The sequence below is a fragment of the Syzygium oleosum genome, unplaced genomic scaffold (assembly GCF_021117445.2).
Source record: "Syzygium oleosum isolate NSW1041296 unplaced genomic scaffold, Sole_v2.1 Sole_v2.17, whole genome shotgun sequence".
NCBI classification, from domain to species: domain Eukaryota; kingdom Viridiplantae; phylum Streptophyta; class Magnoliopsida; order Myrtales; family Myrtaceae; genus Syzygium; species Syzygium oleosum.
The window spans coordinates 8302326-8431117 of record NW_026607501.1 but is presented as its reverse complement, the minus strand read 5'-3'; the positions used below and the strand labels follow the sequence as shown (position 1 = coordinate 8431117).

The 128792-nt window shown below is 41.2% G+C and overlaps 12 protein-coding genes across 13 annotated transcripts; 4 read left to right on the top strand and 8 right to left on the bottom strand.

Moving 5' to 3' along the window:
* The first annotated feature begins 14983 nt into the window (after positions 1 to 14983).
* LOC115678899 (elongator complex protein 3) lies at positions 14984 to 19025 on the top strand. Its single transcript, XM_030602385.2, has 9 exons — positions 14984 to 15492; positions 15773 to 15842; positions 15937 to 16109; positions 16682 to 16856; positions 17101 to 17267; positions 17492 to 17711; positions 17807 to 17911; positions 18442 to 18594; positions 18736 to 19025. The coding sequence occupies exons 1-9, from the start codon at positions 15023 to 15025 to the stop codon at positions 18892 to 18894; spliced, it is 1692 nt and encodes a 563-aa protein (XP_030458245.2). The 5' UTR covers positions 14984 to 15022; the 3' UTR covers positions 18895 to 19025.
* A 2633-nt stretch (positions 19026 to 21658) lies between these two features.
* On the bottom strand, positions 21659 to 30618 carry LOC115678895 (uncharacterized). The gene is made up of 20 exons (XM_030602380.2): positions 30400 to 30618; positions 29907 to 29993; positions 29723 to 29791; positions 29502 to 29634; positions 29366 to 29412; positions 29158 to 29244; positions 28993 to 29054; positions 28276 to 28318; positions 28097 to 28177; positions 26281 to 26397; positions 25336 to 25441; positions 24756 to 24819; positions 24554 to 24596; positions 24143 to 24400; positions 23907 to 24068; positions 23546 to 23698; positions 22939 to 23091; positions 22763 to 22849; positions 22236 to 22304; positions 21659 to 22137 (listed from the first exon to the last, which is right to left on the bottom strand). Exons 1-20 carry the CDS (start codon positions 30529 to 30531, stop codon positions 22030 to 22032), a joined length of 2061 nt encoding a protein of 686 aa, XP_030458240.1. The 5' UTR covers positions 30532 to 30618; the 3' UTR covers positions 21659 to 22029.
* A 296-nt stretch (positions 30619 to 30914) lies between these two features.
* Positions 30915 to 33506, top strand: LOC115678753 (protein SIEVE ELEMENT OCCLUSION B-like). Its single transcript, XM_030602175.2, has 3 exons — positions 30915 to 31497; positions 31617 to 32111; positions 32556 to 33506. The coding sequence occupies exons 1-3, from the start codon at positions 31279 to 31281 to the stop codon at positions 33150 to 33152; spliced, it is 1311 nt and encodes a 436-aa protein (XP_030458035.2). The 5' UTR covers positions 30915 to 31278; the 3' UTR covers positions 33153 to 33506.
* Positions 33507 to 36864: 3358 nt separating this feature from the next.
* On the bottom strand, positions 36865 to 39192 carry LOC115678924 (GDSL esterase/lipase At3g48460). Its single transcript, XM_030602435.2, has 2 exons — positions 38420 to 39192; positions 36865 to 37644 (listed from the first exon to the last, which is right to left on the bottom strand). The coding sequence occupies exons 1-2, from the start codon at positions 39098 to 39100 to the stop codon at positions 37141 to 37143; spliced, it is 1185 nt and encodes a 394-aa protein (XP_030458295.2). The 5' UTR covers positions 39101 to 39192; the 3' UTR covers positions 36865 to 37140.
* Positions 39193 to 46480: 7288 nt separating this feature from the next.
* Positions 46481 to 49075, top strand: LOC115678875 (60S ribosomal protein L7a-2). Its single transcript, XM_030602349.2, has 6 exons — positions 46481 to 46597; positions 46857 to 47106; positions 48076 to 48245; positions 48329 to 48457; positions 48540 to 48632; positions 48736 to 49075. The coding sequence occupies exons 1-6, from the start codon at positions 46595 to 46597 to the stop codon at positions 48865 to 48867; spliced, it is 777 nt and encodes a 258-aa protein (XP_030458209.1). The 5' UTR covers positions 46481 to 46594; the 3' UTR covers positions 48868 to 49075.
* Positions 49076 to 51356: 2281 nt separating this feature from the next.
* LOC115678874 (callose synthase 10) lies at positions 51357 to 80475 on the top strand. The gene is made up of 51 exons (XM_056318962.1): positions 51357 to 51745; positions 51873 to 51970; positions 52156 to 52313; positions 53183 to 53306; positions 54031 to 54141; positions 54337 to 54462; positions 56027 to 56116; positions 57243 to 57340; positions 57430 to 57547; positions 58935 to 59063; positions 59765 to 59841; positions 59938 to 60016; positions 60736 to 60828; positions 60928 to 61030; positions 61145 to 61268; positions 61392 to 61578; positions 61696 to 61748; positions 63052 to 63112; positions 63236 to 63317; positions 65942 to 65991; positions 66197 to 66283; positions 66471 to 66556; positions 66684 to 66711; positions 66804 to 66901; positions 67032 to 67113; positions 67217 to 67377; positions 67517 to 67637; positions 67771 to 67868; positions 67958 to 68048; positions 68125 to 68285; positions 68402 to 68511; positions 69726 to 69860; positions 69962 to 70030; positions 70120 to 70285; positions 70666 to 70786; positions 71861 to 71980; positions 73710 to 73825; positions 73911 to 73994; positions 74217 to 74329; positions 75241 to 75293; positions 75371 to 75547; positions 75638 to 75685; positions 76221 to 76379; positions 76782 to 76895; positions 77012 to 77100; positions 77289 to 77447; positions 77605 to 77707; positions 78083 to 78202; positions 79409 to 79459; positions 79557 to 79739; positions 79850 to 80475. The coding sequence occupies exons 1-51, from the start codon at positions 51538 to 51540 to the stop codon at positions 80084 to 80086; spliced, it is 5709 nt and encodes a 1902-aa protein (XP_056174937.1). The 5' UTR covers positions 51357 to 51537; the 3' UTR covers positions 80087 to 80475.
* A 1566-nt stretch (positions 80476 to 82041) lies between these two features.
* LOC115678851 (zinc finger CCCH domain-containing protein 43) lies at positions 82042 to 87061 on the bottom strand. Its single transcript, XM_030602317.2, has 6 exons — positions 86422 to 87061; positions 85942 to 86007; positions 84858 to 84977; positions 84454 to 84726; positions 82929 to 83192; positions 82042 to 82527 (listed from the first exon to the last, which is right to left on the bottom strand). Exons 1-6 carry the CDS (start codon positions 86950 to 86952, stop codon positions 82324 to 82326), a joined length of 1458 nt encoding a protein of 485 aa, XP_030458177.2. The 5' UTR covers positions 86953 to 87061; the 3' UTR covers positions 82042 to 82323.
* Positions 87062 to 88680: 1619 nt separating this feature from the next.
* Positions 88681 to 94308, bottom strand: LOC115678882 (DNA-(apurinic or apyrimidinic site) endonuclease). Of its 2 annotated transcripts, none has more exons than XM_056318936.1 (9): positions 93919 to 94308; positions 93181 to 93273; positions 92949 to 93090; positions 91424 to 91625; positions 90794 to 90872; positions 89926 to 89987; positions 89738 to 89824; positions 89484 to 89587; positions 88681 to 89056 (listed from the first exon to the last, which is right to left on the bottom strand). In XM_056318936.1, exons 1-9 carry the CDS (start codon positions 94144 to 94146, stop codon positions 89025 to 89027), a joined length of 1029 nt encoding a protein of 342 aa, XP_056174911.1. In that variant the 5' UTR covers positions 94147 to 94308; the 3' UTR covers positions 88681 to 89024. The 2 variants fall into 2 exon arrangements, with proteins under 2 accessions (XP_056174911.1, XP_030458215.1); XM_030602355.2 differs by having other exon boundaries at positions 88681 to 89005; positions 93919 to 94305.
* Positions 94309 to 98785: 4477 nt separating this feature from the next.
* Positions 98786 to 99822, bottom strand: LOC115678883 (uncharacterized). Its single transcript, XM_030602359.2, has one exon. The coding sequence runs from the start codon at positions 99608 to 99610 to the stop codon at positions 98828 to 98830; it is 783 nt and encodes a 260-aa protein (XP_030458219.2). The 5' UTR covers positions 99611 to 99822; the 3' UTR covers positions 98786 to 98827.
* Positions 99823 to 104672: 4850 nt separating this feature from the next.
* On the bottom strand, positions 104673 to 107881 carry LOC115678878 (pentatricopeptide repeat-containing protein At5g50280, chloroplastic). The gene is made up of 2 exons (XM_030602352.2): positions 107014 to 107881; positions 104673 to 106498 (listed from the first exon to the last, which is right to left on the bottom strand). Exons 1-2 carry the CDS (start codon positions 107862 to 107864, stop codon positions 105196 to 105198), a joined length of 2154 nt encoding a protein of 717 aa, XP_030458212.2. The 5' UTR covers positions 107865 to 107881; the 3' UTR covers positions 104673 to 105195.
* A 2596-nt stretch (positions 107882 to 110477) lies between these two features.
* LOC115678879 (probable UDP-N-acetylglucosamine--peptide N-acetylglucosaminyltransferase SEC) lies at positions 110478 to 115361 on the bottom strand. Its single transcript, XM_030602353.2, has 11 exons — positions 115060 to 115361; positions 114191 to 114410; positions 113815 to 113907; positions 113630 to 113731; positions 113379 to 113546; positions 113202 to 113290; positions 112856 to 112977; positions 112519 to 112700; positions 112070 to 112354; positions 111096 to 111243; positions 110478 to 111016 (listed from the first exon to the last, which is right to left on the bottom strand). The coding sequence occupies exons 1-11, from the start codon at positions 115260 to 115262 to the stop codon at positions 110628 to 110630; spliced, it is 2001 nt and encodes a 666-aa protein (XP_030458213.2). The 5' UTR covers positions 115263 to 115361; the 3' UTR covers positions 110478 to 110627.
* A 548-nt stretch (positions 115362 to 115909) lies between these two features.
* On the bottom strand, positions 115910 to 123227 carry LOC115678881 (probable Ufm1-specific protease). The gene is made up of 13 exons (XM_030602354.2): positions 122912 to 123227; positions 121988 to 122356; positions 120760 to 121028; positions 120597 to 120684; positions 120219 to 120394; positions 118934 to 119024; positions 118480 to 118599; positions 118336 to 118383; positions 118168 to 118244; positions 117782 to 117870; positions 117302 to 117413; positions 116885 to 116987; positions 115910 to 116390 (listed from the first exon to the last, which is right to left on the bottom strand). The coding sequence occupies exons 1-13, from the start codon at positions 123093 to 123095 to the stop codon at positions 116161 to 116163; spliced, it is 1956 nt and encodes a 651-aa protein (XP_030458214.1). The 5' UTR covers positions 123096 to 123227; the 3' UTR covers positions 115910 to 116160.
* Between the last annotated feature and the right edge of the window lie 5565 nt (positions 123228 to 128792).

Genomic DNA, 128792 nt, shown 5'->3' with positions numbered 1-128792 from the left:
AAAAGTTAACCAAAGTGATTGCCGACACAAGTTATGGACTTGAAAATAAAAGTACAAAAAAAGAGGATAAATTCAACAAAGTCCTAAAAATTTGTCACGAAACTTACAGAAAGTGCAATCAAATCCTAAAACTTGTCAAATTTATGAAATCGAGTCCTTCCGTTAACTATGCCCAACTTGGCGAACGGAAAATGCCAACGTGACTGTTTTTTATTACTTTTTCTATCACGTATGGCAATAACATGACCAAAACGTCATTTTGATCCAAAAGACGGTGCACGAGAATGGGAAAAACAACATCATTATTCCCTTCCCCCCCTCCCCTCTCTCGTCCGGGATATTCTTACGAAAGCAAACTACGAGACATCTCTTCCTTGGATTGTTGATATCGTTATAGGTTTTGTCTAGCACGTCGATGATGAAGTTTGACCGACCAGCTGTTTAGTGTACGTTCCAATGTGGAAAAGTTTCGTGGTCGTCATCGCTGATGCATGCATGAGTCCCGCAGGCAAGAGATTCTACGATAGAAATACCAGGAAAACTTCCCCAAAAAGTCTAAAATCCTATCTTTATGCGAGTCAACATATCACTCGGGTCTTTGCTTTGAAAACCGTTGCTGACGTTTCCACCCGTGACGCAATCCAATAGTCATCCAATTTACTTGTTTTCTCCGTAGTCCGTACCATGTTTTACCTCGCGAAAGTCCATCTGTGGACGCCGGCTTTATCCTCTCCCAGCAGGATCCAGTTGACTGTTGGTTAAGATTGGACCCTCCAAAATAAACTGTACATGTACATGTCGAACTTGAATTAGTAACTCGATCAAATACGTCGTCGACAATCGCGTAAACGTTAAGCGAAAGGCGAAACGTGTTCTAGAAAACCGATGGAAGTTCGAGGCACAGGCTCGATGCTATGAGGTCGGCGAGCTATCTTCCGCCGTTGCTCCAAACAGGCCTCGCCAGATTGCATTTGCTTAGACAGACACTGGACTGGCAGTTATATAGCCTTCTGATGCTCTTGATCGTGCACGGATGGCGTGATGCATCAACCAAGAACTTTTTACGAGTTGAATTTTCTCTGTTTCGACTTCAACACTTAGTGCTAATGCTGCTTCCTTCGTACTTATACCACCTGTGCTTCATCCCTCGTCGGTTCAATTTGTGCCGTGACTAGAGGAGAGAGTCAGCTTTCCGTGCTAGAAATTGGCTCTCACGTAATTTATGCTTAACATAATGATTCCTAGAAAATAATTGTCCGGATAAGGAAATCCAAGAGCTACACCATAGAAAAAGGGAGGGAAATTTTAGTCGTAAAGAACACTTGTACTGGATACCAATTACATTACGAGCATGAGAATGGGAATACTCGTTCCGTTCTTACTATTAAAACAGATTCATTTTTTAATGCCATTCTAATATGGTAATTCTCGGTAACAATATCTCGTGATGAAAGTTCATAGTCAACACGGGGTCTAAGAACCTATCATCTGTCATGCTTGATCATCATCCGAAATAGAGATCATGGCGAGACAGGTTCTAATCGGACCGATCGAATCTAGTTATAGTCCTGACCCATTTCGAATCCAAATATGAAATCCATTCCCTACTAGTTAGGAACTCGATTGGTCACAAGTTATAACACAAGACGCGAATGACAATTACCGCATAGGCTTAAACGCGAAAGGGCAACTTTCAAGAGTCGCGAAATCGCGTAAATAATCTTGTATCTTGCAAAAGAATGAGAGTTGCTTTGCAACACCGGTATAAGCCTGGAGGTACCAACCAAATGAATTTACATAACTTATTTGTGCAGGTTGAGCCTGTGGGAAGTGTATCGCTCCGTCGACTGATGAATCAGAAAGTGTCGACAGTTTGATCCGGGACCACAGAAGCTTCCAATGGAAAAGAAGCCGCAACAGGACTTTTGACAAATTCTCTGGTGAACGAAACGACGGTCCAAACCACACAATGACAGGCGTGATGGGGATGGTGGCTGGGCTTTTATCTAGAAACGTGCAATGCAAGCTAGATAAAATTTTCCACGCGCCCGTTTTGAAAAAGCACTGCTTTGCAATTAACTCGGTCTTTTTGCGCAAGCACAACGAAGATGATTTGGGTTATCAGTTTGATTTAGGTTTCGGAATAAATACCATTGAACTGGTATTATCCAATAAACTCACTTTGATCTTCGTCTTTTTTCCTTGTAAATAGCATCACCGTACAAAATTGAGTAAGGCCGAAATTGGGCACGACTGATTATGTATGCACCATAACGGGTCTAGTCTAGTGTGAAGGCTCAATGGTACGGCTTCTGTTTTGGATTTAATGTACCTCCCATTTGGGAGCTGTCCTACATATTCTTGAATTTAAAGATAATCGATTGAGAATTTAACTATTCGTATGCATCTGTCCTACAAAATGTAACATAATCAAACAAAATATGATGGCTGAAGAATTACTAATCGCAGGGCTGGTTATATAGGACATCCTAATATGTTATCACTTGGACACATCTATTTAAAATTGTTTTTCGACCTATAGGAATTTCCATAGTGGCACCACTATTCCAAATTTATAATCCATTGGCATTTTGTAGGGTGGTCGACGTGGCAATGCCTGACTAGCAGACTCATTCCGATTCTACTTAAAAACCTTTGTTTTGTCTAATTTTAGCCATGTATAATGCGATGATAGTGCAGCTCTTGCCTTAGTAAGTTTAAAACGTTGTCTTTTCAACCAAAAAAGGGTTGTTTTCTTGGAAGGGCTCATGCAATAACAATCCATGTTGGACTTGTTGCGTTCTCGATTGTCACCACGTAAGACAATCGATGTCGAAATTAAATGAAATGCTAACGGATGGTAGAATTTGAGGCAGTCGTACAATTTTGGGGGTTTCTGTGTGTCGAAAAGTAATTTAGGGTAAAATGTGTCTAAATGGTACCGGTTCAAAATGTTCTGTGTAATTAACTCGTAAGCAAGTGTCCTGTGATGCCAGGTGTGCACAGCCAAATTCACGAAAAAGACAACTATCCTAAAAAACTTTGAGCGTTTGTGGTTGTTTTTGTCATTCCGAATAGCTTGTAATGCAAAAGTTTGCCTTGGAGATTGTCAAACCTTTTCTTAAAAAAACAATAATGTCGGTTAGTTTGATCATTAAAAGTGTCGTTAGGGATGGATGGTCATTGGTGGAGCCCAAACCTTGTTGGGCCTGCCTATCATATTGCCAAGCCCGCCCATCACAAAAAAAGAGTATCACGAACAGTTCTTCAGGCAAGGTAAGGCTACTAGGGTGGGCTTATACCTATATAATTATCGTCCAACCCTCTCCGGAATTGCTTATGCGGGTCGCTGTACCCATGGTTAGGTTTAGGGGTGTGCAAAAGAATCGCTCAGACCGCTCGGGATTGGATCGGAACCGATGATTCCTAATGAAATCGGTCCGGTTCCCGGTTCCAATTTTTGGGAACTGGTGGGTACCGGTCCGATGCCTGGTTCTAGGTATGGAACCGCCTACACGCCCACCCGGACTGAACTAGTAATATAATAATATATATAATATATTTATTTAATTTTTATTTTGTTAAAAAAAAAAAGAAAAATCCTAAATCCCTAAAGTAGCCTCATATTAAGCCGAGAAACACATTCTTTCGCTTTCGCCTCACGCTCACTCTCGCTCTCTCGCTCTTCTCGGTTGATGCTCACCTCACCGTCTCCGACTCTTCATCTCAATCTCCGTCTCCGTCCTTGACTAGTGGGACCGGTTCCATTGACCCACCCGGGAACCGGACCAGACCGGCGGTCTGGTTCCAAGTGGATCCATGGAATCAACGGGCGGTTCTCGATTTCAATTTTTCGGAACCAGTCCTTAGTTGGCGGTTCCCGGTTCTAGGGTGGGAATTGTCCACCCGGACCATGCTCACCCCTAATTAGATTTACATTGGCCTTAAGGGTATGCAAAGAAATCAAGAACCGCCCGGAATCGGACCCGAAAAAGGACCAGACCGGCCTAGAACCGGTGGTTCCAATGGGGACACGTCAGGTTCGAAGTTCTAGGCGTGGAACCGCCCACTCGCCCGCCCGGACCGATAGGTAATACATATAATTTTTAAGAAAAATTTCCAACCAAAAAAAGAAAGAAAACATTTTAAGAAAAACGAAAACCCTAAAATCCTTAATCTAAAGCTCAATACCCATCAACTAAGTATTCATCTCGTCTCATTCTCACTTTGTCTAAGTCAATTCTCTATCTTTTACTTATGATATCGACTCTCAAGCTCAACGCCCATCGACTCTCTTCAACTCACAGCGGCACCTTTGGCCGTTCATCGTCTCCCTCTCTCACTCTCGGTCACCTCCATCTTGGTGAAACTTGGTGGGACTGATTCCATGGATCCACCGAGAAACCAGACCTCCAATCCGGTCCGCTTCCCAGGTGGATCTAGGCAACTAACGGGTGGTTTCTGGTTTCAATTTTTCGGAACCAGTCTTTAATGGACGATTCCCAATTCCATGATGGGAACTGCCCACCCAGACTATACTGACCCATAATTGGCCCGATTTAATATGACCTAAAAAAATTGATTAAACATATTTTGAAAAGGAAAAAGTTACAAAAAAATCAATATGAATTCTACAATTAAGTCTATCTGTGATCTTAACATGCTTAAATTAAACTACTGCAGTTAACATTTGACATGATATCCCTTTTAGACTTTGTCTATTCTGCCTAATGCATCTTTTATTTGGAGCAAAATCTTGAAGCTTAAAAGTTTTAGGACTCAATTGCACTTTCGCGATAAATTTTAGGACTTCCGATACACTTATCCCTTTTTTTTTTTGTCGAAAGGAAAATTTCCATATCACATGAAAGAGAGCTACATAACGTCAAGATAATACCAATCCCAAAGAGTTTTTGTCCAATGCAAATCTGAAAAATGAATCGACTTGGTATAGCGTGCAAAGACTCACTCATTCCACAAGAACGAATTTGTCATAGCATCATAGCACAACTGGTGGCCGATCTGAAACTCTCATCATCATCAGTGATGAGCGCACGTTAAGATTTCTGATATGAATCTGTGCGGAAGATGATCGTTCTACGAAGATCTGTGAGTTACGAATTGCTGACCTCAACCCCCAATCGAACCTGTGATTGGTAATATCGGTATGAACGCGACCTATTGACGAACCTGTGTCAACCAATCCACGCTATAACGCCACGAACAAGAGAATTCGCGATCTTGCTCGATAAGTTGAATTCGATCGCCACAAGGGAGCCTTGATAAGATCTAGTCCTCAAGAGAACTCAAGAAGAAAACTTCTCTGTATAAAATTCTGCCTCCTCTCTTAGAAATCTATAAGCAACCTTATATAGGGTGCTAACCCTAATCCTAATCCTACTAGGATTAAAATTACAAAAATAACCTTAATTGCTAAAATTCGTCCAAAAATGGAAAAAGGACTAAAAGTTCATCTAAACGACTCCAAATCGCTAAAAAACATCATCAATCACTACTAAAGTAGTGAGTATTGATCAGCGGCCCGTTTCCAAGCGTCCATCCAAATTTGAGCCAATTCGGTGTTCGTCAATTCTAAGCTCCTTCGGAATTCGCTGGACCAAGAGTAATCATGTTGCGCCAAGGAGCTTCAGAATCTTCAAGTCTCGAATCCAGATTGTCTCCATTCCAAATATCTTGAACCATGATACCGACAGCTTGTTTGAATTCCTTCGCTCTCGCTCGAGTGATCGGGCCTAGCGAATAGAATAACGGGTCCCTAGCACCTCCTCCTCGATAGGGTTCGATGTCCACATCGTTCCCTCCCCCGTGCAAAGGATTTGCCCTCAAATCAGCATCTGCATCAAAAAGAGTCAAATCAGAAACATTAAAAGTAGCACTAATACCATACTCACCTGGAAGGTCAAGCTTGTAAGCATTATTGTTGACTTTTTCCAACACCATAAATGGTCCATCCCCTCGCGGTAGCAATTTAGAGCGTCGCTGTTTGGGAAAACGCTCTGTGCGCATATGAACCCAAACCCAATCACCGGGTTCAAACACTACTTTCTTGCGCCCTTTGTTGGCTTGCTTTGCATCTTGCTTCTGTCTTAAGCTCAATATTCAAACGTCTTCTCATGCAAAGTCTTCACAAATTCAGTTTTCTTAGCACCATCTAAATCCACACGCTCAGCAACAGGTAAAGGGGTTAAATCTAACGGAGTTAAGGGATTAAAACCATAGACAACCTCAAACGGTGTGAATTTAGTAGTAGAATGCACGCTCCTATTATAAGCAAACTCAACATGCGGTAAACAATCTTCCCAAGACTTAATGTTCTTTTTAATGATAGCACGCAATAATGTCCCTAAAGTCCTATTAACTACTTCAGTTTGACCATCAGTTTGTGGATGACAAGTTGTAGAGAATAAAAGTTGTGTACCTAACTTCTTCCACAATGTCTTCCAAAAGTAGCTTAGAAATTTAGTATCTCGATCAGAAACAATGGACCTAGGCATGCCATGCAAACGCACAACCTCACGAAAAGAACAATTCTAAGCAACATTCGATGCATCATCAGATTTATGACAAGGTATAAAATGAGTCATCTTTGAAAATCGATCAACAACCACAAAAATAGAATCCTTGCCATGCTTAGACCTAGGCAATCCTAATATAAAATCCATAGAGATATCAACCCAAGGATGCGTCGGGATAGGCAAAGGTGTATACAAACCATGTGGTTTAATCGTAGACTTAGCCTGCTTACATGCGATACATCTCTCACAAACTCGTGTGACATCTCGTTTCATGTGTGGCAAAAAAAAATGTTCATGCAGCACTTCATAAGTTTTATTGATTCCAAAATGCCCCATTAAACCACCACTATGTGCCTCTCGCACTAACAACTCGCGCAAAGAGCATCTAGGCAAACACAACTTATTTTCACGAAAGAGATATCCATCATGCCTATAAAACTTTTCAAACGCAGCATGCTCACAAGCTTCAAATACTCTTCCAAAATCATCATCGTCAGCGTATAAACCTTTGATATGCTCAAAACCTAGACACTTTGCTCCTAGAGTAGTTAGAATTGCGTACCTTCGAGAAAGTGCATCGGCTACCACATTTTCCTTACCTTTTTTGTACTTGATTAGATATGGAAAAGTCTCAATGAACTCCATCCATTTGGCATGTCTTTTGTTCAACTTTTGCTGCCCCCTCAAGTATTTTAAGGTCTCGTGGTCGGTGTAGATCACAAACTCTTTTGACCACAAGTAATGTTGCCAGGTCTCCAAAGCTCGCACCAAAGCATACATTTCCTTATCGTAAGGCGGATAATTCAATGTCGCTCCGCTTAACTTCTCACTGAAATACGCTATGGGACGTCCTCCTTGCATCAACACAGCTCCAATTCCTGTACCAGAAGCATCGCATTCTATCTCAAAAGTAGTACTGAAATTCGGTAAAGATAACAAAGGAGCATTAGTCAACTTATCCTTTAACAGATTGAATGCTCTCTCTTGCTCTTCTCCCCATGTGAAACCCACGTGCTTCTTGATAACCTCGGTTAAAGGTGCGGCGATGGTGCTGAAATCTTTTACAAATCTACGATAGAAACTGGCTAAACCATGAAAGCTGCGCACCTCTCCTACTGTCTTAGGTGTCGGCCATTCACGGATTGCTTTCACCTTTTCTTCATCAACCTGTATTCCATCAGCACCAACAACAAAGCCTAGAAATACTAATTTGTCAGTTACAAAACAGCACTTCTTTAGGTTAGCATATAATTGCTCAGCCCTTAAAACCTGCAAAACAGCTCGCACATGCTCAATATGGCCATCAAGGCTTCGACTATATATCAAGATATCATCAAAATAGACAACTACAAATCGACCAATAAAAGCACGCAGAACATGATTCATAAGTCGCATGAAAGTACTAGGTGCATTAGTTAAACCGAATGGCATGACTAACCACTCACACAACCCGTACTTGGTCTTAAATGCAGTTTTCCATTCATCCCCCTCTTTCATCCTAATTTGATGATAACCACTTTTCAGATCAATTTTAGTAAATATGCAAGCTCCATGCAATTCATCCAACATGTCATCTAGCCTAGGAATAGGATGTCGATACTTTACCGTTATGTTATTGATTGCTCGGCAATCAACACACATTCGCCAAGACCCATCCTTCTTTGGCACCAACAAAACAGGAACAGCACAAGGGCTAAGAGACTCTCTCACATATCCTTGCTTTAGTAATTCGCTAACTTGCTGCTGAAGTTCCTTTGTCTCTTCAGGATTGCTTCGATATGCGGGTCGGTTAGGCAATGGTGCACCGGGAATCAAATCGATTTGATGCTCTATGCCTCGAATCGGTGGTAAACCTCCAGGAAGTTCATCAGGAAAGACATCTTCAAATTCCTACAACAAAGACACGACAGAACTTGGCAAATTCGGGTCAAGTTCGCTAGTAGTAAACAGTGCCTCCTTGTACAAAAGTACAAGTATCGGTCGGTCCAGAATCAAAGCTCTCCTCACTTCACTCGATTTTGCATAGAAATTCTTTTCTCTCTTTTCTTTTCTCTCTCCTTTTCTCTCGATTTTTACCACTCTACTCTTATCTTCCTCTCCTTTTACTTGCGTCTCAGAGTTTCCACGCAGACCCTCAGTTTTATCACTTTTTCTCTCTCTCTCAGCCTCACGTTGTAGTTTCAATTGATCTTCATACACCTCAGTAGGTGTCATTGGCACCAATGTGTATGTCTTCTGATTCATCACCAATGAATATCGGTTAGTGTACCCATCATGATGTACCTTTCGATCATACTGCCATAGCCTACCAAGTAAAAGATGCCCTGCTTGCATAGGTATAACATCACACATTACCTCATCCTTATATCGCCCTATCTCAAATGGAACTCGGACTTGCTTCGATACTTTTACTTCACCACTATCATTCAACCACTGCAATCTATATGGTCTTGGATGCTTCGTAGTCTTCATTCCCAACTTCTCCACCATGGTACAACTTGCTACATTTGTACAACTACCTCCATCAACAATCAAGCTACAAATCTTACCATTCACCAAGCATCTTGTATGAAACAAGTTATCGCGTTGCTGGTGATGCTCCTCCTCTTTGACTTGAACACTAAGAGAACGCCTAACCACCATCAATTCACCCTTTGCTGGCATCTCAACATCACTACAATCCTCCAATGGTGGCATGTCATCATCCTCTTCCTCCCTCTCACTTTCTGATTCAACATCATTATGTCCAGTCATGATCATCACCCTCCTATTAGGGCACTGATTTGCCATATGACCCCTGCCCAAACACTTGAAACATTTAATATCACGAGTCTTAGTGTTAGGGTTTTCGGTTTTACCTGTTGGATTCGAACTAACTTTGCCATCCTTCTCCTTCTCCTTCAAAGTTTCAATCTTGATATTATTTCCCTTCCAATTCGGCTTCTCGTCTCTCTTCCAATTAGACTTCCAATTCGAGCTTGAACCTCCACTACTCTTGTAATTTCGGTCCAGCTTCAATTGCCTCTCAACTTTGATGGCTTTGTCAACTAATTCCTCCAATTCAACGTAGTGTTGCAGCTCTACCACCCTTGCTATATCTCGGCTCAAACCACACAAAAATCGTGACATTGTGGCCTCACGGTCTTCCACCACATTAGCACGGATCATAGCAATCTCCATCTCTTTACGGTATTCTTCCACACTCCTATTACCTTGTGTGAGATTTTGCAGCTTATGGAACAAGTCTCTTTGGTAATGACTAGGTATAAAGCGCCTCCTCATCACTGCTTTCATCTCATCCCACGTTTCTATTGGTCTTTCACCATTGCATCTCCTGCTAGTCACAAGTTGATCCCACCAAATTATAACATAATCAGTGAATTCAACAGCTGCAATTTTTACCTTTTTGAGCTCCGAATATCGCTGGCAATCAAATACCATCTCCATCCGTTTCTCCCATTCTAGATACGCATCAGGATCATTCTTTCCTTGAAAAGATGGAATCTTCATCTTGATGTTGCCAAGCTCATCATCTTCTCGACGTCTAAATCCTCGGCGTCCGTTTCTCCTCTCAAATCTGGCATCTCGATTATCTTCTGTATCAGACACATATGCATCATCAAATTGCCGCTGCCATCTAGGTTGTGCCCTAGGCTCCTCTCGCTGATTTTGTGGCCTCCCTCGTGGTGGCTCTCGGTCATCTTCAAGTCTCGTCTCACATCTTGTAACTCGGTTGCTAAGTGCTTCAATTTGTAAACTCAATTGCTGGATGCCTGCTAGAATTACATTATCCCTTGGATGAGTGCGATCCTCCCTTTGATTCACACTTCCCTGGCCTGAGCCTGACAATTTTTTTTTTTAACCTGCAAGAAAATGTTAGAGATAAAAAGAAATCTCACTAGTCACTCCCTCACGTTTTCTGCTCAAAGTGTTTGTCACTCCTCTCGTGTTTAACTCAATTTCGGCTTTTTTCTTCCCTCAATTAAACTCACACACTCTTGCCTTTTACCTCTCGTTTTCTTCTAGCAAGCTCTTTTTTTCAGACTTGAATCCAGTCTCACAAGCTCCTCACAACAATCGATAAACCACCAAGCAAGATCAAATTCAGCAATATACCGCTCAACTCAGCAATTCAGCAAATTTTCGCTAAATTCGGATTCAGATTTAATTTATGCTACTGAGTTTTATTTTATTTTTTCTATTCGGTCCAACTATCAATGATAAAAAAAAACGAGTCGTCCTCTTGAATGTTTTTTTTTTGCCGAAATTTTTTTTTTTTTCGATTTTTTTTTTTTTTTATTTTTTTTTTTGGCTTTTTTTTTTTTGCCGATTTTTTTTTTTGGCTTTTTTTTTTTTTGACGAACTCAAGTACAATATAAAAAAAAAACAACTAGGACCGAAAACCCTAAATCAAAGTTGAAATCACAGCAAGAACAAATTCAAAACCCTAATTCGATTAATAACGAAACCCTAGTTTCTATAAACCCTAGATTGATGAATGAAAAGCAGTAAAAGTAGGATAACTAGACCTTGTAGAACCAGCTCTGATACCAGATGATATGAATCTGTGCGGAAGATGATCGTTCTACGAAGATCTGTGAGTTACGAATTGCTGACCTCAACCCCCAATCGAACCTGTGATTGGTAATCTCGGTATGAATGCGACCTATTGACGAACCTGTGTCAACCAATCCACGCTATAACGCCACGAACAAGAGAATTCGCGATCTTGCTCGATAAGTTGAATTCGATCGCCACAAGGGAGCCTTGATAAGATCTAGTCCTCAAGAGAACTCAAGAAGAAAACTTCTCTGTATAAAATTCTGCCTCCTCTCTTAGAAATCTATAAGCAACCTTATATAGGGTGCTAACCCTAATCCTAATCCTACTAGGATTAAAATTACAAAAATAACCTTAATTGCTAAAATTCGTCCAAAAATGAAAAAAGGCCTAAAAGTTCATCTAAACGACTCTAAATCGCTAAAAAACATCATCAATCACTACTAAAGTAGTGAGTATTGATCAGCGGCCCGTTTCCAAGCGTCCATCCAAATTTGAGCCAATTCGGTGTTCGTCAATTCTAAACTCCTTCGGAATTCGCTGGACCAAGAGTAATCATGTTGCGCCAAGGAGCTTCAGAATCTTCAAGTCTCGAATCCAGATTGTCTCCATTCCAAATATCTTGAACCATGATATCGACAGCTTGTTTGAATTCCTTCGCTCTCGCTCGAGTGATCGGGCCTAGCGGATAGAATAACGGGTCCCTAGCACCTCCTCCTCGATAGGGTTCGATGTCCACATCAATTTCCCTCTTTAGTAGCTACGGTTTTGCCAAAAGTCGGTGCCCATCTAGGTTTGGCGTCCTCAGCAACATCATCGTATAATGACAACACCACCAATAGATTGAAAGAGCACAAATAATGCATTGTAAATCCCAAATCTATATCTAGATCGAGAATGAAAAGCATATAAATATAGATCTAACTCGAGATCGAGAGAAAAGAACTGCAAAATAAATATCAGTCAATCACAAAATCAATTCCAGACAAGCCCACTGTTGAACACGGTAGGAGAAGAGCTTCGTAGACTTGTGGAGCGCTCAACTTTTAGGAACAAGCACCTAAAGCAAAAGCAAGCGAGCAGATTCTTCCAAGGAGCTCGCACTTTGATCTTCAGAGCTCATAGGGACAAAACTTTCCACCTGTGGAGGAAGTCAACAACGTCTTCCACAAAATCAACGAAGAAATCTTGAAGGAGTCTTGAAGATGAAGAGATAAGGAGATAGAGAGGAAGAGGAAGAGGAAGAGGAAAAGGCATCCCTCAGGAGCTTAAGAGAGGCTGGCGGCTAGGAAACAGGGGAAAGAGAGGAAACCCTAAAAGAAGGGGGTTGCATGTAACTTCGGGTTTGGATTGATTGGTTTTGACCTCCATCTGGTTAAGAGGCTCCTGTGTAGATTCAAACTAGTCTTTGTATTTTTATGTAGCGTAATATCTTTGTCCCTGACCTGAAAGTTAACTCCATCTGGGAAGTCTACTATTGGGTGTAAATCGATACGAGAATGGAGTGAAAATACAGCTCAACTGCAGAGGTAAAACAGGGAAGATGATGACTAATACAGTCTTCAAAAAGAGGAAAAGGATCGACGAGAGCGTCAATGCAACTAGGACTCGTGGCTTTTCTTCCTTCTTGCGCTTCCCTCCGGTTGGACAAAGGAGATGGATGATCAAAGAGAAGCGAGGAGGCTCGCTTGCTTGTCTCCGGTCTCAGGAAACTTCCGTGGAGAAGACTAAATTGAATTTCTCATTTTGACAACTGATCGCAAACACGAATTGAGATTTCTGAGAGAAATAACATGAACAAATCCTAAAATTTAGGGCAAATGTGTTTCTCAATTCAAAGGGAGAGAGAGGAACTGTGGAGGAATGGAGCTTTCAAATGGAGCAAATGAAGCAAATGAGGGAGAGACAGAACCCAAACAAAAGGCTCATTCGTGGCTCTCTTTCTCTGTTACTCCACGCTCAAAACTCCATGGCTCCATGGCTCCATGCCCAATAGACATTGTTTTGCTGCTTGTAAGCCACGTCAGGGCCGTTCACATTCCTTCACCCACGCCTTTAACGATGTTTTCTGTTGAAATCTTAACGGAAGGTAAATATGTCAGATAGTTATACGTTTAGAATTTTAAGTATCACAAAAAAAACTTTAGGGTAAATGTCACAATGGGTATAGTTTTAAGGGTTAATACCACAAAAAACCCTAAACTGGTACACTTGTGACACATTTACCCCAAACTATTTTTTTGACCATAAAAAACCCTAAACTGGTACACTTGTGACAATTTTATCCCGAACATACCACAAAAAACCCAGAACTGGTACACATGTGACAATTTTACCCCAACTAATTTTTAATATTATTTTTTGAATTTTTTTGAATTTTTTCCTTTTCTTTTCTTTTCTTTTTTCTTCACTTCAACCTCTGGCCGGTCGCCGGTCCGGCGACCGGCCAGAGGCGGAAGCCGGCGAGGGCCGCCCTCGCTCGACTCGGCATGGGCGACCCTCGCCGGATCTAGCGAGGGCGTGCCACTGCCGGCGTCCGCGAGGCCGCCCTCGCTCGACGCCGGCGAGGGCCGCCTCGCCCAGGCTCGAGCGAGGGCCGTCCTTGCCCAGCCCAGGGCGGTGCCTCGCCGGCCCTGGCGAGGGTAGCCCTCGCCCGACGCAGCGAGGGTCGCCACTCGCCTAAGTCGGGCGAGGGTCGCCCACTGGGCGGCGAGGGACCGCTCGCCCGCGGCGAGGCGCGACCCTCGCCGACGCAGCGAGTGAGGCGACCCTCGCCCGATCTGCGAGGCGACCTCGCATGCGATACAACGAGTCGCCCTCGCCCGGAACGCCCGGCGAGGCGGCCCCGCCCGACGCAAGCTAGGGCGGTCACTGCGCGGATACGCGAGGACGGCCTCGCCGCAGCGGCGAGCGGCCTCGCCGAATCTGCGGCGAGGGCGACCTCGCCGGATCGGCGAGGACGGCCTCGCTCGCCGACAGCACGCGGGCGGCCTCGCCGACTTCCGCCTCTGGCCGTCAGCCGGGCCGTGACCAAGGCTTTCAAAAGGTTGAAGATAAAGAAAAAAATAAATAAAAGGAAAAAAATAAATAAAAATTCGAAAAAAATAAAAAATAATATTAAAATTTTAATTCAGGGTAAAATTGTCACAAATGTACCAGTTTTGGGTTTTTGATGGTCAAAAAAATAGTTCGAGGTAAAATTGTCACAGGTGTACCAGTTTGGGCTTTTTTATGGTCAAAAAAATAGTTTGGGGTAAATGTGTCACAAGTGTACCAGTTTAGGGTTTTTCGTGGTATTAACCCTAGTTTTAAATATGTCACAATGGATATAGTTTAAGTTTTTTGGTGACTTTTTTTTTTTTGAAATTAGTATTTTAGATTGTGGTAGACAACAAAGAGGAAATGGGAGGAAGTAATTACTCAGGCCTTTTATTTCTCTCCAAAAGTGGAGGGAAATGGCTTCGTGATAACATTTTTCCAATTTTACCCTTCACTTCTCTTCAAAAGGAGATTAAGGCGAAGGATATTTTTGTCAATCCAAACTCTATTTCCCTCATATTAACGTGCATCCAAACAAGGTGGAGGAAAATAAAATTTCTTTTTCCTAATCTTTTCCCTGTAATATTCAGAAAATTATTATTAAAAAAAATCCTGTACGAGAATATGTCAACATTCGAGTATCTTAAATTTTAGTGAGGTTCAGATATTAGAAAAATTAATGTTCGTAAGCCGTAAGATTTTGATTAAATAAATAATAAAAAAATAAAATTGAAAACATACAGGTCTATAATCAGGTAAAACAAATTGTTTTAGACCCGGCCCGGATTGGTAACCCGAAAACCCGGCGATTCAAGCGAAGATCGGAGATTAAAACTTCTACCAAAACCTCGGCTAGAATCCACCTCCTCTCTTCTCCCTCCCTCTTCATGGCGGCCGCAGCGGTGGCGGAGACTCGGAAGCCGCCGCGCCCCGGCGGCGGCGGGTACCGGGCACACGGCCTCACCGAGGAGGAAGCTCGCGTGAGGGCCATCGGCGAGATCGTGAGCTCCATGGTGGACCTCTCTCGCAAGGGCCAGACCGTCGACCTCAACGCCCTCAAGTCCGCCGCGTGCCGCCGGTACGGCCTCGCCCGGGCCCCGAAGCTCGTGGAGATGATCGCGGCGCTCCCGGAGTCCGACCGCGACGCCCTCCTCCCGAAGCTCAAGGCCAAGCCCGTCCGCACCGCCTCCGGCATCGCCGTCGTGGCCGTCATGTCGAAGCCGCACCGGTGCCCCCACATCGCGACGACGGGGAACATATGCGTGTATTGTCCCGGGGGACCCGACTCGGATTTCGAGTACAGCACGCAGTCTTACACTGGTTACGAGCCAACAAGCATGCGTGCGATTAGGGCTAGGTGAGCGCGTCATGGTTTCGGCCCGTCATGTTCAAGTTGTTATTTTTATCTGAGTGCTTATGGTCCGTGATCATTTCATCATTCGTACTATCAATCAGAGCAGTGTAATTCGTTCTTATAGTTGTTGGGTGCTGTGTTCTGCATTCCAAAATTGTGAAGATTGTAGACTAGTTAAAAAGGAGGAAAAACTATGAGATTGTAGAGTGAGTGTGGGGTACTGCACTCTGCACCACCCTTTTGCGAAACTGTGGACCTTATACCTTTTGATGTGGGTTTTTAGGTATAATCCGTATGTCCAAGCCAGGGGTAGGATAGATCAGCTTAAGCGGCTGGGTCACAGCGTTGATAAGGTTCGTTTGTGGGCTCTGTTAAATTTCATTGTCCCATTTGTAGTTGTGAAAGTTCCCATTTGGTGTTCTGTTAAGGCCTTGTTTTGGGTTTCAGGTAGAGTTCATATTGATGGGCGGCACTTTCATGTCTCTACCAGCGGATTATCGTGATTACTTCATCAGGAATCTTCATGATGCTTTATCAGGACATACTTCAGCCAATGTTGAAGAGGCAGTCACCTACTCAGAGCACAGTGCGGTAAAGTGCATCGGCATGACCATTGAAACGTGAGTTACTGATTACTTTGAGAAATCAATCGTGTCACTGCTTGAGTGAGGTCAATTTGTTTCAGTAATTTGTTTAGGTCCTGAAATTTCAATGCCAAGAACATTCATTGCCTCCTACAGAAGTAGAAAGCTCCTTCTAGTTATCATTTGAGGGCATGGTGCTGTAGCCTCGAGCTCTTTTTCTGATAGCAAGTTTTTAACTAGTCAGGATCAACTACTAGGCATAAAGAGATGCTGAGGATTTGGAAAGGGGTAATTGACAATCTTTTACATCCTTATAGTATAATTTCTTTGTGCTTCTTTGCTAATGCATCTAAAAATAGAGAGGGCAGTATGGTTAGGATAATTTAAGGGTCAATGAACAGCTATTTAGTGGAGGTTTTTTTTTTCCATTTTATAGTTACTAATAATTTGTTTTACCTACTTTTCCTTCTGCAATGTGAGTTTCTCGAAGTGAACTATGCCTGTTTTTGCTCCTTTTTCTTCTGTAGAAAGAATTCTCTCTTCATGGTAGAAATGTCCATTTTAGCTGTACGAATGTAATAAATCTTCTTTCCTACCCTCTCTGTCAGGAGACCTGATTATTGCCTTGGACCCCATTTGAGGCAAATGCTTTCCTATGGCTGTACACGACTGGAAATTGGGGTCCAGAGCACTTATGAGGATGTTGCACGTGACACTAATAGAGGTCACACCGTTGCCGCTGTGGCTGATTGTTTTTGCTTGGCAAAGGATGCTGGTTTTAAGGTGCACAATCATGAATTTTATCACTTCATTATGTAATACTTGTGTTGGCTTCACTGATAAAAAGACAAGCAAGTTGATACTTAATGTTGCGAGAAGATAACGTTTGATAATCCTAGAGGACTTTGGTTTGAAGAGTTGACTTCAATGAATCAATTGTATCCATGGAACCTGTCAGCATTTCACCACACTGGGCTTGGACTACTTTAGTATTTCTTTTCACGCTGCCTTTGTGCTTCTTCTATAGGTTGTTGCTCACATGATGCCGGATCTCCCTAATGTGGGGGTTGAGAGGGACTTAGAAAGTTTCCGGGAGTTCTTCGAAAGCCCCCTATTTAGAGCAGATGGACTTAAAATATATCCTACCCTTGTGATTCGTGGAACTGGGTTGTATGAACTTTGGAAAACTGGCAGGTGTGATCTCTCTCTCTCTCTCTCTCTCTCTCTCTCTCTCTCTCTCTCTCTCTCTCTCTCTCTCTCTCTCCCCCCTGGGATTCCGGCATTGCTGAATCTGGTTTACCACTATCGAAATGGTTTACTTGTTGGCCTGTGGAATATATATTGTTAAAGAGAGTGATTCTTAGAATTTTATGTGTGTTCTATAGTCAAGTTCTAGTTATAGTCTGCATGCATTTCAGGTATAGAAATTACCCACCTGAGCAACTTGTGGATATTGTCGCAAGAATCCTGGCAATGGTGCCACCTTGGACACGTGTCTATAGAGTTCAACGTGATATTCCCATGCCTTTAGTCACTTCCGGTGTTGAGAAAGGAAACCTTCGTGAATTAGCTCTTGCCAGAATGGATGATTTAGGCTTGAAGTGCCGTGATGTACGAACTCGTGAAGCTGGAATACAGGTAACTGGAGAAGTCCATGCTTGTATGGAATGTTTTATTTATGGGCTGGAGTAACAACAATTGGAATTTATAAAGTTTGTCTGTGATTGGTAAAGGACATACACCATAACATCAAGCCAGAAGAAGTTGAGCTTGTTCGACGTGATTATTCAGCAAATGAAGGTTGGGAGACATTTTTATCGTACGAAGATACACACCAGGTCTCTCTCTCTCTCTCTCTCTCTCTCTCTCTCTCTCTCACACACACACACACACACACAGAAAATAGAAAAAACAAACAGAGACAAATGCATATACTTAATCATGTGTGTGCGTGCAAACAAATGCGTATCCATAATCATGTGTGCGCGCGTGCAAACAAGTGCATGCACATAAGCATCCGTGCCAACCAATTCATATACATAATCATGTGTGTGCATGCAAACAAATGTTGATCTCTGGCAGTAGTTGATAGCTGCTTTGCCATGAAGCAAGTCATATTCTTATACACACTTAGAAAATTGATAATGCTTAGAAAAAAGAGATATGCTTCAGTTTTTGTTGTGCACATGATACTGATTTAAAACCACAAGATTTAGGGTAATCTGCAGAGACTGATATACTTTGAATATTGAGATGGCAGAATACTCTCTTATCTGCTAGCAATGAATTCTAAATTGCATTTGTTACATTAACAATGGGGCCTATGGTATACTTAAACCATTAAATACCTTCTTTCAATACAACTCAGGATATACTCGTTGGTTTGTTGCGCTTGCGGAAGTGTGGACGGAACACTACTTGCCCTGAGCTATTAGGGAAGTGCTCTATTGTTCGTGAGCTTCATGTGTATGGAACTGCTGTTCCAGTTCACGGACGTGACACCGAGAAACTGCAACACCAGGTAACCCCATGTCTACTAAAGGATGAGAAAGAATGACAGTATTAGCATAAAAACTTGGATGCCACTTTATGTGCCTTGGGACGGATGACAATATTGCATGACAACAACATTTGACATTTATCCATGGTGCAATTATTACAGGGTTATGGTACACTTCTGATGGAGGAAGCTGAACGAATCACTCGTAGGGAGCATAGATCGACGAAAATAGCAGTCATATCCGGTGTCGGAACTCGCCATTACTACAGGAAATTGGGCTATGAGCTTGAAGGGCCTTACATGGTGAAGTACCTCGAGTGACAAATTTTGTAGAATGTGTGTTGAGTTGCATTAGATAGCATTGATTTAATCATCAATTTGTATACTGGCGTGAGGCTATGATTTATGAATATGTTAAATCGCAAAAGAAACCATCTATTTTCCTTTCTTTAGTGAGATCCATGCCCAAATTTTTTTTACAGGGCCTGCGTGACTCTGCTTCCACAATCAGACTGATGCATTCTCTTGTACAACATAGTCTAGCAAATCCTTCCCTTCTCAGTTACTCTTCTGCACTGTTCAGCTGACCTATTAACTGATGTGAAAACTATGTCGAAGGCAATGATGGCTCTGTATATTCCTGCACAAGAAAAACGCTGCAAGTAAAATAGTCTTGCCAATGCGAGAATCGGACAGAAAATCGATGCTCGAGAATATGAAGTTGCATACTCTAGATTGGAATTAATATACACTACCGAATTGTGGATCTTGGACTATTTCTAAGGAGCTGCGGTTCACGTATCCAAGACCTTTTGCAGTTGTTGGAGCGGCAACTAGAAAAGCAGTGAGGTGGATCCATACCACAAGAAACTCAGTAGACAAAGTCAATCACAACATGTTTCGTATGCGAATTCGGTCTTCTCTGTGAAATGCAGTTCAGATTCCTCTTGGTCGTATTGTAATCAGCGGAAGCTATCAGAACTAGTTTTAGAGAATGTCTTCCAGAAACCATATTACCTTGTTCAATCATATGTTCCGCATTTGATCCGATTGACACTCCATTACAGAGGAAAAATGAAGAGAAGGTCATGAACAGAACAACAACGATGAGGTTGAGATTGCCCCTAGATTTTATTTATAGCTAGGATGATGTCTTTGACGTAGAAACATATTGTCAACTTGGTCTAGGCATCTAGGCATCTCAATACTTCTTCAAACCAAACATTCCTCCCGCTTCTCAGTCCCCTGAAGAGCTCTATCATGGAATGACTAGGAAAGGGACTTTTCGATTCTGATCATATTCAAATCAAAGGTTGGGTCCCCACTCAAACAAAACAAAAGGGACGTTTCTCAAGTCAATTATTTCTTCACCTATAGTGAGGCATTTCCTTGTTCGTTTACTCAACTCCTGCCGTCGAAGTCAACGCGATCTCAAAAGGGCATAAACTTCAAGTCAGACAATTCGGATATCGCTCGTCTAACAGCAGTTTGAATCATATGTTGATCCGTAAATTTACCGTCTCTCTTCAGCTCCATATGTTCAGCCGCGTCTATGCAAAGCCTCCTTATTTCTCCGAACACGCAGCCTCAAGCCTTGATCTGTATATGGGGCATGATCTGTTGAGAGTCATTGTGATCTTGTTCTTTGTCTGTCTCTTTCCAAAATCTTTCCTCTTCGTGCTTTTTCACGCGATGCTCCTGTGTTTCCTTGCTGCCATATACGTGTCCCTCAAATAATACGTTCCGTGAAAGCTTCACCCTTGAATACATTGTCAGTGATCTGATCTCACCAGAGTTTATGGAAGAGGAAGCAGGAGATCTAAAAAACAAGAAGAAGAGACGAAGAGAAGAGAAGCGCAGTCATTTTGACTTCTTTCTACTCAGTTTTCTTCCGATTGTCGACTGTCGACATCAAGATGTTGCATCGTCTGAAAGGTTCGAACATTCTTTGGCTTGATCCTTTGGGTTCGTGCTTTATTCATTTGGATGAAACAAGAGGTCCAGCACATCTTTTTCTAACGATTCGTTTTAGTCATTTCGTCTTGAAATGCTCTAGTCCGTGACGAGATGTTCATTCCGTCGAGGACAAGTTTTGTAGATGTACATGTTGCCAACTCGGTCGGCTTCATCTTTTGGTTTGTGGTGTCAGGACTCGCAGCATTACTCATATTATTAACGTAGAGCACCAACCTTAAGACATGCCAAATGGAATTCCCACGCTACAACTTTTGAATCGACCATTACCATTATTCTTAGCATGGCACACTTAAGCAAAAGGATTTTTACCCTGTTCGCTGAAATTTTTCTAGGTGTATGAGCACGAAGGGACAGTCCATGCTTTAGCCAATCAATCCGTCTATTCGATTTAACAAGAGGGAAAGATTTGCCTTTAATACCACCGCCCGCATGCTGCGTTGGCTGCTATCTTGTCCCCACGAAGAGATCGGAGTTCGAACCCCGGCGTAGTCGTTAGGGATTCTTAAGTGTGGCGCCGTGGTGGTGGGTCTGCGCTAGCGTCACCCAGTTTCCCTCCCGTAGGCCGATGCGGGGGTTCTGGATCATAAAAAAAACAAAAAAAAAAAAAAGATTTGCCTTTAATTTTAAGATTATAATGCTCGCATTACTTCGCTCAGATTTCAGAACTCAGGTCAAGAATGTCTCCACATTTGGTTTGACAAATTACTGGGTACCCATTAATAATAATTGTTGAATGTTAAGACAAGTTTGAATCAAGAGCTTGTCTCTCCTCCTTGAGTCATATTTCCCTACGTATTAGAAAGCAGCAAGGTAACAATAGACATTCTACATCTGCAGGATCATCAAACTAACACTCAGCTTCATAAATTACACACCGTTTTCCTTGGTTGTCTTAATCGCCGATCGCGTAAAGCAGTACATGTAGTGCGTGGCCTGCTAGACTCAAGTCCCCCATGAACACTTGCAAATATATGACACCAGAAGTATATGATACTCCCCTCAAAAGAAATTAAAAGCATGAGTTGAGGACCAACGCTCTAGAAATTAGACATTTTCGACGTAAAGCAGTACATGTAGTGCGTGGCCTGCTAGACTCAAGTCCCCCATGAACACTTGCAAATATATGACACCAGAAGTATATGATACTCCCCCCAAAAGAAATTAAAAGCATGAGTTGAGGACCTACGCTCTAGAAATTAGACATTTTCGATTTAACGTACCAGAACACCAGCACTTGATATCTTCTTCGAGATCTCCAAAACTTGCCACTCTAACAAATAACTTCATCCTACAGTCCAACGTGCAGATCTGCGCCATTGATGACCGTAATTTTGCTGCCACCTTACTAGGTTCCCATTTTTCTTCAGCGAAAAACATTTGTTCCCTCAAACTCCGAATCATGGGGTTTGTGCACGCAGCAATTAACCAAGTGAATATTAGAATCCACCGTAATCTGGGCATGTCATACAAGTGGAGTTGCTATTTTATGAGTAGACTTGTACTCTTCTTCTTTGTCCCTCTCTTTCTTGAACTAGTTTCAGGGCCTTCTTCCTCTTCAGCCTTTTGCTCGGCCTCCAGTATAGCCAGCTAGAAGGCAAGAACCACCAGAAAATTGTAAGTCCTTGTGCAAGTTCAGGGAGGGAATGAACATATACCCATCTAACTAGAGAATGTAAGAGAATTACCTCATCCAGAATCGGTTTAAGCTCCCTGTAACGGATGACAGCAAGATCAAATCCATCCTTTCTGAGCTCCTGCATTTCGGATAGGACCATAGCGTATTTTGTTCTTATTTATTTGGAGAGACCAAGACGAATCAACACTCGCACCAGCAAAATAAAAATTGAACGCACTGCAAGCGCTAAGAGTTACACTTCCTATGTCTGGAGATCGACCATAATTTATCATCTTCTAAATTCACTTTCAATGCCTCAAGAGAAGCTGACACATGTTTAATTTTCTGTCCAGACTTACAGAGATTCAGCGCTTCCATTCACCTTCTGTACACTAATTTAGTGCACATTGGGTGGGGATAGAGGAGGGGGAATGGGGATGTTACCAAAAATGGTGGGTTCAGGAACTGAGTGGTCAGAATTTTTTTTTCTGCTGAACCAGTTTGCCTACAATGCTTTAAATGAGATAGACGACGATGATACCTGCTTCATCTGCCACTAATATCCCTTTGTAAACATGAAAAGACTAGGGAACAAACCTTTCCAGTATGTTGAGTATGCTCATAAGCTGCCATTTGCCAATACATATTTGTACGTTTATAGAAATCCTTTAGGGATTCTCCAGGCTTCACAATAAAACATCAATTAGTTAAAGATGACAATTTAAGATGACAATTTTACCTTCAGAGATGAACTGTTAAAGATAGGAACCTACCACAGGCGTTCTTTGAGAATCTGAAAGCCCAAGGTTGGCTCTGATCTGCTCTATCCTAATTCGCTTCTCCTTCCTACGAAGATTTTTTCCTTCACCCTTTATCATTGCAACAGCATCTCCCACATGAGATGAGGCAGAAGCATCTTTTCTAGCCTTCCCACAGGAACACAAGAAAACATTCATGAGAACAAAAGGAAATCTGCTAAAGTGCCTATAGAGAAATAATTGAGACCAAACAAAAGGCAATAGCACACTTAGAACCCACCCTTTCCCTGCATATTCTGGACATTAATTAAAGGTAGTTAGCTACCAAGATTATACCCTTTATCGTCATTAGCCAAAACTACCACTCACCACCGTGTATCTTTATCACCATTGGTTTACTGTGTTTAGACGCTCCGAACAATTTGACCAAGCAAAGATCTGATTAATAGATTGTATCAATTTGACCTTCACTCGTTACAACAAAGAATGAAGCATCCTTGAGTCTCAAAAAGTAATCGATAGTTTTTTTTTACTGAAAATTCGATAAATCTTCATTTTGACGTGAAATTGATGTAAATGGGGAATAAGCATATAAATGCCAAAAGAGGAAAAGTAAAGTCACCTCTGAAGCATCATCTTCATCACTACCGTCATCCTCATTCTCGCTACTGACATCATCGCTATTAGTTTCATCCTCACTGTCCTCTCCATCTTCATCTTCATCCTCATCCTCATTTTCATCCTCTGAGGCTTCTATCCATTCTGATTCAGATGCCTAAATTGGAAAAGTGAAAATACCATTATAGAAAACAGCATTAAAACACAACTTATTTTTCAAGGAATTTTCCGCTCCACTACTTTTCTGGAAAAGAATGTTGACATTAGCTAATAAGCGAGTTTTATGTTTGAAATACTTCCTATCCATTAGAATACTTATAAAAAGATCACATAAGCATAAAAAAAATTATGGAAATAGAACAAACCGGTATAATGCACTTCCATTCGTCGAGCTTGCTGAGATTGAGGCAGTACAAATCATCAAGAGTAACTTCTTGATCCTTGACCTCCATCATCCCTCCATAAACATATAGAGTATCTTTCCCAACCACCATGCAAGAATTTATGCGTCCACAAGGCTTGACTATCTAAACAATTGCCAGAAGTCAACAGCAATAATTACAGAAACTGTGAAAGTGGTCTGCAGTCAACAGTTCCAGACCTCTGGTAAAGGAGAATGCTGACCACCATTAGCAGGGTGTGCCTGCGGGTTTCTGGCAGAGCTTGCATTTATCCCATGATCACTGACAACCAATTCTGTATCCAAGCAACGTGACACCTCATCCATGTAGCTTTCCATATCACCAGCTTCATCTAAGTATTCCAAATTATCATCCTTTTCTTTTGCTGCAAACTCTGCAGTCTGATTTTTATCATCGACGTCCTCATTGTGGGGTTTTCTATCAGAACTAACTTTTAACTGCAACCAAAAATGTAAGTGTCAACTTTTACTGTACCAAAAGATGTGAATTAATACAGCATGTGATCAAAAAATATTTAACCAAAAGCTCTCAAACCAATAGTGAGATGATAAATTTCATAACCTGAACAAATCCTTATACAGAGGTTATACCTTTTCCTTTGTTGACTTCTCCTTCCGTAGCTCTAAGGGGTACCTGCGAGGCAAGACATATAATGCAATCATACTTTTATCACTCTCTTTCCCTAAAATAGCTGTCAAACTTTAATTGTTGACCACAAAAGAACTTCGGTGACATTTGTGCCAAAAAAGCTTATGTCATTTGAAAAAGAAAAAAAGAAAAAAGTAGTATTACCAACGATGGTTGTCTAATTGAAAACCATAGAGTTCGTTCAAGAATAAGCTCATCATAACATCACCTGCATGCGCAATAAATACAAATAACAAGCGTCAATATCAATCAGAATAGTCAATGCAATATGGTCCTCTGAAGTTTTGTCTAATGACTTCCTCGAACTAATTGCTTCGACCTTTCATGGTATCATCAGTACATATTCGTTAAAAGCTGCCACATTCTACAGACACTGTTCATGGCCCACTTTAAGTCCCAAATAGACGCTTCATTATAATGATGTTATCTCCCCTTAACAGCTAATATAACTGGGATCAATTAGGAAAAATCTGTAGGTTGAAGACCACACTGGAAAAATAGTAGGAGGACCACATTGGAAAAACATTACAGGTTGAGGGAGCAAATCCATTCCTATACCACACACGTTCAATCAAGATATTCATGTATAGTAATGAATAGTAACTGACAATACAGAAAAGGAGACATGAGAAACTTAAAGTCAAACTTCTAAATCACTTGGAAACAATAGTCTGAAAGTACAATCATGGGAAAGCACACAGAATGACATGCAAAAGTATCTGACCTTTAACCTCCATATCAACCACGCCACCAAATAGTAAAGCCCTTTTCTTATGAACACACATGGAAAATCCTGCACGTGGGCCAGGAGGCATTCCGATTTTCTTTACCTGTTAAAAAGCAAAAGGTAAGGTCATGAACTTGAGAGAGAGAGAGAGAGAGAGAGAGAGAGAGAGAGAGAGAGTTATGTTCTTTGTATGAATTAATGAACAGGCACTGCTGCCTTGCTTTCTAAAGGTAATAGAAAACCGGAGAGGCAAGGAAAAAAAGATGTCTGACTTAATGTTGGTTTATGATAATAATAGTGAGAGAGCTAGAAAACTTAAAATATATGAATCTGTCATAATTCACAATTAAAAAAGACAAATCATGCTATGCCCTCATTAAATGAAACACGGAACCAATATGAAGAAAAAGTTCATCTTAGGGAAATGTTTTGCAACCAATAATTTTTATTTGTCAGCACACTAAACGCGAAGCATACTTGATGTCCCAAAGACTGCAGCAACTATAACTAATATAAGACATAAGACAAGATATTGGAAGTATTTTCAAGTACTTAAAATGTTGGCACAAGATGACAAACAATTAGCAGGTCCAAACTCTGACAGCCATAATACATGTAAACGTTACAGTACTGCAAATTTCTAAGTTCTAAGTTCACAGCGTCCTTTGCTACCACAAAATTCTGCGAGCAGTCTGTGAAGTTATTAAAGTAAAAAGAAACACCCTTCTGCAAGTAACTTAGATCTACGGTACTGCAGATGATTCTAACTTTGTAAGTTCACAGCGTCCTTTGCTACCACAAAACTCTGCAAGTCATCTCTAAAGTTTTAATAAAAAAAGAAACAGCCTTCTTTTTCAATTGACGCATCAGTAACATTACAGAGCACAAAATTTTCCTTGTGTATTTCAGGTAATTCGACAGCACAAGTTAGAGGATAGGAACCTTATTCCATTCCCAAGTCCTTGGATCAAGGGACCACATGTCTGCATGAACAATTCCTTTTTCAGAGCTGTTCTTGTCAGTTGAAACTTCCTTTGAGTAGCCACCATACATAAAGATCTGCAATGTGAGCATTTCATTGAATAAGACATGACATTGGTAAACACTCAAGAGCAGTCAATTGTGAACTACTAATGAAGTAACTCAAAACACTGAATCACAGACAACTCAGCAAAACTTTGCAAACCCTGTAATATTATAAGCAGGAGATATGACTTACAGGTCATGCAAAATAGAACATTTGCGAGCAGTATCAGTCAAGCTCTGACTAACATGGTTTGGCCGCGCATGGTAGCATAAAAGAACCCAGAAAGACAACTCGACTTTGTGGAAAAAGTGCTAAGAGTTATTGTTCATTGGAAGAGGAAGTGCTCAAAGTCAACAGATAAGATTTGCTTATTAATCATTGTAATTGGCATCACTAGTCATTTGGTTCTTGGCCTATTTAATCAAGATTTAGTCAGAATCCTTAATCCCACATAAGAAAACTTAACAAAAGCTGATGCAATTGGTGTCTTTTATCCCTCACAGCAAGTCTTTAGGAATCATTTCTTGTCAAATGTCCATATCAAACGCCACGTGGACCATTTATGTTCCTGATTTAGCTTCAGAAAAGGAACACTTGAGAATTGGAGCAAAGATTACACGCTCAGTATCAGCAAAGAGAGGAAGATGTCCCAGATGCAATCTTGGAATTATGGGAGATCACTACTACAATTCCATAAACTCCAATCGACAATGTAAAAGCGTGAGTCCATAAGTTATCCTCCAAGCCGTACCAAGTTTCTTGGCATGTAGCCATACCTAACACTTTTCCTGTAATGTGGATTTATATCAAAAGGGAAAAAGACCATGTACTTATAAGAAAAACTACATCAATCAGTATTTTACTGTCCGTTCTGCCATTTAATATTATCCGCCATAAGATACAAAAGAAGACGCATGGTACTTACTCGTCCATTTCTTTGTCTTCAGCATTTTAACTCGTTCATTACTTACTACTGCAGAGGCTTAGTTTACTTCTATTATAATAGTGAAACCTACTTTTAAGAGGCTCGTTCCAAACCGGAAAAGTCTTTGTCATCTTCAGGCGCTTTGACTAGTTCCATTCTTATGATTTCTGCTTGTTAAATCATTCCTATTAATTGCTTCACAAACAACAGTGACTCCAAACATTTTTATTTTTAAAAAGGTGAATATTTATTTCTAGAGAAAACTGTTCAAGTACATCGGTAATATACAAAAACCAAGTAAAAGAGACTAGCAAGACAAAACTAACTCAACAAAAAACAAAATAAAACATGAAGTCCGCAAAGGCTCAGAGTTAATCAGTTGACTCCAAATGTTCGGGAAGACCAACTTAGACCGACTAATCTTCTACTTGGAAGTTGTAGCAAAGACTTCATCCTTTTGGGAAATTCAAAAAACGAGAAAAGCTAGTATATATAATTCAACAAAAAATACATCAGCTAGAAACTGAGTTTTGAATCCTTGTATCCTTGAAATTGACTATCACGCCCTTCTGTTGTCAACAACAAATGAAAAGCACCTTTATCAAAAGAACACGGCAATTAATTAATGGAAATTGTTAAATGAACTTCCCCAAACTAGCATGCAACTGGTAGAGTTTGAAAGTAACATTTGCCCCTCAAGTGGCCGTAACCTAAAAACACCTATGAAATACAACTATTCTCTCATGCAGTGACCATAACTTAATAATAGCTGTCTATTACCTCTTCGAAGCATTGAAAATACTTACCTCATCCTGGTGAACAAAAAATTGAAATCCGCTCCGTGCACTTGGCCACATTGATCCAGGCCTGGGCTTTATTTCTTGCCACTGCAACAAAGCAGCCAATTAGCTTTGGATAGAAAGTAAATCGAATTGAAAAGGGACTGCACTGATTAGCCCAACCAATAAAAGCCCAAGCTGTTCACCTTGTACTGATCCAGATCAAAAACAAATAGATCATTATAATACCTGCACAAATAGGGGAGAAATGGAAGTAAGAAGCTTTGCAAACCTTCACATTGTAGAAGCAAGTCTGAAAGGCTGATTAGAAGTCCATAGGATATGGAAAAGGGTAATAATGCTTGGATTCTCCCTGATTTAATCAACTTTCCAGGCCATGAAGAAAAAGATGAAAGACTCAATTTTTTTATATTAATGTAAAGTATGAGGCCAAATGGAAAGTGTACGCCATTCCATCTGCTTTATTAAACTGCAACTTTAGCTGCAGTTATATGTAGCTTTTGCTCAGGAGCCACTACATGTTCAGTTCATACCTAGTTGCCAGAAAAATTAATCCTCATATTTTAAGATCTTCTAATGTTTTTTATAATAAAGAACCACTTCTTCATTCAAAGGCAATATCGTTTCATACAGCTAATTCTCTTAAAAAAAAACCTACAGTTTAGAAGGAGAATCAGTTCATAAACATCAAGACAACAAACTTCCTTTATGGAGAAGGCAAAGAGCTCTTATTATGTGAAAGGACAAGTAGTGTGACATCTCCTCACTGAGGAAACAGTACAACTGATGAACAAGAAGACACAATGTCAAACCAAGCATACAGAAAATAATTTCTCACATCTTTATGAAATCATAAGAGTATAGGACCTCTAATGGTATTGACTAAGAAACCGTCAACAAACCTCACTTCTCTGAGAGTGTCATAGAAGCCACCAAAAACAATGATTTTGTGTTTGTACAAAACCTGAAACAAAGCAAGATGGATAGAAAAGCAGACATGCATGAGGTAACAGGATATAAATATATGTGAAGGATAAAGACAACTATGAGGCCAGTGATGAGATTACCATTCTATGACCTGAACGCGGGCCAGGACAGCCTTTCAGATTAAGTTGTTCCCACTGATTTGTTTTAAGGTCCAACATCCAAAAGTCCTAAAAAGAAAGTTCGATTGTAGATCGACATTATTCACAAAACTCCCACATAATATCTCGGTTGCAATATGCAGAAGAATCTGTGATGGTTTTGGCATAAACAAAGCCGCATGTGTGTTACCTTATAGTGGTGGAAGCGTTCTTGATTTGGGGAGGTAAATTCACCACCTAACAACAAGTAGCCTAATTTATTTGTGGGATACAACGGATATTGCACTGGCAAGTAAACACCGGTGGAGGAAGACTGACAAGCTCACCAAATATATACAGATAATTTTTCCAAGCAACAGACTGATGAGCACTGCGAGGAGGCGGACTATTGGGACTGGAGATCAACTTCCATGCCTGCTTCTCCACGTCATACCGGTAAAGATCACCGTAGACAAAAGTCTGTGCCATTTGAAACCAGGGTGACAAAAAATGAGCCGAGTTCGCAGTCTAAACATAAGTACTCCATCTACCATTTTCAACGCCTCACCTTGGTGCCATTGTAAAATTCACCACCATAAAGAATTAGTTCTGTGTCTTTCAAAGGATTCAGAGCCATCTACAGGAGTTAACAGGACCATTAGAAAAACTAATCAATCACATAATTCAGGCAAGCCCCCATAAAGGGCAGTAACAAAATGGTGTGCAGTGAGAGCTGATGAAGAGGGTATTACCGTGCAATTAGAACGCGGAGAAGGCGCAGGTACATTCTCCTCAACGTGGACCTCCTTCTTCTTCGCTTCCTCTTTTTGTATACTTAGCTGGTCAGTGGGGGTGCATACAAGTCAATTCGAGCTCAAGGAAGGAGAAAGCAGCCATGTCTAATTCTAAATCAAGAACAGATTGGCCCCACGACAGACGGTAAGAAATTCTATTGCAGCTTCTAGCTTAAATCAATAGATGTTTCGATCAAGTCTGTGCTAACCGCAGAAAGGTTGATCCCATCAATTATCATCGTTATCTAATGGAAACAATTGAATTCTCAGACCACTCTTGATGCACAACAAGACTCAGTTTTGTCACTTTTTCTGTGAAACAGGGGATAGACAGTGACATGGGTATTGCTCAATTCTAAGTATCAAACAACAAAAAAAAGGTTTTACAATGAACTGTATCGTCCCAACAGATAACCATCCAGCGAGAACAGTTAAAGCAGAAGCATCGTACGAGGATGGCATCGATGTCGTCTTCAGGGGAGATCTTCTTGTTCTCCCTGCGAGCTCTCTTCTCCTCCGCTTTCGCGGTTTTCCTCTCCGTCTTCTCCTTGCCTTTTCCTGGCTTCTTCGCCTTCTTCCCCATTCTTCTCTCTCTCTCTCTCTCCCTCCTTCAGTTCACCGTTTCATCGGTCAGACTGGCGGCAACGCACTCGAATGTTGTCGACGACAGGACCAGAGGAGGGAGACGAGGTTTTGCTGCCGCGGAACGACGTCGTCTCCGTTCTCCTCAAGTGTCGTCCTTCTTTTCAAGGGAAATTTCACTTTAGTCCCTGTAGTTTTGGGATCGTTCACTTTTCGGTCCCTGTATTCTATTTTTGTCGCGATTATAACCCTCACGCTATTCTCCGGCGATAATCTACACTTCTCCAATCAAATTTCCGGCGAGTCAACCAGGGGTGAGCTCTCCTACTCTTCGTGAGTCCGTCACCTTCGTGATTCTTTCTCGCTTCCTTCCTTTCTTCCCATGTCTTCCTTTCCCCATCTCTACGGGGCACTCGTCGAGCACCCGACATCTTCTCATTCCGACATTCTCTTCTGCTGCATCCCTTCTTCCTGTGTATACGTACATATTCAGGTGGCCACCTTCAGTACTACACTACATCCTTATCCTGACGTGCACGGCTTTCCCCTTTGTCATTCAACCCGCCCCGCAAGCAAGGTACTTGTTCTCTGTGGCTCTGTTCTGCTCAACCTCTACGTAAACCATGGCTTGCCTAACGGTGAATGCACTCGAATCGCTTCCCATATCACTTACTAATCCGAACTCGATAAGCCAAGTCGTGTATTTAATGTATTCTGGTGGTTGAACTCATGACTCCAGCTTTGGAGGATGCGGGCGAGAAAATGCGTTTCGAAGCTCACCAGATGGTGGCGCGCCTGTTCGACAAAATTCATTCGGACGACAGATGAGAAAAGGCATCTCAAGGCTTATCGGACGCTGGTACGCCTGTTCGACGAGATTCATTCAGACAACATGACCATTCTCAAGCATTTAATCTATGCCAAGGACGACATACAGCCGCTGGTGGACGGTACCACAAAATCAAGGGTGTGGTCCTACTTCCTATTACTTCTTCCTTCCCATTATTTGACTCGATTGGCCTCGATCTAGTCAATATCTATCAACAGAAAGATAACAGCAATTCTCTCTCATTTCGCACCAAACAGGTCAGCCTTGAAGTGCTGAGAAAGAAGACAGTGTTGCTACTAATATCGGATCTTGACATTGCCATTGAAGACATTGAACTTCTCAATCACTTGTACCGGGAGTCTCGTGCAGGGCCGGAGAACCAGTTCGAAATAGTATGGCTTCCAATTGTGGATATCGATCCAAAGTCAGCTGCTTGGGATATGATCCATCAGCAGAAATTCGAGGAGCTGCAGAGTAGCATGAGCTGGTACACTGTCCACCACCCTTCGATCCTTGAACCGGCAGTGATCAAGTACATTAGAGAGGTGTGGCATTTCTCGAAGAGGATCATCATAGTAGCTCTGGATCCACAGGGGAAGTTGGCGAGCCCCAATGCCCTCCACATGATCTGGATATGGGGAAGTTTCGCCTTCCCTTTCACTAAGGAGCGAGAGGAAGCGCTATGGAAGGAGGAGAGTTGGAGACTCGAGTTGATCATCAATGGCTTAGACGACGGGACTATAACAGAATGGGTACAAACTTCATCCCTAACTATCCTTTTTTCCCCCAGAGTTATTCTTAGATATGCATCTACGAAAAAAACACTCTTAAAAGAGGCTCTGGCAAACAAACTTTGATGAAGAAAAAATATTCCAAGATAAAGCATGGACCAGGCTTTATTTTCCTTCGCAAAAAGTAAAGCAGAAGAGGAAGTAAAAGAGGAGTGAGACATTTGATTCTGTAATATATAGCAACGAAGATCTGATTTCATCGCCTAATACTACTGCCTGTGAGACTTAGCACTGCCAGGGACCACTTTTTTCCGTTGAGAAAAATGAATTTCCCAGTATAAAGTAGCCCCAAATTATTTCTGGTGAATATAAGCTGTACCATGTCCTCATGCACTCATATTGCGTGTTAGCTCATTGTGAACAGAGTATTCGTGTTGGTAATTAATATTACCTACTTCTGATCAGATGGAACAAGGATCATATATTTGCCTATTTGGAGGTGAGGACCTTGATTGGATCAGGAACTTCACAAACGTAGCCAAAGGTGTCGCTAAGATTGCAAATATCCCGTTGAGAATGGTTTACGTGGGAAAGAGCAATTCCAAGGAGCAAATGCAGAGAATAGCGACGGTGATCATCTCAGAGAAACTGAGTTACTGCTGGAACGACCCCCTATTCTTCTGGTTCTTTTGGACTAGACTTGAGAGCATGCTCCACTCGAAGTTGCACCACGGGAAGTCCACTGAAAACGACCCGGTAATGCACGAGATCATGACGATACTCAGCTACGACAGGAGCGACCAAGGATGGGCTATTTTCTGCAACGGTGCGGGGCTGGCAATGGCGAGAGCCAAGGGCAACAATGTCTTGGAGAGCATGGAGCAGTTCGACAAGTGGAAGGATGATGCAAATCAGAAGGGTTTTGTTAATGCGCTGCACGACCATCTAAAACAGAAGGAGCTCGAGACTCCGCACCACTGCAGCGGCCTGATCCTGCCCGCGATCGATGGGGGACTCCCAAAGAGGGTCGTGTGCGGGGAGTGCGGCCGTGTGATGGAGTAGTTCAGAATGTACCGCTGCTGCACCGAATAAGCAGAATCTCAACTATGGTTACTTGGATGCGAAGGTATCTTGTGATGTACCATCTTGAGGTTATGCAAGATTTAAATTGTGGAAGATAGCGATGCAGGTTGCGGAGTCCAGTCTGGTGTGGTGTTCATTCAGAGCCTGGCTCTGGCTTTCATGCAATCTATTCGGTTTGTCGCTTTTCTTTTCTTTTCGGTTTCCTTTTTGCTGGCTTCAATGGCGTTCCGTTTCGAAGTGTTCAGTTGACATGTTGATGTATGGCTTGGCTGCAACTTTACTTGTAATCTATGAAGATATGCATCTGTGATGTTCAATCTAGCTGTTTAACTTCTGTTAGTCTTCTATACCTCTGCGTTGGCTTCATTTCAGGACAGGCTACGCCTTGGTTCATGGGATTCGTCACCTCATGTGCTGACCAAAAGACTTTCTATTGCTTCCAGTTTGAGCAGCTGGTGATTGTTAAACAGGCAACTGTTGTAACATTTATACACTTTGAACAAAACCCGTGCCATGCATGGGAAATACGTTATTACACCAAAAGTCAAATTATATTTTTCTTCCAATGTATTATAACATCCTCATTGATGTCTTCTAAACTCATTAATAATATTCTCTTTGGACTATCTTCACCTAAAGAAGGTCTTTTCTGGAAATAAAAAATGGCATGAGTACAATGTTTTGCAATAACATGCTTTAGGTTTCAAATTTGAATAAAAAAAAGGGAAACAGAGAATAGGTGAATAATAAAAGAAAAAGGAAGAACGCAACTTTGTCCGTTTGATCATTCCATTCACCATACACAAGATTAAACAATGCAAGTATTATAACTTTCATACGACATTTACTCGAGTGCTATAACTTTTCAAAAGTGCAATGAGACCATTTGTCTTGATATATAGAGAGATTTCGAAGCATGAAAAATGGATAAAATCAAGCTTCTTGTCTCTTTCCAACTACTCAACGAAGGAGAAGAGATGAGAGATCCGTCGTTTTGACATCAAAGTACAAATGGGCATGTGACTAGCTTCATACAATTTAAAATTAACTGACAGAAAATGTTACAATAAAAATCAAAGTTGGCGAAAAAATTATCAAATAAATATGCAAAGAATGTGGAATCTAAAGTGAAAGACAAGTTAGTCATTTAAATTTTTAGAATTGTTGACAAAGATTCCACAAATTTTTATATTATATCAAAGCCCCTTATTTAGGTGATTTAGGATCCATTTGTTTCACGGAAAACAGTTTCATTATTTTCCAGCATTTGGTTGGCTTAGGAAAAGGAGTCAACGGAAAATATTTTCTTAGTTAATGGAAAACCTATGCTTAAATTTAGGAAAATGATTTCCTCTTTAAAAAACCGGAAAACATTTTCCAAAATACGACTAGATATCAGCACTTGAACCCGAAATTTTACACTTGGGCATGGAAACCCTAATATTAGTTCCTGGTTCTTGGTGTTCAAGACCAGGTCTCCCACGGTCAGGCCTGGGACCCCGACGTCCAGGCCTAGGCCCATCAAGGCTGGGCCCAAAGCCATATACCTGTGTCCAATGCTCCAGCACTCGAGCCCAGATCCATAAAAGCAAAGCTTGGGTCTCCGACACTCGAGCTCTAGTTCTCGGCACTTAGACCCCGGCCCACAAAGGCCTTGCGTGGATCCTCAGCGCTTGGGCTCGGGTTCTTAGTTAATGAAACGTTTGTTTTTATAACAATATTTTTACAAGGAAAATCAAAATTCTAATTCTTTTCTTTCTTTTTCTTTTTCCTTCTTCTTAGGCCAGTCGAGGGGCGAGCCTCACCACAGGCTGGTGAAGCTCGAACATCGCCGGATCTGATGAGGCTCGGCCCTCGCCTATGACCAGTCACAGCCATGGTGACGGCCTAAGAAGAAGGAAAGAGAAACCATGCTTTTAAGCGTTTAGAACGGAAGAGTTGATAGTGCTCCACAAAATTTTACAAACACTTCCTCCAACGCCACTTCGATGCCAACAAATCCCACCTCGCTATCCTCCACCTCCTCCTTCGCTCCACCATTGCCTGATTGAATCTCGACCGTCCAGATTTCCAAGCCCTCATGGACGTCCAAGCTGCCTTGGAAGTCTAATATTTTGGAAATCTAAGTGATTAAGATTTCTACAAAATAGGAAGTCCTTTTCTCACTAGATCGATAATATTTTGGAAATTAATGTGCGGAGTCTCAACACTGATGCGGTGCATATGCAATCACAAGAGATAACTTACTCGTTCATAAACAAGTTGGATGTCATTGGAAAAGATATCTCTCATCTTTTCTTTTTACAACAATTGAAATTGTACTAACAAAATGAATCAAAATCATCTTTACATAGTAAGTAAAGAAATCGTTCCTTATCAAATCAATTTTCTTCACTCTTTCTCTTCACGCGCAAGGCACGTGCTCTTTTTCTATTAAGTTTTTTTAGTAGTTATTCATAGCTTCATTACAAAGTACTAAAGAAGTTTTTGTATCACGCCACTAAACAAAATCCTATAAGGGGCGTGCTTCGAATTTATTGTGGCTATTAGAATCAAAATAATTGGTGTGAACGGTCTGAAATTTTATTGGAGAAATTTTGTCAATGTTGTGGTTAGAATATGTAGAAGTTCTCTACACTTTTTGTAAAAATAATCTCAGCCTAGATATGAGGATTTGAATTGGGAATAAGGATGTCATTGTTGCATACAGTAGCCTTAAATGGACCGTCAATCTAATTGGGCACATTTTTACACGTAACAATCACTGATTTGACATTTCCAAAAGAGTTTAGATTGAAACATAATGAAAGTAACTAAATTTTTCTTGGAAAATGATAGAGGAACTAGTTTTGTTGCTCAAACGAAGTACATGGACCAAAATTCACGGGAAAAATATATAAAAAGTTCTGAACATATTTCCGCTTTTACCAATTCAGTTTCAAACCTTTCAATTTTACCAATTGAATCATAAATATTTTCGCTTCTTGCCAATTGAGTCCTAAACATTTTTCGCTTCTTGCCAATTAAGTCCATCAGGCTAATTCTGGCCAAAAATCGCCGACGTGGACGCCAATCGACCTACATGGCACTCACATGAACAATTTTTAATTATATTTTCATATTTTTCAAATTTTAAATTTTTTTTTCTTCTTTTTTTTCCTCGTTCTTCCTCCAGCCAGCCGGCGAGGTCTGGCCAATGGCCAAGGCCCAGCAACCGGCTGGATGAGGAAGAGGGGGGAGGAAAAGAAAAAAAAATTATTTGAAAAATACTAAAATATTATTTAGAATTGTCCATGTCAGCATCACGTAGGTCGACTGGCGTCTACGTCGGCAATTTCAGGCCAAATAGACTCAATTGGCAAGAAGTGAAAAGGTTTAGGACTCAATTAGTAACAATGAAAGGTTTTGGACTGAAATAGCAAAAATTCAATAGGTTTAGGACTTTTTGGATAATTTTTCAAAAAATTCACTATTGCTAAAAGTACGAATACCGAAAGTGCAATTTATTTCGGAGACTTGTACACTTAAGCGCAACAGGCCAAAGTCGAAGCTGACCCAATAGTTTTGGAGAATTTCAAACAGAAATTTGATAGAAATACTTAATTGCAATCCATTAGGAATAGAATTGCGACAAATCTAATTGTGTAGGGACCAAAAGCGAACTTCTCAAAACATACAGGGCCCTAAGATGTAATTTAAACCCCGTTTACTGTTGCAGTTTCACATTTTAGGACCCGGATTTGCAGAATTACTGAGCATAGTATTAGCATCCCAATGGTCGAAATACAGAAACTTTAAACTTAGGTGCATCATGTGATCTGCATCAACACGAGGTTCTACTTCTAGAATTACTGTACATAGATCCAGCTAGAAGAAGGCATATCCATTACTGCCGAGGCCGATAGAGAGTTCAACGGTGTCCCGACACAACCCGCATCCCTGTTTTAGTCATATAGCTAGGAGCAGTTCATCCGCCGCGCTGTTTCTTGCCGAGCAAGTAGCTAAAGGGAGGGTGACTGAACCGTCCCTTCAGAAACATGCCGGCGATCACCTTGTACATGGCTTCCGTGAGATGGACTCCGTCCCAGTTGATGTACTCCGCGGGACGGGGGCAAAAGTCAGTGGACGGCATGCCGCATGTCGCGAACGGAGTGAAATGATAGGGCTCCCCGGCACCGCAGCATGCCTTGAAAGGCTCCTTGAAGCCATACTTGGCCGGGGTCTTCATGACAGAGCGGTATGCATTCCAGTAATCTGCGTAGACGATCACGGAATCGGGGAATTGCTTCCCGAGGTCAGAAATCTTGGCCTGGAGAGCGGCATTATGGGCGCGGGTTTGGTCGTTCACGCTCTTCACGCAGCCGATGTCGTCCCTGTCGTTCTCGGGGGACAGATACATGGCCAGGGGCAAGCAACCCGACACCGGCAGACCTTGGACCACCATATACTTCACCCCTCGCCTCAGAAGCGACTGCAAAGCAAATGCAGTTAAAATCAGATCATTGTTAAGCTTACCGCATTGGTGACATGGGCATCAGCTTAATACTTGGATGATGCTATCGACATTAATGAACCGTGCTGCGGTCCAGCTATAAGTCCAGGCGCTTGTCAATGCACGTCCATTTTTCCTACAGCAGATGCATTTATGATCACCCCACCTAAGTTGGTTGAACGAGCTATTCGACTCGAGGTTTGCTGTCTGACCCAAAAAGAATATGCTCGGGTTCGATACAGCGGTGTCGCTATGCTCCCTAATTAAGGCGAACAATCAATCCATGGGGTTTAGCACAGTAGACCTGAACAGATATTGCCATACTGGTGAACGTTCATAGGCATGAATGGACGAAACCCGACTCTTGGTCTACGCTCGAACATCTTTTACGGATCATCTCGACGAGATCGGGACCGGCGAATCGCTTGTACAGGGATGGCGCGATTTGATTGCTTCCCTCAACGGTTGACGCTGAGCTAGATCTCTAGCTCCTCTTTAGGACCATGAAGCCCAAAAATGTATACACAGACTCGCGAAATACCACGCTAAATAATGCGACTATAATCCGACACTAACATTAGGAAAAGCTGATTCCAATTAGCTAGTTTAACGTATAAGTTTAGCTCGGGTGCGCAAGCGCCGGAGCCGGAGCACTGAATTATACGTCGAGCTTTATCGACTCTGTCATGGAATTTTCTTCATGCGAAAAACGATCCTGTTCATAAATCTGTGTTTGTTCTGATTGTTAGTTTACCTCCAGAAAAGTGGCGACGGTGTCGATGGCGAGCTTCCGGATGGTGTCGCCGGAAACGGTGGACCCGACGGTGTAGGCATAGTCGTTGACTCCGATCTCGCCCACCCAGACCAGCGCGTCCTCGAGCGCGCCGCCGCACGCCCCGCCTCTCGCCGCCGCCTTGCACCCCTCGCGGCTCTCCAAGTACTTGTTGAACCAGACGAGCTGAGTCAGGATCGACTGGGGCGTTATGTCCAGGCTCAGGTTGTTCCTCACGAAGAACTCGTGGTTGATGGCAGTCGAGCCCGCGACGGCGAAGTTGACGCCGGAGGCATCGTCGGAGGAGGAGGAGGAGATGCTGCGGTAGGGGGGCAGGAAGGGGAGGGAGAGGGACTGGGTCACGAAGTCGATGACGAGGCGGCCGTCGGAGTAGCGGTTGGTGGGGCGGTGGAAGAAGGTGACGCCGTAGGGGGGGTTGGAGACGTGGCCGAAACCGCTGGGGCCGGAGGCGGAGCGGGTGTTGCCGGTGTCGGTGAAGGAGTCCCCGAAGGCGTAGACCTTCTTGAAGGGGCGGGGCTGTGGGCCGGCGGCGGAGGCGGAGGCGGAGGCGGAGGCGGGAGAGAAGAAGAAGAGGGTGGTCAGAATAACGACGGCGAGGGCGGCGAGAACTCTAGAAGAAGAGGAGGAGGACGGCGGCGACATTTTTACCTGTGCTCGCTGCGCAGCTCCGACTGTGAGCACAATCTCCGGCGGAGCGGGGCGGCCTATTTATGTTGCGTTGCGCATTTAATAACCCCTACTGCGCAAATTCTTCCCGCCCCGGTAATAAGTATCCCTCAAAGATTTCTAGCAAAAACAAAAAAAGTATCCCTCAAAGATGTACTTTTACACAGGCATAATTCCAAAAAAAAAATATCAACATTAGATCGAGGGACAATTCTGGTCCGAATTTTTTTTTGTTCCATAAAAAAGCACAAACTTTAGATCGAGGGACAATTCTGGTTCGAACTTTTTTATGTCCCATAAAAAAGCACAAGCTTTAGGTTGAGTGACAATTTCGGCCCTAATTTTTTTTGTCTCTTTAAAAATCACCAACTTTAATCATGATCTCAAATCTGGCCCACTGTTGACTTTCACCATTGTTTGAGAAAGAAGGTTATGGTGATGAGCTTGGCGAATCTTGTCCATGGCGTCTATCGATAGGCGGTGGTCAGTTTCAGATTACGTTTGGCCAAAAAGATTCAATTTGGAGATATTTTTTACTTGTCAGTGAAGTGAAGGAGATGAACAGTTTTACCGTTATTCTTCAAATTGTGACTTAGAGAATAAGACAATAAATATTGCTTTAAATCCAGTTAGCAAGCCACATGGATTTATTGTTAATGTGGAATAGTTAAGTTAGATAATCAATGGTTCTAAGTCAATGGGGCCAGATTTGGGATTTAAATCAAAGTTAGTGCTTTTTTACGAGACAAAAAAAAGTTGGGATCAGAATTGTCTCTCGACCTAAAGTTGGTGCTTTTTTACGGGACAAAAAAAAGTTCGGGCCAAAATTGTCCCTTAACCTAAAGTTTGTGCTTTTTTTTTAATTAACCCCTTTTATATATATGTCTTATGCAAAAACATTATATATAAAATTTTAATATTTAATTGAACGAGATTAAGTTAATGTCCATAATTCACCGCGGGATTAATAGCCTGTTTTGGGCCACAAAAAAAATAAATTGTTTTAGGGTCAATTCCTTTAAGAATTTGTGGCACACAACACAATATTTCTCTTACGGTAACCCAAAAAATGTTATGCCAATAAAACTCATTTTTTTTATATTATTAAACCATCGTCATGTGGGACAAGGCTTTCTGAGTCTACTACATCCCGCAGGTTAATGCTGCTTAAGAATGGCATTTTTTTTTTGTATTAATCGGGTTGGTAAACTGAGTCGATCACAATCATCTATTTCATGAGATCCACATTGATGATTGTGATAAACCCGATCCCAGTGTATCCTACCTAGTCCAACCAAGACTACCCCTCGACAAAAAAATGCTTTCGAGCTTTTTAATTGGAGTGTGTGAGTGACCGGTTGAATTAGTCGAGTGTTCAAAAACTCGAGATATACAACGTCTCTAGCTAAAAGCTTATCGATGGATTTCACTCCATTCTTACGTTTCTCTAAAACGACGTCACGCGGTATGCCAACTATGTTTAGCTCCACGAATTAAGAGAAGTTGTTGGACAATGTGACCTGTGAGCCAGGATCCCAAGTAATGAGCATCTCTGTTTTGGTATGTAATACGCGTGGTGTCATCAGGTGTGATGGCAGTCGAATTTAAATCGCCCTCCGATCGATTACGGACGCAGGATCAGGACGGGGCGATGCGGGGGGGGCGCCCTAGCAAATCAATCGAAGCCACCGTAGCGCCATGAATGATGCGAATTGGGTGGGTGGGGGGGCATCCACTGTGGACCGACCCATGCGACGGACGAATCCCGTTGGCCCGACATAAATCGGGAGGGTGGGGGGACCGCCGCGAATTGAATGCGGGCACGTGTCATAAATGCCGGAGGGGCAGGGATGGTTGAATGTTGATGGGGCTTTCAGTAAAGGTCCCTCCCATTAATGCCGTCCTCGGCAATTGTGTGATGCACCTATCAATCACTCCACCGCCAACTTTTGGTCTGGCGACACGACCGGTGGATGTTTTAATTCACCGCAAGTCGTAAAATTTATTGTGGAGGCCTGATTGAATTTTATAAATATTCCAAAAAATATAATTAAATCTTATATTTAGATTTGTCAAGTGGGTAAATTAGGTCGAGTCGAAAATGGTCCGATTTAAATAGATTCGTTTAATCTGTTTTGACCCATTTTTCATGTAATACAAATCTAATAACTTATACCTGACTCAATTCATGCCTAATTCATACCCGACCCGATCCATATTGATAGAAAACTTCCATATTTGAGTAAACTCGAATCCAAACTGATATGAGAGTGCAGAGCGAGTGAGCGCAAGATTGAATATGGGCGAGAGAGATGAATTGAGTTTAAATACATTGTAAACCTATTTACGACCTATTTAACACTCATGTTATGTTTATATATCAATTTATTACCCATTTAGTGAATATAACTGACTCATTTAAAATCAATTTATTGATATATAGGTTAAGAAATAGGTTTATAACCCATTTTGACAGACTTACCTACACATTATCGAATCGGTTCAATCAAGTCCTTCCGTTAACTCTGTCCCCCTAAATTAACTGAAAATACTTATGTGTCTTGTTTTATTACTTTACAATGATGGGACGCCCACCAAGCATATTGTTAGAGAAAATATTCAAAAATTAACAAAATGCAAACTAAATTAGATTAAAAAAAAAAACTTACGCAACGGTTGTGACTAAACCCTCACCAGCGGCCGCCACCATAGCCGCTGGAAAGGGCCTGCGGAGGTTGCTTAGGCCTTCTCGAAGCCCGACGACCCTCGTCAATCCTTGGAGAGGGCCTGCTGGCCTAGATCCGAGGGAGAGTGCGACCCTTATCCTAGAGGGAGGGTCGCTGAGCCTCACATGGGTCTAAGGAGGCCTCAATTGGGGTGGGCAACTAGAAGGAAGATTGATAATTTTGGAAGACATGTTAACTTTGATAAGATTAGTAATTTTTGTGAATGTCATAAACAAAATCACATTGTCTGCACTTGTCAACGACGGAGTTTTTCCCTAATTTTTATTCATGAAGTAAAAGAGATAAGAAATGATCTTTTTCATCATTTGGGGATTTTTTTTCAAATCCTTTGACACCATTAGAAAACATAATAGACAACGGTTGGATGTGTGTCATGCGTCAAAATTCAATCAGGCAACTTATTCTCAAACACGCACATCATATGTTCAATGATCATCAGAACCAGGTTCCTAGTTGTTATCATCCAATTCACGGATTATCAAATTCAAATAGTACATTAGTTGCCTAAAGAAAGACATACGCGGTATGATTGAAATAGCGAAAGTGCTACAAATGGTCCATGAACTTTGGCCCAATATGCAATATGGTTCATGAACTATTAATTTGTTCAATATGGTCATTGAACTGTAACCCAATGTGCAAACTTTCAATTTGTTTAATGTGATCTCTGGACTTTTGATAAAATAACATTGAACGTTTTTATATAATTCAATGATTAAATTGAACGTTACAAAAAGTCCAAAGACCACATTGAACAAATTGAAAGTTTAGGGACTACATTGAACATTGGGTATAGTTCAAGGACCACATTGCATGTTAGACCAAAGCTCATGGATTATTTATGTCATTATCCCATTGAAATATCTTAAAACAGCACTGGTACTCTCACTACTTCAAAACCTCCCACTTTTTTTTCGCAAATCCAATGTCTCTAAAATAGATTAGGGAAAAAGCCACTAAAAATCTCAAACTATATCCACTGTGATACATTTACCATAAACTTTTTTTGTAACATTAAAAACCCTAAACTATGCCTAGTGTGACACGTTTACTCTAAACTTTTCATTGTGACATAAAAAACCCAAAAAATGTGCATATGTGATACATTTACCATCTACAGAGATTCCATTAGATGACCTTTCAACAAAAACAATATCGTTTTTATTTCACTTAAGTCATTGTGGGCGTCATGTCAACACTATTTGCTTTTTGGTGTTCATGTATGCAAATTTTTATTGACAGAACTTTAACAGAGGGTAAATGTGTCGCACGAGTACAAATTTGGGATTTTTGGTGCTATAAAAAAATTTTAGGGCAAATGTATCACAATAAATATAACTTGGCATTTTTTTGTTCCTTGTATCTAGACCTGTCAAATGGGTGGGTCGGGTCGGGTTTGGGTTGAGTCATAAATGGTCCGACCCAAATTGACCCATTAACCCGTTTATGACCCATTTATGCACAATGCAATTTTCTTGACCCATACCCGACCCGACCTATACCCAACCCATACCCGATTAGACCCATATTATTAAAACACTTTCATATTTAATTAAATATAGGAAAAACCCAAGCTGAAATGAGAGTGCGGAATGAGTGACGGTGAGAGAAATGCGTTGAGTTTAAATCAGTTGTAAACTCATTTATGACCCATTTGCGATCCATTTAACACTAATATAAGACTTCTACCCATTTATGACCCATTTACTAAATATAACTAATCCATTTATGACCCATTTACTAATATATGGGTTAAGAAATGGATTTATGACTCATTTTGACAGGTCTACTTGTATCCAACAAATTACCTAATGAAGTATATCAATAATGATCATATATTAAATACTTCTCTCCCACCTATAAACCCCTACTCTTCTTTCACTGAGTCAGCCTCCTCTTGTCCCATGGAGTCCATCAAGCCCCTTATTCGACATTCCCCATAGGAAGTGAAGGGGCATGTTCAGTCCACCCGCTATGATTAACACCATATTCCACCGAGCTCAAATAGTTTGTAACGGGAAAATTACAAAAAAAGTCCTAAACCTTTTGCAATTGTGCCAATTCAGTCCTAAATCTTTTTTTTTGTCATTTCAGTCCTAAACCTTTTATAATTGTGCCAAATCAGTCCATCCGGCCACTTTTGGCCGGTCGGCGCTAACGTGGCATTATTTTAATATTTTTTTTCCTTCTTCCCCCTGGCCGTTTCGGCCAGGGGGAGGCTCCCCGGCCATGGGGAGGCTGAGCTCGCCCTGCGACGGCGAGCTCGACCTCGCCGTCGCCCATGGCCGGGCAAGGTCGACCTCGCCCATGGCCGGCGAGCCTCCCCCTGGCCGGTCCGGCCAGGGGGAAGAATGAAAAAAAAAAAGGAAAAAAATATTAAAATAATACCACGTCAGCCGGCCGGCGTCCACGTCAGCACCGGCCGGCCAAAAGTGGCCGGATGGACTGAATTGGCACAATTGTAAAAGGTTTAGGACTGAAATGGCAAAAAAAAAAGGTTTAGGATTGAATTGGCACAATTGCAAAAGATTTAGGACTGTTTTGGTAATTTTCCCGGTTTGTAACTCTAGTTATTTCTTCCTAAGTTTCCAAGGCAGTGGGTTCAGCAAGGTTATACACACCTTCACTTCGAAGTAGAAATGGCTTTCTTGTTGAGGCAAGAACGACTTCACTCGATGCTTGCTTTCTAGATTACTAGTGCGTTTGTATCAGTATCATTAACAAGACCCTCAATGCCGAAACTGTGTTAGTGACTCTTTCCCCGTATTTCAACATAGCACTCCATGATCCCAAATTATTTATACGTCCATGTGCTAAGACGAATCCCCATATCTTTTGTCTTGTTGGAGGGTTATGCAAGTCCTTTGAATGCAGTTTCCGAGAGATTGGTGAAGAATACGGAGAGGTCTAATGAATTCTTTGTGAGTGGAGTCGAACTATTCTGAGATTCTTTTGGCCCGGCACGTATCAAGAAAAGATGCCACGGGATTGATCTTATCCATAAAAGATGTAATCCATCAGGCCTTAGAAGAATATAGATGAAATCAGCCAGAGCTAGTGAATTTTTCTTAAGATCAGTGGGATTTTAGGCAGACATATGAGGAGTTTCATCAAGATGTGACATGCCGAGAGGCCAGTGACTCAGATTAACACCCCAATGCGAACATACACCACGATCTCATCAATATTTGAAAAGTCTTGCCAGCCTATATAATATTTATTAGTAAAGTGTCTTGTATTTTTTAGTTGCGTAGGTTTCACCATTCCTATGTCATATTAATACGATTTGCTAAGTTGGTTAGCCATACGAAGGCTATTTGTAATGACTGTAATGCCTTTGTCTTCGGTTATAAAAGGCAAGAAGGGACTTGAAAGAAAAAGTAAAGTGAACATTCCCAGGAAATCTTACATGTTATCTATAGGCATGCTCTTCTAAACCCCTTCTCGAGGATTGATGTTGGTGTAAGGACAGGATTAATCACTTGAATTAGACAATACAAGCCAGTATCTAGCATAGCGAGTATGCTCTTCATTTGCCACTTCAAGTCGGTCCCGCGGAGTAAAAGCCATCTTTAAACAGTCGATTCTCGAGGTGTCATTTATCATTAGATTTAAATACTAAGGGGTCCGTTTGTTTCACGGAAAATGAATAATTTTCTGAAATTGATCGTTTGAATCGCTTGAAATAATTAGCCAACGAAACGGTTTCATTATCGACAATATTTCATGTCTAAACATTTTGTAGACGATGAAAGTCTTTTTTCGTTTATTCATTTTTGTTAGAGATATAAGCGATCGTTATCAAAAAAAAAAAAATCTCAAATCATTCATTTTCTGTAAAATAAACAGAGCCTAAGAGTAGGGGTGAGCGGTTCTAGGGTTGGTCCAAATCCACCTCAAAGCTAGAACTATCCGCCGGAACCGATTCCTAAATTTTTAGAATCTGGAACCTATCCTGTCACTATTTCTAAGGTCTTACTAGGTTCCATCCGTATTCTTAATTGAACAATTGCAGTAAATCATCACCTCTAATGACTATCACTTGCTGCTACAATCCATTAACTATAACTCATATTTAAGCACACGAAGAATACGAAATATTAACAAAGTAAAAGTTTTAGTCGTGGATATTGCCAGAAATGGAAGCTCAAACTAATGGTTCCATATTACATACTCATTATCGAACACTAGAGAATACGCTAAGACATAGAATAAGAAAAATACAAAGACTTGTTCTAGGTTCCAAGTCCCAGGTTCACCTAGAATCACCCCTCGGAATTGATTCTTCAATTTTTTGAATTTGGAATCCATCTTTGTATATCATGGAACCTGGAACCGGACCGATTTCAACTGATCCGGCTCTCCGATTCTCGATTTTTCTCTGGAATTATGCTCACCACCACCTTAGAGGCAATCCCTAGATAGCGGAAGAGATGACTAATGATAGGATAAACACACACTTGCCTTGAAGCTCTATCACGATGAGTCACCTTGAAACCCGCATGGCTCGGGTCACGTCAGCCCACTTGACCAAACACTACGGCCCGAGAACCTGAAACAAAGCCCGGCCCGATAGCCCGAAATTCAGCCCAGCTCACAAGACCCTTCCCTCTTCCTCCTTCTTCTGAAGCCATATATAACAGGCTGAAGCTAGGGTTTTGGAAGTCCTCGCCCCCCATTGCCGTCGCCACTTCGGAGCTCAACCCTCCCACGGCTCGCGACCATGGTGATCCCTCCGTCTCTCTACGCGATACCGTGAATTTCGTAGAGTTCTTGTTTCTTGCACAATCGTCGCGCCGATCGAGCTCGCCGGTTTTTCCTCGTTAAAAAATGGTCGTGTTTGATGTTAATGCGATGTCTCAAATCCCGATGTCTCGTCATCCTGCTTGATCAGTTCATCGCACACTTGCTTATCTCGTTTTCCCTCTGCGTTTTCCGTCTTTGTTCTCATCTTGTCTCGCTTTGTTTTGTCCCGCATTTTGAAGGCTCCGAAAAGAGGCGGAAAGGCTCCGGTTGCGGCCAAGAAGAAGCAGGAGAAGGTGACGAACCCCCTGTTCGAGAAGCGGCCGAAGCAGTTCGGGATCGGTGGCGCCCTCCCCCCGAAGAGGGACTTGACCCGGTTCGTCAAGTTCCCGAAGGCCGTCCAGATTCAGAGGAAGAGGAGGATCCTGAGGCAGAGGCTGAAGGTCCCACCAGCTCTTAACCAGTTCACGAAGACGCTCGACAAGAACTTGGGTACGATGAGCTGTGCCCTTTAGGCTGTTTACCGGGGTTTGCTATGCTCGAATTTCTGACCTGTGGGGAATTTGGATTGGATAGTATCTTAGTTAGATTCTTTGGTTGATTTACCACTTGCCTCTGCAATCTGGAATGACACAAGCGTATTAAGATAGAGCTTACGAAGTTGAATTATCAGCAATGGAGCAATGCAGTTTATGCTGCACGTGGCTGCTGAATTTGTGAGTTTAATTCATTTCCCATGTGAAGTAGATAAAGACTTATCTATCACCCACATAGGTTTTCCTGAAAGATGAAGTTGGTCTGTTCCTATCGAGCTTCCCAAGTTATTGTTTTTCAGGTGGTCAATTGTAGATAAATTGTGTGGTACAGGAAGCTACATTGTCTTTTTTATGGATGGTATTGTTGCTCATTCTTGTTGAATTGTCCTTTATGACTGATGCAAGAATGCTTCATTTCCATGACATTTCTTTCAACAAATCGATAACATTAATATTTGTGAGTTATGCTTTAGTTTCTCATGTCTGACTAGATATGATCTCCAGCTGTTTTTTCCTTGTAATATTACGCACCGTTAGGTGTTTCTCGGATTATTGAGGTATTGTCGAGGAATATGAGAACGAGAGAGTATCTCACAACTTACAATTTAGTCCTACTCACATATTCTACAAACTACTGCTATCTTGTTGTCATACATTTTGTGTCTATCATATGTGTTAGCTCTTTCTGGGGAGATCTCCTTCAGCGGTTGTCGCTTTTGTGCTGGCATTAGGACTTGTAGCAATAGCATAATATTTTCTGCCTCTCTTTGTACTATTTTCCCACAGTGCTCCAAATCATCAGTTTGTTTTACACGTTTCCTTTTTAATGCATGGGCGTAGATGTGCGTATGGACATGTATGACTGCCTGCCTTTTTATTCGTTTCATTGAGGCAAACTCAATCAACACGTCCTACTTATATGCAGCAACCAACCTATTCAAGATGCTTCTCAAGTACAGGCCCGAGGACAAGGCTGCAAAGAAGGAGCGGCTCTTGAAAGAGGCGCAGGCAAAGGCCGAAGGCAAACCTGTCGAGGCCAAAAAACCGATTGTTGTGAAATATGGCCTTAACCATGTCACTTACCTCATTGAGCAGGTTTCGCTGTTTTTTTTGTCGTACCTGTTTCTTTCTCTCGATTTTCTTGGAAAGTAAATTTAACTCAAAGAATTTCCTTGTAGAATAAGGCACAATTGGTGGTTATTGCTCATGATGTTGATCCGATAGAGCTGGTTGTGTGGCTCCCAGCATTATGCAGAAAAATGGAAATTCCATACTGCATCGTGAAGGGCAAGGCACGCTTGGGAACGGTAATTGCACTATATCTGGTTGCCTTATTTTCTGAATTTCTAGCATCTGTCTCTCCTCAACTTCATTTCTGTATCTATGCAGATTGTCCATAAGAAAACTGCATCTGTATTGTGCCTGACGACGGTGAAAAACGAGGACAAGTTGGAGTTCAGCAAAATCTTGGAAGCCATTAAGGTATTATGGGAGTTCTGCGACTACAGAATATGGATAAAGTGTTTTGTTTCCGGTCTCTTGATTTCTGTGCAATGATACTGAAATCTATGATTTGCTCTCTCAGGCTAACTTCAATGACAAGTACGACGAGTACAGGAAAAAGTGGGGTGGTGGAATCATGGGTTCTAAATCCCAGGCCAAAACCAAGGCCAAGGAGCGGCTTCTTGCAAAGGAAGCTGCCCAGAGGATGAGTTAGGGTCTATATCGAGCATTTGCTCTTGCTTAGGATTAAGCTGTCTGAGTCTTTTATCATCCTGGTTTTTGTTTGTGCCTTTGATATAAGAGTAGACGCAGAAATTTTGCTTCCTTCGTGGAAGGTTGGGATCTATAATATTCCTTTGAAACATCGATTGCTGGCTTAAACTTGAAGTTTTAATGTACTGTAGCCTTCTTCTTTTGCGTGAGACTTGTCTTGATGCCTTTGTATCTTGCACTGACATCAATCACGTGCATGAGCTTAGTATCGGTTTCCAGATCTTGGAGCATTAGCATCCCATTTTTTTTAACACTAGATGAAACGGATTCTGCACCCCTGAGCTGTTGAATCCCCGTCTTTTGAAATGAAAGTGAATCATCTCCCGGGTGACCGTTCGTGCCTGTCTGAGGTTGAATGTTGTTTTTCTTCGGAAGGTTTTGATCAAATGTCTCTCGAAGGGTTGGTTTAGTTCGACCGCGTCTGTCTTCAGCCTATTCAAACATGTAAGGCTTTTCAGGCCTTGAAAAAGCTGGTAAGTTAGGATTCTTTGGTGGAAAAAGTGTCTGACTAGTTGTACAATTTCCTTCCATTCAGACGGTTTACGAGAATGTAATTCTTATGCTCGGTGTAAGGCTAGGTAACTGAGAATCAACCAAGCAGGACCCTGCAAGACTGAAGTAATTTTTATTTGCTGCTTATGGATTTCGATTGAATTCTTTGCCGGAGACTCTTCGCAATTTACTTCCTCGCTTCATGGAATGAACTTATCAACCAGCTTGAAAAGGTGACTTCATATTTTGTTAAAAAAAGGGTTAATATCATAAAAAAACCCAAAATTGGTATACGTGTGATAAATTTACTTCAAATTAATTTTTTGACCATCAAAAACTCCAAATTGATATACTTGTGACGAATTTACCCAAAATTAATTTTTTGATCACTAAAAACCCCAAACTGGTACATTTGTGATAAATTTACCCTCCATTAGTTTCTGTTAAATTGGATTAATATAAAAAAAATCACAAACTGGCATATCTGTGACAAACGGAGAGTAAAACATAAAACCTGTACATCTGTCAATTGCCGCGTGTCACTTAACAAAGCAATTTGACAGTAAAATTTAATCGAAACAAACTGAGGGTAAATTTGTCACAAGTGTACCTGTTTTGGGTTTTTTGTGGTTAAAAAATTAGTTTTTGGTAAAATTGTCACGGGTGTATTAGTTTGGAGTTTTTCGTGATATTAACCCTTAAAAAAATTGCTGCTTATGTATACTAGTATGGAAAATGACACGAACAGTCGTTGAACTTTGGCCCAATGTGCAATTTGATCTACGAACTTTTAATTTGTTCAGTATAGTTTAAACTTTAATCTAATGTGCAATGTGGTCCCTGAATTTTTAATTTATTTGATATCATTCCTGAACTTTTGGTACATGTTCAATTCGGTCCTTGAAGCTGTATAAAAATATTCAATGCATTTCATCCTTTTCATTAATTCAAGTTCATTACATTGAACATTAGTCTAAAGTTCAAGGACTACATTAAACAAATTAAAAATTCAGGAACCAAATTGTACATTAAGCCAAAATTCACGAACTGTTTGTGTCATATGCATTCTTCCTTACGACGTGCATAACTCAAGTTGGTGAGGTCTATGGATGATTGCTGGCCCCTTGGGAAACAAACTCAGGGCGTAACGGTACCAACTTCAGCGAGTAATGAGCCGGATAAATGTCGAGCCAGTTTCGCTAGAAGCGCATATAAATTCGAGCCGCCTTCTGTCTGAGGGCCTATCAATCTCGCAAAAGAGGACTCGATGTTAGTTCAACCCAAGAATCATGATAGACCTAAGATAATAGTTCAACCCAACAATGAGTTAGCAAAAATAGAAGTGTAGATTATGCGCTTTAAACGGGTGGGTCAAAGTTGAGAATAGTCCGATTCAAATTAACAAATCTAACCCTAGTGACCCTATATTTGACTAAATTCATACCCGATCCGACCTTACTATTAAAATAATTTTATATTTTAGCCGATCAGAATATAACTAATTTATATATAATAGTTCGGGCCATCAAATATATATCAAGGAATTGATTCATGATCCATTTTGACAGGTTCAATGTATAGACCCGTGATATAAAAAAAGAAGGCAAATGTATTGATTGGATAACGAAAGGACTCTGAATCGGGCATGAAATGAACGAGGCCCGAAGCGCAACGAGGTCCCCCGGGGACCCGAGAAGAAGCATCCTTCCTTTGCCTTTGCCTTAGCTCTTAAGAACTCTCCCGCGAAGCATTTTTCCGTGCATCACGCGCATCTACGCGCACGGAGAAAAAGTCTCCGGGCAATCGGACTCCGCCATCTGGCAACGCCGATAGAGAAATTACCTTAAGATCGATCGGAAGGACACGCACGAAACCGGCGCCGAGGGCAAATCCGTAATTCCACGCCCACTCGTCGCCACCCCCCTCCCTTAATCTTCTTCTTCTTCTTCTCTCTGAGCTAAAACCTTTCTCTTTTTCTTTAGAATTTCAAACCCCTTTCTCTCTTGTTCACAGACTTCGCTCTTTCCACTGTTCGGAGCTCGGCTTTCCCCAGATCCAATCTCTCCGCCGCCCGCGGTGTCGACCGGCGTCGCCGCCGCCGCCGCTTCTCCTCCGGGCCATGGCTAGGGCTCACGACAACTGGGAGAGGCTGGTCAGGGCGACCTTGAGGAGGGAGCAGCTCGCGAGCGGCCGTCCCGGCCATGGGCGGACCCCGAGCGGCATCGCCGGGGCGGTCCCGCCCTCGCTCACCCGCTCCACCAACATCGACAGGATCCTGCAGGCCGCCGACGAGATTCAGGCCGAGGACCCCAACGTCGCCCGGATTCGTAAGGGCTCCCCCCCTCTCTCTCTCTCTCTCTGTTCCCCCCCTCCCTCTTCGCTGGCTCTACGTTCGTGAGCTGAGTCTGAATTCAAAGCGCTCTGATTCTCCGTCTCCAATTTTTCTATCTGAAGTATGCGAGCAGGCGTATTTTATGGCTCAGAATCTGGATCCCAGTAGCGATGGTCGAGGCGTTCTCCAATTCAAGACTGGCTTGATGTCTATTATCAAGGTGGGATTGAGCAACTAAGTTTTTTAATTGCTGTGTCGACCCGCTCTTTTGAGTTTCGTCATTTCTTGCTAGTAGATTTTCTATCGGGTTTTTAGTTCTCCCGACGCTTGTTCTTTTCTTCTTCTTTTTCCCTTTCTTTTGTTGGGTTTTTGTAATCATGGTCTGAAAACTGGATTCTGCTGCAGCAAAAACTTGCCAAGAAGGACGGGGCACCGATTGATCGCAACAGAGATGTAGAAAACTTGTGGGAGTTTTATCAACGCTACAAGAGGCGGTATAGAGTGGATGAGATGCAGAGGGAAGAACAAAGATTGCTCGAATCTGGGAGTGCTAATTTGGGAGAGTATGGAGAACTTCTGCTTGCCTTAGTTACTCAGTATTTATCTTGATTGCCTAGTATAATGTTTTATTACGTAAACTACGCCATGATTTCAGGGATCATGGGCTTTTTTTTTTTTTTTTTTTCTGCTCACACACAAAAGTATGCCTGGTGAAATGGATTCTTAATATTGGAATGGTAAAAACACCAAGTTGGCAATGGAGGATGCTTGAATCTGCAGAAAGTTAGATGTATGCCAGTAGCATTAGGGGGCTGCAAAATCCGAAAGTACTTCTTTGCCTTCTCACCACAAATGAAAAAAATTATATATAATTCAAAAAAATTATGAAAAATTGTATTTGAATCTATGTGACAAAATTTGTATGTCGTGAAAGTTTTGGGTGTTCAGGTGTTCAGGGTTGAAAAAAATATAGAAGTGCATGAGTTGCAAGATTTTGATTCACAGAAAAGGAAAAAATAAAAGTCAATCTACATGCGCCCTAAACTGATGAATCAACAAAGTCGACAATTTGTAGTTTGTGAAGGTGAAAGTCCTCGAATGTATGGGTTTTTGTCAACTGTGAAGTTCTCTTTACTCCTCAGCGCTTGATTCTGATCCGCCAGGTTAATGATAGTAATTGTGAATGCTTGTTCTCCGAGATTCCCTTTTGGGGCATGTCTCTTAGCTGCTTATAATGTATTTTCTTCGCGATTGCTGTCTTACTCTCTTTCGTCACGTAATTGCGAACTGATGTTACTCCTTTATAGCTGCTTGACTAGATAATTTATATCAAGAAGGATCTTTCCCCTGTTGTTCTTGGATGGGGACAGGGAATGTTTGGCTCTTTAATGTAACTTTCCTGAGGTGGTTGACGAAAGTACTTTGTGTGCAGGTTGGAACTCAGATATCCAGCGAGGAAAAAGGTGTTCAGTACCTTGAGAGCTTTAGTTGAGGTCATGGAGACACTTAGCAAAGATGCAGATCCCGATGGTGTTGGAAAACATATCCAAGAAGAGGTTATTGATCGACATTTTTGGGTTTTATCGGGACATCAAAGAACTAATTTAGACAAACACATGCTTTCTCTTTGGTCAATAGTTTGGTAGAATGTTAGGTGCAGTGTGGGAATGGAAAGGTTTCAGTTTGGATTTCATGATCTTGGGATGTCTGAAATTTTTCTAGGAATACAGCTGTGGTTTTAATTAGTAGAATCCTGGGTAAGCGTGATCCCATGGGATTCCTTCAATTGTGAATGTTCTCTTTGAAGGGTTTCTTTGTGTGCGCGCGGAAGGGAGGGAGCTTCTGTTAGTATTGGATCCTTTCCATAATTGAAAGGATGGGGTGGGTCATTCTGGATGCTATACTATAGCTATGTGAGGTCTTCCTTTTAGATAGTAGAGCTTTTTACTCAAGCTGTGCTGAAAATAGGTTGGTAGCCACTCGTAGACTTGCCATGTAATTCATTTTACTTACAGGAAGGTAGAGAAACTGTCTTTTTTCTGATTCCACAATTCAATCTTCATAATTACAGGAGCACAGCATTTTACAAACAGCTATATTGGTTGTGAATTTTAATATCATACTATCGTGGCATATACGATTGTTGTTGTTAGGCATAGTACTTGTATAGTAAACCCTTATCAGTGAGACAAGGCATTGTTGCTATTATTGTTGCTGCTGTACTACTGTGCTAGGTTGACTCTGTATTTTTTACATAAACAATTTTGTGAGTTTTCGCAGTTGCGAAGAATCAAGAAATCAGATGCAACAATAGCTGGCGAGCTTACTCCCTATAATATCGTTCCTTTGGAAGCACCAGTGCTTTCCAATGCTATTAGCATATTTCCAGAGGTAAGTTAACCTCCCTTTAAGTGGTCCTAATCAACCTAGTCTCTCGATTGGAAATTCTGCCCTTCTTTGGGAAAACAATTGCCGTCATGCACTAGTATGTACATTATCAAACATCTGCCGGCTGGAAGTGGTCCTGCTGTCTTAGCTTAATGGTTTTTGCTAGTCACCATTTCCCCATTTTTCCAATTTGTGTAGGTCAAAGGTGCCATATCAGCTATTCGATATGCTGATCACTTCCCTAGACTTCCTGCTGATTTCGAGATTTCTGGACAGCGGGATGCTGACATTTTTGATCTTTTAGAATATGTGTTTGGGTTTCAGGTATGTACATTTCATATTCAACTATTCACTTAGTTTTTTTTTTTGTGTGGTTAGTTATGGAGTGCAATAAAGTGTTTTCATACCTTCGTTCATAGTCAATTTTCTTTGCATACCGCCATCAGAATTCTGATGAAGAATAAATAAACTTTTCTATTATGCATTCTTGTGCTCACTTTTTCTGTGTAATGTATGTCATACAAGGTGCAATTTTTGTTATCATGCATGCACCCTACTTTGAGTGGATCCAGATATTGATTTTAAGGGATTTCATGGGGCTATAGAAGGGTGGTTCTATATGAATGTGCATAAAGGAGGAGGAAGAGAAAATGAAAGGCCAGTAAATGATTGTAGGAGGATTAAAATTAGTTATGTTGACCTGATAATATCATTTCTTGCGCAAGAAAAGTACCTGTATTGTTTTGTAACGGCTATACTACAATGCTAACAATTGCACCTGGCTCTTCTTTTTGGTGTCGAAATATTCACAATCATATAATCTACTTATGGACATTACACGATATACTTGCTATATAGGACAAGAGGCTGCATGCATTTCGAAGAAGTTTGGAAGATGATATGCAAAACTGTAATCTTTGTGTAGTGGTTCATGTATAGATTTACTATGCTCTGCCTTTAAATAGATGGGTTGTATAAGCAATGCCCGTCAGTCCATATTTTATAGTCTCGTGAGTGAGCACAGATTTTGGTCACTTGCCTCGCAGAATATTTTGCTTGGATTAAGCTCTTACAAGGGATTGCATAATCTTATTTTGAAGCTAGAGTAGATAGTATGGATACAAGCCAGAAAATATAGAAGGGAGGGAACAAGGGGTTGGACTCGCCTTTTACTGGAATAGTTTCTACAGAACTTTTCGTCTCTGAAATGATCACACTTGCAATTTACCTTTTTATATACAAATACTTGTCAGTTGAACATTTCACAAGTCATAGGCAGCTGTTCCTCTATCTAGTATACCTAAAAGGACTGGTGGATCAACCTTTCTGCTGGTGTTATGACTTTTGCTTAAGAGATAGAGCTTTTCTAACTCTTTCAGTGGCCTCACCACAAAATATTTGCCAGCGCTAAATAAAGCTTGTCAATGTAACTTATCGAATAATATGCTTCAGGACTTTTTTAGGTTTTGCACCTTTTTTCACTATACGCTGACAATATCAAGATTTCCTTGCAATGGGTGTGGTAAATCAATTGTCCATCTGCCAATGTCTCCGTGAATTTGGTCGTGTTTTAGTTGAATGTGCGAGGTTTAATAAATATATTGGGAGTGGAAATAATTTGAAAGACATAGGATATTTCAGTTGAGATCAGTTGGGTGCCACGTTCCCAGCCTGCTAGGTAGATTCTTTGTAGTTTCTGAAGTGCGACTTCACTAAAGACATTGCTTTTCCATGTTTTTCTCTTTGCTTGATAACAATGTGTGATGAATTAATTTTTTGTTTTTGTACCGGAATTACAATAGGGCATGGTCACCAATTATTCTTTCCATTTAAATTTATTCATCAAAGAAGTTGATAGGATGACCTAAATTTTTTGTTTTATTTGCAGAAAGACAACATAAGGAACCAGCGTGAGAATATTGTTCTTAGTCTAGCGAATGCACAGACTCGACTCAGCATACCCGTTGGGACTGATCCTGTTGGTACCTTTGCTTTAAGACAAATTTTATATGAAAAAATTTCTATTATTTCTCCCCACAGCAAAGTTGCTCATGTTATTTGCTTCAAAAAGGATCTTCACATGCAGTTATTTGGTGAATTTTTCTACTTGATTGTCATGATATCTAAAGAATGAAGAGGTAGAAGGTGATTATTGCAATGTACTTACTTGCTTAAGGTGCTTTTATGCCAATTATAATAGTGATTTCCAGTAGTTTTTTGTATCTTTTCAATATCCGTTTGGTTTGAAATTTATAGTATGACGATTGTAGTATTCAAATTAAGCTAGGAACATCAATAGCAAATTTTTTGTATTTGATTTGGCCTATCTTATTGTTCTTCTCCCAAGCGTGGCTTTTTTTTAAGTAGTCTACATGCATCTATCAGTTCCATTTCTGGCTGATCCTTTCATGTTGGCTCCTATCACTTGATTCATGGAGAGTTCTGCAGGTGAAATTTTGCTGTATTTCCACCAAAATGTATGCCAAGATGATTTTATTATGAGGATTGTTGAATGTACGATATGACAAATGAGTCCCTCTATGTATAATTACTTAAAATGGGTTTGGAAGTGGATGTGGCTCAAGAATGGATTGGTTCACTTAATCCATAAATTTTCTCAGGGCATCTGAATTTTTTGTTACAAAAGATTCCTTCTTTGAGTCTTGTGGAAAAGGATTAAGTACCTTCCTCTTTTGTGACGTTTCAAAGTGATTCTTGTTATTTGTAGAGGAGCTTGTTGACCAATGAGTCTCCTTCTAGATATTTTTGCTTGCATGGAGTGCATTCTAATCATTTCTTCGACAGCTTAGCAGGGAATAGATCTAAAGAGGTCGGTTACCTGAGATATATTCCTATCGTAGAGCATATTTGTTGGTTTAGAAAAATATTTTGGGTTTTATTTCAGGTTGTAGTTATTTGTTCATTAGCGCCATATTTAAGCCTCAGAGCAAAGATTTTATTGCTGTCCGTATTTTACTGCCTGGATGTATGGCCCCTTGGTGCTTATTTAAATAAAAAACACTTTCCATGGAACATCCAATTATATGATCTTTGTTCTGCATGGGTCAGTGGCTGAACCCTATGTGGTCTATCTGTTGATCCAGAAAATAGATGAGAAAGCAGTCAATGAGGTGTTCTTGAAGGTGTTGGATAACTACATCAAGTGGTGCAGATACTTGAGGATTCGACCTGTTTGGAATAGGTTAGGTTGCTGCTTTTGGAGATTTACTGATAGCCCAATTTCCTGTAATTTCATTTCTGTCTTGATCTAGCTAATGCTTTTATCTTCAGTTTAGAAGCAATTACTAGGGACAGGAAGCTCTTTATGGTTTCATTATACTTTCTCATATGGGGTGAAGCTGCAAATGTGCGGTTCCTTCCTGAATGTGTCTGCTATATATTTCACAATGTAAGTTTTTTCAGTTTGCTGTTCGATTCTTTAAACTTGTCCTTCGGCACTTATTCCTTGCACGTGTAGTTGTAGTGTCTTCAATTTCTCTTGGTTATGGGTGACGGGCTTGGGGAATGGCGAGATTGAATCTAGGTTGGCACTTGAGGAAGGGTTGCTTCTACCAATTCAGCAAACTGATGGTCTCGAGCATTAGACTATTTTGTAGCCACTTGATGCATATTTCCGTTGCCAAAAGATGTCTGAAGTTTGTCTTGACATAGGTTGCAACTTTTCTTATGATGTGAATTTATTGGGGAATAGGACATTTCTTAATTTAATATTTCTAGGAGTTACAAGCCAAGAAAGTAAGTCTAATGTCTACCAATAATCTTACATAGGAGAGTGGCTTCTTCTATATCCCGAAAGTTCAAAGAGATTAACGACCTTATCTTTAGCTTAAAAGCCAGTTTCAGACCAGAATAAAAAAATGAAAAAGATCGAAAAGAGATGAACTTAAAAGTCTAGCTCTTTTTTTTTGTAATGTTTTGTAAAATCACGGGAAGCTGATAATTCCTGTTCCAGTAATTTCACCTCCATTGCTAGTCTTGTTCATTACTCTGACTAACACGTTACAGCTTCCATATGTGTGACCTGTGAACTTCTAACTTTGAAGAAATACCATTTCCCAGTAGCTGGCTTTCCACCTGCATCTTTTCTTTGCTGGTCATGTTCACCTCCAGTTAACAAATAAGACAAATATGAGAACATCTCTGTTCATTGAGTTGTCTAGACCTCTCTAATTCACATTTCATGTAAACCTTCATTCTAATTGTGAGAAGGCAAGTCCATATTTATTGTGATGAAGTCCTGTGAATACCAATGTCATTTTGTTTCCTGAAGAAAACCAGGGTTTGGTCTTTCAAGGTCTTGGAGCATCATCTCTGTAATAAAGAAATCATAAATTCATTTTCCACGCTTGTTAAGATCATTTTCAATGCCCAAACTCCACAAACCGTACTCCCATCTTGAGGCAATATGAACTCTCACGGAGAGTGTCCTGTTCATAAATTTCAAGAATTTACTCTGAGACTGCTAGGGGAGGTTCGAATTTCCCCTAGACCAATTTTTTGGCCCTCTCATGCTGGCCTCAGAATTTTTTTTTTAAGACTTTTGGTCTATTAGTGGAGGTTCACCTTCGAATTTCAATTTTTCTTGAGGTCCATGCTGTCATTTGTCAAATTCCAATTTTCTTTTCTCAATATTTCGAGAGTTTTGGTTCATATGTCAATTTGAATTTGTTCTAGTTGCGAGTTGAGGAATTATTTGTTGGAATGCATGCTACCCAAATAGAACTCTGAATATGCATTGCCCCATGGATGGTAACAAAATCACTTTATCATTACAGATGGCAAAAGAATTAGATGCAATATTGGATCATGGAGAGGCTAACATTGCTGCAAGCTGTAAAACAGAAAGTGGTTCAGCATCATTCCTGAAGCAAATAATTTGCCCTATATATGAGACCTTGTCTGCGGTGGGTACTCCTAGTTATTTTGATGATTCTTTCTGATTTGGAAAGATGCCAATATTGTTTTCTTTTCCTTCGAGTGTCAACATTGTGTTGTTGTTTTTTCTTGTGAATGCTTTTTGAGGTCATGGAGTTTCTATGTATTGTCTCTTTTCAGATCTCTGTTGCTATGAGATTTCACTGGATTACCGTCATTGTGTTTTGTATGTTTATAAGCTTTCGTATTTGACAAAATGTGTGTTAGATAACTTTACTGACATAATTTAAAAAAAAATTCTCAGTATGCCATATCTATTTAATTGCATCTTCGAGTTCTTATGTATGAATATTTTCTTCCGGGTGCTTGTTATTTGCTCTTGCTATTGTGCTAACATACTCTCGAGAGTTCATCAGCTTCTTGATGCGCTCGCATTGCTCTTCCTCAGTCCAGTTTTTTTTTATCTTTCTTTTTTTTTGCTGAAGAAGGGGAAACATGTAAGTCTGTTGGTTGCCATTGAGAGACACTTTTTGCTTAAATTAAATAATGGATTAGACAGAATGAAGTAAATAATTTCTTTAAGCATGTCAATATTGTTTAGTAAAGCGAAGTATTGGAGTCACACTTTTAGCCCGCAAATTTGTATTGTAGTTTTAGTTAACAGATGGTGTCCTGCTTGAGTATTTTCATTTACTTTCTGTATCAAAATTTTCACTTTGGTTTAACGCAGGAAGCTTATCAAAATGATGGTGGTAGGGCTGCACATTCTAAATGGAGAAATTATGATGACTTTAATGAATACTTCTGGTTTGTTCTCCAACCTGATATAAACCTTCTCAAATCGGTAAATTTGTTGTGTGAATTTCTTTGTTTTTTAATTTCTCCCATTTGGATCTGTTGCAGGTCACCTACTTGTTTTGAGTTGAGTTTGCCTTTCAGAAAGGATTCATCTTTTTTCCGGAAGCCTAAAGGGAGGAGAAGGGTTTGTTCTAAATCAGACCCTAGATTTTCAGAATCTCTGCTTTATCTGCTGTGCTAAGCATGGGAACTCTGTTGCATTTTAGAGTATATTGGAATTTGGTGTTATTTTTAATTTTTTTGACATGGATTATATTGGGAACATACCAGAGTGGAGATGTGCGTGCAGTATTTGCAACTTGCTCAGGGACTCCTTATTAAGTGAACATAGGCTTGCAAGTGGAATTATCGTATTTTTCTTTTGAAAGTTAGGCTAATGGCTGGCATTGCTTATTCTCTAATTTTAAAGAGCGATGTTTCGTTGATTATTAGCTTTCTGTAAATATCAAAAGACTGAGAACCTATACTGAGTGTTTGGTCATATCAATGCCTTTGTTTGTTCCGATTTTGCCATGTGGATTTATACTTCTGATTGTTGAGTTTCGAGTCTTTTTTTTTTATAGCATTGTGCTTTATGCTCTGAGTAATGGCGTAAGATGATCCATGGAATGGAGCCATTTAGTGTCAATAAGCTTGTGTCGCTGCGAACAGTTCAATGCTTTTGTGGATTGTACATGAAGGGCTATTGCAAACAAATTTTACAAGTAAAGAATCAATACACAAATACTATATATGAAGCCATTCATTCTTGCTGTTGTACTTTTAGAGTATTCTACTCTTTTTGAAATATTCCATCTTTATTGTTGCACATTTCACTGACTCGCAAGCATGCAAAATTTGCAGACTGGGAAAAGCACATTCGTTGAGCACCGTACTTTTCTTCACTTGTATCGAAGTTTTCATCGTCTTTGGATCTTCTTGGCGTTAATGTTTCAGGTAGTTAGATGATACAAGCTCTCTTTGCTTACTTTATCAGGTTCAATGCTATTCTTTCTACAATTTGATACAAGCTCTCTTTGCTTACTTTTTTTTCAGGCTCTTACAATGATTGCCTTTCATAACGGTGATATTAATTTGCGTACTTTCAAGGCAGTTCTTAGTGTTGGGCCTACATTTGCTATAATGAATTTTGTTGAGAGTGAGTTCCCCTTGGTGTTTCTTTGTTCATGCATCTGCATGTTCGATAATAACCCTTGTGGTCCTTTTTTACCACCCTTTTCAAGAGCTCTCGTTTTGGTTGCTTGCCTGATAGGTTGCTTAGATGTCCTCCTCATGTATGGGGCTTACTCTACGGCAAGAGGAATGGCAATCTCAAGGCTGGTCATTAGGTTCTTCTGGTGTGGCTTGACCTCTGTAGCCGTGACATATCTCTACCTGTAAGTTTGTGGTTTTGGCTTGTGAAAAGTGAAAAGGAAAAGAACAGTCGAGCAATCTTGTGAGTTTTTTTTTTCCTTCTAACTGGACTTAGTGAGTTGTACTTAGTAGTGATTAACTTGCAGGAATGTTGTGGATGAAATGAATAAGAACAACTCTGATTCTACCTATTTTCGGATCTACATACTGGTTGTGGGTGTTTATGCGGCTGTACGCTTGGTCCTAGGGCTGCTGCTGAAACTACCAGCATGTCATTCCCTTTCTCAGATGTCTGATCAACCATTTTTTCAATTTTTTAAGTGGATTTATCAGGTATTCTTTGTGGCTTATTCGGCCAATTTTAGAAATTTTAATTGAATTTTTCTTTTGCAGCTAATTATTTGTATATGACCATCTCCTTCTCATTCTGATCTATACTGTCTCTACCAGGAACGTTATTATGTTGGCCGTGGACTTTATGAAAGCTTGAGCGATTACTGTCGGTAAGCTTCTGTCCTCATGGGCATGAGGACTAATAGTATAGTATCTATGGATGCATGAACCTTGTGTGATCCTCATCGCTTCTGTGCTATTACGGTGTAACGTTGGCTTTAGTTTAACTCTAAGAAGTGAGAGTTGTAGGATTGTTTACTCTTATTTTCCGTTTTATAACAATCTACGGGATGGGCTACCAGACAAGCTTAGCTCTTCTCCTTCTATTGTCTCAATCCAGTTACTAGTCAGCATGAAGTCCAGAATCCTTGGTAAAGTTTATTGATGAATTAAATTATTTATTTATTTATTTTGTGGACGGAATTTGAGAATATCATGTAGCCTTTTGTGAATATTATGTGACAGAATCCTTTCTTACATACCCAGTGATATGCTTTGCTTCATGGAACCATTTCTAATATTTTCTGCTGTATCAATTTGGCCAGAAAAATCTCCCCATGCATGTATAATAAACGATGCAAGTGCTACTTCATTATCTCGGCCTTTTCTTTCTTTAAGTCTTAACTAACGTCAATAAATAACTCCATTCTAGGATGGCCTTCATAATTTTTTAAGGCAATAGATGAAAAAAATATGATCCAAAATTGCTAGGCCAAAGATACAAGAAACACGTAGCAGAGTACTGATTGAATAGAAGGGTGATTAAAAATAAGAGAGAGTTGAAGGAAGAGTTAGACTGCATTTTAGTGTGAATCTTACTTTGAATAGTAATAGTTGGTTTTACACGGTATATTGTCCTTAAAATAGGATTTTTCTATTCCTCTCTCCCCAAGCCTCTGCCCGCTTTATATACCTCATACAACTTCCAGCATATGATTAGTTTCAGCACAAATTATGGCGTGGCGATGGCCCATTGAGTTCCGGCAACAAGCCTCATAACAGGCGATAACGGTTATACTTGTGCTATAAAAAATTTGTAATCATAATACTTGGAATGGGTTTCTCTACTTTTTCATCTACATTTCTCTGGATGGTTATCTGTGGTTAAGGTGTTTGGGTAAGTTGAAGTCCTGTAACTTGATCCAATTAGATATAACGGAATACAAATTGTTTTCTACGTGGGATTTTTCCTTCTATGTTTGCTGATTGTCTAAATATGTGGCTACTTAAGTGGTCTAGCGCTTACATTCTTTGTTCTTAAGTATGCTGACGCGATGTCCCTTATGATTTCTCTATTATTTTGGTTACTTTTAAATTCGTTTGAATGTATTTTCTTTTCTTCCGCTATATGTAATGAATGTCAGCTGTTAGCATAGAGAATCTATATTGACTTTTTTTTGTTTTCTACTGCAGGTATGTTCTATACTGGTTGGTAATTTTCATATGCAAATTTACATTTGCTTACTTCCTCCAGGCAAGTTGGTTTAACTTGCTTAGTTGTAAAAGCTAAAACATGAATGTTTTCTCTGTGCTCGTTTTCAATGTGCGGAATATATGGCTCTTTCTTTTCTAAGCCTGATATCTTCTACGACTGCAGATTAAAACTCTTGTGAAGCCGACCAGGATTATTATTGATCTTCCATCTTTACAATACTCATGGCATGATTTAGTTTCAAAACGTAAGTTTTTATTTAGTATTCAAATTCAAGGATCACAAAGTAAGCTGTTTTTGTGGTTTTAAAATTTTAGGATCGCTCTTTATGTATTTTTCCCATAATGATATATTTAGGTAGGGAAACTAGTACGGATTTTATCTAGGCAAAAAGTTCTCTTTTTCCTGCTAGTTTATTGTTCATGTAGTTAAATTAGTACCAAATTGATTAAAAATGAGTAGGTACTTGGCTCTCACATAGGCTTTCTTTAGAGATTTCTGTGAGGTAGATTGAAATATGGGGTGATCTATTTAGATCATGTGACTCACCAGGTGCAAGATTATGCTGACGTCGAAGTTTGGAATTTAGCTAGGTTACCACTCTAATTTGCATATTTGTTGCTAACTCTAGTGACACCACATGATGGTTACTAGTGAAATATGGACCTTAGCTAGCTTTACACTTTAGTTATTTATTGGTTGTTGGCTCTCTGGACATAATGTGATGGTTGTGCAAATAGATATCTCCTTTTTTGTTTTGTTAAATAATCTTGAAATTCACAATATGATGCTGCCGACCTAGGTTTACCTAGGAGAACTGTTTTAATCTCATGCGGGATAACCATGAGACCTCCAAAGAGCTGGTCATAACTTTTTCATCCACAGAATATGGACCGTCTCTTGTGCCACACCTTGCCTACTCTACTCTAACTTAGGATTGCTTGGCGTGACATGGGCTATTGGCATATGATTGTATTCTCATTCAGGCTGGTCGTGGGACTGCTTCTGCAGATTAAGCTCTATCTCTGAGCCTATACTTCTTGGTGGAGTTGCCAGTCTATGTTTCTCAGTCAAGATATGCTATTTCTATTACTATGGGACTGTTTACATAAGCAATACTGAAAGTAATTCCCACTTTTGTGTCTCATATTGAGGGAGAGCTAGTGGTAATTGTTAGGCAGCTTCATTTCTTTCTGGTTTAATGTCTTTAATATGAGAAGATAAGAGTATTTCGCGGCGGATGGTTTGACTCTAGCACTTCTCTGAGAAAGAGTCGATATCGCTAAGCATGAACTGAATGGACCTTCACAGAATTTTCAAGAAATCGTGATTTTCAGCAATTTTAATGCTATCCTAAGAGAAATGGTTTGACTGACATTAATATTCCAAAATGATTATTTTGTTGGGAAGCGTTTACAATATCATTGCGTAAGTGCTAGCAGCTGAGCATAAAAAGGTCATGGGCAAAATCATAGATAGTTAAACTTATTGAGGGAAGATGTTTATAAGGAGGATGGTTTGATTGAAAATGTGGTTGGTCAATTGTGTTTGATTGAAAATGAGGTTGGTCGGTTCAATGTGGAAGAGTAACAATAAAGGAGTCATTAGTTAAGTCCCTTTTGTTACAGAGTCCCTTGTAAAGTTAACATGGAGAAAGTGTAGGATGATGTTTCTCGACAATGCCCATTGTACATTATAGGGAGAATTGGTTTGTGAAGAGATGGTGGTGCTGGATATGGTTTGTCATGATTAGGAGAAGAATGGCGTGAATCTTTTGGGTTTAACTAGTAAAGTTAGTGATGACACTCCTTGGATGAGGCTTTGTAAAAGGATTGTTAAGCATTGGCATGATTTGATAAGTATTATCAACTGCAAAATTGCCAGAGGAGATTTCATTTCTGGTTGGCTTGGCAGTGCTGTTTGATACCACCTAAAACCGAATTTCCTTAAAGACGTAGACTTGGCAGCACCTCAGCTCCAGTATTTCTGTTTTTACGGCGGAAATACTGTAAAGGTGGATGTTTGAGTAACTTTAATCATTGGGAATGGGATTCTGTTGCTGAATTCCTTAGGAAGAGAATACAAAGCTGAATGAGAAGCGGAAAAATGACAGTTCGCTAGGAATGAAGGCTTTTAAGTCTAATCATACCAGCGCTTAACTTTTGGAATGAGTGAGAATGAAAAAGCGTACTTGCCTTCGATTCAGGTGGAGATCAGGGTGCATAGGAGGGAGGCTTTTATTGCAATACATGGTCTGTTGAAGATTGGTTGGTTTAGGTGAGCGGGTGAAATGGAGAAAATAACCATCTATAACTCCACCCCCTAGGATGCAAAATTCTGGGAATTTGATTTTGGCCTGTGTCAGGATTAGCTAGATAATAGTGAAATTGATCCAGGAGGAGCTGAAGCTGAAGGCTTTGGTAGGGGTTTGTTTATGCAATATAATAAAAAAAAAAGAGAGGAAAACAAGAGGAAGCTATGAAGGTTGATCCGCCTTTAGCTCGTGTGGAGACTGAGAAGTAGAAGAGCATTTAGAGGAGAGATATTTTGTCCACATTAATGGTAAAAGTGCTTGGTATCATGGATATCCTGGGTAGAGCATGGTACATTGTATTTCTCTAATGGTTGGTGTCGTCTTGGTGCCATGTCATCAAATTTTTGTTAGACAATCAAGACGTGTGTGTTTCTATGTGTTTGGAAATGTATCTGCACTGCAGGGAGCAATAATGGTTGAAGCAAATGATCTTTTCACGTGCTTTACTTACCCTTTGCATTGCTGGAAAAGTGAAGTCTCCCATTTGGGAAACATGCGTATCTATTCTTAGTGGATTAGGCTATTATTACTTATTGATTTTTCTGATTGTTGAGCAGATAACAATAATGCCTTGGCCGTAGCCAGCCTTTGGGCTCCTGTTGTAGCTGTAAGTACCCTTTTTCTGGTTTGGTTTTCTTGCCATCCAAATGTGTATAATTGCCTTAATGTCGAAGAAAAAATTTGATCTGTCTGGAATCCTCCTAATTAGTTTATCTCAAGAAGAAAAGCTGCAGTTCGATTTTAAAGACTGGATAGTTAATATATTTGTTTGAATATTACTGTTGATAATAGTTCACTTTATTTTTTGCCAGATTTATCTCATGGACATTCACATCTGGTACACTCTCTTATCTGCAATTGTCGGTGGTGTGATGGGTGCTCGTGCCCGATTAGGCGAGGTACAGTTATTTCTAAAATTTATATTAGACTTGGCTGAGGGTAGCATTGTTTTTTTTTTTTTTTTTTCCTTTTTGGGTCAAAGAGGGTAGCATTGTTTTCTAAGTTGTATATGACATGCTTTCTAGAATGGTTGGATGTTCTTTTCCTCACAAACCTCATGCTGTGCATCAAATATCTTTTTGGCAGATACGCTCCATTGAAATGCTGCATAGGCGTTTTGAGTCCTTCCCTGAAGCTTTTGTTGAGAATCTTGTCTCTTCCGAAACGAAGCGGTGATAATCATTCTCTTTGTGGATTATATATAGCATATCTGGGTTTTTCCTCAGAGTCAAACCATTTTTTTTCCTTGTCGTTTTGTGATCATGCTTGATAACTTATCTTTTATCCTTTTTCTTTCAGGTTGCCCTTTAATCGGCAGTCGCCCCAGGTTAGTGATGTAGTCAATGTTTAATCTTTCATCCTTTTTCTTTAATTGAGTTTATCTTTTCTGTTTATCTTATTTTATGTATGTGTGTGCAGGATGCGCAAGACATGAATAAAGCATATGCGGCCATGTTTTCTCCGTTTTGGAACGAGATTATTAAAAGTTTACGTGAGGAAGACTATATTGGCAATAGGTAAATTTCTGAAAGGATGCTTCTTTCTAGTGAGAAAGTTATACCTGGATTTTGTTTTCTTCTATGTTTCTGCTTCCCCCTTTTCTTTGTATGTTGGTTAATACTTGTTCAATTGGTGTCTTTGCTGCAGGGAGATGGATTTGCTTTCCATTCCTAGCAACACAGGAAGTTTAAGATTAGTTCAATGGCCATTGTTTCTTTTAAGCAGCAAGGTACGTTTCTCAAGTTTACGCTTGCTTCGGAGAATCGCATACTGATATCGAATGGATGATGCTAGTCATGAACTGAACTGTTTTTTCTGTCTGCTCTGATCAGATTTTGTTGGCAATTGATTTGGCACTGGACTGCAGAGACACCCAGGTGGATTTGTGGAATAGGATATGTAGAGATGAATATATGGCTTATGCTGTTCAAGAATGCTATTACAGCACAGAGAAAATATTACTCTCTCTTGTTGATGGAGAGGGTAGACTCTGGTAGGTTTCAAAGTTTAGATCTGTACGCTTATGTTCTAAGTTGATGTAATTATATGGTTCTCTGAAGAAATCTGACAGAGCTGAATGTGTTCGTATAATGATTTAGATATCTTCTCCTGTGTAAACTTGGTCTTGATAGGGTTGAGAGAATTTTTCGTGAGATCAACAACAGCATATTGGAGGGTTCGCTGGTTATTACACTGTCTCTTAAGAAAATTCCATTAGTGGTGTCAAGATTTACTGCATTGACTGGACTACTGGTATGCATTTTGGCATTTTTGATGTTTTTCATGATTATCTTTCTTTAATAACAAATAAGATGCCCATGACACTTGGCCATGTGAACTTTCCCTGAATTATTTATTTATTTGTGGTGCAAATCTTTTTTGCCAGACACGGAATGAAACTCCTGAACTTGCCAGAGGTGCTGCGAAAGCTATATATGAGCTTTATGAGGTTGTTACACATGATTTGCTGTCATCCGACTTGAGGTATTGAGTTAGCTCACATTTTGTTTGGCTCTTTTGATCTAATTTTAATATTTAGGTGAGGTAAAAGATTGTTTTTGAAAATATTTCAGGGAGCAGTTGGATACGTGGAATATATTGGCAAGGGCACGGAATGAGGGTAGACTATTTTCTAGGATTCAGTGGCCCAGGGATCCTGAAATTGTAAGGATCTTTGAACACAAGCAAGTTCAAGATGATGATAGTCTAGTTTTTGAATCATTTGTTTTTCTCGGAACAGAAGGAACAGGCGAAGCGTCTGCACCTCCTCCTCACTGTTAAAGAAACAGCGGCTAATATTCCAAAGAATCTGGAAGCGAGGAGGAGATTAGAATTTTTTACCAACTCGTTATTCATGGATATGCCATCGGCAAAGCCAGTTAGTGAAATGATGCCATTCAGGTTGCTTCCATGTGTTTTCAGGCAGCTTTTTGTTGGTCGGGATTTTCAGGCTGCTTTTGAACCATGAGCTTTCTTACCTTCTTTACCCATTGTTCTCCTTGTTTTGCTTGAAACAGTGTCTTCACACCGTACTACAGTGAGACAGTTCTATATAGTTCCTCTGACCTACAAAAAGAGAATGAGGATGGAATATCCATTCTTTTCTATCTTCAAAAGATATTTCCTGGTAATTGTGATGGCTAGGCTCTTTTTTTCTGAACGAGAGGATTTCCTGTATGAATTCTTTTCCTTTTAAATGGACATTGACTTCATATGTCATCTTCAATGATTGCATGCTTTTCTCTACTTTTAGATGACGGCACAAAAGCCGGAACGCCTTTTGTGCCGTTCAGAAAGTCTGCTCGTGTTAGGAAAGTGCATTTATTAGCTTAATAGTCCCGATTACTATATTTTCTTGTCTTTTCCTTTGATTGCCTTAACTTCATTTTCGCCATTCTGTCTGTGCGATATTTGTATAGTTTGCTTAAATAGTAGTTTGGATTTGATGAATGGAGTTGCCAATTTCTTCATTTGATTTCATGTTCCATCTTTTTGGTAAAACATAATTTGCACTCTTAGCAGCGGGTTTATGAAGGATAATGGCACATTCACTCATCGTTAGTTTCAGCTAATTCTACGAGTTGAGAAGAGTATAGTTGGAATAATGTTCGCATTTCTTCTGTGGGCTAGCCAGAAGCTAGGAAAGCTTTTAAACTTGATTATTTTCTCAAATGTAAAATAGAATCTATTGATTGAAGAAGCTTCTTATGATGTAGGAACTTCTCTCTTTTCCTCAGATTGTCGGGAGTCAATTCCTTTGTATTGGTCTTGATTTAGGTCTGGCAGGAGTAGTTGGGTGCATCGGGTGCTATATATCTCACTGAATTGTAGGGATAATTAATCTGCCGTAATGGCGTGGGGCTCAAATGGTGCATTATCAGGAATGCAGGATGGAAAAACCTGAGAAGTTTGTGTAGGATGTTTGGAGCGGTCATGAGGTTGTTTGATACGCTGAAGCTACAAAATTGTGTGCCTTTTATGTGTTAATTCTATTGCAGATGGTAACATGGTTGAAAGATGATTTTGGGGGTTTCTGCATGGTTTTTGTGCCTTTATTGCATAAGCTTTTTTTCCTGTGCTCGGAGTATCTTAATTGTATATACTTGTTCATACCTGATGTGGCATTTGTATAGTGGAGCGTTGGCGGTTTACTTTTGATATAGAAGCCAATGAGAGAAATATGGCATTTTTTTTATTGCTCTTCCCTTTTCCTGGTTATTTCATGCTCTTAGATTATAAAAGATTTCAAGAACGTGTTGTTCTAAATTGTCTATACACTAGAATTTTCTTTTTTAATGCTTCAGTTTTCAAGATCACAGGTCTAATATGTACTTTCTTTAGATGAATGGGCAAATTTCTTGGAACGGATTAATCGAGGCGAGTCTACTGGAGATGCAGAACTTCAAGATAGTTCAAGTGATTCTTTGGAGCTTCGATTTTGGGCCTCTTATCGCGGACAGACTTTATCGAGAACTGGTTAGAACTTCTCTATCTTGATTCTTTGGATCACATTCATCTCAAAGTGTAAGGCACCATTCAATTGGAAAACTTCTGATTGTTCGGTCATCATGAAACAGTGCGTGGGATGATGTATTATAGAAGGGCTTTAATGCTACAAAGTTTTCTGGAAGGAAGATCTTTGGGAGGTATGACTGATTATTTTGCAGCAAATCTTTTTACTGTTAAGGGTGAAGCATGCCTTTACTTAAATATGATATCATGGCTGTAGTGGTAGACTATTCTCGGGCAAACTCCCCACCAACTCAAGGTTTTGAACTGTCGCATGAGGCGCGGGCACAAGCAGATCTGAAGTTTACTTATGTGGTGTCATGCCAAATTTATGGGCAGCAGAAACAGCGGAAGGCTGCAGAAGCTGCTGATATTTCTCTTTTGTTACAGAGGTAAGCCTTTTAGATTTTATTTTACAACTTTTTGCATGTTTATGGTATGTGTATGGAGTTTCTTCGCCATGACAGATTTGTTAGGATGGCACATGCTAAAGTATCTCATATACTTGTCTACGAGATCTGTTGAGGCATTATATACATGTTTACCTTACATGTAACTTTGTTGGTCAAAGACCTGTCATATGATTATGTTCCACGGAAGGGCTCAGCTTCTCTCTGTCCCCCCTCCCTCCCCCAAAATTATTTTCATTGAACCTTTTTTTGTTGGGCAAGTATGTGATGGAGAAGGTAGGAATATTGCATAAATATGAAGCATAAATATTTATGATTAACCTGCCTTTTCAGTCAATTCTTTAATTAATTTGTCTAATTAGGAATGAGGCGCTCCGTGTTGCCTTCATACATGTGGAGGAAAGTGTCGTAGCTGAAGGAAACGTCGGCTCTAAGGAATATTATTCAAAACTTGTGAAAGCAGATGTAAATGGAAAAGACCAGGTATATGCTAATTCTGTAGCTATTATACATACTACGTCCTCGGCAGAGTGAGGTAATTGTCTTGTCAATTGTCACCAAGTGCTGCCCTTCACTTCTCTTCCATACATAACATTTCCTTCCTTTTTTTCACTTCAAATCGAATTCGAAAAGAAATGAACCCCCAGATGAAGAGAAAATCTCCCGTTGTGGTGGATTCACAATCCACTGCCTTGATCCACATGGCTACCTCCGCCCTTACTCCCTTGGGATTGGTTACTAAAAATGAACTTTGGGGTATTATAAGGGAAAAGGTTAAAGAGTGCCCCCGAGGAATTTTAAGTGATAAATCAAAGAAACATTACAGTTTCCAAAGCTGACTTTTCTCTTGTAATGTGTAATCAATGTATAGAAGACTAGATTTTAAAGTATGCTTAACTAGTGCCCTGTGGACAACACTACCTTATTATAAATATGACGAGATATGGCATTGCCAAATGCGATCTTAGAAAATGGAACCTGGGTGGTTACTATTTGTTGCTAGTGAATTTTTGTAAGGAAAGAATCTAATTAGTTGGGGAATGAAGAACCTTATGATATCATCTGATTGAAGATTTTTTTATGTCGTCGGTTGTAGGGGTGATCGGTTCCCGGACCGGTCCAGTTCCAAGGTGGAATCGGGAACTGGGTCCCCCGGTCCGGTTCAGGTTTGGTCCAATGGAACTGGTCACTTATGGTTTTGTTCACATTTTACTAATTTTTGTCAATGAAGTTCACTTAGGGTTTAGTTCACATTTTATTAATTTTTGTCAATGAATTTATGTCAATGAAGTTCACTTAGGGTTTAGTTTGTAACTAGGAACCGGACCCCCTGGACACCGGTTCCACTTTTAGGAATTGGGAACCGGACCGATACTCCCGGGAACTGGACTAAACCGGCCGGTTCAGTCTGGTCCGGGCGGTTCCCGGTTTGGGTGGTCCGTTTTGCACACCCCTAGTCGGTTGTATTTCCTAATGGATTCTATCCATAAAACAGCTGGTGGCTCCTTTTTTCCCCCAAGCAACTTTTGGTTATCTGCTGCATTCTTTCTTTTGCAGGAAATATATTCCATTAAGCTTCCTGGAGATCCAAAGCTTGGAGAAGGAAAACCTGAAAACCAAAACCATGCTATTGTTTTCACTCGCGGTGATGCTATTCAGACTATTGACATGAATCAGGTGGACAGTTTCTTGTTTAGGCGAACACTTCCATATGCTTTTTTAAGCTATACAATCTATTCTAGCGTAGATGTTCAGAGAAAGAAAGTCCTGACATATGTTTTGCAGCTGCTTCGATTTGGTAATGAGTACATTTGTAATTTTAAAAAAGCTTAAGAATAATGCTAGAGATATACCACATCACTTAATATGCTAATTTTGCATACCACATAGTTCGCTCTGCCCAAAGCTTAATTGGATCAACTATCTCATAAATAAAAGAATCTGGCTTATGCTGAATGATATTGAATGCTGGGAAATGTCAATTGAAACATCCAATGATTCTAGCCTGCACGATCCTCTTCTCTTATGAGATCGCTGTTTGTTCTTTTCATAAATTATCCTTGTCATGGAAAGAACTGTTTTGAGTATCTGCTTGATGAGAAGGCAGGTAGTAGCGCGCGCACACACACACACTCTCTTTCTCCACAAATCATCCTTGAGCATTTCCTTGTAAAGTAACGGGGATAGTTTTCCTTTTTTTGGCTTTAGCCTGTTAATGATACAATGTTTAAGTGTAAATCATAGGTTACCTTCTATGGGTAGTTAAAACTTCACATACAGAGTTGATGATGAACAACGATCTTTATGGGCATTTTGGTATTTTGGCAAATCTAAAGTGTGGAATGCTACAAATTTCCTCTTCTAATCTACGGCATGGCCATCAATATTAATAATTGTGCTTCTAGAAGCCTTATATCGGGACTTGAAAGGGTTGTGAGACAATAAGTGGATAATTTTTCTGTGATGGTCTTTTCCACCGCAGTTGGGATTTAAGAATATTTGGCTTAAAATGCCAGTTAAAATTATTATATTCATTTTAATGCTTACTGTGCATTAAACCTTTTAAAAAATAGTGAACATTCAATAATTACGGAAAATTCTGAATTTTTTCTGAGTTGTTTTTGTTGGACAAATAGGCTGAGGGTAGGTCCATGCTCCTTGAGAAACATTGTCCTCTTCTATCCAGTTAAGATGGGAATTGAATTGGGAAACGAAATACATAATTATATCACTAAAGAAATTTGGAAAAAGTGACACTTAGAGATGCTACTCAACATTGCAGCATCAGAGAATGAACTAATGGAGGAATTCAAAGTTGAAATGTATGAGTTGATTCTTCTCATTCATGGTCAGCAGAACAAGAGATCTCTTGATGAAGCTTATTTGGTTCAAAATTCCTCTTTTAACTCAATTACAAAGTATATCCAAATTCTTCCATTTAAAAAAAATGTGCCTCTTGGATGGAATATCTTTGCTACACAAATGGAAAATCGCAAGAAGAATTATAGGATGTTGATGTGTACACTTAGTAAATGTTTTGGAGCATGTGTCTCTGGTTTGACATGGTGTAGGAAAAAGTGAGGTAATGATAAATGTTCAATCTTTGGCGTGTTGGTATCTTTTGAAGGAATGTTGCATGTTAGAAGAATAAAATGTGCTTTGATGTAAGTCCATGCATTACCGATTGTATATTTCTTTAGCAAATAATTCTAAGTAGATTTAAGAGTACTTCATTTGCAGTCATTTCTAGTTTGTGCTATGCATATTACGTTGCTTGCTTCTTAATTTACTTTTCAAAGGGTATAGGTTTTCATTCTCTGTTTGGCTTTGGATAGATATTGATGTTAGAAATAGTTGTCTATGAAACACATGGCAAAATGTGATAATCTTCTCCTGCTTCTTGTAGGACAATTACCTTGAGGAGGCAATGAAAATGAGGAATCTTCTTGAGGAATTTCGAGGAAATCATGGCCTAAGACCTCCAACCATTCTTGGTGTTAGAGAGCATGTTTTTACAGGAAGGTTGGGCATCAATGTTATGTGCTAACGTTATTCCTTTCTTTTTAATGATAGTACTCTGTTATATTTGAACAACTCTTTCCTGCAGTGTCTCATCTTTGGCAATGTTCATGTCCAACCAAGAGACTAGTTTTGTGACTCTCGGTCAACGGGTGTTAGCTTATCCATTGAAGTAAGTGGTCCGCAACTTATTATTGAACCAGTTCTTAATACTGAGTCTGAGTTTTGTGTCAGACATGACCCCTACCTGAGAAAGCACAAGCGCATGCAGACACCTTGTCGCACCGTTCAAATAGCCAACATCTAAATATAGACATAATGGCTTATTTGGTCAACCTCATCAGAATCAGACTATATAGATTCTAATGATCGCCCCTTTGTCGTAACCTTGCAGGGTCCGTATGCACTATGGACATCCAGATGTATTTGACCGTATCTTTCACATAACTCGAGGAGGTATTAGTAAGGCATCACGTGTCATAAATATCAGTGAAGATATATATGCAGGTAAATATGTATTGAAATTGTTTCTTGTAACTACCAGTTTATTTCTGTTTAGTGGTAAGTGGCCTTCGACTGTGGGTGCTTACTGGCTGACCAAATAAGTAAAGCTAATTCAACTCTCTCTTGTTTAGAAACAAACCTCAATTTAAGACTTTGACTCGTTATGTTATTAAATTGATGGTAAATATTGTAACCAAACTTTGGCTGAACCTTAATGGTCTCTCTCTCTCTCTCTCTCGATAATTCTGGTCTTTATCAATTAGTTGAGAGATTTCCACTCTAGTTAGAACAAAGGTTCTGCAATGACAGCAAAATTTTTGCCTCGGCACTTGGGAGATACTTGCATTTCTTTTTAACACACATAAATATAACCTCAAGATTCCTCCTTCCATCTTTTGGATTATTTCGGAAGAGTGAAATAGAGAAACTTATATTGTTACTCTAATATATGATATGCCCTTCACCTCTTCCTGATGGGCGTGATTTGTATGATCTTCACTCTTTCTTTTGATTTTGTAGACCTGTTTTCTTTTTCCTAATTATGTTGGGTGAATATGCAAAAATTAACCTCCAGATATTACCTTAGATGTCAAGACTTCATTGACCTGCATCTCGAGAAGCTAAGATCTTTTTAAAATCTATGCTAGTGTAGTACCCTGAGAGTTCTTACACTGTGCGAGGAGGGATTGCAAGTATGTGAGGGACAAAGAAGGTGCAAGACAATCTTCAATATCTACTTCATGTTGAAAAAAACAGGATGTTGCTTCCCAAGTACTCTGAATGTTTTCAGACTAATTTTTTCTGAGTGTAGATAATTTTCAGATATGTTTGTATGAAAGTATATTCTTCAACTCTCTGGATGAACACGACTTACTTCCAAATGAGTCTCATCTTGGTATAATGAAATACTGCAGGGTTCAATTCCACATTGAGGCTGGGCAATATCACACACCATGAGTACATTCAGGTTTTTATATAGGAACAATCACTTCTTAGAAGATTGTGAATTTTTGGGAGTAACCTTTTTGCTTATGTCTTGTGTAGGTAGGAAAGGGCAGGGATGTTGGCTTAAATCAGATTGCCCTGTTTGAAGGAAAAGTTGCTGGTGGCAATGGAGAACAAGTTCTTAGCAGAGATGTGTACCGCCTTGGACAACTTTTTGACTTCTTTAGAATGCTTTCGTTCTTCTTCACCACTGTTGGTTATTATGTTTGCACAATGGTATGATTTATCTATTCATTAAATTCTCTTAACAGTAACTGTACAATAGTATTATTTTCTGATGTGGTGTAAAACTTTGTTTCAATACAGATGACGGTCCTTACAATATATATTTTCTTATATGGGAGGGTTTACCTGGTAAGATGGCTATCGTCAATCTTTCTTTCACATTGAATCATCATGTGTTCCATTTAATTGTGAAGGTTGGAGTGTCTTGTACTTTATTAAGAGTTTCTGGTAAGTCACTCTATAGGGTGCTGCTTTATGCAAGTCCTAGTGCACAGCAATGTGAACAGAGAAGTTCCGATTTTGGAGAATCATCTAAACTGTTCATGAAACTTGTCATATCTTAATATTTCTGGAACATTTAGTCACGGTACTTACAGAGGATCGTTTTGTATTTCCTTCTTTGCTTGTTCTTTCAAATCTGTGGTCGGCCTGAGTAACCAGTGAGCATAAATGGAATTTGGAAGGGCAGTATAGGTAAAACGTACATGTAGGTATACTTCTGTGTGTCAAATTCTCCCAATGGTGTTTCAGTGCAGTGTCTTTCATAATGCTGGTTACTTGATGCTTTTTGTTTTTGGCTATCTACTTCTCAAATAGCATGTGAATGAAATGTCTATTTAACTGTTTACTTATTGTTTCTTTTTCGTTGCGTGACTTGTTTCAGGCATTCTCTGGACTTGATGAAGGGATCTCACTGGAAGCCAAAATATTGGGAAATACAGCGTTAAATGCAGTTCTGAATGCACAGTTCTTGGTTCAAATTGGAGTTTTTACTGCAGTGCCCATGATTATGGGCTTTATCCTTGAGCTGGGATTACTGAAGGTTAGTCAGTACATTCCCCTTATCTTTCTCGCATTGTTTTTGTCTGCCTCATCGAACTTTTTTTTCATGTTTAATGAGAGTAGATCAACTTGCCATTTTTACTGCATTGCAATTTTGAAGTGGATGTGTGACTCTCTCTCTCTCTCTCTGTATCTGCGTGTGTGCGTGCGTGCATGCATGAGAGAGAGAGAGAGAGAGAGAGATTGTCATACTGAGTAGCAGACAGGATCCTAAGCCATACTGGTAACAGTTATTTGTCATGCTAGTCAACAAGATGACATATCCGACCAAAAAAAAAAAACAAGATCTGACATATCATGTTGTCTATGTCATATGCCATATTCGACCGAAAAAAAAAAACAAGATATGACATACAATTCCTGTTTTTTTGTTTATCTGCAGGCTGTTTTCAGTTTTATCACGATGCAACTCCAGCTCTGTTCGGTATTCTTCACCTTCTCATTGGGAACCAAAACTCATTATTTTGGACGAACTATTCTTCATGGAGGTGCAAAGGTAGGAGCCTATGTCCAAGTTGAAGCTGCATAGTTCTCGTAGGGCTGATCTCTGAACTCATTTTGCTCTTGTGCTTTAAGATTGATTAGCTTTATTTCTTTGATTTGGATCAACAGTACAGAGCAACTGGGAGAGGTTTTGTTGTACGTCACATCAAGTTTGCTGAAAATTATAGGCTGTACTCAAGAAGTCACTTCGTTAAAGCGTGAGTTTATTTTGCGTTGGAAGAATTGTTTAGTTTAGCGCTTTCCCCTTTCTGTTCATCTTCCCCTGTGCAGATTTTCTAGGTTGTGCATTTTCTTGCCCGGGTTTCTGTTCTATATTGCATTATATGTAAGCAGTTCAAATTCTCAAATCAATGCTAACGTGATTTTTTATTTGTTTTGAGTACAGGCTTGAAGTGGCTCTACTACTAATAGTGTATATAGCATATGGGTATACAGAAGGAGGCGCTGTTTCTTTTGTTTTACTAACTCTTAGCAGTTGGTTCCTTGTCATCTCATGGCTCTTTGCTCCTTACATCTTTAATCCCTCAGGTTTTGAGTGGCAAAAGTAAGTCCTTCTGTACCATTGACCTCTTTAGTTCAAATTTCAATGATTTTGTATCAACCTACCTGTGACTTCGAGTCTTTTCTTGACGTTAATCTGTTGGATGGATGACAAGACGCTGTATTTTCTTCAAATACTTATAATATCTTTTGATGAGCAGGACTGTGGAGGACTTTGATGATTGGACCAACTGGCTTCTATATAAAGGTGGGGTAGGGGTGAAGGGAGAAAATAGCTGGGAATTTTGGTGGGAAGAAGAACAGGCATGTACTATTTGCTTTCCGGTTGCCATTTCTCCTTGCAGACAAAGGAAAATTTGTTTCACAGTAATAGGGTTGGAATAAATACTGTTGGTTAATGGCTTCAAACTTGCTGTCTTGTTTCCCTTTATCTACCTGCTGCCCCTCCTTTACTTCATCCTCTTCTTTTGCTTTTCTGAATTTGGCAATGGTAATCTGAGAGACAAACGCTGGATTTATGATTTTCTTTATTTTTCCTGAATTCTTATGGAACTTTTACATGATTTACAGATATGAATATACTGTCCATATCTCTTGTGAATGTCCCTTTTTTCCTTTATGCATGGTCTCCTAATTCATCTCTTCTCTATTATTTTGTAACGCTCCCTGGTTTTGCAGGCGCATATCCATACATTGAGAGGTCGTATATTGGAAACGATATTAAGCATAAGGTTCTTTTTGTTCCAATATGGAATTGTATACAAACTAAATCTCACTGGGAAGAGCATATCTCTTGCGGTAAACTTCTTGGACTCTTGTCTCATGACAAATTGCTATTCTCTTTGTTAATTTCACCTTAATTTTTATCGAAGTGCTAGTCTCACTTTGAGAGACAATTCTTGTCAAAAAGCCGCACTTAGGTTTGAATAAAGGCTGTATTAGTTTGTTTAACATATCCTTTGGGCATTGAAGTTTTGCCAGGATCTTAGGCAATAAATTCTAGTATTTGAAGTGGCCTTGTTTCAGACCTTATTCGTAACATGTCTTCTACATTCATGGTTTAATGAATTCAGCATTGACACTGCAATGGATTTCAGACCATTACAGCTAGTCCTTGTGTAATGCACTATAAAAACCAGAGAGAGATGACATCCAATCCTGGTGGCATAAAAATGGATTAGGTGTGCTGTGCTTGATGGATTTTCGACTTGTTATATGATTGTTATTTCTAAATAGTTTGATTGGTCAACAGACTGGCCCACTACATATATATCATGCATATTCCTTAATGCACATCCTCTTGTGTGACTCGGACTATACACATGAAGCGCCAGATGTGGATGTAACCATACACAGGAGCATAACAACTAGAATAATAGGCAAGATAATAATTAGAGAAAGTTTTAAACTCATCATGTTGACTCAGATGCAATGTTAGATTCATATACTGCAACGGGGCATACTGTGGTTGACGTAGTGGAAATGATTGACACTATCTATCCACATTACAAATGAATTGTTTAAGAAGCTCCTGAAGTTGCTTAGACATTTAAACTTTCAGGTTTCTACTATCAAACTGTGAATCTTATGCTAGTTATGCACTGAGAAGAAGCAGCATACAAAAAAGGAAAATTCTCACATATATCTACTGGTTCCAATCAAAATATATCCTCGCATGTGTCTCTACTGGTTCCAATCACATATATCCACATTACAAATGAAATGTTTAAATAGCTCCTGAAGTTGCTTAGACAGGTAAACTTTCAGGTTTCTACTATCAAACTCTCTGAATCTTGTACTAGTTATGCACTGAGAAGAAGCAGCATACGAAAAAGGAAAATTCTCAAATATATCTCTACTGGTTCTAATCAAAATTTTGTTTTACATTGTAAATACGATGATTCGATTTAGATTGAGAATTTAATTGATTTCACAATGTCCATGGAGAAACATGCCTTAGCGTGGCTGTCTACTTTATGTCATAGCAGTTGCTTTTGATCACAGATTTACGGCTTCTCCTGGGCAGTATTGGCTGGCATTGTCATGATATTCAAGGTGTGGATTCATGTTTCTGTTTGCATTTTCCCTGCTATGGTTGGCTTTTGTCGGAAATTTTAACTGGTGCTATTTGTGGTTTCTTGTTGCTGTGCAGATTTATACTTTTAGCCCAAAAAAATCTACCAACTTCCTACTTTTTGCACGATTTATTCAAGGAGTCACATCATTGGGACTTATCGCAGCTGTCTGCCTTGTTGTTCGATTTACTAATCTGTCAATACCTGACCTGTTCGCAAGTGTTCTTGCATTTATTCCTACCGGCTGGGGCATACTTTGTGTAAGTACTTAAGATTAAAAACCAAACTTTTATGTGTTGTTGTAAATTCTTGTTTCTAAAGGTGGCACTGCTTGACATTTTTAACCTCCTTTGTGTTTGAACTGAAACAGCTGGCAATTACATGGAAGAAGGTAGTTTGGAGACTAGGATTATGGGACTCAGTAAGGGAGTATGCCAGAATGTATGATGCCGGGATGGGTATGCTCATCTTTGCTCCAATAGCTATTTTGTCGTGGTTCCCTTTTGTCACCACTTTTCAATCTCGTCTTCTCTTCAACCAAGCATTTAGTCGTGGCCTTGAGATCTCTCTGATCCTTGCTGGTAATAAAGCCAATGTTGAAGTCTAAACTTTGTAGTCGCCAAGGTATGCTGCTTCTGTTGTACGATAGAGCCTCGTAAGTCAGATAGAGTCCCTAGTTGTCCTTTACTTTTCTCCCTTTTTCTTTTGCTTCTGTGGTTATTCAGAGTAAATATGTCTGTACATGCTCATACTGGAGAGAGAAATGTATATGTGAGGAATATTGTCGTGGTTGTCTCAATCTTTGAAGTACCCAGGACTTATATTTTGTGAAGTCTGATGTTGTCCTGGCTCTCTCAGTCGCAAGTTTGCGGTAGAACAGTCGGTTCTCCTTTCGCCACGCTGATGAGGATATTGGTTAGGAGCCTCTGTGAATCTGAAATGTTTGGGTAGATGGTTCCTGTCTGATTAATTGCATTCCCATCGGTATTTTCTGAATTTGCGAGCCATGTACTTAAAAATATCAATGTATACTTGGTGAAGAGGAGCGGTAATTTAAAATGGAAATTCCACATTCTGCTGTATACCGTGCTCTGCAGCTGCAGCTGCATCGTTGATTGCTTCCAGAAAAGCCTTTCGAGATAATTTTGCCCTACAGGATGGGGCTTTTATATCATCCCGAGAGTTCGAATAGAATTACCATGCCGGGTCCAAAGATCATGGCGGCGCGATTCCCTAATATATACTAAATAATCAGCTTGCTGCGGACGGGGAAGAGAGTGGATTTTTGAGCTGCGAATTTGGGCTCTACGCCATATTTGATTTGAGTTCTTGAGTGCATGATGATGTCTTGACCGTTGGCTCTGGTTGACGATTTTTGGACTGCAGCGTCCCCTTCTGAACTCGTGCTTGTAAACAATTTCTCATCTGATTATTGGGTTTCATCTGTTTCGCGAAACATGAATGTATTAGATTAACATTTTTTAAAATATTATTTCAAGCGATCATTTAAAAAAAATATTATCTAAAGCATTCATTTTTTGCGAAATAGATAAAACTTAATATTATTATCGATAATAATTTATGTCTAAATAATTTCATGAGGATAAAATTAATTTTCGTTCATTTATTTTTTTAAGTGATTTAAACGATCACTTTTTGAAAAATATTATTTAAATTATTTATTTTTCAAGAAACAAAGATATCTTTGATGACTTCTAACTTGTGATATGACGAAATCATTTTTTTTTTAACCACAGAAGCCCCTCTGCTCGTTCCGGCATACATTTCGACTCCTTATGTTTGCCTACATAGCATTCACCGCAACACGTTTTGTCCGGACGCTTGCAGGGCTTATAGCTTCATGGGAACGTTTTCGGAAAGTACGTTTGAATTTCTTGGAAGACAGCCTAGTTAGGTATGGCAGCCTAAAAATTGTAGGGTCATACACCAAGTGCTCACAACTACTGTCGCGTATACTTAAGCTGTTAAAATGCGGTCGGAAACCAAGTGCCTCGTTATCTAATTGAGCAGGACTTCCATAGGAGATGGTTGAAACAGAATGCTGACATATCTTTTCCTCCATGTTTTACGACTATTCAAACTTCACTTGCGATATCGCGTCATTTAGGGACAAACTACAGTAAAATCCCAGTATTCCTGGCTCTGCTCCATCTTACGGTAGTATTGCAAATGAGAATTTACCTAATAAACAAACTAGAGCTCACTGCATCTCATATATGATCGGTGATCAGCGAGGATTAGAACGTGTGGGAACTCGCCAGTACAATAACGACTTATAAAGTAAGGAATAGGTAAGCCATTTTCAGTAGCTTTGTTACAGAGAGAGGTTAGCAACCACTCTGAGTGCGGCCTTTATGTAGGGTAAGCTACGCAACAAATCTCCCTTCCCATATTCATGAATGATGTGAGGTTATCGATACCCGCATCTGTTGGCTTTTATTATTCCATAACCAGTTCACCTTGAATGTCCAAACAGATGCATTTTCTTCAGTAAGGCAACAATCTGCAACCGTTGTATCACAGACTAAATTTGCATATCCGTACAAAAAACGATTTGTGCCTTGCACAACTTCGCTGTTTTTGCCTATTCCTGATTAGCAGTTTCACTGATAACCACCAATCCCGCAACCAGAAAAGTCCCAAAATAAGCCTAAAACTGAGACAATATACAATTATTTAAGTACTAACCAGTTAACAACATTGGAAGAAAGCACCACTCACTGGAGATCTCGGGGTAGCTGGACATAAGTTAGAATTCTTCATGTTCAAGAGAAGAAATGAAGCCAGGGAGACTAAAGCCTACAAAGCTAGAAAGCAGTTGAGCTATACAGATTGCTGAATAGCATCGTTTGAACTCCTTGTCCCATCTATCATTGGCCCATCACTTGTGGCAGAGTCGCCAACTGAAGATGGCTGATCTAGTCCGGACATGGTTGATGGAGCCAAGTGCACGGGATGGTCAAATCTGCAAGCAGGACCAAACTTGCAAATGCCATAGCGGCTGTAATATGAGCAGATGCTCTGATCCTGGATATAAACATATAGTCACATTTAGCTGGAAAGGAATGGAAATGATTGCAATCAAGCAGACAATTCACTTGTCGATTTTACTTTCTCTTTGACCCTGAAACTTTCGAATTCACTAGTTATCACAGAAAAATGTCTTCATACCTTATTGCTCCAGGAAATTAGAGCTTCCCTGACTTCACACAAATATAACTATAAACAAGATCCAAGAAATTCCTTATGGCATTTCTCTGCCAACGTTTTACATTAGGGAGCACCTAAAAAGATCCACCATCGAGAAGACAAATACTAGCACTATGCAAAGCTTCAAGTGTGCATATGAAATGGGTTTTTTTCATCTTTTCCACGATAGAACAATAACAAAGATATAAGACTACAAAGAAAAAGTAAGACACCATTACCGGTCTCAATGGAAGGCCCTTGTCACTCAGCACAACCGGAGGTGACTTTGAGATTCGATCCTTCGGATGGTGATATTTGCAATTAGACCTGAACTTACAATCCCCAGTTTTCAGAAAGTAACTGCAGTCAGGTTGGCCAGGTCGTTCTGGAAATTCATCGATCACCATCTGATGATGGGTATAGATATGGCTATCAGTCACGGGGTGCTTCATGATATATGCTGAAGGAGGGCGCACAACTGGTCCCGGTGGATTGACGGGAAACTTGACAAGCCACAAGCAGATACAAAACAAAATAAATGAGAGAAGGAGCACTCTGTTTGACCAATGTCCAACACATGCAAACCTCACAGAGACAAGACTAAGCATAACCACACTATTCCTCCTCCTAATTTACCTAAATAGCCTAACATCAAGAGGACTGAGAAACATGCAAATAGAAGAGCCATAAGTTGACTGGTATACAAAGCATTAAGGAGTGTCAGAAACAGTCTGAAATAGCTTTTGCCAAACTCATAATCTACCATTAGAGCCTTCTTTCATGGGAATTACATTTCTTTCTGTCACAGTGGCTATCTTTGCTACAGTCTAGTTGCTATAAATTTTTATGCTATGTATACACAACTTTGTTTAATATCTAATAGGCAATTTTTATCATATGCGCCAGGACTGGAAAGTTTTGATTCTATGAGGTGCTTAGAATGCAATGTCTATATGTGATATCTATTTATGGAATGCGTACGTTGTGAATATCAGAATTGGTAAAATGTTAAATGGCTTTAGGATCATGTATCTCTAGCAATGTCTTCCGCTAAAAAATTTGAAATGCGTAAAGGGGAGCGGTTTGATGTTAGAATATTTTGGTAATTAGGTGCTTACATGTACATGTCAAATCTTGAGCAGAGGGAGCATCTAAAATGGGGTGATTATAGCACTAACCGTGTATAATCATTACATTTTTTGCTAATCAAGTAGTAGTAATTACATGGTCTGGGAGCATTACTCCTTTATTATTAGGGTACCAAATTAAAATTTAATTTTTATAGTATAACATGGAAGTTCAACAACCACTTGAGTTAGGCCACTTAATGGATTCTCTTGATGTGTGCATTGCTATGTTTTAGCACAATTCAAGCCCTCCCCACCCCCCTTCTCCACATGTGTATCCAAATCCTGCATCCACCATTGATGTTAAGGATCCAGGCCAATAGACATAAGGGCAAGAGGAAACCAAAGAACTCGAGATAACAAAGTGCATACTTGTATGGATAAGTTCTGGGTTTGCTTAACGTATCCTTGTGCTTCTATTTCTGATGGAGGGAAAACCTTCCTCAAAATGATTACTCTCCACATGGCCGAATTACGGCCCATGAAAAAATTTCAACTATGAAAGCCCTGGCCCCCATATCTTAGAAATTTGTGAAAACAATCCATCACCAAGATGCCCATTCCCTCTAAAGCCATGCCTTTTTCCGTAAGGACTAGCAAGTTAAAGATACTATCAGTAATACCGTTTAGCATTTACCTGATAACCGTTCCATTCCGCATTGTGCGATGACACCCCGTGGTTTGGAGAATACATCATAGGTACAAATGGCGCAGCATCGTTCAATGTTCCTTGTGATGACCATGATGCCACCGGAAATTGTGATGCACTTTGCAATGAAGCAGACCCCCCATTACCATATTCTGAAGGAGGGTCACCTCCTCCGGCAGTGGGGTCAGGATGATTATACCTGCAATTAGCTGCATACTTGCAGGATCCATTACGCATGTAAAACGGACATTCTTTCTCTCCCTGTTTAGAGAAAATATCTAGTCAATACTTTCAGGTAGATGGCTTAATTAGACTATGACGAGATTAACAATCTCTTCTTTGTAGTTTACAGAGATATACAGAGAGAGTGTTATATGGATGCTATAGCATACCGGTCTGATGGGCAGGCCCAAAAAGTTAAGCTCTACAAAGGGGGTTACAAATGCTTTTGGCCTGGAGTGGTTGTATCTACAAGCTTTGCCATATTTACAACCTCCTGTTTTTAAGTAATACTGCAACCAACACACTCATGAAGAGTCAAAACATTGCATGAACCGTTAATACAAGAGAAAACTGTCCCTTATCGTACTTGAGCATAGTGAAAACAATAGAAGGATCAACAATCAGTAAAACGTGGTGCAAGTCTCAGATTCATAACGGATACACAAACTAGTGGCAGATTAGCTACCATTTGTCATGACTCGTTCATCTTAGTTAAGAATGTATGAAAAGCTTTAGCACAAAAAATACCGTGTCTAGCCGCAGTTTTACACTATCTTTTGCCATATGATAGCAGAGACCCTAACCAAATTACATTTGCCAGAGCGTATTAGAATATAGTTACTGGTTCCTACGTATCCACGATAACGATTTATCTAACCCCAAACCATCAGAGGATATTGGGGATAGTATGTAATCTCCAATAAACCCAGCCTCTAGACTGCTCAGTTGGATTGCGAGTAAGAAAAGCTATAGTTTGGAGACCATCCAAGAACGTTAGCGAAGACAGAGTGGTGTAAGTACATGATCTGAGGACTCAATAGAAGTTATATTAAGTTGGAAATTAACCTCTACTCTCCTCTGCGGTATTTGCTGAAAGCCAAAAGATGGTGAACTTCACAATGATTGCCCTTAGCAACAGTTATGTGAGAATGATAAATTAACAACCCAACAACATTAGCCCCCGAAAGTTCTACTGAAAACTTCATGGAGATTCAACATGCAAATAAAATAAGCAATCAAATTGATTATTCCACCAGAACAGCTCTCTAACAATAGGTAACATCAGTTGTTCAATATCTGGCTCTAAGAAATTCAAGACCAAAAAGATTTTTTGCCGATGGACCTTAACGGTCAAAGTAATAAAAAGCAGCCATCCATGGTATTGATACAGGATTAGACAGAATGAATAGGTCGTCGCATTTTTTTAGCTCAAAATCGCAAATGCACACAACTTTCAAATGTACTAAGACTAACCTTGCATTCTGTCTGTCCTAGCCTCTCTTTTGGTTCTTCCTTGTCCTTCACCTTATCCTTCGCAACCTTCACGACAGATCGATCCAAAACATGAAAGTCAAAACTACGAACAAAAATAAGCCTTCAAACATCGCATTATCTCGATGATCAGATTTCGAGCACCCCAAGCGTCAGTTCTTCTCTGAACGACATGAACTCCACTCCAAAGTGGAAATTACAGAAGTTTGCCCAAACAATATGCTATGCCGTCGGAAAAAACATTAGATTTAAATGCCATAAGCAAGCCTAAACCTCCATCCAACAACTTCTACCTTATAAGAGTTATTGAGTCATCACCCAGATGAGACATACACTATATTCATCCACACCACTTCCAGATACAAATCGAGAATGGCACAAACAGCACTTACTCGGTTAAAGTTGCGAGCTTTATTCTACAAAAATGCCGCATAAGATACTGCAAATCACTAGCCGACATACCTGATTCTTCCGTCGCACTGGATGATTGAACTTGCAATTGGATCCAAATTTACAAGTGCCCGTCTTGATATAAAAGGAGCAGTCCTCCGCCTCAGGCCTCACCGGATACTTATTAACCCTCCTCCTCTCCTCTCTCTTCTCGTCGTCGCTCTGGCTATCCCCATTCTCCTCCTTCTCCCCGTCGTCGCCGCTCTCTCCTCCGCTCTTGCCGTCGCCGTCCTCCGCCCCGCGAGCGTCCGCGTCCGCGTCCGCGCCCGAGCCCTTCTCGGCTCCTCCTCCGTCTTCGACGACCGACGGTTCCGATGCTCCCCCAACACAGAGGCGCACCAACTCCTCCGCCAGCTGGTTCTCCGCCGCCCGATCGGGATCGGGCGTCGTGGGATCGGGCCTGGCGACCGATTGCGGCGGCGGCGGGGGCGGGGGCGGGGACGGCGGGTCGGGGCTGCCGTCGGGGTCGGCCATGGTGGGTTCTTCAGAGGAGGGGGCCTCCTTGGAGCTGAAGATCCATCTAAGCAGAGCCTTGGATGACATTCCCGAAACACATTTCGAAGCTGCAAACTCAATCCCAAGCTCCCGCAGGCACAGCAGAAGCAGAAGGCGAAGAAGAAGAAACAAGTGTGAACGAGGACAAAGAAAAGGTGTTACTTTTAGCTGGTACGTGTATCCAAGAACAGTATTTTGAGCACAATTTTTATATTATACTTCTCTTGTTTATTATTATTATTATCATTATTATTTTAATACGTTTTTTTGTGGTATTTGTAGAGGCGTATTTTCGTGTGGCGTATGCGTATATACATACATGTATTGATCCCAGATTAAGAGCTAGAGTTTAGGGAGTGAGACTTTGAGATTAGTGTTGATGGGGGGAGAAGCGAAGGTGCTGGCATTTGGTCTATTTATTGAAGATTAGGGGTTATTAATTTCGGGACCGACGCATTTACTCGATCCTAAAAACGTAACATTTTTCGCCTAATAACCGCGAATTGCGGGTATTAATAGTAACCGATTGGCATCTTAGGTTTCGCTGATGGGGTGGTGGTCCACGTGTGGAATGGTTTTCCATCAAACATTTGATGGAGCAAAATTTCGGGTTTTTCTTTTTTCGTTTTTGGGAAAATATTTTTTTAAGTTAATTTGCGTTTTTAAAGATACCCATTAAAAATTTTGTTATTAGTAGACATCATAAGAAGAAAGTGTTTCTAGGTTTGACATTTTCATTACCATGAACACCACAGGTACCGCTTTCATCTTCTAATCTAATAACCATGCATCGTCTGTGAACACAAACTAACTTGATTGGTGACCGAGCTTCAATCTTGACAGGAGCTACCCCTTGCCCAAAAGAGAAAGAGAATGCGAAAGAGAATCGAGTCATCCTACACTCATTTAGCTCGAGTTTATTGTCGGATTCGACGAGTTCGACATAAGGCAACCGATCCTAATAGGTAAAACGCACCGAGTTGATACAAGCCGAACACAAAGTATCGAAACTTCAAAGATCAAACTTGTGGTGAACTGAACAAGCCGTATGCAATAATACCGTCCTTTACACCGAACAGTAAGAGCTCTTCATTAGCATTATTCCGGCCCGGAAACGCCTATCCTTCGGCAATCACTAGTCAGTAAAGCATATGTCTATAGGATGCATAAAACCACCCGACACAGATGACTCGTGCGGTGCCTAACCCCCTACCAGGTGAGGCGTGAGAATCGACCTAGGAGGAATTCAAACCCCTCATTCCATGACAACAGAACCAATCTAGTGGGGCTAAAACCATTCTCGAGAAGTTAAAAAGACCGCCCCGAGACACCGAAGCTCTTTTAACAGGCTGTAGACCAGATTGCTGAATCTGGACCATGAGTATAATCTTCATGATGTGCACCATTCATCGAGTATGTGAGGGATCTTTCTAGCTAAGCAATGTGACCCAATCTAACTCAACATTAAGCAAGCTCGAGCCCAGATGGCATGCTCATCATGAATCTTTCAAGTACCGACAATTCTTTCAATCCAGTCTTTTCATCAAACGATGCTGAGAATGGGAACTTCATACTCAAAGTAGACAGATTCTCTCACAGCCATCCTCCACCAGCTAAAGCAAAAGATTCCACTTGTTCCAATTGGGATGCCATGAGATCAGAAAGCGCATCACCTACTTTTTCCCACTTCCTATCTAGACAGTTCAATCAACAAGCAAAGACTCTAGTGTACATGAAAGAGCTTCTGAGCAGAGTCCAGAAGCCATTGGGTATGAGTAAAACAAACAATACAGTAATTCCGAATCTACCGCTTCACATTAATAATTGGTTAGCCCAAAACTTGACCAGAAATGTATATGCTGACGGGCCATTGCAGGTATATTAACATGATTTTGGACACATTAATCCTAATATTGAATTTCAGTCTGACAAACACCTGTACCATGCTTCTATAAATAAATGCACTGTCGCTCGAATAGATGCCCATCACAGGAATGCATGAAATATCATAACCTCAAGTTGAAAACTTGGCTCTACACAGAATCTGATATGGCTTCTGAAAGCTCAAGGGAGACAGGGCAATGGTCGCTTCCATAAAAACCTGCGTTGTGCTCAATGTCTTAGCATGAGGCTGAAGCTGCAGAGATATTAACTGAAGAAGAAGAGGAGGAAGAAGAAGGAATAGCATAAAACCACTCAGAACTTCATCAGGTACTATTGAAGTCTTCATTAGGAAAAAGTAAAATCACACTTTATAATTGGAGTGGACTGATGAATGGACCTTTAGGTCTCAGTCTCCGGTGGGAAGGAAAGCAACTTATGCAAATTCTATATATGTACTTTTGTCGCATGTCCATTAGAATAAATTCTGCATGGAATTTCCCATCAGAACCGAAATTACAAAAGTAAAATTATTTTAAAAGATTTCAATGAGCAGACAAATGAAAACAATGCACTTCCCAGTCAGACATGTTGACCTACCATAAACTAATTTAATTATAATAAAATTATGCATTTTTTCTAGTTTGATCGTATATAACAAGCTACAGAAGACAAGGGAAACATAAAACGAGCCGAACCTTCCAATTCAATCCCTCGCCCGTGCATCTCACATGATCTGATCCTATCTTTGAACTTCTCCGAAACTATGAAATAATCGATTCTCATTCTTTTTCCTCTATACCTGCAAAAGAAACAGCCATTCATCACCTTGTGGCGTAACCAATAAAATCTTCAATGCGATCAATCGCTCTTCTCGATTTAGCAGATATGAGCAACTCAAATAATGCTTCATCATATACACATGCATGCAAGGATAGGTTGCTTCACATACTTCCCAATAGGATTTCCGGACCACGAGAAGCCACACTCCATATCTTTATCTTTGTGCAGGTATCGGTATGCATCTATGAGTTTTCCCCTAAAGCATAATTCCAATAAAAGCAACTAGAGTTAAAAATAAGTGTTGACGACACAAAAGTTTCCAAGAACCAATAAAGTGAAATCATATAAATAACATACTCCTTCACTATGGCTCCAAAGCGCTTCCTCTCAGCCAAGGTAAATCCAGGCTGTCCACAGTCCTGGGTGTGCAAACAAAGTTGAAAGTCACAAAGAAACGATGAATACTCCATCGAAGACATTAAACTACCTACTTTCGGTGAACTTTGCATATATAGAGAGTGTAAGATGGTTTCACGGTATTTCCAAGTAAAGAAGGATTTTAAATTAAAGAGTCTGAAGATGGAAGGCATATGACTTATAGTTAAGGTCCATAATGTCTTCAAGAATCCGGGCTAGCTACGAGGCAATTCCCTTAGATCTTAGAATATTACACATCTAAGGTTTTAACATCTCTTGTAGACATTTATGCACATGTTTGAATGAATGAAAAGGCAAAACACAAGTCTTAAATTCATTTCAAGGTAAAAATATCAAAATGCTACTTCGAGTAAGTACATATCTTTGGAAGTCGAATCCCTTTGCAGTTTCCCATCTCTACATTCCACGTGCATTATTCATTTTATGGCAAGAGATGCCAGTCCAAAAGCCAAAATGTAAAGGCAAACAAGGGAAAAGTTTATTCTATTTATTCACATGACCTTCAGATGACAAAATTGTCACACACAACCAAGGAAATGACACTCCAGTTCATAGCAGAAACGGTCTATATAGTTCTTTAAAACCTTCTGTTACAACAAAACAGTAAAGTAAGCAATTAGTCACCTAGCAAAAAGACACACCTGACAACAAATGATTCAGTGAGCAGTCCCTGCTCAATCCCACCCAATTAAAGTCTCATACCGTAAGCCAAAGGAAGATGAATAAGCAAAGAATGAGATCTAGACATTGCCAACATCCAGAATATCCAGTTGCACACAAACATTACCTCTGCATTAGGAGGGACATAACCATTTTGTTTTGCGGCGCTAAAGAAATCTGGATGACTTACATCAACCTCTTCATGGCTGCAGATGATAAATAAGAAGAAGCCAATACTTGCATGATTAACTGCACAAAGTGCCACGTCATCATACTGCAAACAAGTTCGTTTAGAAACCTTCAAAAGCATGCTTAGGGGTATGAAAGTTGAAACAAGCATACCGTGTTTAATTAAAATATTGTTGAAATTGATATATAACTTGGTGATACAAAAATTTCCTTTAAGTCAATGCAAAACTTGCAGTAGTTTACAGTAGAAGGTTCGATCTTAATTTAAGCTGAGTGATAGTCAAAGACCATCTGAGCTAAGAACAGTAGGCAGCTCAATATTTGCAAACAAAGACACACCATCGACAGGCCATCTGGCATCATAGCATATGCTATCCTCAGGGTTAAACTTTTTGAAGGCACATTTTATGACATTTCACAGGCCATAGCAACTTCAATGTTGTGAAAATGGAAAGAAAAAATGCAAGACAAAGGACAACGCAGCAAGATGGAATGAGATTGTGATCGGCAACTAAAATAGTACTGAGACAAAGTCAAAGGAAAAGAATAAGAAAAGACATGACCTCACCTCACATTAAGATCACCGCACCAAATCAAGGGCTTGTCTAACGACTTGACAACAAACTCTAGTAACTTTTTATCCCACTTCCTTCTTCTTTGAAATGAGTTCTCCTCATCCCTCCAACCATTGTTAGGGGAATATGTATTCAACAAACGAAATGTCTCAAATTCAGCCAAGATAACTCGACCGTCTGGCTCGTGCTTTGATGCTACACAGAGACAATAAGAGCATGATAAGGAGTGCATTCTCCATTCATCCACAGATATAAACACTTAAGGAATGGATTCTCTTCAATGCAATTCTCTTTGCAAAAATTAGCATTGATTTTAGACATGCCTCCACCTATGAACTTAAGCCTCTAAATAGTGGGCACTATCACATAACTTATTCATGATATCAACGCCAGAGATCCTCTTCCCTTCCTACTTCTGTCATTAGTAGGTCCCACCCCTAACTTGATTGCACCTACTATAGCTAAGCATGCTATCGTGGTTTTAGGATCTCCAAACCCTCCTTCCCCTCCATGAGAATATTATATTCAAATTCCCGGTTTTAAATATCAATAGTCAATCCACAGTTTCATTGTATAAGCTCAAACTTTCATATGCGTTGACACCAATATCCAACTAATATAACAGCTAACAGTTGAAAAAAGAATTAGTCGACAGTTTATAGTCTCTGATTTTGATCTAATATCTGACTCCAGTAGAGCTGGAAACAGATGATGGAAGAATTAGAAAAGATAAGAGAAAGATGCCCTTCATTGAAGTTTAGAATCAAATCAACAAGAAGTGATGAACGAAGGGTTTTACTTTAACAATTCCACCGCAAAAGAAAGAAACAGAGAAAACCCTCGAGCAATTACTATCCTTCTAAGGCATCTATGCTTTAACTTACAGTCTGCAAACTACCCCTTCAAACTAAAGAGGAAGACTGTGCAGAAAGGGTCCACATTCAGATTAAGGTAAAATAAGTTGGGACAACTTCCTCTTTCATTTTGGACGGTATAGGATAGGTCATTATAGGGCACCAAGGGAGTGCAGATCCTTTAAACAATCTATTCAACAAAAGTAATAGAACAATATTTACATTTAAAATGTTAATTCATTCACGCGAAATGTATCACATAAAATTTCCCTTTCTCTTGAATAAATTATCTTAAATTGTCCTATTAGAAAATTTACCTCCTCTTTCGCTAATATTTCAGAATTTTCAAATAGGAGATATTGAAGGGTCAAAATGAATCTAAATTCTAGTAGGATCAAAATTCAAGAGCTTAAAATTTTTAGCAAGATAAAAATTTTATGAAGTACATCAAATAAAATAAGAAAAGGAGAGTTCAGTGGGTGCAATTGTGCAGACTGGACAATGCTTGGTGTCGTCCCTGTACTGAAACATGTGCATCTGAGTACATTTTCAATTCTAGTAAAAATTGCTTAAGCATACGTACAATTAAGTCTTCCATTCCCAGTTTCACCAAGGAGGAATTGTTTTTAGGCCAAAAACAGGAAATAACTTCTTTATCAAGTACCTTTGCTATCAAGTAAAAAGGAGACTTTTGGCTGGAAGCACTTCTTCACTAAAAGCGCAGTCCCTGCATACTTGAAATCTCCAAGGGACCACCAAACACAATAGTTTCCAAAGGGGGGACTTGAAAGCGCGCGCATCAGTATCTACTCACATGGAGAAATGAAAAGGCACAAACATTCTCAATTAGCACGGCCATGAGCATTAGCACTTCAAAAGTGATAGCACACGATTACCTTCTTTTCCTCTCGTGAGGAGCTTGTATCATCTTTCAACTCTCCAGGATTTTTTGGCGCGCCTTTTGAACCAGCTGCAGGCATCCTTACTTCCTAACAACCCTGAGCTGTTAGATGATTTTCTTTACCAAAAAACTCCACAAGGTACCAACTTAAAAAATCCAGCATGTTACGCACCGCAAACAGCTATCATCACAGACATGTTTCAAATCAAGACAAAAGAGAGAAACAAAGGCGCTGGAGTTCAAATTTCGATTCACGGACATGCCTCCTTTAGTCATACAATTTGAACAATAAACCAACTCGAACGGAAGCTATTTTAGTGTGATAGAAGCAAGTCTATTCCTACCTAGACAAAATTTCCTTTTTTTTTTTTGGTAAGGGACAAAATTTCCTTCTTATCATTAGATTGTAAAAGAAAATGTGCACCAACCGGAGAAACCAAAATGAAGCTCGCAGTTTGAGATGTACAAACAAACATAACACGGGTCACGCCTGGGCAGACCACCAACCTCTTTACGCAAATGCAGCAAAAGCCGGTACTTTCGATCCCACCCAAGGCCCAAAAACAAAAGATCTACAACGAGAGCAGAAAAAAACCGAAAACCCAATTCCACTTCATCGTCCGCAGCCGTGAACACGGAGAAGCCCCCTCTTGTTTTCATATCGCAACTCCAATGGCTGATCGAACAGATAGAAAAAAAAAAGAAGCATAAAGTGAGTGATGGGTTAAGTCACCTGTATTGCAATGACGTCCGGGTCGAGATCGGAGACGAACTTGGCGAATTCGGGCCAGTTGTTCTTGACGCGGAGGAGCAAGCTGTTGGCATTCCAAGTCACGAACTTCAATGGGTCCTTCCTCCTCTTCTTCTCATCGCCCGTCGCTCCGCCGTCGTCGCAGCTCTGAGACGGGGCGGGCTTCTTGCTGGGGCCGTCTTTCTCGACGGGCTTGAAGAATCGCTTCATCCTGCGTTTCCCTTCTCCGCCCCCGCCGCTTCCTGCTCTCCGCTCGGCCTCTCTCCGGTGGCCCCCAAGGCGTCTGGTCCGTCGAGGAAAGGCAACGCGAGTAGCGGGGGAACTGTACTGCGATCCGCCTCGCTCGTCGGACCCCTCTGTAATCACAGCTTTCCCCGGGGTGGGGGTTTCTGATTTTTGAAACCGTTAATATTGGAACTAATTGAGCCGAAATCCCTTTTTAATTGTGTCACTTAAATCTTAAGCATTTTTACTTTTTATCAATTGAGACCATTAGTCAATTTTAGTCGAAACTCAGTGAGGTGGATGCCGATGCTCTTACGTGGCGTCACCAGCGTTGACGTAGATAATTTTTAATAATATTTTAAAAACATTTGATTTTTTCTTTCTTCCTTTCTTCCTCTAGCCAATCCCCGATGGCAACCGACCCGAGGCAAGGGCCGGCAAGGTGGACCCAACAACAGCAAGGTTGACCTCGCCTAGTAGCCGGTGGAGGCGAGCTTCGCCAGAGACCTCGCCCGGGCCTAGCCTCTGGTCAATCGCCACTGGTCAGGCAGCGACCGTCTAGAAGAAAAAGGAAAGAAAAAAATAAAAATAAATAAAAAAATTCGAAAAATATTAAAATTTATCAACGTCAGCGCCGACGGCGTCACGTATGACGACCGGTGTCCATGTCGGCGATTTCCAGCTAAAATTAGCAGGATTGACTCAATTGACAAAAAAGTGACTCAATAGATATAATTAAAATATTTAGAACTGAATTGGCAAAAAAATAATGGGTTCAAAATTTTTTTGACAATTTTCTCGTAAATCCTTGGCCACGGCTTCCATGCATCTCCACCATCATTGGACCCTTCATCGTTCCTCAAACAGACGTCCCGGTGCCATTTGTACAAAGGAAGATGGGTCCAAGAAAGCACCGTTCCTGGGCTCAACGAGCTTTTCTTTTCATCAAAATGGGCAAGGGTCGTCAAAGAAGATGTCTGAAAATTCGTTTCGTTAAGATGAATCCAACTTCGCAATGGGCCGATAAAAGAAGCGGCCCGTGAGCCTGCGGGCGCTTACTCTTTGTGTGTTAATCACCCGAATAAAGAAATATCGTCATTTCCAAATGAGCCATCTATCTTGTTTCGTGTGTAATCGAAGTATTGAAAATGACAATTCTCCTTCGTAAAGTATGATTAAGGAGACAAGGGTGACCATTCATCATTGAGGTTCATTTAGCTTAAAGTAATTTATGACGAACAAATCGTCCTATGATTCAAATTTTTCCCCTGAGGAATAACAATGTTAAAATCACTATTTCGGAGCTTGTTAAAATGTCTCGAAATTATTCCAGTAATTATAATTGCTCATCTAGTTACGAAAGGAGGGAAATAAGAGATTGAGATTGAAATAAGGTAAGCCCCGACAAACTCGTCGTGACAAGAAAAATCGACTCCGTGATTTCAAGGTTCTAAACTTAGAATTTTACATTCTATCTCATAAATTATAGAATGAAAATAATACACGGTCTTAATCCAAACACGATAAATTGGTGATCAACCTTGTGCTTTCATATACTCCCATGCATCATAAGTACGGACATACCTTCAATATAGCTTGAAAATGTTGTTCTCAGCGCATTTCAGCCGTCGGATGAACTTTGACTCGTTTCGAGGCATCCGATCCAACGACCGAGAGACGCACCAAGAACAGCTCACGTGACGAGAATTCATAGCTGTTCTATGATTCGGCGGATGCACCAAGTGAGTTTGATAACGAAACGATTCGAATTTATTCTCCTCCGACAGGGACCGGGGGCGGACCCACCCTTTCTTTTTTTTTTGGGTCGGTGGGGGGGACCCACCTTAATTGATTGAAAAAGGCACGACGAATTCGTCCCCGCCAGTTGTGGATGAATTGGCTGTCTCTTTCCCCTTTGCTTTTCTACACCATTGGTCCATCCATCTTTTCAAAGATAAAAATGAACATATACGTGTCCACGCAAAAGAAATGACCGACTTGTTATTATAATCGACGTGGCGGTTTAGTCGATAATAGCACGGCTCGGTGAAATTGTCGAAAAAAGGACGGTCGATAACTTAAAGAGCATCGACAGCTTGCCATAAAAGTTATCGACGGCAAATATCGGTGTATTGAAGTTATCGACATGGACATGCAACAACAGAATAAAGATATTTTCGAATATATAACTTCTTTTATATAAGTATTACCAGATGGATTGTTATGCTTGTGGCTACTTTTTTAGGATTTTGTAACTTCTTGTGGATAAATGTCATAGTGATTTCTCGTGATCGCAAATAGGATAAGGAAGTTATTTGTTCAAAAGAGAGGATTAGGAAGTTCTATTTTTAAATTCGATAACCGTTTGTAACCGTCGATAATGAGCTTTAAATAGCCACATTGTACTCTTTGCAAACCCCTAATCAATCACAGAACTCAATAATGGATCAATTGTTGTATTCTAACCAATCATGCAACAACGGTCTGCATGATCTTACATATCGTTGCATGAACAGTATAATCCATACGACGAAAAAGCTCGAGGCAAGGAAATATAATAGTTCGACTAACGGGACGCACTCGATCAATCGTATTGCTTGTATAACACGCATCAACTTCGCCATCTGAATACTAAAATATTTTCGTTGTGATGGTGAATCCGACGCATGAAATACGTTCTCGTAACTAAGGCCCTATTTGGTTCAGCATTTGGAATGCTCATTTGGGCTCTAAAGTCCCTTGGCCAAATGCAAATGGTGTTTGACAATTTTTTTTACTCACTTTGGGGAGATGCAATTGCATTTGGAATGCTACCCAAGGGACCTTTGGCCAATGCTCCACCGGAGGTGCTTTGGGAGGTTGCATTTTCGGAATGCAACTTGCACTGTTCATCGACACTGTTCATCTTCCCCAGACCGAGGTCCGGCAGCCGGCGACCTCCGCCTGAGGGCTAGCCCGACCCCGGCGACCATCGCATGGGGGTCGCGCGACCCCGGCGACCATCGCCTGAGGGTCGCACAACCCCGGCGACCGCCGCCTGGGGTCGCGCGACCCTCAGGCGACCACAACCTGAGGGTCGCGCGACCCCAGGCGGCGGTCGCCGGGGTTGTGCGACCCTCAGGCAACGCTTGGCTTGGGTGGCGCGACCCAGGTGACGCCCGAGGTCCGGCCACCCCAGGCGGCGGTCGCCGGGGTCGCATGATCCCAGGCGGTGGTGGCCGGCGACCAGATATGGTTGTCGGCGGTTGGCTGGCGACCAGATCTGGGCGGCGGCGGTTTAGCTCCACCGGAGCTTTTTTTTTAAAAAAAAAAAATTAGCAAAAGTCCTTTAGCCCAAGTTGATTTTAAAAAACACTTACCAAACACTACTTGCATTTCGAAAAACCCCTTTAACCCAAAGTCAAACCAAACGGGCCCTAAGTACCTCCGATGTGATTTGCTCTAGCAAGGTTTCATGTTTCACCAAACCATAGGGCTAGCAAATTGGACATAAAAAAAAGGTAGTGGGTTTGGTCGGCTAATCAATTTATATGCATTCCTACCCTTGTGATTGTAACGCACTCATATCATGGTTGACCAAAAGGCTTAATTTTGTCAACTGTACTTTATATTAAAATACATGCAAATTTGGTAAAGATGAGGAATGGGGATAATTGGAGTCGCATGTATCCCTTTGAGGCGCACACAAAGCCAGCCGATAGATTGCCGACAGCTAATGCGCTAGCGAAAAGCTAATAATGCAACAACACGACATCATTGCATCGCATTGCATCGGGCGGCGTGGACCCGACATGCGCTGCTGCTGGTTACATCAATGGTCGTCGTATTTTTCTAATCCAACCCAGCCACCCCGGCATCGTTCCTTCTTTTCTCATTCCCCTTTCTTGTTTTTTGTTTTTGGGGGGGCACGGGCTGCTCAAGAATCTCTCCCTGCCTCCTCCTCCTCCTCCGGCTACTACGATCAGAATCGCTCGTGTCAGTACCCCAAATTCCATCCGTCAGAGCTTTAGCGATGCAAGTGATGATCTTGTTCGTCGAGCTTCGAAGGCCCAATGCTCTCGGAACAGCAATGGATTATGCACCAGGCACAGCACGCAGCGCGACCGAACTAGAGATCTTTACTCGATTTGGATGTGTAAAGGAGCTAAATTCTGAAAGCCCATTTCGGTGATTTCTTGAAATGCGTGGAGTTTAACTTTGAGGTAATAAAGATTCTATTTTTGGAGAGAGCCGAGGCCGGATCGATGCAAGATCCGATGGAAATCCGTCTCTCTGTTTGTGCGCACGAAGAAGATTGCACAACCTCGTGAATGATGAGGGATGAGGATGACCCATCTCTTGTTATCGCTTCTTGGCTCGGATAAAAGAGCATCCCGAGTCGAGATCGGGCAAGAACCACGCAACCGCACCTCATCTTTCCGGGAAAATTATCCGCGCATGGCCAAGAGCCCCGCACAGATTTTCCCGAGAAAAGTTACAGAGAGAACAATTCCTCATTTATCACGAATTCGTGTGTACAATCTCTATCTTCGACCTGGGTGTCGTGAATTTTTCCCAGATGATCAAGAATAAACGAATCTATAGAACGAAAAGATGGAAAAAGGACCTTACCAAAAAAAAAAAGATGGAAAAAGGAACGAATGAGCGTGTAAGTGTAAAGAATGATTCATGACCTGCGATTTTGCTGCTGCTTCTTCTTCGTCTTCTTCCTGAAGACGACCTCAGTGTCGAGGCCAAACCCGTCGATGGTCTTCGTCTCCACCAGCTCCGACTCCCTGAACATCTCCACCAGCGGATCCAGGCTGTACAGGTCGTTGGCCGAGTACTTGTCCGTCCGGTGCTTGACCGTCACGTGGAGCACGCAGATCCCACCGGGCTTCAGCGTCCGCTCGACCTCCCCGACGAACTTCCACGGGTACAGCGCGTGGTCGAACACGTTCGAGAACTCGAAGTCGAACGTGGCGTTGGGGAAGGGCTGGTCGTGGAAGTCGCCCTCGATCACCAGCGGGGGGCGAGGCACCAGATCGATCCCGATCGAGTCGTTGACGCCGACCAGCTTCAGCGCCGCCACCTCCTGCCCCACCCTCGCCCCGATGGAGAGCGATCTCGAGGACGCGGAGAGGAGGCCCCTGCTCTTCAGGCTCTCGAAGAAGCGGGCGAAGACGCGGACCTTGCGGTCCCAGTCGCGGGTGGTCCAGATCTTGCGGAGGTTGGGGTTGAGCGTCTTGTTGAGCTGGTGCTGGATGTAGGCTTCGTAGGAGGTGTACCCGGGGCGGATTCGGATGCCGCCGCCGCCGGAGGAGGCGGGCGGGGGCTCCTGGGCGGCGGCGGGGCGGCGGTGGAGTGGGGTCTGGGAGGCGAGGAGGAGGAAGACGGAGAGGGAGAGGAGGAGGGAGAGGACGAAGGGCTTGAGGAGGAGAGGCAGTTTGGAGACAGCGAGGACTCTCATGGCTGCATGCAGAGAGACACAGAGAGAGAGAGAGAGAGAGAGAAAGACGAATGTTTTTTGTATGGGAAGAGTTTGTATGTTTTAGGTGGGTGTCTGGAGTTTCCGAGTGAGCTCTTGTCTTTTTGTTTTTTTTCTGTGCAACCTGGGAAGATGTACACCGGTGTGTGTTTGTTTTCACTTTTGGCAACTTCCCAAATATGACCCACTCACTAAGTATTGATCTGGGGAAAGGAAATGGGAAAGGGAAAGGGCAAGAGAATTCTCTATAGATCACTTCGTCACGGGCCGAAAGTTTGCTAGCCGAGGATGATCCCACACGGCGCCTGATGAGCCGGAACACCGGGCCCGCTTTCTCTCTATAGATCGTTTCCGAGGGCGCTAATCGCTTCCCCATCATTGATCATTCCGCGCATAATTTAGTTGGAGCATCCAGTCCTTCGATCGAGACATACAGATTACTTTAGATCGGGCTTCGACAACGATTAGTTTTGCCTAGCTGGGACCATCGTCACAAGAGCGACGTCAGCTTCCGATCGATTTGCGCGCGGGAGGCCAACCCCACCTTTAGAGATCATTTAAGATGATAATAATCTCATTCCCGGATATGTAACACAATAGTTCTAATGTCATTCTTACGAACCAATTGTATCAAACCTTTTGCATATTTCACATTTCAACTCAATGCCGCAAAACTCCACTTTCCGCCCACGAGGGTAATGGGAGAAAGCAGATCGTGATACTCTCCTCCATCCAATTTCCGCAAGCCCTCGTTGGCGGTTATTCTGATGCTTCCTTAACGTACTTCGATCATTCTTACCACTCCCTTGGGATTTACCTGAATGACACATTCTCCCAACAAAAAATGCCATTCCATTCCGTCGATTGCCTCCCCCAATCAAAGTTGTTAGTGAATCTCCATTCACTTTGATGTTCCCTAACAAGTGTGACACCTCGACCAACTACGCTCCCTCAACAACACTTTCTTTCGCTGACTACGCTTCTCTTGATCTTAGCAAATCAATGAAGGTTTTCTCTTCTTGTAGGAAACGTGGCAACAAAACTCTTCTTGGCACCCACCCATACAGTTTGGAATACCTGCTCTGATACCATCTCTCATGGGCCGAAACATTCCTAGCTGAGGACAACCCCATACGGCACTTGATGAGTTGGAACACCAAGCTAGCTTTCCCTTGATAAATCGTTTCCTAAAACAGTATGGTGATTTGCATTCTCATCACTGACCGCATCACGCCTAATTTACCTCGGGCATTTAGTCCCTCGAGTGAGATGTACATGTCACTTTAGTACAACAGCCGATTTCAGCCTATCCGGCAATCATTAGAAAAGTGATGTCAGCTCCTGATTAGTTTATAGATGGGAAGCCAGTTTTCAGAGATCTTCTAAGACGACAATCATCTCATCCCTGAATTTCTACCACAGACACCCTTACCCTACTCTCGCAAACCAGTTATTTCAACCCTTCTGCATCTTTCACGCTTCACCCCGATTGCTCAAAGCTTCACTTTTCAGCCCATATGAGTACAAGAGAAACCGGACCATGACAAACGCACTTTGCAGTCTCCTATTAACATTGGAACCGCAAAATAGCAAAATGAATTTTGATCATATGACTATTGGAAACAATCAACATCATACGATATTTTATCGTGTGCATGGTTTTGCTTTATGATCCCATTTGCACCTATATGACACTTTTGGGTCTGAACACCAACTCATCGTATTTAGAAAGATTGTCACCTAAACAACCGAATCGGCAATTTCAACATAAACTCGTCACCATTTTATATGGTTGGAGTTATAGAATCAGAAGTTCACTCGGTGTGACATAGAGTGAATTATTGAAGTCGCCAAGTAAGGTTCAAAATTCCAAGTTTCCTTAATTAGGGCCATATTGTTTGGTCGTCAAAGCCAAGGTTTACGTACTTCGAGCAGATTGGATATTTGGGCTATTATCCACATGTTTTCAAGGATTAGACTACCATTGAAGCAAAGCAGGAGCCAAATGTAGGTGTATCCTAGTAAATTTGAGCTTCTATCAGTCGAAACTCCTGTGAAACTTCCAAGTTCTATCATACAAAGTAGTACATGCTCGCTAAGAGCAAGAGCGAAAACCCTTTTGGCTTAGTCCCCAGGATCAAAACCGTATCAGCCGAAGCTCGTTTGGCATGGTCAAGGGAATGAAAGTTTATCGGCCGAAGCCACGGCTGTTTTCGACCTTGTGTTTGCTGGTTTGGTGACAATCAGTAATCTGTGTGTGGGTCAGTGACCACCGGGCAAAGCTTGTCATCATTAAATATGTGAAGACCTTTCAAACCTGAAAAGAAATATTCTGGGGATCGACTCCTTCCTGGCCAGATAAAGTCTGAATTGAGTAAATCAAGCCAAGGCTAACTAAGGGCCTTGGCTTGATATGCTGAAACCAGTCACAGCAACGGAAGTTAAATCAGCTGACTGATGATCAACGACTTGTCACCTCCAGTTCCGTTCTTCACATACAACTGACATTCCACCAGATAATACAATGCAGGCTAACTGATGATCAACGCACGAGATACGTTGAAATCAGTCACAGCAATGGAAGTTAAATCAGCTCTTTGGGCCATGAATGGGGACAAAGTACCCAGCCCTGACGGCTTTTCTTCTTAGTTCTTTTAAGTAGCATGGACAGTGGTTGGGGAGGATTTTACTAATGCAGTGTTGGAATTTTTCTCATCTTCAAAGCTGATGAGAATACTTAACATTACTGCTATTTCACTTATTCCAAAAGTGAAAAATGCATCTAAGATTACCTAGTTCAGCCCTATTTCTTGTTTTGATGTCATTTATAAATGCATTACCAAGATGTTGGCAAATAGAGATTTTGCCATTTTTTATTAATGTCAGCCAGTCTGATTTTGTTAAGGATAGAAGGATTGCTGATAATGCTTAACTTGCGCATGAACTAGGTAAAAACTATCACAGCAAATCATATTTCTCCTCGAGGAATGATAAAAGCTGACACAATGAAGGCTGTCGACTCAGTAAATTGGGATTTTGTGCTCAGCATCTTGCAGACTATTAGAGTGCCTGAGAACTTTATTTAATGGATAAGGGTATGCATGACTTCCCCTTACTTCTCAGTCAGCTTGGATGGAGGAGGGCTTGGAGGATTCCTTAAAGGGGAGAGAGGACTTAGGCAAGGAGACCCTCTTTGTGATTACCATGGATATCTTCTCTAGAATGTTGGACTCAAGTGCACAACAGGGAAGTATCAGGTATTATCCACATTGTGCTGAGGTAAAATTGACTTATTAGAGTTCTGCTGACGACTCGATGATATTTTGGAAAAGGAGATAGGGCATACTTGTTGGAAGTATTATCTCTTTCTCAGGGATCTGATAGTATGTCTGGTCTCGAGATAAATCCTGAAATATCTCTGCATTTATCTTATGAGTTTGATCACACCAAAGATCTTCTTCAACTCAGTAACTTTCAAAGAGGATCTCTTCCTGTCAGATATCATGGCCTTCACTCATTTCAGGAAGGCTAATGGATCGTGATTTGTATGCCATTGGTTGATAAGGTGACTTCTAGGACAGATTGTTGGACTTCTAAGACCTCAGCTAGGCAGGAAGATTGCTTTTGATATCATCAATTGTGCATAGCATGGTTAGTTACTGGATTTGTCTTGCCAAAGGAAGTACTCAACGTTGTAGAAAGCACGTGTTCCGCTTGGAAAGGTCAAACTGGGCATGCTTATGGAGCGAAAGTGCCCTGCTCTGATGTATGCATTTCCAATTTTGCAGGGGGCCTTGATCTTAGGAATCTTGCTTTGTGAATGCCGCTTTTATCCTCAAGAAACTCCGCAATTTGCTTCTGAAATCAGGCTCTTTATGGGTTGCATGGGTTAATTCTATTTTGCTGAAGGGTTCTAGTTGTGGCAAGCCAAGAAGCGATCGAACAGCACATATGCATGGAGGAAAATGCTCAGACTGAGGCAATTATTGAAACCACATATCAAGCATGTGGTAGGTAATGGAGAAACTCTCTTTATGGAATGATGAATGGCATCCATATGGGATCTTGATTGAAAAATACTCTCTAAATCATTTATAGCTTTAGGTGAAAAAGCCACAGTTGTAGATGTTATCAAGGCAAAAGAATGGAGATGGCCTTTAGCAAGGTCTGTTGATCTGCTTGAAATACGGATTTGCTTTGTGTGGGTTAATTGCTCCAAACACTGGCTCTGTAGACAAAGTGGTATTTACTGGATCATCTAGTGGCTCTTTCTCTGTAAAGGAGGCTTGGAAGCGAGGGAGGAAATGTGGGAACAAAGTGATTTGGCATAGGCTTGTATGGTTTTGGCCTTTATGTGCCAGAATATGGCTTTTACAACTTGGCTGGTGATTTTTCGACCAACAAAAAAAAAAAAAAACCTTTGGTGGCGATTCATAATAGGTTACACACGTTGGACAGGATGAAAACCTGGTGGGGCATGAATAGCACTTGTGTGCTATGCAGACAACATATAGAATCTCAAATGCACTTGTTCTTCAAGGGTGTGTTCTGAAAGCAGATCTGGGAACAAGTTTTACAGCTACTCTCATGTCCTTCATGGAAGTGACTGGAAGGATGAATTTACTTAGAGGGGAATAGTTTGAAGGTAGCCTGGAATGCAACAATTTATTATCTCTGGAGAGAGAGGAACTTAGTGAAAGCATGAAAATATATGCCCTCAAGACCGCCATGTCCTTGATGCAATTGTTTTTTCTGTAATAGTCTCCGTAGGAGTTCTGATTCAGGAAGGACATTAGACACTTAACTGCTGATGTCAAGTGTTCGTGTTGGCGAGTTCATTTGACGAACTTTTATGTAATCTAGTGGCATGGTTTTGAGTTTGCATCTTGTTATTCTGGGTAGTGGGTAGTATCTTGCTGTTGGTACTAGCAGTGTGGATGTTGAACGTATGATTTAATGTTGTTCTTTTGGTGTATGACTCATTGAATATGCTGTAATGGACTCGTATGAGACGTAATCCTTCCATGCTTTTTTCCACAGGTGGTGCAATAAAATGGATAATTGATTATCAAAACAATTTGTACAATATCACAAGTCAAATATGTCTACTGTACTTTCAACTATGCCAGGGTTCCCAAAATAAGTAACCTTTGACAGCATGACCATAGTATCTTACGAAAATAATTTGGCTCGGCAATGCTTGAGAACTGAACAAAGCTCTGGCGTGTTCAATCTCCCATTTAAAGATACCTCAACAAGTCATCTTTCGTGTCTTGTGAAGCTTATTTAGTTGCTCAGTCCAAATGGGGGACAGATCTTTTTAGTCCACTGACCAGCATAGATAGAGTCAAATACAAGCTTTCTGAGCGCAGCGGTATTTGCCCACAAAAGAATCTCCTCTTAAAAGTGAAAACAGTAATAACCGCGCGCATCATCTTATAGCGAGCAGTAAACAACCATTGGCCACTGTAATTGTCTCACCAGATATCAACCAAGGACAAATCCATAAGACCAGCCAAAGATAACTGAGGCAGGGAACCAATTCCCTTTTCTTTCCAAGAGCATCTTCAATGTCCATCAAGAACCCTTCGATGTCTTATCCTATTCTTCCAGAACTCATCCTTCTTTCGTTTCTTCTTGGGTCTCACCGAACCCATTTTGCTATTGACTATACCAAGAATGGCACTCCTGTCCTTCCTATTCTTTATTGCAGCTTTAACATCCAATATTTCCCTGAGCTTTTGGTATGATCTGGCATCTGGTACCTGTCCACTCTTTACCATCTTCTTATGATAAAAGAATGCCCTCCTGAAATCGCGAACACGGACAAAGGCATATATCATGGTCGAATAAGTGATAGAATCCGGCTTCAGATTCAAAGCTGCCATTTCTTTCAACAGTTGGGGCAACTTCAAGTGCTGACCTCCTCGTGCATACGCATTAATCAGCATATTATACGTCATTACAGTTGGCTGCAGACCTATCTTCCCAAATTCAGAGATCACATCTCTTGCTTCGATGTAGTGACCTTGCTTAGCAAATCCATCAAGGAGAATGTTAAACGTAACTTGTGTCCCTTCAACTTTCTCGGTAATCATCATTTTCCATATTTTCATTAACACTTCAATGTCACCAGCGCGCCTAAATGCATCCAGGAGAGTGGTGTAGGTTTCAATCGAGGGTTTGATTCCTTCTCTTAGCATATCCTCAAATGCTGTGTAAGCTTTTTCATGCCAACCACTCACTGAATAAGCATGAACAAGAGCTGTATAAGAATGCAAATTCGGTTTTACACCAACTCTCCTCATCCTCATGAATGCATCTGCTGCCATGTCACTCATTGTCCTCTGCCTCCCGTATGCACTAATCAAGCATGTATATGAAGTGGCATTTGGCTCCAAGCCCATCTCTTGCATATCTTTAAGAAACTTTTCAACAATCTCAGGCTGCATCCTTCTGCTGTATGCATCCATCAGGATATTAAACGTGGCAGCAGTGGGTTTGAGGCCTTTCGCTTTCATTTCAGCAAAGAGACCTTCAGCTTCTTCAATTTGGTTGGATTTGCCATAAGCATCCATGAATGTGTTGTATACAATCACATTTGAAGGGATTCCTTTCTTTTCCATTTCCGCCTGGATGATAAGAGCTTCCTTCTTCAGCCCCTCGTCACAGAATGATTTTATTAGAGCGCCCATAACTTCTGAACTCCATTTAACTCCCTTTCTATTCATCCTCTCAAAGAACTCCCACGATTCCTTAGCACTGTGGCCATTCTTCCTCATGACCGTGATGACTATAGAGCATGTCACGTGATCCGGCTGAACATTATTAGCCTCCATTGCCTCATACACCTTCCAAGCATCCTTGTAGCTGAAACATATGATGGAGTATCTCATTTAGGACATCTGGACAGAGGTGGGAGACAAAATGGAAAAGTAAAAGGCAAGGGAATTACAGACTGAAGGAAGACAACTATTGCAAGAAAAAAATTCATTGTCGTTGATGAAAGGATGATTGCATCTGTCTGGGCTATGTTCTTATTTTGTTTCTGAGGAGACTCGTGTAGGATATGAACAACATGGTCTAGATCTTGCACAGTGATCCAACAGATTGTCCTTCAGACTTAGAAAAATAGAGCCAAAAGCCAAAAATTTACACCCCACCAAGATATAACATATTGACAGGAAATTCAGACCTCATCCAATTTGACAAGACAATACGATAAACTACCTCCTCCAAAACTAAGCTCAAATTAGCCTCAAGGACTTTGCTGATCTTACTATGAACAAAAGCACAATTGGTGCCACACAAAGTCAATCACGATGACCAACGAACAAACTGAATACATAGAGACAGAGAATTCCAAACATTTCCATTTCTCATACCTCCCGGAGCTCATCAGCCCAGAAATAGCAGAATTATAAACACGAACATCCCTGAACTCTATCTTGTTCGGTAGATTTTCAAACAAAACCAGCAATTTGTTCCCCATCCGAGCTCTTCCCAACATGGGAAACATGACCGAGCATGCCCGAGACGTAACGAGAGATGGCTCCTGCAACCCCATCCACTCGAAAAAGTAAATGCTACTCTTCACAAGCCCCTCCTTTTCCATAAACCCCAACACCTCCACGCACTCTTTCGCACCAATCTTCCCCTGAAAACCCCCCAACAACTCCCCCAACGTCGTATTCACCGGCAAGTTCCTCGCAAGTTTCAAAATTTCTCCCACCACGCCCTCAGGCAAAGCTTTTGAGGCCGAACCCGACGACCCCATTTTCCCCGCATCCCCAATAGCAGGCACCGATGCATCCTCAGCTTCAGAATCCGCAACAGAGCCGGGAGCCAGCCGCCAAGAAGAGCGGCGTTTGTTTTGGAGGGAGAGCCGTCCTTCGCGTGGTGGGTCCTGCGCAGGGGTGCGCGACTTGAAGAATCTGAGAATTGGGTCGCCGTCGTCTTCCGGTGGCGGCTCTTGACGCGGCTGCGATTGCGGCAGCACTTGTGGTCGTCGCCGCCGTCGCTGCTCCTGCTGCTGCTGGTCATGCTGCTGGAGATGAGGAAGGAAAATGGAAGAAGTTGGAGAGTGAGAAGAGGAAGAGGGCGAGGTTGCAGATAGGGAGAGAGGCTTGAAGGCCGGAGAGATGCCGCCGGCGACGGAGTACGATCTTGTGGAGTGACCGTGAGGAGGAGGAAGAAGAAGGAGTGGAAATGGCAGGCGTTGGTTCGTGAGCGCCATTGTCTTTTGTCCCCAACAATCAATGGCTCATCTCTATATTTATTCGTTCACAAGTAATTAATATAGGGTTTCTAGCAAAAAAAAAAAAAGTAATTAATATAGGGTTAATAATATTATGAATAGTTAAAAAGGACCCAACCCTAAGTTTTAATTTATTAAATTTTTTTGCTCCATGTTTTTAATTTTAAAACAAGCATAGATTTTATTCATGTGTAGAGCTTTACGATTTGAAGTGTGAAATTCAGAACGAAAAGAAGTTTGAAATCGTTTACCCACTTATTCTTGATTTATAAATGCCTACAAAGATTTATATTGAATTTAAATTTTGAAAGACTACATTTCATTGCAAGTCTATGTAGGATTTAAAAATTCTAATTTGTTTCACGGAAAATGTAACATTTCTAGAATATATTTTTAAGAAAATGACAATATTTTTCGGTGTTTTGCTTAAACATGAATATGAATTGGCAATATTTTCTGTCTTTAGAATAAAAACCTAATTTGATTTTCCTAAACGGAAAAACACCCAAAAACCCCAAACTTTACCACTTATGACACATTTATCCCGAACTTTTTTGTGTAATGAAAAACCCCAAACTATGTAACTTCACGTGACACATTTACTCAATATACTATAGCTTAGGGCATTTTAGTCTTTTTCCTTTTTCTATTTTTTTTTCTTTTTTTTTCTTTTTCCCAAGTCCGCCTCGCCGACGAGGTCTCCCGACCTCCCGGCGGGATCTGACGAGACCCTCGCCACCCAAGCGAGGCGCCTGTCCTAGCCGCGTTGGGCGAGCATGCCCTCGCCTCGCCGGCGTGGCTTGAAGAGGGGACTCCCGCCTCAGCGAGCGAAGGCCACTCGCCCGGCGTGGCGAGGGCTGCCCGCCATGCCCGGCGAGGGCTTTCCTCTCGCCCGCTTTGGGTGGGGCGAGGGTCCACTAGCCCTCGCTCGGGCGAGCGAGGCGGCGTCTGCGCCGCCTCGCCTCAGCCCGGTGGCGAGTGGGGACTCTCGCCGCCAGCCGCGAGGGCAGCTGACGATCTGGCGAGCGAGCCTCGCCTAACGCCGGCCAGGGCAGCCTTACTCACCTTGAGGCGAGGCGGCTCATCATCGCCTCGCCAGGCGGGCGAGATCCCCCGCCGGCCGGCGACGGCGAGGGTCGCTTGCGCCCAACGCCGCTTGGTCGTCCGCCTCGCGCTCTGTAGCGAGGGCGAACCTTCGCCTCGCGGGCGGGGCGAGGGTCCTCGCCTGATCTCACGGCGAGCGAGGGCCGCTCGGCCGACGCCTAAGCATGGGGCCTCGCACAGAGCGGGCTGGCGAGGTCCCTCGCCCTCGCCGGCGACCTCGGCCTAAAAAAGAAAAAAAAAATAGAAAAGGGGAAAAAGACTAAAATGCCCTCTAGGTTACAAAGATATTTGGGGTAAATGTGTCACTGAAGTTATAGTTTGGGGTTTTCTTGGCTACAAAAAGTTCTAGGGTAAATGTGTCACAAATGATAAAGTTTGGGGTTTTTGGTAGTTTTTTCTCTTCCTAAACAAAAATACTCTATTCCAGCGCTAGTAATTTGCACATGGACAGCCGAGGAACCTGGTATGGGCATTAGAATCCCAGGTCCGGCTGCAATGGACCCCCAACCTGAGTGCCAAGATTGAGGCACGAGCACCTGGGTCGCAAGTACCGGGGTCCTAAGCGCAACCTCGATGGACCTTTGTTGGCCCAAGCACGACCTTTATGGATCCAGGTGCAAGTGTTAGGGATCTGAGATCATCTACCAGGATCCCATGCTCAACCTTTGTAGACTTGGGTCTGGTTGCTGATGCTTTGGGCCCAGCCTTGATGGACCCGAGCATAGGTGCCGAGGGCCTGGGTACAAGCAATGGGGTCCAGGGCTCAACCTCAATGGACCCGAGCAAGGGCACCAAGATCCGGGCACAAGCACTAAAGTCACAGGCTCGACCTCAATGGAACCGGGCCTAGGCGCCAAAGACCTAGTCTAGGACGTGAGGACTCAAGAGCCAACGTAAGGGTTTCCATGCCCAAATTTAGAGTTTCGGATTCAAACACCGATACCTATTTATATTTTGGAAAATAATCTCCGATTTTTAAAGAGAAAATCATTTTTCAAAATTTAAGCACGGATATTTAATTGACTTATTTCCCTAAACGAACAAAAGGCGGAAAACTGAGATAAATATTTTCCAAAAATAATTTTCTGCGAAATAGACGGTTTCCAAAGACTTCTCTCAATCTGCCGTGACTCTACTTTACATTTCATTGATCTGAGGCTATAGACAATGGCACTCAGACTAGTTATTGAAGTGAGAGTGGCTCTAGACCATATCAACGTTGATTCCCATAAAATTCTGCGTCTCATAAAAGAAAAATAGCATGGATCTAGTTGACAAGCTCTAAAGAGAAACTGCCAGCTACCAATTTCCAATCGTTAGATCAAAGAATGCTTGCGATTGCTAAGCACAAAGCAGTGAAAATAACCATCTTCTTGCACGAATACCAGCGAGTCGACGGAAAAGTTTGGACTAAAAGCTCTGCCGTACAGCACCATCCTATGATTAATGTAAACGCTAAGAAGTTATATTGGAAGCTCGTGCACGAAGTTAAAAGAAATGAGACGACAGATTAATTAGATCATCTCTTACAACATACGGGAAGCATGTGATTTCGGAACAAATATATGACTATGCGTTGAACAGAGCACTGCGCCAAAGAATTTACATCCTATTTACACGAGAAAGTCTTGTTCTTTCTCACTGTGGCATGTTTCGATCTTGAATGATACATGACGACAAGCTTGCACAAAGTCTAGACATCGCCGCTGCTTTAATCGTGTTGGACTTCGCTGCATCTAGCAAGGGGTCAGCCTGTAGAGCTTGGCTGAAACAATATTGGGCCTCTTCCCATTTTCCCTCGGCAACAAACACGAGACCCAAGTTGTTGAATGCAGGGGCATATCCAGGGCGGAGTTCAAGAGACTTCGCAAACATTGCCCTGGCTCGTCCATACTGTCTAAGATGCCGGTAGAGATTTCCGAGGTTGGAAAATATAGTATGCACGTGCTCAGCTCCCGTCAGTGCCAAAGCGCGCTTGTATACTACCTCAGCTTGTGATGGCTCCTCAGACAAATGCAGAGAGATACCTGGCCATAAACAATTAAAACATGAAGAGTATAGTTTACCAAAGCAATTAAGGGAGACACAAATTGCGACAAACTGTACCTAAATTTGACCACGCACAGCTGCATTCTCTCATGCGAGCAACCGCAGCTTTGAGGTACTTTTGTGATGCTTTGAATTGTCTAGTGCAAAGACTATGGAGGCCAAGCTGGTGCCAATGGACAGCTTCATCAGGTTCCTCTGCTACGGCCTAGTTTATTCAAAGACATGGGAGTCAGGAAAAAGGTGAAAAGGCTGAACCAAGACAAACTAAAACATGAATGGGGCCAAAATTAATATGAAAGAACATGTATGCTCTGATTTTGATTTTAGTGAGCACAAAACAATCTCCACTCAAAAAAGATAAAACCCAATCTATTCACGCCAAGGGATGCATTTAACTCATTTCCACTAATTGCCAGGCAGCAATCATATGAGCGGTGCGGTGGTCTCAGCAAGAAATAATTCAAAGAACTTCATTGATTTCCTAGTATCTCCAAACAAACATCAAAACAAACATCAAAGAATAGAAAAAGTAGAATGAAGTAGTAACCTTATACTTCAAAGATAAACAAGTAAAACTGCAAGCTTAATTTATTTAAAAACAAATGTATATATCCATACTGTAGCCAATTGAAGATTGAGGCATAGTTAAGGATGTGATTGTTCCTATCATGAATAGCAAACTCGACAGGAAGAGAGTTGACTGTAAGAGATGGAGCTAATTAAAATACTTTACCCAACTCATATTTTCATTTTGTACGCTGCTTTAACTTCAATATAAGACCTTTTTTGAGCAAATCTACTACAGCTAGACCTCAACATAACCTGACAGGACATTGTTTCCAAAAAGAAAAACAACCCACTTGGATCCAGTTACAGCGCTACATAAATTACATAAATATACCAGTAGCCCACAAGATTTGACAGAATATGCGACTAAAGTAGCAGGCTTCCTGAAATACCATTACAGTTATTGAGCTAGGCAGGACACCACCTCTTTATCTCAGGGCTAAACTAGAGACCAGAGCAAATACCTGCTTCAGACTATAGGTAGCACTTTCTTCTACATCCATCAATTCATTTGACTCGTTTCCAAATGCAGCCACAATCTCGTGTTGGACCTTATGAACCATGGCCAGCCCTGACCAAGCAACAGGAACTTGAATTATTGCAGAATCTCCATCCCTCACAATTGAAGCCATCTCATTTCCAGCCCACAAAAGTTGATCGCTACGATCCTGAGACCTCTCTACATCCTTCATCCGGTGGAGTGCAACTGCATATCGAGTCGCCATGCAACCGGGATCCAATTTTACTGACTAGAATATGAACAGCCAGAAGTCATTCTCATAAAAAGGAAATAAAAAGCTGCATGATAAATAGTACACAAGTCATGCACAGACAACAAGCATGACTTCCATTAGAATATATAGAGATTCATCAAAGAAACCAATGGACAACCTCAAACAGAGGCCATAAGCACCTTCTCCAAGCACTTGCTGGAATTTCGATGGTCACCAATCGTATAATATGCATCTGCCAGATTGATCCAGATATGTGATGCTTTAGGATCTGATTTCAAAGCTGTTAGCAAACACTCCTTTGCCAGATTGACAGCAGTAAGCTGATCTACTAAAGCACCTACACCAGCATTTGCCCCAGCACCTGCAAAGTTTAGATAAAATTATTCAACATCATATAACATACCAAAGAATAGCAGAAGTTAACTCCAATGCACCAGAAACTGTAGATCCTGCTTCAATTCTTAACCGTCTAATATACATGTATCTCCAAAATCCAATCGAGTGTTTAAAACATACCTGGAACAACAGCACCATATTTGCAGAGAAGAAGGGCTGCATAGTTCATTAAAGCAGCAGGATGATTTTGATCTTTCAGGATTAATTCTTGAAAGCATTTTGCTGATTGCTCCATCTTTCCACTGGAATAATATTAGTTGTTAATCCATGATCCTTGTCCAGGAAAAATGTCAAAAGAAAAGGACATGAAAGAAAATTCGATTCGGCAAAATAGAAACTAAGAACCAAAGTCGTGCTAATAACCCATCCTTCCTAGCACCAATAGATGTCGCTAAAGCATGCCACTAATAGCTATGAACAATAAACTTCTGATAACAGGCAAAAACAAGTATATGATCCACCTCACCTTTGCAGGTAAGCAATCCCGAGATTCCCGAGGCAATCGTAATTGTTGGGCGCAACAGCCAACAAATAAGATAAAACTGAGATAGCACTCTACGGACAAATCAATTCAAAAGGTAAACTGATTGTCAGTTCAGTAAAGAAAACAGCGAAAGGAAATGATTAGCAGGAATATATTTACCTGGACACGATTTGTTTTAAGGAGAATCAAGCCAAGGGTGTTCCAAACAGTAGCGTGCCTGGTATCAGCTCGCATCGACTCTCTCAACTTGGAAATAATTTCCTCAAGTTCATCATGTTCAAGCTCTTTATCTGAGTTGTCATCCCCCAAACTCTCCAACAGAATACACTGCACATTTGGACGACCACCTTCAAGTCAGCCAGCCCAAAGTTCTTAACCTCCACCTAACAATAAGTACAAGGTGACTTCACCTGTGCATGATGAATCTGAACTAACGAGAGCAACTCTGGCCGCTCGATCTCGATCTCAGGACGCAATAAGATCTCCGCTGCTTTTTCATATGCAGAGACTGCCTAGGAATTTTAGAAGAGACATGAATACATCAATAAGCACAAATCATCAAGAAGAAATTAGATAAGTGATGCAAGGAGGGTACCTTCTGAGGTTGGCCCAACCTCTGATACATCAGGCCAAGTATGAAATGAGCATGGGCATTCTTGGGCATCTTCCTAGCAACGTGAACCAAACCCTAGGAGCAAGCACCGAGTTAAGCACAGAGGACATTAAGAAAAAGGGAAAGAATCGATTGTAAATTAATTCTCCAACTCCATACAACACTGCACACCACATCCATTTTATGTTGGCCAAGAGGTTACTATCAAGAACAAGGATGTTTAGCAAATAAACGCGGCCTCGTCAAAATGTAAGTAATAGCTCTGTAATACCCATTGGAGCCACATATTTCAGTTGCAACCAGCGCCAAAATCAACATCATGAGATAAAAATGGCTATAAAAACTGAAGATGACTCACGGTTTTTAGACTGCTAACTTTTTCTTCTCGAGACGAAGGAGTCCCCTGACAAGGCTGATCAACATCACCGTCACCTCCACAATCAAGAGAGCACTCCACCTTACTGATCTTCGAACGGCATTTCCCCAACTTGTTTAGCTTTCTACAGTCACCTTCTACACCATCTACATCTTTAGAGATTAATGTACTCTTCTCTTGGCTGCTTTCATCATTGTTCAACCTAAATTATACACGATTCATATCCGGTGAGCAATTTAAAAAAAGAAGAAGAAGGCAACCCCTCATACCGCAAAGGCACAATATGACAACTTACACCGGTGATGCTAGAATCTCAGCAAATTAAACCTACAGTGCTTTCTTGCACAGGAACTCGAGAGATCGAGATCAAAAAATTCGCACACTCACTCCCACTAGATAGAGACAAGAAACTACAAATTCATTTCTACATCTACCTTTCTATACGAATTTTTCCCAGGAAGAAAATTGTTTGCCATGCCCCTCAAACTACGGAGGGAGCTAGAATTGGTTCTCCAAACATCCGATTCTTGTAGCTATTACACAAATTTGTCCAGTAAGGTCGTCTCAAATTACCCTTCCGGCTACCAATTAGCTAATACTGCCCCTTACCACCTTCGAATTCTCACAACTACCGGTCTCGGAGCTTTGAATTGAAGAACCCAAAAGCGCTGTTGAGCTAACCGAACACTGTACTTATCGTAACAAGGGATAAATCGTCGATCAAATTAAAGAACAAGCTCAGCTCCTCGGCAACACGCGGGACAAGTCACGAGCCTATTCCATTTCAAGCCCATGACACTCGAATCATCATCCCTCCTCATGTAAGCTTGCACGAAGCGAGAGGGGCGTACCTGGAGTTGAAAGGAGACGGGGCGCCGGGGACGGGGAGGGGCTCGTCGCCGTCGGACATGGGAGGGTCGACGTTGAGGTCGGCCAGCACGACGACCCTCGCCGGCTGGTGGTGCGGCGGCGCCGCCATCGCATCGTCCGCGAAGGGGCCCGCCGTTCCGGGCTCGGATTTCACCACGGGCACGGCGTGCGTGGTCCTCGACATCGTTCGTGCTTCCCCGCGCGCACTCTCTCTCTTCGCTCCTCCCCAGTCGTCGACGGAGGAGGAGATGGGTTTTCGCTTGGATTGCTGGTGATGACTGACTGACTGGTCAGCTCGTCAGACATCAATGCCTTAGGGCACGAACTTGGGCTTGGCCCAGAAATATTAATGGGCCCAAATTTTTGGGCCTTCAGGATTGGTTCTAATTTGACTGTGAAGAGAAGAAGGCGATGAGACGGTTTGCCTTTCTTTTGCAAAAAACGAATAATTTAGAATCCGTTTTCCTTAAAATTAACAAATTTCTCATTGACCAATCACTTCGACGATACAAGATATCATTTTTAAGAAAATATACTCAAAATTATTCATTTTTCGCGAGACAAATGGACTCGAGATCAGCAAGAAGAAACAGTGGAGCTTCGAGACATTCATTTTCAAATTCTTGGAGGGAAGGATAATTGCAAGACTGAGAGTTCTATAAGCAAGCAATGGCCTCCAAGTAAAGAGAGGTCGCTCATCTCCATTGCATACAAAGAACAGGCAGAGTCTAGGAGTTCATTATTCACTGACATTTTCAGAAAGTTGCTCAGTGAAATTAACTGACATGTCATGACTCGATCAAAAACTACCAAACTATTGAAGATTATCGATCACGAATAAAAAGATACGTCATTTCAGCTATGAATTTGCTAAAATATCGATACGAGAGTGAACAAACGCCGCAGCAACAAGTAAAACCAGGAATTTATACAGGAAACGGAAATGTCTGTCGAAATCTCTACCCTCTTACTCCGCTATTCACGGATAGTTTGAAGGTGTTCACAGAGATGATGTCCTAGAGTTTCCTCCTCATTTGCAGAATTTCTACGTCTTCAACTTCGCCCCGAGAAACGGATTCGATTTAGACCATGTTGGGCCTCTGAGGCAACAGAAGATTATAGAACTTATCATGTAAAAAGAAGCTCTTGCCCTTGCTGTCTACGGCTTTTTTCCAGCCACACCATCCACCATTCACAATCTTCTTGTGATCATCACTCCCAGTGTAGTGAGGATCGAGTATGAGAAAAGCGCAGTCTCCGCTTGCTTCATTGTAGTCGACCCCCAGAAGAGTGTATGCGAGAACCCCACCACCTGTGCACACAAAGCAATACAAACTAATGACGAAGCAGTAGAGTGTTCCATCGCATGCATCGCTCGTGACCTGCTTTGAAAGTCCCACACACTGATGGTCATTATCTGCATTATCGGCCTGTGAAATACATTTTGGGTTCATCATCCCCCACATATTTTGCCAATATTAAAAGCTTAGATGAACCAGGGTCATCCGGACCATAACCATTAGCTCGCCTCATCCATTCTAACAATGTCTTGGTTACACGTTTTTCCCCTTAAAAGCACTGCAAATACGGCAAGATATTTTTCAAATAAATTATTCAACTGGATTATTTATTCCGTTCTATTATTAATCCGTTTCTGCATTGAATACTCAACTTAAAAATTCTATTGCAGAGATTTTTTTTTTTTTTGCCAAACAAGAGAAGGGAAATTGTAGATTACTTTTGAGTGTCAAATAAGCGAAAGTACTTTTAAGAAAAAAAAGATTATGATAGATGCATTTCACTAACCAATCATGATCGGTGTTCCTTGGGTCTCAAAATGCAAGGCTAGTTCTCGACACTTCTCAGGTAGCTCAGCTCCGGATCTCACATTAATCACTTTGCAACTAACCTGCTCAGGATAATTACATCTTGTTTTATGTAAGGCATACTCCCAACCAAAGACACAACAAGAAAGTTAAATTAATAACCACCCCCCCCCCCCCCCTTTTCCCTTTTTCTTTTTCTCTTCCCCAAGGAGAAAAAAAATACTGTGTAACTTTCAACGAGTACGCTGTAAACTTACCGTTGAGTTTTGCAAAACTTAAACAGACAGTAAGGCATCAATAGGGAAAGCATGTGAATCTCCACCTCCTTTAACTAAGTACTACTTAAAAATATTTGGCAGATGTATATACAAAAAGATCGTCATGTGGGGATACTTACACCGAGGAGCTTATCCAAAACAAAGCTCAATTCGATGGCACCAATCCACTCACGAGAACCAATGAAAGCAGGCTCCTTATCTCCAATTTCCACGAGTGACTGCTGTATTTCCCTACAGGACAAAGAAAATTGATCATTATATTGGCTGAAGCCAGAAATTTGTGACGATAAGGACAAGTAATTGAAACCCAAGGAGTCCATAAAATCATTTCTCCTCTGGTAATCTATAGAAGCTCATCTGATAGACATATTTGTACTCAGAAAAAGAGTTCCCACAACAACTGCCTAACCCGCAGGAGAGGGAAAAGACAAAGGAGATTCAAGAAGAGCATCAAAAGCCAATACTGCATGACTAAGTTCAGAGTCTAAAAGCAGAGGACAAAAGAAAATCTGGCAATCATATCAACCCATTACAAAGAGACTCTGTCTAAGCATGCACCGAAATCAAAACAAGGACCAAAACTGCTAAGATATCCATACCTGTGAGAAGGGACGTCAATGGATGTGTAGTATTGGAGTCTGAACCAAGAAATGATAGTTTGCAGGGAGCGGTAGGCACATCCCCAGCCCTATTATGAATGATGCGCATAAATTCATAAACTCGTGAGGAAAGAATAGAAAAACGTCAAACTGGGGTGCCCATGTAGACATGGATGGATCTGAATCTTCATTTCATTAAGTTGGATTCACAAAGTAAAAGAATGGAGCCAGGAACATGACCATTGAGCACTCCTCTCTTTTATTTTTTGGAAACACGGAAACAAAAAAGCTAGACAAAGATGAACCAAAAGAACTATTTCAAAGTAACAGCGTGGCTTTATGGAAAAAGGCAAAACAGAACTGCGTAAATATAGAAATAGCATTACCGAGTCGTCAAAACCATCTTGAAGGTAATGATAGTACTCATATGAACCTTGAACAAGAGAGGTAACTCCACCAGAAACTATAAACAGAGAGAAAGATTCAGCATTTCGTTTGGATAAAAGACCCAAGAGAAACTAAGCAATAGAAAGAAAAATTAATCAACATCTCACCACCACTGCTTGGAATGCCAATATGCACATCTTTAAGCAAAGAAGGCCCTGATAAAACCAAAAATTGTTGCCCCGCAGTTAAACACACTATTTTTATGCGTGAACAAAGATAATGCGGTGTAGTTTGAGCTAGAAGATAATTACCCTTTTGCCTTTCTTTGCTTTTTACACCATCAACTGTAAAGTATAGAGCATTTGAAATTCGTAGAAGTGGTCGATCAGTCGGTAATCCAAGTCTCATATGGAGAGATCTTCTTACTTCAACTGTCCAATACAAAATCTGGTTAGTTCTTGCAAAACCACCACTGTCGCTGCTATATAACCATATTGGCAATTCCAAGCCATGCGTGTGATTACACCGCTGTCTGTGAAAGCATAACAAGACTAGTTCTTCATTCACCAAAACAATAAGTCACCTCTTCGATCAAATGAACTTAAAAATGTTAGCGTAAAAGCAGAACAAACTTTTTTGGTTGATCAAAAAAGATATTGGGCAATGAGACCCAAAACAGAGAAATATTCAACAACAGATTTTTGCATCGCAACAATACTTTCCACCTTTAAGTATCTTTCTTATTAGCAGAAAACAAAAAATTACCTTGGCTCATTTCAGTCTCTCCATAACTGAGATCATAAATAACTGTAATTGGGTGCAACATTCCCAGAGGATTGAAGTGATATGGAAGTAACTGTAAGCAGTAAGATCAAACGCTGAATAAATCGAAATGAATATGAAGAAACAAGCAAACAGGCTTCAGGTATAATGTCCATTCTTAAACAATCATCTCAGGAGCTGATAATTAAAGTGCATAGTTTTAGACCAATTAGCACTAGCAAATATTTTCTTAAGCTATTTGTAAGGGATATGTGCTCAACTTAATATTGCCACTAATCAATGTACTAGACTATTTTAGCATTTCATTTTCATGGCATAGATGTCTTGAGATTTGCTGATACCGAAATTGTCTCGTGTTTACGAAAAGCTTTTCTCAATTTCTTTTTCGCTAGAAGTTTTATGTAGTAATTACAAGAATAATGCATTTCCACCCACAAGCGATTTTAAATTTTCAGATCAGAAGGGCGCGTTTGGTAACCGGCCAAACAATAACTATTTATATTTTTTTGTTCCCAGAATCAGTTTTGGAACAAAAATCTATTTGATAAATTTTTTGTTCCCAGGCACAAATTTGCAAAAATTTGTTCTCAGAATCAGTTTTGGAATTGAATCAAGAAGCAAAAAAAGTTACTTATTGATTTTGGGAACAAGAATTAGAAATGGAAAAGAAAATTTTTTTTCTTCTTCTACTTCTTCTTGGTTTTCTTCTTCTTCTTCTTCCTGGCCTATGGTCGGTCGCCGACCGCTGGCCGCCAGCCACCGGCGACCGGCCACAGGCCGAGGGCGGCGAGAGCGGCAAGGGCCACAGGCCAAGGCCGGCGAGGGCGGCACTCACCCCAGCTGCGAGCCACCCTCACCGAATCTGGCAAGGGCGGCCCTGGCTTGTGGCCGGTGCCGGCGCCAGCAACCTGGCCATGGCCAAAGAAGGGGAAGAAGAAAAATAAAAGAAAAATAAAAAGAAAGAAATATTAAAAAATTCAAAATATTATTAAAATATTATTAATAAAAAGAAATTTTGTGCAGTTACCAAACGCATTTCTGTTCTTTTTCTATTCCAAGAATAGAAATTTTTTGCAGTTACCAAACACCTTCAAATTCTTAGAAATTATTCCTGGGCACGGAATAAAAAATAATCATTTTTGAACAGAAATTGTTTCCGGGAACAGAATAGTTGTCAAACGCACCCTAAAAGTATATTTGAGTGCACGTACAGGCTTCTATATGTTTTATGGTGTGCACGAGAGAGAGAGAGAGAGAGAGGTTTTACCTGGGGATGCTCCTTTAAAATATTGGGTACATGTACATTCTTCATTGCAGTTAGCTGGTCAAGAACTCCTGGGATCAGTAATTTTGAAATTGCACTGACTAGGGGAAGATCTTTTGGAGCATAACAAAGCACATCCAACTTGAACTCAAGAACAGAAAGTCTTGTTTCCTCGAGCACTGAAAAGACAATATAAATCATCAACAAAACTCTGGCCCAAAAGAAAATCATCAACAAAAACTTGAGAACAGACATCACTGGACTGCACATGTTATGAAAACAAGATCTGCAGTTAAGATTCTTGCTTACACAGAAATAAACTAGGAACTATACCTCAGAACCCATATCAGTCATGCCACATAAGTTACGGAACATTAATACCTGGAAAGTACACTGCAACAGGTGCAGCAGTTTCCCGAGACATTCTCGATCTATTAAGCAGAAAAGTGACTTCAATAATGTCTGCATTCTAAGAACATAAACTTTTAGAAACCAACCAAAAGACCTAGCAAAACTAACACGCTAAATATCTAGTAGAGATTACCTCAGCCGAGAATGTCTTTGTTCCAGGCTTACTTTCCAAGCAAAAATGTGAACACGATAGTGACTTTATATCTCTATCTTCTGCCACTTGACTAGAAAGCTTGACATTTGAGATATCTGCATCAACATCTAAGTCCCCAGCATGAAAGATGACTGGTTGAGGCACTTCTGCATTTGCTTTATTTAAAGTCTCCACCATAAATGTGACTTCTGGATCTTTAAATTTATCTGCGGCTGCCCCCACGGTCGACAGATACATCTCCACTGCATCTGAGAGACACAAAGAATCCCCAAGTTGTAAGTGATCTGAATTCCGAAAATAAGTTACACAAAATGAGTAAAATGCAGAAAATATAAAAGACGCCTCTGAAGTCCATCATCCTGTTCAAAGAGATATGACCATTATATATAGTTTGTAGCAGATGCAACATGAGAAGACTTGCATAAGGACACACCATATCCGAAACATAAGAACATCAAAAAAATGTTCCCATTGCCATGCTCACCTTTGAAGTTTATAGTATATATAAATATATCATCGTCTGGCATTTTAAAGCACCAAACTTTTGTCAATATGCTCGTCCAATGATACATAGGTTAGCTTATCTAAAACCATCTTTTATACCTTTCTCTTACCTTGATCCTAGCCAATTCACCTCTATCCCATAGCTGCAGTCAGTTGTCACTATATTTGTGTACTACAACTTCACAATTTTTTCAGAAAGACCACAGTGCCCAATAATGTACTAGTAAAGTAAGTTCAAATTAATGTTTATCAAGCAACTTTCTCCCAATAAGCATGAGTATACATGAACCCTTTAAACTTACTTTTTGAGCACTAAAAATGACAAGGTATCATTGCCGACATCATAGAAGCATAGATTTTGCATGTTCCCAAGCTCCAGTTGACAGGGATAAAATGTGCATGCTTAAATCCCAAAAGTTCGTTTCTAACTTCCTCTGAGCTAACGTCCTAACTTCCCTAGTAAGAATAAAGTAGTCACGAACATTAGCCATAAATATTTACCAGCCTTTCACTTTTAGCACAACAAAAAGAAAACCAATACAAACTTCCAATCTCGGCCTGTCGATTATATAAGGTTCAGAAGTGTTTTGAAACCATTATCAGGGCACTCAAGCTGAAGAATCGACTCAAACTGCAACAATCGGCTATATCAATCTATAAAGGACAGCAAAAACACGTCAGCATGAGATGCTAATAAACTTACCAGCTGTCTTGTTCTCCGGAAAATAAAATGGCAACTTTATCGGTAACTTGCAGCGGAGGAGGCAACCTTTCTCCCAAACATACTCCTCAGGATCACTGGCATATATAACAGACGTGATAGACTCGAGACTGTTCAAACTTTCACTTCTCGAGGAAAAGAAGCGAACATCGCCAGAATCAATATCACCAACAGCACCAATTGTCCAGTGCTTTTCCAACTGTCCTTCAAAACCATCCGCCACTAGAAACTTTTGCAACCTTCGAGCAGCATCGACGGCATGACTAGCCATTTGCTCCACGTTGCCATCTCTTTGAACAACTAGTGCTCCAATTACGCGGAACCCCTTCAAAAGCAACACTTGAAGATCTTCTGCTCCATCCAAAACAAGGCCAGGATTTGAATAAAAACCAAAACACAGCATGCCCACATTTTAAATTGCCAAGAGAAATGCGACAGAATCTAAGAGACCCAATTCCAGCTCTATCGCCGAAAATGTATTTAACTAAATATAACTACCCAGGACCAAGACAATGAATCGCTCTTTTTAGACTCACCATTTCCCTTGTCGTCTGAATGCCAGAGTCATTCTGCACTCCAAAACATGCATTGAAATTTCTTATGCCAGTCTTTTCTACTGATTCGAGACTCGACTCACCATTTCCCTTGTCGTCTGAATGCCAGAGTCGCTATGAACTCCTAACACATGCATTGAAATTTCTTACGCCAGCCTTTTTCTACTGATTCAAGACTCAACTCGCCAATTCCCTTGTCGTCTGAATGCCAGAGTCATTATGAACTCCTAAAACATGCATTGATATTTCTTATGCCACTCTTTTCTACTGATTCTATGCGAAAACGGACTCAACCACTCGTGCTGCAAACTGCTTCGTGCTTTCGACAAAAGAAACGGGACGCGAGAATTACCCGATTCCTTGGCGTAATCCAGAGCGAGCACGTCTCCCGGCGGCGAGGAGTGGAGGCACCGGAAGGTCGAGAAGATCGCGACGGGATCGACGAAGAACGGGGATCCGATGAGCCACTGGAGGCACGGCTCGTCTCTTCGGAGAACGAGCTTCGGGCACAAGACTCTGATGCTGGGGATCTCCATCGGACGATCCGATTCCGATCACCGCCGACTTGCGTTTCCTACGGAAGTGCAGACGAAAACATGAAATTCAACCGAAGTCGGAGAAATATAACGATTGACTGAAGCGAGCGACAGGACAGCGGGCGAGGCTGTCTGGGCCTTCGTGCGTTTGTCGAAAGATCCTCGGAAGAAGAAGAAGAATGGGCCTCGGAAGCGGCCCAAATCAATGTCGGCGTCCCGTCTTCTGGGCTTCAAATGGGCCCAAATCACTTTACAGACTGGGCCTGAACTTTTGGACCTTTCGTGGGCCCCTACAGAACTGAAATGATGAGATGGGCCCGGTGGCCCGACCCGATCCTAATCGGACTGCTCCGACCCAGGCTTTTTGGACGATTCCGTTAAGCGATACTCTAACGAGGGTAATCGGTAAATAACTGTTTACGACGAAAATAGTCGAGTCATCGACGTGAACAAGCAAGTGGTTACGACACGGGCGTAAGCAATCACGTGAATAACACGTGAGCATTGTGACGCAAGTGACATCACGTCCACGACCATGGAGGCTAGCGGTCAATCCAAATATTCATCCACTGTACATACGAATATCAAGTTACTATCGATATAGATAGACGGATAGCAAAATGTCAGTATGGGCACCGGTCAAGACAGTACAATTAGGGCAACGGAGGCACCAAACAGACATTTACTTGAAGAACATCAAAATGGGACTATAGAGTTCAAAATTAACAAGGCAGTTGAGATTGAGAAGAAACGAGCTGACACTTTTGGAGGAACAGTTTCTACTTGAAGATGAGTTTGTGAAAAAGTCAATAACCGTCGATGACAAGAGCGTGAGGCAATTATCATGCAGTACGACAAAAGCAACGGCTTAAAAGAAAAAATGTAGTATCGTGAAGTCGGGCCCAATTCCCTAAAAAACCCTCAACTTTAGCCTTTGTCCCAATTATATCCCAAATTTTTTTTGTCTCATAAAAAATCTCAAACTTTCACTTTTGTACCAAATCTACCCCATTAACTTTTCGTCTAATTTTTTAATTTTATTTTTTATTTGTTCTTTTCTTTTCTTTTTCCTTTCCTTTTCTTTTTTTTTTTTTGTTTCACCTTCAACCACCGGCCAGAGGCGGGGGCCGGCGAGGTCGGCCGCTGGCGAGGCTCGGCCTCGCCGGCGTTGGGCGAGGCCGACCTCGCCAATAGCCGCGGGGCCGAGCCTTGCCCGCCCACGGCGTGGCTCGGCCCCGCCCGCTGGCGAGGCCGAACCTCGCCATTCTTTGGGCGAGGCCGACCTCGCCGATGGCCGGCGGGGCCGAGCCTCGCCAAATCGGGCGAGGGCTCGGCCACGCCGGCCGCTAGCGAGGCTCGGCCTCGCCGGCGTTCGGCCGCGAGGTCGGCCTCGCCAACGCCGGCGAGGCCGAGCCTCGCTAGCGATCGGCGTGGTCGAGCCCTCGCGGATCTCGGGCGAGGCTCGGCCGCCGAACGGGCGAGGTCGGCCCGCCCGAAAGAATCGGCGAGGTTCAGCCTCGCCAGTTGTCGGCGGGGCCGAGCCTCGCCGTGGCTGGCGAGGCTCGGCCCCGCCGGCTATTGGCGAGGTCGGCCTCGCCCAACGCCGGCGAGGCCGAGCCTCGCCAGCGGCCGGCGGGGCCGACCTCGCCGGCCCCCGTCTCTGGCCGGTCGCCGGACCAGCGACCGGCCAGAGGTTGAAGGTGAAACAAAAAAAAAAAAAGAAAAAAGGAAAGGAAAAAGAAAAGAAAATAAAAATTTTAAAAATTCAAAAAAATAAAAAATAATATTAAAAAATTAGACGAAAAGTTAATGGGGTAGATTTGAGACAAATGTGAAAGTTTGGGGTTTTTTATGAGACAAAAAAAAGTTTGGGATATAATTAGGACAAAGGCTAAAGTTGAGGGTTTTTTAGGGAATTGGGCCCGTGAAGTCGTGAACACCGAACTTTTGGAAATGGAGGAATGCGAAGGCCATCGGTAGAAACCTCTAGAAGAATGCAACTATCGAGAACCGCCGGAAGGCGGTTATGGCTAGATCTTTATAAATACCACCATACATCTACCAAGAGACCCGACATAAATCAAACAAATTTACTATCTTTTAGTACTTTACTGTTTTGCACCGCAATTTATTTTCATAGCTATAACATTTCGATTTGCGTCGTCGATTAAATTCGGTATGTAATCTCCATCTCAGTGTCATGTCATCATCGATTAAATTCCGGGACAATGTCTTTATTTATATTCTCAGGCTACGTCGTCGATTCAATTCTGGCATAATTTGTTTACATTTAATTACGTTCTGGCGCCTGTATTTTTCGGGGTGTGTCACCAATTGAATCCCGGCACAAATTTTATTTAGAGATTCGAGATCGTCTCTCCTTTTTTCTCGAAAGACGAGAGGAAAAAGAGGGTGTTGTAATTAGGTGATATTTTCGCTCGGCTAACGAATAAATTTTCATTCCCAAATTTAGTCCATGGGAATATTTTAACCAAACATTTATCGTAAAAACAAAGGCCGAAATGTGAAAAGGAAAAAGTTATTCCACGAATTATAAATTAAGATTATTCATGCGAAAAATTGTGAAAGCAACAACGACAGATAATAAAGTCAGGTGATCTTTCAAAGATAAGCAACCCCATAAGAGGTCATCAATAGTTAAAAAGCTCCTCGCGAAAGTTGTTAAAACGTCATCAATGTCTAAATCAAGAATCAGACAGAATAATTGAGAATCGACATGCCCAACAGTTCTCTCGCCCCTGGCAACGTCAAGCTATCGACCCCTCGAGATGTCTGTCAGTCGGGTCTTGTTAACGAGTGTTCTCGAGACATTCTCTAAATGCATTATTTAATCGCGACGAGGAAGACAATGCATTTAAAGTGACAAACTTTTTCCTGAATCGAGTGCTTAACAACTGTCCTCGAGACACCTGTTAATAAAATTCTCGTGAACTTTGCCTTGGTCATGAAATGATAGGCCTCTTGGCTGGACGAATCATGATTATGTTTGCATTGACTTGTTTGACACAAAATCGAAATCATCATATCTATCCACCATCGATGCACTAAGCCCTGATCATTAAAAGTCACGCTGCCGCAAGGTACAATCATCGATGCTCATTTGGTTGTTTACCCTTTTTGTCTTGCGGGATAGGAATGATGTTGTTAAATAGCTCGATTCACACAACTCGAGTAAGTTTCTAGAATGTGAATTATTAACGACTTCTGAAATGCATTTATTTACAACGGATCGCTTGATGTAAAAGACGTCAAATATCAAATGTTCAAATTGCACGTCATAATTTTAGCTTCCATCGAATCTAATACTTATTACTTACCGTTACCGGCTTTCTTGACATAAACAATGTATTTAATTGACATAATACTAAAAGGGTAGATGATTTAACATCGATTCCTGAAAATTCCAAATATGCCGTCTTTTCGTTGCTCGCGACATATAATTATGAATCTTAAAGCAATATATCTCAACTTGGAGAAAAAAAACAAAAAGGAAAACTTTGAATAGGACCTTAAAATGGGGCAATTTTCTCAAAAGAGTCATCAAATTGGATCATATATCAAATAAGGCCCCAAAAATGGCCAACCGAGTCTCAAAAGCCCGCCCCCAGCTCACTAGCCTGTCAAATTTTCATTGGTCGGCATGCGCGCGCGGCTCGTGCGCTTGTTCTAACTGCCAAAATATCCGGATTGTAAAATTGTAAAGCAAAACCCCCCCAATTTCGCTCGCCGTGCGAAAGCAACGTTAGCCACTCGACAGCTTTTCCATCCATCGCGGGCCGATTCGTCCCCAATCCCTCCTTTGCTCGATTCGATTAAGCCCCCTAATCCTCTCACCTTTCCAATAGCTCCATGGGACAAAAGTGCCGAAAAAAAAAAAGTTGTTATTCTAAACGACCGAGATGTGCAATTCCGCCTCACCCAATTAGAAATTGTCGGTGGGATATCGAATCAAAAAGCCAGATCTAGCCATTAGGGATTGATTTTGGCTCTGAGCAAAACCCAACCCCACAAAAAAAAAAAAAAATTTTAGAGAGAAAAATCAGGAGGAGCGAATAAAGGCGAATCCAAGACTCATCATTACTGGCTAATGAAAATCACGGACACGACAGGGGTCCTCCCGACCTCGACGAGATGTGATTACGACACCTGCATGTGCAGGGAGGGCAAAAGGTGTCCCGGAGTCCGCCACGTGGCGGGGAATCCGGGCGCCACGTATCGAGCGGTCGATGGGGGTTGCCGCGTAGCTTTCGCGCGTCGCCAGGCGCGCGCGGCCCATTGGGCCCATCATCTAACACGGCCTCGCTTGGTCCCTCCCCTCCTCCACCCCAACCCCCCACTGCTCGATGGCGGGGGCCCCACCACGTGGCTCCTGTCCCGAGGTTGCTTCTCGCCAAAATCCCGGATCCCGAATCGACGGCTCTCGTCCCCCTTCAAATCCGAAATCGACGGCCCCGATGGCCGCGTACGGCGAGAATCTCCGGTCCGTGATATAACAAGGGAACATGCGAAATTTGGGTTGATCTCCCCAAATCTCTTGTTTTTTTAAGATGAATTGATTGTAACTTTCGCTCGCGAGCGACTTTTATCGCTTTGCACCTGTGAATTTAAAGCGGGAGTAGCCATTTTACCATGCACATGTGTCATTCCACAGAGATTGCTTGTTTGAAAAATCGATTATATGATGTTGGGTTCGAGCCTTTGACCCGGCTGGAGCGCGAGAATGTTTTGGTCCGACTTAGCCGAGACTATCGTGAAAGCGAGAGGCGACAGAGATAACGAACAGGTCTTTGAATCTCATCGACGATCGTCATTGGTTTTCGTGATCACATTACTACTCGTGACTATCCACGCAAGACCCACGAATTCAATCAATTAGTAGACCTGTCAAGTGAGTGGGTCGGGTCGAAAAATGATCCAGCCCGAATTGATAAATGTAACCCGTTTCGATCCATTTTCATGCAACATATACCGGATCCAACAAATATTGTTAAAATATTTCTATATTTAATCAAATCTCGAAAAAACCTTATCCAAACTAAGGTAAAAGAACGGAGCGAGCGTGAGATTGAGCGAGGACAAGAGAGAGAGTCATAAATGTGAATTGGCTCTAAATAAGTTATGAACCTACTTAGCACCCATGTTAAACCAATTTATGACCAATAGAGTTTGGTCTAAACTCATTTATAACCCATTTGTTGAATATAATTAACCCACATAACAACTCAGCTCATCATTTTTTTTTGGTCGAAACCCAGCCCATCATTTACGACCTATTTTGACAGGTCTTTCCGTTACATATTCATTTTTGTGCAATAGAAATTGAATTTTGTGAATTTGGCCAAAGATAAAAATAGAGAGAGAAAGAGAGAGAATAGCTAATAAAAAAAGTAGAAAAATAAATCAAGCACATGTCCGTTCGGGCCCCACGACCACAAAAGAAGCGCCGATATAACTGGCGAGATGGCGTAGCTTTCAACGAACAACGGCCGAAGAGTCAGCGAAATGACCGGATACTGCGGCCTCCATCAGGGGCCATGTGTCGGCTGTAGGACGCGGACAGCTGGCGCCACGAGAGGCTGCCATCGTGCCATGTCAGCAAGGTCTGTTTGTTGCAAATGCCGGCGAAGTTTGCGGTCGCAAAAAGGGGAAAGAGAAAAACATAAATCAAAATGAACG

Excerpts from the sequence above, each read along its gene's own strand:
- LOC115678899 (XM_030602385.2), top strand. The coding sequence starts at position 15,023 with ATGGCGGCCGCAGCGGTGGCGGAGACTCGGAAGCCGCCGCGCCCCGGC. Across the intron at positions 17,268-17,491 it reads GAACTTTGGAAAACTGGCAG|GTATAGAAATTACCCACCTG; the intron begins GTGTGATCTCTC and ends CATGCATTTCAG. Across the intron at positions 17,712-17,806 it reads CTCGTGAAGCTGGAATACAG|GACATACACCATAACATCAA; the intron begins GTAACTGGAGAA and ends TGATTGGTAAAG.
- LOC115678895 (XM_030602380.2), bottom strand. The coding sequence starts at position 30,531 with ATGGGGAAGAAGGCGAAGAAGCCAGGAAAAGGCAAGGAGAAGACGGAG. Across the intron at positions 29,245-29,365 it reads AACGCTTCCACCACTATAAG|GACTTTTGGATGTTGGACCT; the intron begins GTAACACACATG and ends CTTTCTTTTTAG. Across the intron at positions 22,850-22,938 it reads ATTCTCAAAGAACGCCTGTG|CCTGGAGAATCCCTAAAGGA; the intron begins GTAGGTTCCTAT and ends TTTATTGTGAAG.
- LOC115678753 (XM_030602175.2), top strand. The coding sequence starts at position 31,279 with ATGCGGGCGAGAAAATGCGTTTCGAAGCTCACCAGATGGTGGCGCGCC. Across the intron at positions 31,498-31,616 it reads ACGGTACCACAAAATCAAGG|GTCAGCCTTGAAGTGCTGAG; the intron begins GTGTGGTCCTAC and ends CGCACCAAACAG. Across the intron at positions 32,112-32,555 it reads ACGGGACTATAACAGAATGG|ATGGAACAAGGATCATATAT; the intron begins GTACAAACTTCA and ends ACTTCTGATCAG.
- LOC115678924 (XM_030602435.2), bottom strand. The coding sequence starts at position 39,100 with ATGTCGCCGCCGTCCTCCTCCTCTTCTTCTAGAGTTCTCGCCGCCCTC. Across the intron at positions 37,645-38,419 it reads CCGTCGCCACTTTTCTGGAG|TCGCTTCTGAGGCGAGGGGT; the intron begins GTAAACTAACAA and ends TTTGCTTTGCAG.
- LOC115678875 (XM_030602349.2), top strand. Across the intron at positions 47,107-48,075 it reads GACGCTCGACAAGAACTTGG|CAACCAACCTATTCAAGATG; the intron begins GTACGATGAGCT and ends ACTTATATGCAG. Across the intron at positions 48,246-48,328 it reads TCACTTACCTCATTGAGCAG|AATAAGGCACAATTGGTGGT; the intron begins GTTTCGCTGTTT and ends ATTTCCTTGTAG.
- LOC115678874 (XM_056318962.1), top strand. The coding sequence starts at position 51,538 with ATGGCTAGGGCTCACGACAACTGGGAGAGGCTGGTCAGGGCGACCTTG. Across the intron at positions 51,746-51,872 it reads CCCCAACGTCGCCCGGATTC|TATGCGAGCAGGCGTATTTT; the intron begins GTAAGGGCTCCC and ends TTCTATCTGAAG. Across the intron at positions 57,548-58,934 it reads TCTGCTATATATTTCACAAT|ATGGCAAAAGAATTAGATGC; the intron begins GTAAGTTTTTTC and ends TTATCATTACAG.
- LOC115678851 (XM_030602317.2), bottom strand. The coding sequence starts at position 86,952 with ATGTCATCCAAGGCTCTGCTTAGATGGATCTTCAGCTCCAAGGAGGCC. Across the intron at positions 84,978-85,941 it reads TAGGACAGACAGAATGCAAG|TATTACTTAAAAACAGGAGG; the intron begins GTTAGTCTTAGT and ends TGTTGGTTGCAG. Across the intron at positions 82,528-82,928 it reads AGGGCCTTCCATTGAGACCG|GATCAGAGCATCTGCTCATA; the intron begins GTAATGGTGTCT and ends GTTTATATCCAG.
- LOC115678882 (XM_030602355.2), bottom strand. The coding sequence starts at position 94,146 with ATGAAGCGATTCTTCAAGCCCGTCGAGAAAGACGGCCCCAGCAAGAAG. Across the intron at positions 89,588-89,737 it reads TCCGGAAATCCTATTGGGAA|GTATAGAGGAAAAAGAATGA; the intron begins GTATGTGAAGCA and ends TTTCTTTTGCAG. Across the intron at positions 89,006-89,483 it reads GCGAGGGATTGAATTGGAAG|GTTTTTATGGAAGCGACCAT; the intron begins GTTCGGCTCGTT and ends AGCACAACGCAG.
- LOC115678883 (XM_030602359.2), bottom strand. The coding sequence starts at position 99,610 with ATGAGAGTCCTCGCTGTCTCCAAACTGCCTCTCCTCCTCAAGCCCTTC.
- LOC115678878 (XM_030602352.2), bottom strand. The coding sequence starts at position 107,864 with ATGGCGCTCACGAACCAACGCCTGCCATTTCCACTCCTTCTTCTTCCT. Across the intron at positions 106,499-107,013 it reads GGGCTGATGAGCTCCGGGAG|CTACAAGGATGCTTGGAAGG; the intron begins GTATGAGAAATG and ends CATATGTTTCAG.
- LOC115678879 (XM_030602353.2), bottom strand. The coding sequence starts at position 115,262 with ATGTCGAGGACCACGCACGCCGTGCCCGTGGTGAAATCCGAGCCCGGA. Across the intron at positions 113,908-114,190 it reads AAGTTAGCAGTCTAAAAACC|GGTTTGGTTCACGTTGCTAG; the intron begins GTGAGTCATCTT and ends GCTTGCTCCTAG. Across the intron at positions 111,244-112,069 it reads CTACCTATAGTCTGAAGCAG|GCCGTAGCAGAGGAACCTGA; the intron begins GTATTTGCTCTG and ends TGAATAAACTAG.
- LOC115678881 (XM_030602354.2), bottom strand. The coding sequence starts at position 123,095 with ATGGAGATCCCCAGCATCAGAGTCTTGTGCCCGAAGCTCGTTCTCCGA. Across the intron at positions 118,245-118,335 it reads TGGCATTCCAAGCAGTGGTG|TTTCTGGTGGAGTTACCTCT; the intron begins GTGAGATGTTGA and ends CTCTGTTTATAG. Across the intron at positions 117,414-117,781 it reads ATTGACGTCCCTTCTCACAG|GGAAATACAGCAGTCACTCG; the intron begins GTATGGATATCT and ends TTTGTCCTGTAG.